This window comes from Pongo abelii, chromosome 5, assembly GCF_028885655.2.
Source record: "Pongo abelii isolate AG06213 chromosome 5, NHGRI_mPonAbe1-v2.0_pri, whole genome shotgun sequence".
NCBI classification, from domain to species: Eukaryota; Metazoa; Chordata; class Mammalia; order Primates; family Hominidae; genus Pongo; species Pongo abelii.
The window spans coordinates 85,696,870-85,841,048 of record NC_071990.2 but is presented as its reverse complement, the minus strand read 5'-3'; positions in this window follow the sequence as shown (position 1 = coordinate 85,841,048).

Sequence of the window (144,179 nt, the reverse complement as noted above, 5' to 3'; positions counted from 1 at the left end):
AAGTTAATGTGAGTCTTCTTGAGTTAGATGGGTCTCTTGAAGACAGCAGATACTTGGTTAGTGAATTATTATCCACTCTGCCATTCTGTGTATTTTAAGAAGCATATTTAGGCCCTCCACATTCAATGTTAGTATTGAGATGTGAGGTACTGTTTTATTTATTGTGCTATTTGTTGCTGAAACACTTCTTTTTTTGCAATGTGTTATTGTTTTATAGGTCCTGTTAGATTTATGCTTCAAGGAGGTTCTATTGGTGTATTTTGAGGATTTATTTGAAGATTTACAGCTCATTTTAGCAGTTCTTGTACTTCTGACTTGGTAGTAGCAAATACTCTGAACATTTGTTTGTCTGTGAAAGACTGTGTCTTTTCTTCATTTATGAAACAGTTTCACTGGATACAAAATTCTTTGCTGATAATTGCTTTATTTAAGGAGGCTGATAGAACTCCAATCCCTTCTAGCTCATAGGGTTTCTGCTCAGAAATCTGCTGTTAATCTGATAGGTTTTCCTTTATAGGTTACTTGATGCTTTTGCCTCACAGTTCTTAAGATTCTTTCCTTCATCTTGACTTTAGACAACCTGATGACTGTGTGCCTAGACCATGATCTTTTTTTGTGATGAATTTCCCAGGTGTTCTTGGAGCTTCTTATATTTGGATGTTTATATTTCTAGCAAGGGCAGGGCAGTTTTCCTTGATTATTCCCTCAAATACATTTTGTAAACTTTTAGATTTCTCTTCTTCATTAAGAACACCAATTATTGTTAGGTTTGGTCATTTAATGTAATCCCAAACTTCTTGGATTCTTTGTTCATTTTCTTTTTATTCTTTTTTCTTTGTCTTTGTTGGATTGGGTTAATTCAAAAGCCTTGTCTTCAAGCTCTGAAGTTCTTTCTTCTACTTGTTTTATTCTATTGTGAGAATTCCCAGTTTGTTTGCATTTCTCTAAGTGTGTCCTTTATTTCCAGAACTTGTGATTGGTTTTTAATTATGTTATCTGTTTCTCTGGAGATTCTTCCATTCATATTCTATAAATTTAAAAAATTTCTTTAAGTTGGTTTTCACTTTTCTCTGGTGCCTCCTTTAATAGCTTAATATTTGATTTTCTGAATTCTTTTTCTGACAATTCAGTGATTTTGTCTTGGTTTGGATCCATTGCTGGTGTGCTAGTATGATCTTTTGGGGGTGTTAAATAACCCTATTTTGTTACATTACCAGAATTGTTTTCCTGGTTCCTTTTCATTTAGGTAGACTATGTCACAGGGAAGATCTGGGGCTCAATGGCTGCTGTTCAGATTCTTTTTTCCCATGGTGTACTCCCTTGATGTGGGGCTCTCTCCCTTCCCCTAGGGATGTGGGTTCTTGAGGGCTGAACTGCAGTGATTGTTATTTCTCACTGGGATCTAGACAACCAGCAGAGCTACCAGGCTCTAGGCTGGTATTGGGGATCATCTGCAAGAAGTCCTGTGATGTGATCTGTCCTCAGGTCTCTCAGTTGTGGATACCAACATCTGCTTTGTGGAGGTAGCAGGGGAGTAAAGTGGATTCCTTGGTTGTATTTTCATTTAATGTGCTATTTTTGTGTTGTTTGGTCTCCAGCCAGGTGGTGGCACTTTCAAGAGAGCATCGGCTGTGGTAGTAAAGGGAGGATATAAGCTTGCCCTAGGGTTGCCTGGAAAAGTACTCCAGTTTCTCAGACAATGCACGGACCGTAGATCTCCCAAGAGATTATGTCCTTTGTCTTTGGCTACTAGGGCAGGTAGAGAAAGACCATCAGGTGACTGCAGGTTTAGGCGTGTCTGAGTTCACACTGTCCTTGGGCGGGGCTTGTATGGCTGCTGTGGGAGATGGGGATGTGGCTCTCAGGCAAATGGAGTTATGTTCCCAGGGGGATTATGGTGGCCTCTGCTGCATCAAGTAGGTTGCCAGGGAAGTGGGGGAAATCCAGCAGTTACAGGCCTCATCCAGCTCCCACACAGCCCAAATGACTTGTCTCACTCCTACCATGCCCCGCTAAATAGCATTGAGTTTTTTTCCAGTGGTTTATATCAGCCAGTGGTCAGGGCTGAGAACTTGCCCCAGGCTACCAGCTGCCTTGCTGAGAAAGCAGGCAGGGCTTTCAGGTTTCATGCCTCCTTGCCTACTGAAGCTTCTGTGCTCCTATCTACACTCCCAGTTTGCCCCATCCCCTGGGTTCTGTTCAGGAAACTTTGTGTTCAGTTGAAATTATTACAAAGTTCAGCTGGTAGTTTTCTTCTTCCTGTGGTCTTTCCCCAATTTCACTGGCAGTCCCCCTCCCCCAAGAATACCTGTGAGACAAACTCAAAAATGGCTTCCCTGGAAACTGAGAGTGCCCACAGGACTCTTTCTTCTGCTTCCTGTACCCCTGTATTTCACTCAGCTCTCTAAATTTATCTTAGCCCCAGGTAAGGTCAAATCCTTCTTCTGTGATTGGGACTTTTGAGTTCCCCAGTGAGGATGTGTGTTTGGGGGCATATGATCCTTCTTTGACACATTTATACTTTGGGTACTCACAGTTTTTCAGCTGTCTCATGGAGCTTGCAGTGGAAAGCCACTTCCTTCAAAGGGTCTGTGGATTATCTCAGCTTTCCTGGTATGTTTCCCTCCACTCCTTTTTCTCCCAATGAACTCATTTTCAACATGCCAAGAACATACATTGAGAAAGGACAGTTTCTTCAATAAATGACGCTGGTAAAACTGAATATTTACATGCAGAATAATAAAATTGGACCCCTAATCTCTCACCATATGCAAAAATCAAACCAAAATAGATCACAGATGTAAATTTAAGCCCTTAAACTACGAAACCGTGTTTGAAGTTGGTTCCTGCCGGTGGGCTTGTGGTCTTGCTGACTTCAAGAATGAAGCCATAGACCTTGGAGTGAGCATTACAGCTCTTAAAGATGGCACGGACCAAAAGAGTGAGCAGTACCAGGTTTATTGTGAAGAGCGAAAGGACAAAACTTCCACAGCGTGGAAGGTGACCCGAGTGGGTTGCCACTGCTGGCTGGGGTGGCCAGCTTTTATTCCCTTATTGGCCCCTCCCTTGTTCCAGTTCTGTCCTATCAGACTGCCTTTTTTTCAATCCTCCCTGTGTTTGGCTACTTTTGGAATCCAGCTGATTGGTGTGTTTTACACAGCGCTGATTGGTGTGTTTTACAATACTCTTGTCAGGCAGGAAAGTTCCTGATTGGTGCATTTTACAATCCTCTTGTAAGACAGAAAAGTTCCCCAAGTCCCCACTGGACCCAGGAAGCAGAGCTGGCCTCACCTCTCAATCCCACCCCTAAATAGGACATTGCTACCGGGAACTGGGCGATGACCACTCTAGCTACTTATTGCTGGATAGGGGCGAAGAAGGAGACCTGCAATTGTAATGTCCTTCAGAGGGGAACTCTCTAGGCCAGTCAGAGACCCACTGGGTCAGTCCAGGGGTCCTCAGTAGAAGTTGTGAGTTGAGCTCATTTGGGATTCCATTTGTAAGACCATCTGTAGCTTGATGGCCTCAATCCCAGAGGAAACAAATTTGACAAAATTTGACAAAATACAGGACTCAAAAGTGAGTAATAGCAAGATGGCTGTCATGGGACCTAGAAAGGGGAGAAGCCATGTCATCCAACTCCAGAGGTTGGTATAAGAGTTTGAAAGGCATTGTCTGATTTCAGAAGCCTTTTCCTGTAAACTCTGGGCAGTGTCTCATACTATATCCCTGGCTGGTTAGTGTAAAAATAACATTCTTCCCCTAAGAAGGTGCAGAGTCCTCCTTTCTCAGCAGTGAGGAGGTCTAGGCCTTGGCGGTTTTGGAGAGTTGCTGCTGCCAAAGAGTCTATTTGGGATTGTAGAGTAAGGATAGATTTTGTTATTTCTTGCAAACTGTCTGAGAAATCCTTTGAGAGTGTGTGGTAGTAGGATAATGAAGTAGATAAATTGGCCATTCTAGTTCATGTAGCAGTGGCTATTCCTAACCCTATAAGTAGGGATATTAGTTGTATGACCCTGTGCTGATGGACTTGAGCTTTGAGGGGTACTGATAGTGTCTGATGTCCTGGGGCAATATTAATGTTGGGACTTAGAAGGACGAAGGTCCAGTTGCCTGTCCAGTTCATGGGGAGGCAGATATAGGTTGAAGTTCCACATAAGAAGAATATGCCTTGGCTGGGTAGACAGAACCAGTTGTGTATGTTAAAAAGGTGTATGAGTTTTTGGTTTTTTTTCCCCATATTCCTATAGTACTTGCCAAGGTAGTTCCTGTGAGCAGCTGGAAAGGGGTGTTGGGAGCAAACTGAGTGGCTCCTTGTGTTCTATTTTCCTATTGGAGACAAAATCGTTTTGTGTCTACTAGGAACCATTCAAGAGAGTAATTCAAAGAGGGGATGATAAGGCATTCATTCATTGAAAGAGTGGATAATAAGGGGCACTGCTGCAGGGGGTCTGGGGTGAATGGTCATGCAGGGAGTATCTTTGCCATTACAAAACCCGGACTGTTTGTGGATAAGCCATCTGAATGGAGCTGTTTGGGTGACTTGGAAGCTACTATGATCGGTTGGGGCTTGAAGTTGTAGGGTGTAATTACACTGATGGGATAATAGGTGCCACAGGGTCAGGCCTGATAACAGGTTGCATTGGATGCATAAAGGCACTTGGAAATTTAAGGCGGTATTCATGGTTACAGGGTCATGTATGGGCTTTTCATTGCTCATGTAATAGGTGAGGTTGGAAATGTAAGAGTGTAAAAGCTGGATTGCATGTCCTATTAGGGTATTTTTGGTCCTATCAGAGATGGGGAAGTCAGCTAATGATTGCATATTTAGAAATTGGAAAGGGTCTTTTCCTTTTTAACGGGAGTGGTAGGTTAAGTTAATAAAGACACAGTTTTGCGGGAATGGGAGTGGCAACATAAGCAGTGGTTGATAGAGAGATACAAAGCCAACAGTCATTTGAAAGGGAAGAACTGGACTGATTTAACAGAGAGTGGATTAGGTTGAGAGTCTTGTAGAGTTAATTAGGAGCTAGTGGAAGGGGATGGGTGACTATGTGGGGTATCCAAGGAATTAGGAGGGATAGATAGGCAAAGAGTAAGTAAGAAGGTAAAGAGAGTGCCCTGGAAGATGAGATCATTTTATCCAGTCTGAGTTAAAGGTAGGAGTAAATTGCTGTCAGAAGGAAGGATGATAGAAAAAAGGTTGATGTGATTAAGATTTTCATCCTGGCAGGAGGTACAGTACATAGTCCTACTGCAAAGAGTATGGTTAGTAGGCTGCTTAATAATGTGATCAAACAGTAAAAGGATTCCATTAAATGGGCAAGGAGAGGTTTTAAAGATTATGTAGGTTTTCACTTATCTTTTTTAAGTAGGAAGGGGTTTTTCCTCAGGATCAGCTTTTTAGTCTGGGATGGTTCCTTCCAAAATAGGAGATGCAAGTCCTCCAATGGTTCACAGGTATATCGAGGCTGATCTGGCTGATCTTGGGGCTCCTGAGCTGACGGTCCTGCAGGTTCCTTAGGGGTTGTCCAAAGTTTAGCTTGGGTGTGGTGAATCCAAGATTCCACTCCTGCCACCTTAGCTGAAGTGGGAGTAGAGAGGATTACTGAGTATGGTCCTTCCCACAAGGAATCCATAGATGGGGAGGTAGAGGGGAGGGACTTGGCCAACTCTAGATCTTCCGGTTGGAACAACTTTGTTCCCTTGTCTCTGTGACATCCTTCGGGTAGGTTTTTAAGGTTTTGTTAATATTTTGCCGAAGAAGTTATATCTTTGACCAAGTTGGCCATTTCCTGATCAAATAGGAGGTCATTTGTGAGAAAAGATCATCCATAAGGCATTTCATATGGACTAAGCCCCATTTTGTGAGGAGAATTTTGGATTCTCAACAAGGCCATGGGCAAGACAGTAGGCCATGGGAGATGAGTTTCTTTTGTTAATTTCCTTAAGTGCCTCTTGTGTGTTTCATTTGCCTTCTCAACCTTTCCTGAGGATTGTGGCCTCCAGGCACACTGAAGGTGATATTGTATTCCAAGCACCCTGGAAATTCCCTGAGTTACCATGTCTTTAAAAGCTGGACCATTGTCACTTTGTAAGCTTCGGGGAAGCCCAAATCTAGGAATTATTTCATGAATTAGGACTTTAACCACTTCCTAAGCCTTCTCTGTCTTGCAGGGGAAGGCTTCTATCCAATTTGTAATATTCAAATATCCACATGGAAGAAAGTTCTAAGTTGAGGAAGGTACCCTGAGGAAGCCAACTTCTATTTATCAGAGGAGTCAAACATGGTTGTCCCTCATGGTCCTTTCAACTCTTTTATGAGTAGCTGTGATCCCAGGGCAATAATAGTTGACAGTCGCCATTTCTTGGTAGTGTTGATCTTCTCCTTCTGGAAGGAGGTGGGAGACAGGGCACATTATAAAATGCATTTCTTATTTGAATTTACAGTTACAGGAGGACTTTGAGAAAGCAAATTGCTTAAAAATAACAATGGAGGAAAAATCAATACCTTCTATGTTTTGTGTCTAATATAAGTAATTAGAAATATTTGTGGTTTAAACGTCAAATGTAGAGGACTTTTGGTTTCAAACCCTTACAACCGGTACACTAGTACCATTATGGGTTCTTTGCCACAAAACTCCAGCAAGATTGCAGGGCGTGAGAGTCTAAAACTGCAGAGTCCTTGTGGTCGCCCTAGAGAACTGATATCTTTGATGAAACATGATCCTGCCAGCAAATGGGCCTTAGCTTCATGTTACACCAACACTCTGTTTTCTGGGCTCTGTCTTGTATTCATGGCCTCTTATGAACCATAGGACCAAAGAAGGAATTTTTGGATTAAAAGGGATTTTAGGAGCCAGTTATTCCAAATTTTTGTCCAACAGCCTTTTAGCTGATATCCCTGCTTATGCTCTTGTCCCTACAATCCATTCTCCACACAGCAGCTGAGGTTCTGTTTCTAAAATGTGCATTTGAACCTATCATTTCACTGGTTAAAACTCCTCAGTGGCTTCCCACTGCACCTTGAATAAAATCCAGATTGTTCTCTGCGATCTCAGATGACCTTCTTGAACTAGTACCAACTTACCTCTCCAACTCGTTTCCCTCTAGTTCAGCCACATTGAATTCTTTTTCTTCCTGAAACATGTCTGCTTCATCTTGCCCTAAGGCTTTTGTTCTTGCTATACTCTCTGCCTGGGACACTCTACCCATCATGCCCCATCTTCATATGCTGAATTCATTCTTGTCAGCCAGGAATCAGCCCCACAGAATCTTCTGTGTTCCATCAAGGGAGTGCTAACCAACCACATACCATCACAGCACCAACTTTCATTGTTCTCATGCCTCTTCTCATCACTGAAAATGATCTTTTTCATTATTTATTTACTAGTATATTGTTTGTCTCCTCTTTCAAGGATAGAAGACTGATAAGAATATAAACCTTTTCTGTCTGGTGTACTAAGTAAGGCATATTCTTCACACCCAGGATAGGAGCTAGAACATACTAGGGTTTTGGTCTTAATCTCTCTGAAAAGGGGGAATTAGAGTCTTGGAAGAAACTTTGAAATCATGTGGGCTAATTCTAGAAGTGTCAAAGGAAGAATAAAAGTTCTAGGGGGTATCTGGAATAGATGCTGCAGTCGTCACTACTGATATTCCTTCTCAGTGAAAAATTCAACTGAACTACTTTCTAACACTGATGTTTGGGACTGAGGTCAAATGTGAACTGATCAGTCTATCATAATGCACTTGTGCTTTGGGGAAAATTTTACTCATGCTCTATTTGAACAGGAATAATAATGAATCCTTTGGTGTTTTTCAATGAGATTGCTCCCAGCTTTTTGGGATGAACACTAGTTGGTTGTGCCTGAGTCTCCCCATCATCAATCGGACATTTAGCATCCTTGGCCCCTGCCCACTAACTACCAGTAGCATACACCCATCACTGGGACCACCAGAGCACACCCACCCTTTTTCAAATGCCCCTGAAAGTAGTAGTGGTTCCTGAACCTAATAGAGAATCTTAATTAGAAGGTATTCTGTAGTGTGATATTAACCAACCATCTGAATAAATTAAGACAAAAGGAAAAATTCAATTGAGCAATCAAACAAAAACACGCCTGTCATATGTGCACTTCAGTGAGGTGCTTCTTTATCCTCTTCTATTACTTCAGAGCCAGTGAAGGCTCTGAAAGCCGATGAAAGGATAGTGTTGATGCAGTTGGGTCTGGGAATGTGATTAGCCTCTACTGGAGCAAACCCAAATTCCTGTTCACATAGTCAAATTCTCACTAAGGTACTGAGGAGAAATGAATTAGGGTCCAGGCCTGAAAGCTCCTCAAAACAAATTGCCTTTCTCTCCCAGGCACCTATGGGGCCATTGCTCTGCTGTTGTTCCTCCTTTCAGTATTGTGTTCATCTATTTCCTCCATAACACCTCCATCATATACTGCTGATGCCTTCCTTCACACACTTTGAGGATATCAGGGTTGGGCAATGATTATTATTTATTTCTGATATTTTGTCTTCTCTGTGTCTAGTCCATTGTTCGCCTCACCATAGAATTGTAATAAAGATTATTGGTATGGTGTTCTAGATAAAAATTGCTCCCAAACCATCTTTATTATAGACTGTGTTCCTGGTGGTAATTACATTGCATTCACTACTCCACTGGAAGAATAAAGAAACCCAACTGGGTTATGTTCTCTAGGCAGGTGGTGGTGATGATGATGATGATAATGATAATGATGATGATGATGGTAGAGACCAGTAATGACTAAACTTATCAAGTACTTATGTGTCAGGCATAATTTTAAATAACTTACAAGTTTTAGCTCATTTAATTCTCACAGCAACTCAGTGGGTGGATACTACAACCCCATTTTATATTAAAAAAAAGAAAAGAAAAGAAACTGAGGGACAGAGAGTTTAATTAAATAACCTGTCCAAGCTGGTAAGTTGTAGAGCTTTGAGTTCACCCCATAACTACAAGGTGTGTGCTGTGAACAAGAGAAGTGAGGCAGGTTCAGGAGATGAGGCAAGCAGAGACAGTTGGGAGGGAAGTGATGTGGAACACATATTCACTGTGTACAGCAGACACTACTCATCTTCAGCCATGTGACCATACGGGAAAGTGGACCCACTGTTGCTAAACTTTCTGACTTCTTTTCAAAGGATGCAGACAATTTGCAAAATTTCTTTATTTTAAAAGATTGACTCAATTTTAATAAATATGCCGTGACCTGAACAAATAAGGATGTCTGCCATAGGAGAACTCAGTGTTTCCACCATAAGTTTTTTCTATCAAAACAAAAAGTGTAGGCTCATGTCAAATATAAAACTCTGTAGATTTCAGATAATTAATAAGATGCAGTGTGCCAGATTTTCTTTATTCTCTTTTGGCTCCAAGAATGTTCTCTTTTTGTTTTTTCAAGTCACAAACATCTGTTTATGACCATCCAGCTAATTGGGCCCCATTGAAGCATAATGAGGGCAGAGTGAGCAAGTGAGTGGGTTTAGTGCCCATGGAAATGCATGTTTCTAATTGTGCATCCAGTGAAGGTGGAAATGTTAAAGTAATAAGCTGCTCTTGAGAGTTCTAATGAAGAGAGAGAGGGCTTTGTTTTTGTACATTCCATCTTTGTTATTGTCACTGAGCTCTGCTCTTATTTCCATGATGGCATTGATTGCCAAGATGCTCTACTACATTCTATTATCTTGCCATTTCTGAAGGGGACAGGTCTGTTCTTACAACGTAATGACAGTGTGCAGACAATCATAACCACCCCCTCCACTGCACTCCTTAACATCTTGTATACAGCTGTGAATGGCTTGTATCAGTGCAATTAATCTGAGGGTAGATTCAGTGAAGGAGGGGGTGCTGTCAGTACTTAAGGATTGTCCCTGGGTTTTTCAAGTGGCGTTTCTAGAGAAGGAATGGTAACTGAAAACAGTAGACAGATGAGGAGGCTGTCAGGTTATATGTTTCAGTGAGGATTGGTGTCTCTAAACTGTTCCACTCATCCTGCATTCTCACATAAGCAGGGAGGAAGTGTACAAGTCAAAGGGCTGCATTTCATTTCTAATCCAAGAGATTAGATCTTAAACAGTGTGGCTGTTTGAAGACATTGCAAAGACCTGTTTTAGTTGAGTCACACTTAGTTAATTTAGCGACCATTGGTGGTGAAGATGATAGGCCATTTTAGAAATGAAGGGCTTCTGTCTCAGTGAATCTAAAATATTTGAGCCCTGGGGTCACAGGGTAATGAGTGTAGTGGGCAAAGATTTTACTTTCAATGTTGGCGAATATCGTATATTGTCAAACTTTCACACAATAAATTGAATCATGGCTTTGATTTTAGAATTCAAAGTTCTGACTATTAAAAAAGAAAATTTCCCCATTATGCCTGCTCCCCACCACCCTCCCCAGTCATGCAACGACCACTGTCTCCTTAAAGTTGACAATTTGAAGACTGAGTGTCCCACTTAGATGGTTTGGGGTTAAAATATACTATCGATCCTGGTGTTTGACTACATTTTTAAACACAGAGGAAATGACATGAAATGCCAAACTCCTTATCCATGTTTGGTCTGGCCTGATTTGTCCCCTGCTTCATCAACTCCCCAGTGCTGGCTGGTGTCTTTGCGGCCCTCTAACCCTCTTGTAGACCTTAAATCTCCTTGCAGTTTCTTGATCCTACTTACGTTGTTTTTGCCGCTGAGGTTTAGCCCCTTCCCTTCCAAAGTGCTCTCCATCCTCACTTCTTTGCTTAGTCTTCCTCTTACCTGTTTAGTGTTAGCTTAACTCCTCTCCCATTTTGACAATAAAACAATAATAGACACTTAAGCAGCAATTTGCTGTTTGACAATAACTTTACCTTAAAAAATTCTTTTAAATCAAAATACCCATTTGATCCTATCTAGAGGCTATAGAGTGATGTATAAATAGGCTAGACCCTAGAGCCAGCCTGCCTGAGTTTGAATCCCAACTCTGCCATTTCTTAGCTGTGTGACTTTGGGCAAGTCATTTGAATCTTTGTAGTTTGGTTTCCTCTTTTGTAAAATGGTAATAATTTTATTTACAGAGGTAAATTGTATTTTCAGGGTTGTAGGAATTATGTGAGACTAACTGAGATTCATGTATATAAAGCTTAGTGACTGGAATATTCTGTTAGCAAATGTTAGCTATTATTATTATTATTAGGTATATCTGTAGACCTACCTTCCTAGCTAGATTGCTAGCTCTGTGACATTAAATGTGAATATTTTGCACATTCCAGGTAATCAATAAATACCTAGAAGATTAATAACATGGTCCCTTTTTCAGTGTTGAGTAAGTTGTTTTGCAAGTGAAAGGTTCATTCTTCATAGTAGACAGACGGGTATCCTAGAGACAATGGTCTCTAGGTCCAACCAAAGGTCATATTTGTGCATACCTGTGCAATATAGAGGACATAGACTTTGTCTTACATATCTCAAACCAAAAATGTTTACAAACATGAGAAATATACCCTTGAATATTTCATGATTTAGTATGTGTGCCCTTGTGGGTTGTTGAATCGTATTGATATTTCAGTTCTTTTGCCCTAGCATGATGTCCTCTTCATCTGGCTCCTTAGATGGTGAAAGGGGGTGATGAATGGAGTCTTCAACAAACTCCAAACAAGTCCACTTAAAATATACACTGCTGTATATTAGTAGGTATTATTTGGATAATGCAGAATTATTCAAACATCAAGGAAAATGAGCCATATTTCTTATTTTACAAAGCAAGTAACATTTCTGCCACAGAAGCAAAGAGCACAGGCAAAGCCATTTAATAATCCTGGTGGCAGCCTCCCTGTAGGATGAAGTTTCTCTGGCATTTGTGAAAGGGGACTCAAGCTTTCGCAGACCTTTTAGTTGCTTCCTCGCTTATGGGTCTATCACCTAAACCCACAGATGACCTATTTCAGGTTCATAGATCTCCATTTCCCACTTTCCACCCAGAGGAGGAAGGATGATGGCATCACATCTCCTGCTCCACACATCAGCTTGCCTTATGCTTAAGCAGCAGACCAGGAAGTCAAGGTGGAGTCCAGAGGGAGGTCATGTATGGCAGGTCCCGCATCCACTGGGGAGCCATCACCACTGATAGCAATGCTGTCTCTAAAAACAAAAAAAAAAAAGAGAAGCAAACTTTATTTTTGCTATGTGAGAAGGTGTTTTCTGACAAATTTCTCCTCCATGAAGATCTTATTCGAACACCACTCTCAATAGGGGAAAGCAATCCCCTATGAAGAAAATTACCTGAGCAGAGTCCTCCAGAGCAATCTACAGAATCACATCCATGCTTAGTACCTAAGCCAAAGACTTTTCCCTCCATTTTATTTCCTTTTTCTTCTTCATTGCCCCATTCCCATTACTCTTCTCCCTCACTACCCTGCCTTTTTTTTTTTTTTTTGAAAGAGTAAGGTGTGGTTATTAAAACACAGGCCTAACAGGAGCTGGCCTGCCTGGGTTTGGATACAAGCCCCACTTCGTACTAGCGAAGTGACCTAGGGCAAGATACTTACTCCCTTTGTGCCCTAGTTTCTTCACTGTACAATGAGGCCAATAAAATGATCTCCTTCAGGGGACCTAGCGTGTGGAAGAATGAACACTACCTATTCCTTGGGCAAGAATGGTGACCTTTCCAGGACCAAAGAGCCATTCCTATATCCTCTGTAGTCATCCCACAGGATGGTGTGCTATGAGGTATTCTGGCATTTTACTGTATGATCAGCAACCTTTGGGGTTATGCAGTACATCTTTACTGTGTAGTATTGTTGTGATGATTAAATGCGTGAACACATCTACAGCTGTCTGCACAGCACCTGGAACACAGTTAATCAGTATCCATGCTCACCAGACATTGGCTATGGCTCTCACTTCCTTTCTCCTTGACACTTAGCCCTCAAATGCCCATGGCAATCAAGAATATGTTTGCTCTCATTGATGGTGCTTTTTTGTCATTTAAACCCAGTTAAATTGAATCAAATTGGGTGCCCATCAAAAGTGGATTGGATAAAGAAAATAGTACATATACATCATGGAATACTATGCAGCCATAAAAAGGATGAAATCATGTCCTTTGCAGCAACATCGATACAACTGAAGGCAAATTAACACAGGAACAGAAAACCAAATACTGCATGTTCTCACTTATAAGTGGGAGCTAAACATTAGGTACTCATGGATATAAAGATGGCAACAATAGACACTGTGGGCTACTAGACGGGGAAGGGAGGAATAGGGGCAAGTGTTGACAAACTAACTATTGGATATTATGCTCCATACCTGCGTGACAGGATCAATTGTACCCCAAACCTCAGCATCACATAATAACCCACGTAACAAACCTGCAGATATATCGCCTGAATCTGAAACAAAAGTTGAAGTTATTGAAACTAACTAACTAACTAACTAACTAAATCCCGTTAAGCTTGCTTTTCATCTGGGAGCTTTCAGTCCTGCTGTCTTAGTTATGTTCAGGCTACTGTAACAAAATACCTTAGACTAGGTAATTTATAAACAATATGAATTTATTGCTTAGATTTCTGAAGGCTGAGAAATCCAAAATCAAGGTGCCATGGCGGAAGGGGCAAGGCAGCTCCCTTCGACCTCTTTTATAAGGGAATTCATCTCATTCAAGAGAGCAAAGACCTCATGATTTGAATAATTCTCAAAGGCCTCACCTTGTAATATGCTAATATTTGGGTGTATTAGGTTCCAAAACATAAATTTTGGGGGGACACCAACATTCAGACCACAGCGCCCACTTTTTGTCCTTCCATGAGTTGGTTATTTTCACGCTACTGATTACTTTCTGTACTTTGAGAAGCCCTTGTTTTCCTAAGCCATTCCAGCTTTAGGGAAGAAAATCTACTTGTGCTGCACTCCTAATGCAGGAGGATCTCCCTCCTTTCCTCCCCTCCCCTCCCCTCCCGTCTCCTCTCCTCCTTTCCTTTACTTCTTCTTTTTCTTTTTTCTTTTTCTTTGAGACAGGGTTTCACTCTGTTGCCCAGGTTGAAATGCAGTGGTGCAATCACGGCTCACTGCAGCCTCTACCTCCTGGACTAAAGAGATCCTCCCACCTCAGCCTCCTGAGCAGCTGAGACAACAGGCACATATCACCATGCCTGGCTAATTTTTGTATTTTGTATTTTTATTTGCATTTATTTATTTCTTCTAAAAAAACTCGGGATACATGTGCATAATGTGCAAGGTTGCTACATAGGTATACGTGTGCCATGGTGGTTTGCTGCACCTATTGACTCATCCTCTAACTTCCCTCCCCTCACCCCCCACCCCCATAGCAAAGACATGGAACCAACACAAATGCCCATCAATGATAGACTGGATAAAGAAAATGTGGTACATATATACCATGGAATAATATGCAGCCATAATTTTTGTATTTTTTGTAGAGTCGGGGTTTTACCATGTTCCCCAGGCTCGTCTTGAACTCCTGGACTCTAATGTTCTGCCCACCTTGGCCTCTCAAAGTGCTGAAATTACAGGTGTGAGCCACTGCATCTGGCCAGGGAGAGCTTTCTTTTTCAATGATTGCAGATTTATTTTATTTTATTTTATTATTATTATACTTTAAGTTTTAGGGTACATGTGCACAATGTGCAGGTTAGTTACATATGTATACATGTGCCATGCTGGTGTGCTGCACCCATTAACTGTCATTTAGCATTAGGTATATCTCCTAATTTTTTAAAAAAAAAAAACTTTGAATTTTCTGTTGACTTTTTTTTCTTAAGCCTTTGGTGGCCTAGCTCTTAGAGCTTGTATCTGCCATTCCCTCACCCAATATGTTTTTATTGAGTGTCTTCTGTATGACAAGTGCCATGCTTGGCAGTAGGGCTAAGCTGTGGGACATTTGGTGAAGACCCTCTAGTGCCTCACTAAGGTTTCTTCCTATTCAGGATCAACACACTAAGGCTCAAAGACCTTTCCTTCTTCAGGAGATTCCCACTGAGTCCATTCACCTCAGGAGCTTCAATCCACCATATTCTCTATCCTTAGAGGCAGGAAGAGGCAGTGACCCACTGGTACACTCTGGGGTCAGGGATGTGGGCTTCACTTTGGCATGTCCCTTCTGCGTCAATATCCCATTGTCTCCCTCCAAGTCATCCAAGTAAGCACATTGGATTTTACTCAGAAACAGCCCTTATTTGCTGTTGTATTTAGGAGGTGAGCATGCAAATTGTTTCCTTTGCAGAGAATATTTCCTTCTGTGGCACTAATTATAAAACAGGAGGTGGTCAACTTTTTTCCTTGATTTTACTATTTTATTTTATTTTAGGCAGTGCCTCACTCCGTAACCCAGGCTGGAGTGCAGTGGTGTGATCCTGACTCACTACAGCCTCAACCTTCCTGGCTCAAGTGATCCTCCTTCTTTAGCCTCCTGACTGTGGGACTACAGGTGTGCACCACATCTGGCTAATTTTTTAAATTTTTTTGTTGAGATGGGGTCTTGCCTTGTTGCTCAGGGGTTTTTCTTGATTTTAAAAATATCATAATTTAACTATATTTTAGAGATACCAAAAATAACATATTGTACCTCAGAGTGTACTCATGAAGACTATCTGACCAGCTGAGATTTTGGGAAATATCATGAGTATAAAAAACTAGTTTGATGATTCCTTTTTGTCATCTTTACTCAGCCAGTAAAAATCTCCAAAAGAATGAAGTAGCACCCACAGTGCTAGTAAAACAAACCTCAAATCAAGGTTCTCAAATTAAACTTTTGGCAACATAGTTTTCTGGACAGAATAAAGCCAACAAATAAATTCAAAAACAAAAAAAATTCTTATTCTTCTTTTAATTTGATTTTTGCTTTTATCAATGGTATTTCCCACCTTTTCCACATATACCTGCTCCCAGTGAGTAATAACTTTCCACTTATAACCAATTTTTTTGTGTTTTTTTGTTTTTTGGTTTTTTTTGAGACAGAGTCTCTCTCTGTCACCCAGGTTGGAGTGCAGTGGCGTGATCTTGGCTCACTGCAATCTCCGCCTCCAGGGTTCACACCATTCTCCTGCCTCAGCCTCCCAAATAGCTAGGACTACAGGCGCCCGCCACCACGCACCTGGCTAATTTTTTGTATTTTTAGTAGAGACAGGGTTTCACCGTGTTAGCCAGGATGGTCTCGATCTCCTGACCTTGTGATCCACCCACCTTGGCCTCCCAAAGTGCTGGGATTACAGGCGTGAGCCACCGCACCCGGCTTTTTGTGTATTTTTGTGTTTATGCATAACATGCTGCAGTGTTCTCACTTGATTTTCCAGTTTTGGACATTTCTACTGCCTTTCAGCTATGAAAAATGGGGGTTCACTCTCTTCACACACTCCCACTCCCTAACACATGCACATGTGTGCACACACTCTTGCTGTCCCTTCATTCTCCCAATATAGTTAGCTCTAATTTTGGCTAGATCTTTCAATAAATATTGTAATTTACATTTTGATAACAATATTCACACAATTAAAACTATGCAAGGTTTTGTCTTTCTTTTCCTTTCTTCCACATTTTTGTTTTATTTTAATTTTTAAAAATTTCAATAGCTTTAGGGGTACAAGTGGTTTTTGGATGAACTGTGTAGTGGTAAAGTCTGGGCTTTTAGTGTACCTGTGACCCGAATAATGTACATTGTACTCAATAAATATGTTTTTATCCCTCAGCCGCCTCCCAACCTCCCCATTCTGAGTCTCCAATGTCCATTATGCCAATTTTTATGCCCCATGTGTACCTATAGCTTAGCTCTCACTTATAAATGAAACATGAGGTATTTGGATTTCCATTCCTGAGTTATTTCACTTAGGATAATGGCCTCCAGTTTCGTCCAAGTTGCTGCAAAAGACATTATTTTAGTTTTGTGTGGAGGATCTTCCACATTTCTTATTTTCTTGGAAGTTATAAATGGTCTTTTTTTCATATTTTAGTTTTCTAGGTACATACCACTAATTTATTCCCAAACTCCTTCAGCCATGTAAACTTCCTCAGGATAGATTCAAACCCATCTGGCAGCCTGTCTCTTTTAGTTGATTGAACAAATCTCAGCAGAGCAGTCTAACTTGGACCTGTTGGATTTGCTTGCTCTTGAGGGCTCTCTCTGGAACAGGTATCATTTTGGGATATCTTTTATCATTCAGTCATGCTGGGGGTTCTCTTTCACATTGTCCTGAGTTGAAGCCCCCATGTCCTGAATTCCATGTTTTTTACTGTTTGGTGTTTGTTTTGTTTTGTTTTGTTTTGTTTTTTGATCTATTCCATCATTTTACTTATGCATATGCTGCAGTTGATTCCTAGGAAAAAATACATGAGTGGTAAATTTTATGAGACCAAGCATGTCTTTGTTCTACCCTCATAGTTGATTTAGAATTTGGCTGGGTATAAACTTCCAGGTTTGAAGCAGTTTTTTCTCTCTTAGTTTAAAAACTTTCATCAATGTCTACTAGTTTTCAGTGTTTCTGTTGAGAATCCAAAACCATTTTCATCCTTGTTCTTTTGTATGAAACCTGCACTCCTCCTCAGTCTCATTTCCTTTGTACCCCCATTCAGAAGGCTTTATGGATTTGTTATTTTTTCCTTTTTTAAAAACCTCAAGCATTCTGAAAATTCAGAGTAATGTGTATTACAGGTTGAATTCCCAAGAAACAGACTCTGAGATGGAAATTAGTGTGTGAGAGATTTATTAGGAAGTGGTCTTGGAATCAATACCTGTGGAGGAAGGGGAAGGAAGTATGAGACGGCACAGGGAAAAGTTGAGTTGTGACGTACTTTTCAACTACCTCACCCCAACATTCACTAGTAAGGACTGTATTGGCTCTATAGCTGGGGTAACCCTTCAGGGTTGTCCTGATTTGGGTCAAGGAGGTGAGTCCTTTATCCCCATGTTGACTAGATATGAGCTGCTCCTGGAAGGAGTGATCTTGGGAAAGGCAATTTTCTTCTGTTAATGCAATCCCCAAAGATGGCTGGCAGCACTCCCAGCAGCTGGGGGAATGAGTCCTTCATTCCTGAGTGGAAATCTGAGGATTGCATGACAGCACTTGTCACAGTGTGCCTGTGGCATGGGTCAAATTTTATCCATTATGCTAAGCACATGATAGATCCTTCGGATTAGAAACTCACCCACTGGTCTGACTGATATTTTTGAATTACTTCTTTTATTTGCTTCTTTCAATTTCTTCATTTTCTCTTTCTGAAGCTGCTAATATTTAAGTGTGGAATTACTGGAACTAACTTTCTAATTTCTTAATTTTTTGAAATTATGTTGTCTTCTGTTTGTATTTTTTGTTCTCCTTTCTGTGAGATTTTGTCAACCTTATTTTCCAACTACTCACTGAAATTTTTTACATATACTATCTTCTTTCTAATTTCTTTGAACGTTAAAAAAATTTCTCTAATTTTTTAACATTATACTACTGTTTAATGGATGTAATACCTTCTTATCTTTCTGAGACTATTATTCATAAAAGCTATATTTAGTGATAGCTTTTATGAATTTGTTTCTTGCATTTTTTTTACCTCCATGTGATTTTTAGATATTTATTTGGCCCTTCTGTTTTTCATATTAGATGCACTGCTAAAAGTTTGGAGAACCATGTTCTTCTGCTCATGGTTAAGAGTAGGACACTACAGAGCTACCTGTAAACTCTGTACATGTAGCTGAGGGGAGCTATGGGCTGAAGATAGGGTGATCAGCTTGGGTGGTTTCAATGAGGCAGATCCAATGTCCATAACTTTGGGCCCTTTTCTTGGGATATTCAGATTCCCTAGAGAAAGATATTATAATATCTTATTGGAGGGAATAGTTCATGTTTCTGGAAAGCAAATATAGAAAGATAACTGTAGAGCAGAGGCTCTTATTAATAGTTTTACCTAACCACCAGCTTTCAGTGTATCTTATCAGTTGAGCTTGGTGTTTTTCAGTTCAGAGACCCCTTGCTCTACTATCACTGGAGAATAAACTTTTGTTTTTTGCCATGGTTAGAAGTGCATCCACCTGGCTGTTGGTATCAGAGTAGGTACAGTAGTCTCCTCCTTACCTTTGGGGGATACTTCTGAGACCCCCTGTGGATGCTTGAAACTAAAGATAGTACCAAGCCCTGTATCTACTATGTTTTTCCTATACCTACATACCTACCAAAAAGTTTAATTTAGAAATTATGCACAGTACTCTTGTCCTTTGGGGCCATTAGTAAGTAAAATCAGGGTTACTTGAACACATGCACTGTGATAGGGGACAGTAAATTTGATGACCAAGATGGCTAGTAAGTGACTAACATGTGGGAAACATTTATAGCATAGATATGGTGGATGGAGGGAGGATTCACATCCTAGATGGGACAGAGCGAGATTTCATCACGCTACTGAGAACGGCATGCATTATTTTTTTTTTATTATTTTTTTTATTTTTGAGACAGAGTCTTACTGCATCACCCAGGCTGGAGTGCAGTGGTGTGATCTCGGCTCACTGCAACCTCTGCCTCCTGGGTTCAAGCGATTCTCGTGCCTCAGCCTCCCAAGTAGCTGAGATTACAGGTGTGCACCATCACACCCAGCTAATTTTTGTATTTTTTAGTAGAGATGGGTTTTTGCCATCCGTCTTGAACTCCTGACCTCACATGATCAGCCCATCTGGGCCTCCCAAAGTGCTGGGATTACAGGCGTGAGCCATTGTGCCAGGCTTAGAATAGCATGCAATTTAAAACTTGTGAATTGCTTCTTTCTGGAATTTTCCTTTGAATATTTTCAGACCACAGTTGACTATGGATAACTGAAACTGTGGAAAGTGAAACCAGGGATAAGAAGAGACTACTATATTTGCAAATCTCATGCAGATTATTAATCAATCCTTCTTTTATTAGTTCTACCTTCACCCCTATTTCCCAAAGTCCTGGGTGTTGTCGATTTCTGAGCCTCTTGGGTTTTTTGTGACATAAATCTGTTTTTTTCTTGCCTTTCTCTACTGCTGTTTTAGCTGTTTGCTTTCTTGGGTATGCTAAGTCTGTTGCACTCATTCATTTGCTTTCCAGAATTTAGAATTTTGTTTTTTCGGTTTTCTTTTCTATTCTCTTGGTCCTGTGGGTTTATGACTTTTAAAAAATTCTCCTTGCTGTTATTCTAGTAGAATTTTTGAAGGGAAGAGAGATAGTACAACAAGCTGTCATTCTTAATCAGAAGTAAATACACAACAGTTTTGATCTTTAGATTTCTCTGAAATTCCCTTGAAGTATTTTAAGTAAAACCAGATTGATTTCAGTACCCATTAAAATCCTCAAACTAGAATTTCCTTCTCTTTAGTTTTGTAATTAAAAATTTAAGTTCTACAATTTAATAATTTCTTCTCTAAATGGGAACTAATATGAGAAACATAATATAAGGACCAAATTATAGACTGAAAGTAAGAACACAATAAGAGATACTGTATATCGTGCCTGGTAGCATTTTGTGGTAGAAAGAGTAAAAGCTTGTGTCTCTATCTTGCCTCTGCTACTCAGTAACAGAATAAAACATAATCCATTTGAGGACTCTGTAAAACAGGCAACATAAACGAATACTGCACTTTGCTGAAGGCAAGATTGAGTAGAGGACGGAAGTAGGGCATCCAGCAATGTCTGACACACAGCTAGTGCACAACGGAAGTTAGCTCTCTTCTCTGGCATCAGGGGGTAGTGGGCAGAGTGAATGAAGCTTGAAGACACTCTTTATTCCTGAGGGCCCTCAACTGATCTTTGGAGCCCCTGTGGAACTTACATGTTTACTGCTGTAGTAAAGAATTCAGGAAAAGGAGGCCCTGGAAGAAGGAAGGATAGCTGGTGGTGAACAGGAAAAAGAGAAAAAGAAAAAAAGAAGGTGCAAAGGTGAAGTGAAAGCTGCACTGATAGACATATTGCTGACAGGAGTGGTGGTGGTGTAGGAAATCTGGTCACCCTGGGTATTCACATTCAGAGTAAAAACATGCAGTTTCTAAATTAGCCTTAAAACCAAGGAGAAAGCATGTTCAACTTTATGGACTCAGAGGTGATTATCCAGTTAAGGGATTATGTGGTTTTCTTCTCCCTGGATCTCCTTTCCCTATTGCCTGACTCCGGTGACTCATTAGTCCTCTCACTAGAGGAACGGTAAGATAAATAAAAGAGGATGAAACTTAAACCAGTTCTCTCAGATACTGGTTTGTAACTCTGGTGAAAGTTTGATAAAGAGAAGGCAAATGAGCTTCTTTCATCATCATTGGAATTAGGTTATGTCTGCTGTACCTAGTTTCCATTATTGGGGATTGTGAGTTGGCTCCCTGTCAATTTAAAGGACTATGTCATTTAAATAAATGATCTACATCTGGAAGTTTCTGTTTCTAGAAAAAAAACCTCTAGAGCTGAAATTAAAAGTTAAATCACTTTCAAAATTTTAAGTTTGTCAGATTATAGTGGTGATTAGTGGAGGAGCAGAAAGAATGGCGAAGGGATGGTAATTTGTTACCTGGGGACAGAACCTATTGAAAAAAATTGTTAAGGTAACAATATGTAACTCTGCCCAGGTAGAAAGGAGTTTGAGTCTGGCACTGTTCTATAAAGGAGGCTGCTGCTTTTTCATTATTGTCATCCAGAATTCTTATTATAGCCCTCAGTTGGGGGTCTATAATTCTAATTACAGCCCTCATTCTAAATATTCCACCCTATCTAAGTACTTCTATAGAGATTGCTGAAGAAATTTCTTTACCTGGAAATTTATGAATATAACAAAGGGGTTTGAAAACAACTGAACTCTTGCTGCTGAATGAGCTCAGTAGCTTAAGAAACAGTCAAACATAAACTTATGAGAAAATATACTTAACAAACCAATACTGATATGCAGCAGAACTGTATCTGGTATTGTTTCCAATTCCTAGTCCCTAAGGCATCCGAACCCTTAGCCAGGTGTGGTTAAGGGAATGGTCCATGCCTGGGGTTTGTCCAAACCACCCTCTTCTTTCATCATCTTGTTCTGCAGCGTTTCTGATCTTCAGTGTCCCATGATGCTCTGCATACCATCTGAACAGCCACATCATCATAATGAGATGAATACCCTAATTGTGGCAATTCTCACTGTCACTGCGGCAGTTGCTCAGAATTTGTACTTTTAAAGTGTCATCACTATCTGTATTTCTACAATGAAAAGAACTTCTGCTTCTAATTTGCTCACAGAGGGCAGATTCTTACAAAGCTTGCATATAAAAGAAGACCGCTCTCTTTCACCATGCTGCTCTCAAACCCTTGCCAGATCCTCCACTGTCTCTGGGCCCTGTCCTTGTGCTGTGTACATACCTAGGAATGGCAGGATTTTTATACACAGCCACAGCTTTAAAAATAGATAAAATAATAATTTTGCTGAAATTTCTGCCATCTGGAAGTTTCTCTCCTACTTTGTTGAAGTTGTTGACCGAAGTATATCTCTTGGGCTGTACCTTCGAATATCTTTCTATGAAACCACAGTGTTTGCTATTTAACTGTTTGGGGTCTATTCTGCATGGCCACAGGACCAGATTATAGCTTATATAATTACTGTGGTACATAATGTAATATAAAAATGTTGTGAGATGTATCATATATAAAAAAGTGCACATGAAGAATATGTACAATCTGGGGAAGATTAATAACATGAATTTTCATTCACCCACCATTTATCCCAAGAAATACAGCATTTTCAGTCCTTTTAAAACTTTGTTTATTGAATCCCTTCTTTTTTCTTTCCGTCAAAGGTAATACTAGCCTGAACTTTGAGTAAATCATTCTCTTGCTTTTTTTCATATTTGTATTTCTAAACAATGCATTATTTTTTCAGTTTAAATAAATGAACTTCTATTGTATACATTCTTCTGTGAGTCTTTGTTTCCATTCACTGTTACATTGGTATCATTCGTATTAATGCATATAGCTACAATTTGTACATTTTCATTGCTATACAATATTCCATTTTATGAATATATTATACTGTTTGATATGGTTTGGCTGTGTCACCACCTAAATCTCATCTTGAATTGTAGCTCCGATAATTCCCATGTGTCATGGGAGGGACCCAGTGGGAGGTAACTGAATCATGGGGGCCGGTTTTTCCCTTGCTGTTCTCATGATAGTAAGTCTCCTGAGATCTGATGGTTTTATAAAGGGGAGTTTCCCTGCACACGCTCTTCTAGCCTGCTGCCATGTAAGATGTGACTTTGTTCCTCATTCACCTTCCACCGTGATTGTGAGGCCTCCCCAACCATGTGAAACTGTGGGTCAATTAAACCTCTTTCCTTTATAAATTACCCAGTCTTGGGTATGTCTTTATTAGCAGCATGAGAACAGACTAATACACAGTTGATAGACATACTTGTGGGTTGTTTTTTTTCTCTGACACTCAGCGTTGCTCTGAACTTCCTCATGCATATCTCAGTAAAATCTATGAGAATTATTGCTCAGAAATTATATGCATGTTCAGCTTTCCTTTTAATCTCATTTTTTAAAAGTGCTTATAACAATTTATCCCCTATCAGTAGTTTATTATTAGAGTCTCCATTGGTACATATTCTTGCTAATCTTTGGTGTGGTCAGATTTTTAAATTTTTTCTAAACAGATAGCAGTGAACTATATCTCATATTTGATTATTATCTCATTTTATCAAAAATGTCATTAAAATATCTCATTTTTGATTATTAAATTAATTAAAAGCCATTTCAAATATTTGTTGGCCACTTCAGTTTCCTTTTTTGAAGTGTGTTTTCAGGTCCCTTGCTCACTTTTCTATTTGTTGGTTGTTTTACTAATGACTTGTAGAAGTTCTTTCTATGTTTTGAATGCAAATCCTTTATTGTTAATTGAAGTTGGAAATGTATTTTTCTACTCTGTGGATTACTTTTTAACTTGCTTAGTTTGTCTTATGATTAACTACTTTCTTGATTTTAATGTAATCGAATTTATCAACCCTTATTTTTATGACTCTTTCATGTCTTAAGAAATTCCATGAGGTTATGAAGACATCTACAATCTTTTATTTTTCTATATTTAAAAAGTATCTTCTATATTGTTATATATTATCTTATAAAACACAGTTTTGCATTTCATAAATAGGTATCTAATACTCCTGGAATTAGCTTTTGGTATGGTGTGAATTATGGGTTCTCATTTTTCAGACTGTCCGTAAAGGTAGCTACTTTCCAAACATCATTTATTAAAAAGTCAAATCTTTCCCCCATTGACCTGCAGTGCTGCATTTGTTTTCCCTCCAGAAATGAAATGTCCATATATTCATGGTTTTCCTCCTGGGCTCTCATTTGTGTTCCACTGGTCTACTTGATTTTCCTGGGATAATTCCAGTCTGTCATGTTTGCTATAGTCTTATGAGTATTCATATTTAGTGGAGCAATTTCTCCCAACTTCCTTTTCTTTCTCAAGAGTATCTTGGCTCTTTGCACATCTATTTAAATTTCAGAATCAGTTTGTTGAGTTACACACACTCATATACACACACACACACTACTTATTGTAATTTTGATTAGAATTTTGTTGAACCCATAAATCAATATGGAGTGAATTGATGGTTTTATAAAATTGAGCCTTTTAGTTGATGAACACAACATCCTACCATGAGGCCACTAGCTTGCAAGAAGTCAAACACATAGGAAACCATGTGCAGGTACTTCCCACAGCAGTCCTTACTTTGAGTCCTCCCAGCCCAGCGGTCAGGTGTGTGAGTGAACAAATCCTCAGATGATTCCCGTTCCTCACTGGAGGGTGTTCATATTTAGTAGATCACTCCCAGCCTTAAAGTCTTTCCAGCTCTAGACATCACGAAGCAGTGACAAGCCATCCTCACTTTTCCTTTTCTGAAGTATTTACCATGGAATTCATTGACAAAATAAAGTGATATCTGTTTTAAACCTCTCAGTTTGGTGGTTAGTTATGTAACAATAATAAATTGTAATAGAGAATTTTAAAATTTTTCTCTGCAAGGTTTTATAAATTTTCACTGTCTTACACATCTTTGTTAGGTTGATTTCTAATTATTTAAAAAATTAGATGTTATTGTAGATAGAATTTATTAACATTTATTGACTGTGGAATATGTTGTTTTAGCTCATTTCCAATAGCTTGTTAATTGACTTGATTTTTAAAATTTGATTTTGTACCCACCAACTTTGTTTTTCCTTTAATTAAAACAGTCTTTGCACATATTTTTATTGTGTACATAAACTGTCACCTATAAATGTTGACAATTTTGTTTCTTCCTGTTTAATACATGTAAAATACTGGAAATATATAGATTTTTGCATTATTGTTCTAGCTAGCACCTCCAATACAATGGCAATTAGAAGTGGTGATAGCCAAAAACCTTGCCATGTCCTCTGATTTGAAAGGTCAATGTTTGTTGTAGGTTAAGAAAGTAATTTTTAGTTTACTAGAAGGTTTTATTAAATGTTTAAAAATTATTTAGTGCTTATTCTGCATGTATTGAGATGAGTGTATGTTTTCCATACATTTCTGAATTTGGTTTGCAAACATTTTATTTTGGCTTGTTGAATTTACGCTTATGATAGGCCTGTAACATTGCGTTCTTGTTATGTCTTTGGTTTTGATATCAGTGTTGTTCTAGCTTCATAGAATAAATAAGGATATATTTTCTCTTTTTCTATTCTCTGAAAGAGTTTGTAAAAATAGAAGTGTCTTCTTTCAAAATTGGATAGAAATCATGTTTGAACTAATCTGGTTCTGGTGTTTTCTTTTGTGGGTAAAGATTTATGACTTCGTGTTCATTTTCTGTAATGGATAGAGGACAAGTGAGGGTTTCTACTTCTTAAATTACTGTGTCAATGTATATATTTGTAAAGGATATTTTCTTTTCATTTATATTTTAGTTAGTCTATTTGCTATAGATTCTTTGAAATTTGTAGAGATTTGTTTTGTGGCCTAACACTTGTTTAATTTTTATAAATTGGCAAAAAGTTGTTCATAATATTCTTTTATTATCCTTTTAATCTGTGCTGCATACGTGGTGTTGTAATCATTTTTGTTTTTAATACTGTTCATTTGTGCCTTATTTTGTTCTTAATCTTGCAAGAAATGTATATCAACTCTACAGCATTGAAAAATAAACTCAAATGTTTAGTTCTGTTGATTTTCTCTAATGTGTCATTGTTTTGTATGTCACTAATTTCTGCTTTTATATTTATTCTCTTTCTTCAATTTGGGGGGGTTTATTCTGTTTTTCTTTTTCTAGCTTTTTAACTTGAATGCATAGGTCAGTTACTTTCAAACTTCTATCTTTAATAAAAATATGTAATGCTTTAAATTTCTTTTAAAGTATTTGTAGATGCCACCAAGTTTTTTAAGAAGCATTTTTTCATTGAATCATTTAAAAATATTTTTTACTCTATATATTGTTTAGAAATGTTTTTCAATTTCCTAATACACGTGTAGTTTTAGTTTCTATTTTCTTACTTATTTCTAACTTAATTGTATTGCCATAAACTGTGATCTTCATACTATAGCATCTTTTAAAATTGTTGAGACTCATTGAGCCTGCTACTTGCTTAATTTTCATTAATTTTCATCTTCTGTGTGCTTGAAAAGAGTGTGTATTCTCCAGTTGCTGGATGTCATGTTCTATATATTGTCTATTAGACTGAGGATATTATTTGTGTTGTTCAGGTATTGTATTGCCTTGTCACGTTACAATATGTTATCTACTTGATTTATCTATTATTGATAAATCCCACTGTGACAGTGCCCTTATAAGTTTCTCCTTACAGAAAGCTTTTTACATTTTTAAACTATAAATCCATCTCATTTTGGTGTACTTCAAAGGAGATTGTAAATATCAATGTGCTTCTACCTGAACACCCCACTCTGACTATTTTTAAGATATTTAGTATTACAAAGTTTCTAGATGTATAAAAGTTTGAATTTTTTGTAACTCTCTGGTGAACTAAATCTTTTTTTTTTTTAATTATACTTTAAGTTCTGGGGTACACGTGCAGAAAGCAGTTTTGTTACATAGGTATACAGGTGCCATGGTGGTTTGCTGCATCCATCAACCCATCCTCTACATTAGGTATTTCTCCTAATACTATCCCTCTTCTAGGCCCACACCCCCCAACAGGTCCCGGTGTGTAATGTTTCCCTCCCTGTGTCCATGTGTTCTCATTTTCAACTCCCACTTATGAGTGAGAACATGCTATGTTTGGTCTTCTGTTCTTGTGTTAGTTTGCTGATAATGATGGTTTCCAGCTTCGTCCATGTTCCTGCAAAGGACATGAACTCATGCTTTTTAATGGCTGTGTAGTATTCCATGGTGTATATGTGCCACATTTTCTTTATCCAGTCTATCATTGACAGGCATTTGGGTTGGTTCCAAGTCTTTGCTATTGTGAATAGTGCTGCAATAAACATATGTGTGCGTGTATCTTTATAGTAGAATGATTTATAATCCTTTGGGTATATACCCAGTAATAGGATTGCTGGGTCAAATAGTATTTCTGGTTCTAGATCCTTGAGAAATCACCACACTGTCTTCCACAATGGTTGAACTAATTTACACTCCCACCAACAGTGTGAAAGTGTTCCTATTTCTCCATATCCTCCCCAGCATCTGCTGTTTCCTGACTTTTTAATGATCGTCTTTCTAACTGGAGTGAGATGGTATCTCATTGTGGTTTTGATTTGCATTTCTCTAATTACCAGTGATGATGAGCTTTTTTACATGTTTATTGGCTGCATAAATGTCTTCCTTTGAGAAGTGTCTGTTCATATCCTTCGTCCACTTTTTCATAGAGTTGTTTGTTTTTTTCTTGTAAATTTGTTTAAGTTCTTTGTAGATTCTGGATATCAGCCCTTTGCCAGATGGATAGATTGCAAAACTTTTCTCCCATTCTGTAGGTTGCCTGTTCACTCTGATGGTAGTTTCTTTTGCTGTGCAGAAGCTCTGTAGTTTAATTAGATCCCATTTGTCAATTTTGGCTTTTGTTGCCATTGCTTTTGGTGTTTTCGTCATGAAGTCTTTGCCCATGCCTATGTCCCGAATGGTATTGCCTAGGTTTTCTTCTAGAGTTTTTATGGTTTTAGGTCTTATATTTAAGTCTTTAATCCATCTTGAGTTAATTTTTGTATAAAGTGTAAGAAAGGGGGCCGGGCACGGTGGCTCACATGTGTAATCCCAGAACTTAGGGAGGCCGAGGCAGGTGGATCACAAGGTCAGGAGATTGAGACCATCCTGGCTAACACGGTGAAACCCCGTCTCTACTAAAAATACAAAAAAAAATTAGCCAGATGTGGTGGCGGGCACCTGTAGTCCCAGCTACTTGGGAGGCTGAGGCAGGAGAATGGTGTGAACCCGGGAGGTGGAGCTTGCAGTGAGCTGAGATCACGCCACTGCACTCCAGCCTGGGCAACAGAGCAAGACTCCATCTCAGAAAAAAAGAAAAAAAAAAAAAAAAAAGAAAAAAGAAAGAAAGGGGTCCAGTTTCAGTTTTCTTCATATGGCTAGCCAGTTTTCCCAGCACCATTTATTAAATAGGGAATTCTTTCCCCACTGCTTGTTTTTGTCAGGTTTGTCAAAGATCAGATAGTTGTAGATGTGTGGTGTTATTTCTGAGGCCTCTGTTCTGTCCCATTGGTCTATATATCTGCTTTGGTACCAGTACCATGCTGTTTTGGTTACTGTACCCTTGTAGCATAGTTTGAAGTCAGGTAGCATGATGCCTCCAGCTTTGTTCTTTTGGCTTAGGATTATCTTGGCTATGCAGGCTCTTTTTTCATTCCATATGAAATTTAAAGCAGCTTTTTCCAGTTCTGTGAAAAAAGTCAATGGTAGCTTGATGGGGATAGCATTGAATCTATAAATTACTTTGGGCAGTATAGCCATTTTCACAATATTGATTCTTCCTATCCATGAGCATGAAATGTTCTTACATTTGTTTGTGTCCTCTTTTATTTCCTTGAGCAGTGGTTTGTAGTTCTCCTTGAAGAGGTCCCTCGCATCACTTGTAAGTTGGATTCCTAGGTATTTTATTCTCTTTTTAGCAATTGTGAATGAAAGTTCACTCACGATTTGGCTCTGTGTTTGTCTATTATTGGTATATAGGAATGCTCATGATTTTTGCACATTGATTTTGTATCCTGAGAGTTTGCTGAAGTTGCTTATCAGCTTAAGGAGATTTTGGGCTGAGACGATGGGGTTTTCCAGATATACAATCATGTCATCTGCAAAGAGTGACAATTTGACTTCCTCTTTTCCTATTTGAATACTCTTTATTTCTTTCTCTTGCCTGATTGCCCTTTTTCCTTCCACCATGAATGTGAGACCTCCCCAGCCACATGGAACTGTGAGTCCATTAAACCTCTTTTTCTTTATAAATTACCTAGTCTCTGGTATGCCTTTATCGGCAATGTGAAAACAGACTATTACAGGTGGGTTTTATTCTACCTCACCCACTAAAGAAATTGCTCGCCTGGGATTCTGGCTTTTAAGTTGGTGTCTATGATCTGAGGCTTGTCCTGCTTAGTGCATCAAAATTTGCATGTCTCTCCTGGGAAAATGCTGACTCCAGCATTTACTTATCTGTGAGGATTTGTGCTTTCTCATTGTTTCTGATTTCTGAGGAATTCTCTTCTTTCTGTCCAACTTCTTCATGCATTAATATTATGATTTTGAATTTTAACTAGCATTCTTATTTATGTAACACTTGGAGGCAGCGTCAATGTTGCTAGAAAGTTAAGTCTATAATGTAGTTTGAAAACCAGAGCAAGTTACAGCAACCCGACATTAAATTATAATTTTAAGTGAAAATCACTCTGGATTTAATTTCTAGTTGGACTATTCTAGAGTACAGGAGGAAATAGTGTAGTTAAAAGGATGAATGGAAAAACAGTTAGAGGGCATGGAAGCGTTTTCATAATAAGCTATTTCCTATCTGCCAAACCAATGCAAAAGTTTCTACTTCCTCTCTCTGGACTTTTATATATACAATGAAATTAATTTGTTTCTTCCCAGATCTGTGAAGCTGTAATAAGGAAACACATACAAAAATTCTGTGTATGCGATTTGCTTATAGAAAGCCCTCAGGCAATGTGGGTGAAGGTCAATTCCTAATAAGACTTTGACAGATGCTACCCAGAGTTTGCCTAGAGACATGGTCAATTCTCCTATGCATGAAATAGTTCCAAAATGCAAACTTCTACTCAATCTAATAGAATGACAAAAGGCAATTCTAGGGAGAGAAAAAATCACTTTAAATAAAAAATTCTAGTGAATGCCCTTTAAATACAGGCTTCAGTGAATTCCCAACAAGTTCCAAGGGACATGAGCTCACAATAACTTAAAAGACTTCAAACTTGTTAGATTTTAGACATCATTTTGATCCTTTTTATTCTTAACAAGGTTGCTCATTCAGAACAGTGGTAAATGTACAACACTTCCTTGGATGGTACGATCAAGGATAAAATGCCCTAGTTTACTGCCTACATTCTAGTTGATGTTTTACATGTGTAATTTTTTTTTTTTTTTTTTTCACAGAGTGGATTTTAATTATTGAAAGGCAGGAGAACAACTTTCGGTAATTTGGGTACATATATTGGGCATCTCTGGGAGGCCATAGTGTCAGGCTAAGTGTAGGGGCTTCGACTTGGCTCAATCCGGGTAAGCTCAGATTATCTTTGACATTTACTGGGTGGGGACATTCTTGCCGCAGGAATGAACTGCTTTCCAGTTTATTTTAAACTGAGAACTCTCAATTCACTGTGATAGTTGGTTTGGCAGAGCTAGTTGCCATTAAAAACTCCCCCCATCTTAAATGAAACTTAAAATGAGTTTGAGCCCAAGTGAAATAGGAAAACTTGATGAAGAAACCCCTGGGCACTGCTGCCTTGTGAGTCATAGCAAAGGAAAGACATCAAAGGTTTCTGTCATTGCTTGTCCCAAAGACCTTGACTGATGTGGGGAATGGACTCCAGTGGTCATCTGGTGGCACTCATGGCTTGCTCTCTGGCTCTTGAACTGCTTCTCATGTTACTTAACTAAGTTTCTTCTTCTTTAGAGAAGAAACTGCCTTCAGCATATGCACACCCTCAGACCCTTTCTAATCTGTACCACACATTCTCATGTTAAAAAGGGCAATAAAGACAAAAGACTAAAGATAAAATGAGGTATTTTCATCAACGGGAAATTTCAAAGCAGAGAAAGAAATGAGAGTAGTACAGCTCAAATGAAGAGCTGGGTGAAGGCAAAGTTCATTGAAGAAACATATTATGGTTTCACTTGCACTGCTTTTTGCCTCCGGGCATGAATTAATTAGCTGATAATGGACACCATGCAACAGTAGGCTCTTAACAAAGGCTTGTTATCTAAAATACTTACATTGTTAGATTGTTATAACTATGCTTAGTTTCTGATAACAAAAATGAGACCCATAGAATATTTTCAATTACATCTTTTGTTTGATTATGAAAATAACAATAATTATTCCTATGACTTGTTTGACTCTAATACTAGCAAGAAAAAGACACATGCTTAGATTATTATGTCACCTTTCCCCATCAAGTATACCTTTGTAGCAATGATTAAGAGCTGCATTCAATAACAGGCCCTATAGCAAACATTTTGGTTCTGTGAAATGGGATACCTTTATTTTTCCTGGAATATAATAATTAATAAAGTTTAGCTCCCCATGAAAAATTGAATTTGATTCTAATCTCCAAATCAAGCATTAGTCTTTTTTTTAATTGATCAAAATTAGATGTAATCTATGTAAAAACAAGGGAAAGTTTCTTTTGTTCTTTTAGATGCCATTTACATCATTGGGCAATAAAGTCATGAATCCCCTGGAATATATAAAATTTCATATTTGAGAAGTAGAGAGAGAAAGAGATAGATGTTGCTTGTTGATGTCATTTTATTTTTTCCTGAGGCAAAGGCCTTGCATCAAATTCTGAAAGAGGACCATGGTCCATTCACAAAGAGGTCCAAAGAGGTTAACACCTTCCCAAGGGTAAGGATACTTTTTCAAGTGAGCTATTTGGTTATAAGTGTCTTTTTCTGCAGAAGGAAGCAGATTTTGTCATATTTCTGACATTGTCTTCTCCAATAATGTTTGTTCTCAAAAATCTAATGTTTGAGAAGTTAAAATGTTAAAGTTTAAGAAAAAAGTGTTCAAAAATATTATTGTGGAGCTCCCCAGTATTTTACAATATTCTGTATCTATTGCCTGTTTTCCTGAGACATTAATAACCAAGATATATGGATCTATTTGACTTGACATCTTCAGGCTTACATTTCAGTTGTTTGATTTTACTTTGTCACTTGCCAAGTGTTCACATTCATAGTTCTTCAACAGTATCTAAAATTATGAAATTCAATTATGAAGTGATTAGAACTTTGGGTTGCATGCAAATAATCCTTCCCTTCCCTCCCTCCCTCCTTCCCTCCTTTCCTTCCTCCTTTCTTCCTCTCTCCCTTTCTTCTTCTCCTCTTGTTGTTGAATTCTTTTCACTCTTCTAGTACTCTAAAAATGAAAGTGTTTTGCAAATAATATTGTGCAATATTTAAAATAATAGTAACAACAATAATAATAAAGCTTGACTACCTAAGTGCTTTCTCTATTTATTGCTTGTGATTTATTTCTATAAGAAATAGAGAAAAAGTCTCTTACCTCATTAAGTGGCGGAAAAAAAAAGCTATCCTCATTAAGCTAACATCTGATACACTGTAGTTCTGACTTTCATTTCAAAGCATTAATAACTTGTCATTTGTAAAAATATTTTAAATAGTAGAGGCCCTTGATTGACTGCAGGGCCATATTTCAATCACCAGCCTTTACTGACATCCTTGGTTCCAAGGGTGCGGCTGGAGCCTTTAGGAATGTCAGGAAAGTCCCAAGTCTGAATTACAACTCCATTATTCAATCCAGAGCCACGCTTTGTTATTTATAGTACTTAGAAAAAGTGTACGGACCTTTCAAAAGAGGAAAACAATAAATCAAACTAACAAGATGACCAACTCCAATATTAAAATGTAAAACTCTATGATGTAGAGGTAGAAAGAGTAATGAACATGTGATGTAGGGTTATTAAAGGTGTGATGGCCAGGAGAGAGGTGGATTATGGGGAAATTAAATTAAGTACTTCATTGGAAAGCTATCAAGTTCTGTGGAAGTTGTTAAATGACCAGCTAATAGAGCCAGTCTGATTGCCATAGTGACTTTACCCGAACAGCCCCTTTCTAAAACTCCTTCTGAAATTCCCTGAGTCTCACTGCTGTGACATACAATAACAATAGAATACAAACACTGTTAATAGTTGCAGCATTGCTGCAAATGTTTTCTTGCAGTTATTGCTCTCCTGGGATGGGTAGTCATGACATTTGGGAAGGCCTGAGACAAAGGAATAATAAAGTGATGGTTTTCAGGAGTGATCAGCAAGTTATAAAGTTACCATTCAAAGATTATAATATGGGTTTGAGGACTGAGAATAAAACATGCCTTCTGATGGCATTGATTGAGATAGTATACCAATTAAGATACTTACGAGCTAATATCAGAGGAGTCCAGATTATTGGCTCCCGTTCCTGTGTAACAGAATCAGTTGCTAAAACCAATTTCTTAGCTCACACCCTTTGACCTTTTCTGTGGTGTTTTTGCAAGCCATTTACCTGATCCCTCTTTCCCCTCTCCCTCATCATCCCTTCAATACTTTAAGCCTCATTTCCTGTCTAGCAGTTAATAAAAGAAAAATGTCACTCCCATCACCCTCACCCAGGCCACCCTCCCTTTCCTTCAGATTTATAGGTCTTTGTCTTACAGCTAGTTTTTTCACCTTTGTTTGAAGTTTGTCAGCCTGTCAAAACTAGCCAGGTCAGAAATCTGCAAGCAGACACTCAAACATAATAATTGAGGTATCATTTGTTTAAATTCAGATCCTTGAGGTAGTATGAGTAGAACCACTATGAAATATGGAAAGGGAGACAAACTTGTTAAAAAAAATGAAACAAAAAATTGAAAGTAAACTAAAAACCCAAGCAGGTGTGTTTTCCAAGTTTTTTTTCAGGGCATGTGAACCTCACCAGCGCACGTTCAGTGGGACCATGCCTGGTCCATGTTAGCTGTGGCTGCCTGACCCTGGACTCTTTCTGTTCCTTCAGCAACTTGCATGGGGTCTAACCTGCTGCTCTGCACAATTTTACTCCAGAAATGTAGTTAAGTAAAATTTCAGGAACTATTTAATGTAGTTGCTTATAGAGAAACAAATACCTTGAAGTTCACATACAGTAGTAGTTCAGTACTAGTTCATGTACTACTAAACAACTGAACCTTAAAAAATAATTTTAAAAAGTGTGTTATATAGGACTTGGTTTGCTACTGTTAATCAGTTAATTGTTTGAGAACTAATGTGATACAATACATTTTTAAAACATTTATACTGTTACTTAAACAGACGAGTTGATATTTTTACTGCCCTTGAGGGAAGAGATGATCCCAGGAGGGTAGAACTGAAGAGGGTCTTAGCTAGATATCTGTATTAGTTCTAGGGCTGCCATAACAAAATACTGGAAACTGGGTGAATTAAACAACAGAAATTAATTTTTCTTACAGTTCTAGAGGCCAGAAATTCAAGATGCTGGCAGGTTTAGTTTCTCCCGAGGCCTCTCTCCTTGGTTTACTGATGGCTATCTTCTCAACATGTCCTCACTTGGTCTTTTCTCTTATGTACGTCTATGTCCTAATTTTTTTTTTTTTTTTTTAGACAGAGTCTCACTCTGTCACCCAGGCTGGAGTGCATTGCTGTAGTCTCGGCTCACTGCAACCTCCGCCTCCCAGGTTCAAGCAATTCTCCCACCTCAGCCTCCCGAGTAGCTGGGATTACAGGCGGGTGCCACCACACCTGGCTAATTTTTGTATTTTTAGTAGAGACAGGGTTTCACTATGTTGGCCAGGCTGGTCTTGAACTCCTGACCTCGTGATCCACCCACCTCGGCCTCCCAAAGTGCTGGGATTACAGGCGTGAGCCACTGCGTCCGTCCAATTTCTGCGTCTTACAAGGACATCAGAACTACATTTCTGGGGAAAAGTTAGCAGAGCAGGTTAGACCCCATGCAAGTGGCTGAAGGAACAGAAAGAGTCCAGGGTGGGGGAGCCACAACTAACATGGACCAGGCCCAGTTAGGGCCCACCTGTATGTCCTCATATTACCTTAGTTACCTCTGATGTCTCTTCATGTGCCCAAATTTTCTCTTCTTGTAAGGACATCAATCAGATTGAATTAGAGCCCACCCTAAGGGTCTCATTTTAATTTATTTACTTCTTTAAAGAACCTATCTCCAAATAGAGTCTCATTCTCATTTTAATTTATTTACTTCTTTAAAGAACCTATCTCCAAATAGAGTCTCATTCTGAGGTACTGGGAATTAGGGCTTCGATATATAAATTTGGAGGTATGGCCACAATTGGGCCCATAGCAGTATTATAGTATCTTTATTTTGGACAAGAAAAAACTTAAGACCCAAAGATGTAAATTGTCCAAAGTCATACAGCTAATTATTAGCAAACCTGGCATTTGGATTAGAGTTCAGATTTTCCAAAGATTAGCGTCTATCTGGTCAATGTTTAAACAAAAACAGAAGTATAAAAGAGAAGACAGTGAAATGCCAGCATTTGGCAAATAATAGACATTCAATAAATGTTTGTGGAATCATTTACAAACTCTCTTTAATTGGAGCTAGAGATTCATTACAGTTTTGGTGGCCTTTTAAATACGTGTGGAGATGATAAATGGATTGAGAAATGAACAGACATAGAACAGAGAGACAAAGAAAGAATTGGCCAAGAACTATGGATTAGGAATCAGTAAGTAGCAGAGTCTGAGGTCACCTGCTTTCTAAGGGGCTCTTTTTGTCTCCATTTTACTTCACAGCCCCCGTCCCGCAACAGACACCAGCAGGCAGGGAGAGTTGGGGGGAGTGCAAAGCATTGAGCTGCAGAGAAAGCAGGGTGAGTAAAGAGGCTCCTGCAGATAACTCCCCTTCCACCACCAGGCTCTAGTAGCTCTTCCAGTAACACAGATGCAGAGATTTTAGGTTTCCTCTAGTAGGAGGGGCAGCTCGATGAAGGCAGAGGCTAAGACTGGGCATTGACACAGACACTAGAATAGAGAGCCACTCATGAATGAATGAACGGGATAAGTGAGTAAAAAAATAGTCATCAAACACTGAATCATGGCAACTATCTAAGACTGAAGCCTAAAACAATTCCTCATAAAATCCCTGGCTTATACTCAGGGATGTGTCCTCAGACACAGAAATCAGAGAAGACAATGCATATACATTGCTCAGCACTGAACTGGAAAAACACTGAACAGGAATTACACTCACGCTTGTGTCCTACCCTTAAAACAACCCTTCTATGACCTACTCATTAGTTATCTCATGCATTAATTTAAACATTTATTGGACAACCTGTGTATGTGTGGACCATATTATTCATTTTAACTTTCTAAAATACAGTTTCTTCTCAGTAGGGATCGCATGAGGTCGATCACACCATAACTAGGCACATCACAAACCTATTATGAAAATTCTAAACATCTTTCTAGAGGGCATAGGCTGAGCACCAATGTCCTTCTCCTTTTGGCTCTTCCATCCTCTATGACGTTTAGTCAGTTCTCTCTCTCTCTCTGTATCTCATATTTAAATTTTGCTCATTAGAAATAATAACCGTATCTCTTTGCTAGTACAGAAATTATTAAGCATTGGAGATTTTCTGGGAAGGAATCTAAAATAAAAGAATGTGAATTATAGAAATCGAAGTAGTAATTATGATGATTATTATGCCATTCTTCTTTAAAAGTTAAGACTTCTGTACATCTGATCCGCTTCTCTTGAAATCTTTTTAAAGACAATCTTTCCTTTTCTTTCCTTTGCCGTTGTATAACTCCTGTAGCGTTGTATATGTAAAACACTTGTAGTGTAAAACCATGCAAGAGTTACATCAGATTTTATAGATAAAATGGCAACTAAAGCTATTAAATAGAAGAACTGTAATTGGACTACCAAAGAACAAGAAATCTCTACTAAGAAACATATCAAGACATTATCAACAAGCCCAAACTGAGGTCTTTCCTGCTCTGTGTGTTATAATGTCCCTACTCCCATCTCCTCAATTCTCTTCTCTACCTTTCCTCATCAGGGGGCACCTTTTGTTGCAGAAAGCACAAACCCAGGAGACACTAGAGCTTCCTTAGGCTTCCAAATTGTGCAGGTAACTATAATGCGACGCACAAAGCCATTTTGGAAAGCAACTTGAGAGAAAAGTGAAGTTCTAACTTTCATATGTTTTAATGGCAGGAAATAATTTTTTTGACTTGATACTCAAATCCTCTCGGGCTATTTTCTTTTTCTTTTCTTTTCTTTTCTTTTTTTTTTTTTTGAGACGGATTCTCACTCTGTCGCCCAGGCTGGAGGGCAGTGGAGTGATCTCCGCTCACTGCAACCTCCGCCTCCGGGGTTCAAGGGATTCTCCCGCCTCAGGCTTCCAAGTAGCTGGGATTAAAGGCGCCCGCCACCACGCCCAGCTACTTTATGTAGTTTTTAATAGAGACGGGGTTTCGCCTTGTTGGCCAGGCTGATCTTCTCCTGACCTCAGGTAATCTGCCCGCCTCGGCCCCCGAAAGTGCTGGGATTGCAAGCGTGAGCCACTGAGCCCAGCCCCATCTCAGGCTGTTTTCAAAGACACTATTTATGAGATGCTTTGTATGCAACATAGCAGATCCCCTTTCTTCTCCTTAAAGAATGGGTGAGTCTAAAGTTGACAGGAGAGGAGATGTTGATTAATGTAGCAGGGAGTTGGGTGGGGAATTTGGGGAGGTGCACACATCAGTTTTGTTGAGAGCTAAGGAGTAGCCTTGCCTGCCCTCCCTATTCTCTTAAAATTGCCTGGAGCACTTTTGCACATACTCTCTAAATTTAAATTTCCCAAGACCCAATCATCCTCCCACCGACTGGATCTGCTGACTCTTAGAGCATGTCATTTGAAGGGTAGAGACAGCCAGTCTGGAGGCCAGGTGATGTAAATAATGTATGTTTCCCACCTATAGTTATTCCTCCCCTTTGAACTCCTTTGCGTCTTTCCATTTCACGCTGAATAATCCACCATCTTGAACTGCAGTCTGTTTCTTTGGCACGGTTCTTGTCTGTCCTACAAATTCCAAGCTCTTTGACATCAGGAGTAAGATACATAATTCTTGTCTACACCAAAAACATCAAGCCTACTGCCCAGTTAATATGATTTAATTGTTTGATGAAAGAGAAGGGGCAAATAATTTGATAGACAAGTGAAGAGAGAAAGAAAAAACTTGGGAAGATTTCTAACATTTTAAAATGTGAATGTCCTCTTATGTTCTCATATTATATGAGAGTGGAATTGTTCACAAAAATCTTAGGTCATTCACAGGGATCATGAGGACCGCTCTAAATGCTGATTCTTCAGGAGAAGTCTGATCAAACAGGGTACTCCAATGTATACCACGACATGAAAAGGCTCATATGACCGTGACGCCTGGAATTTCAAAGTCTTCAGGTGAGTGGACTTTACCCATCAGAAATTAAGACCTAATTATGGCCAACATTAATGGACTGATGGCAGTACCAGACATGGTGTCAAATGTTTGACATGCCACATGCAATCTTCACGATCATTCTATATGGGAGGTCCTGGAATCCCCATTTCAAGGATGAGAAAATTGAGCTCCAGAGGGCTCAAGTAACTTGTGTGAGGTCACATGACTCATAAGTAGTGAACTTTACCTTTTTAACTCAGAGGCCTGAGACTTAACCAGCTGCAACAAATATTGCTTCTTGAGCTAAGCTTGTTGTTTTGTTATTGTTGTTGCATCTTTTACTAAGGTGCGATGTGGAAATGCAGTTAAAAGAATAAGAAAAAGCACAAAGACTGGCAGCATCCCTAGAAAATTACTTGGAAGGATCTAATAAGAAGTAAACATTTTTAAAAAGCCTTTTATTGATAAAATATAGTCATTTTTGTAGTGGAAGAATTAAAATAATTTGAGGGATAAACATAAGTAAGAAAAAAGGTTATGCTATTGAACAGCAAAGTCCTCTGTTTGTCTTAAAATAGCTCTTTTATAAAAAGATGTCAGAAAGGAATTTCTGAAGGGTTGGTTTTATTTCGCTTCTTCAAACATGAATAATGTTAGAATATTATATTCTGTGCATCTTTCATATTCAACAATGTCTATGTGCACATTCTAAGATAGAACTGAGACAAAGGCAGTTATTCCCAACAATATAAACAAAAATTTCTACTTACACTAGAAAGATCCATCTATGTCGAGAAATTACTTTGAAATAATTTCCCTTATTTTTAGTCACTTAGAGTACTGTTACTTTAGTACTATTACTATTATACCTGCTTTTTCTTTTTGCAAAATTCTACTTGCAGATTCAGTTTGAGTCTGGAAAGTTATTAGAATTGCTTATGTCTGTATATATTTTTTTACCTCTGGTTCAGGGAAAGACATGTTTTCTTACTATTGTTGTCTTAGTGTACCAAATTCACACATATCCTGTGTATTCAGTGGGGAAATTTAAAATTTTCTATAAAGGAGATTATACCCTCTGATGGAAGTCTTTTTTAATAGACTTTTGGAGCTATTTATTCTAGTTTTAAGAATTATTAATAGGTATAAATGGAATGGAGTGGTAGAAAGACCACGAGCTTAAGAATCAGACCTACCTGAAATCTAATCTCTGGCTCTGTCCTTAGGTAAACTCTGAGATTATGAGCCTTGATTTTCTCTGTATGATAAATAATTCCATAAATTTAAATGAGATGGTATGTAAAGTACTTAAGTGGCTCTTGGTAAGCACTTAATACTTTTAGTTTCCTTTCTTTTTCTAACAAGCTTATTTCCTATTCAAAAGTAAAATTCTGGTGAACTATAAGGGCACTTGGAAACAGAGTTTAAGACTGAGTGCTATTATTTAATATATTCATTGGTTACTCCTACTAATCTGAACCCACCGATATCCCTGTGAAATCCTGCCAGGGGACCTTTGGAGGATGGCATTAGTATAGTATTGACAGCTTAGGGAACTGGAAATAAGCCAATGGTCATAAATTGCAAAGCCTTTTACAATCCAAACATGATGGAAACGATATGCCATTTTGAAGGTGATTTGAAAAGCACATGGCTTGGAATTATTTTGATGGATTAAGTATTTTCCCCTGAATCATCTAGTTTAGAAGATTAAAACTTGATTATAAAATACCAACATGTTTTTAGATGTGGAAATAGTTGAGCATAAATCAAATACTCTAGGTTCATGAGAAAATAATCAAGAAAACAAGTGATGTGGCATTCCTTAAGGTCGGATATTGGAACTAAGAAACACTACAATAGTTTATTGTTCATAGAATAATATATTCTTGCACAATTGTTTCAGAATGCAGGCACTACCCAGAGTTGATTGGTGCTTGGCACTATACCAAAATAATGCCCATGATGAGGGAAAGTTATAAGAATGTAAATTTTTTTCTCCCGGTACCTTATGTCTCCTTTACTTCAAATCCAGATAGAGGTGGTTTTGCAATTCTGTGGTCTAAAGGCATTCCAGGATAGAAGCACTGTGACAGAAAGAGTTGCATGATCGTCTAGAGCAGTGGGGCTTAACTTTTTGGGTCACAGACCCCATCAAACAGATTTAGTGGCAGTATTTAAGGTTTACTTAATAATATGGAGCCTCCCCACATGGCTAAAGGTGCCATTTAGGGTTCATAGCAGTTATAGCCAGTCTCTGTGAGACCTGCAGTGTGATGAGAGAAATCCTAACTCTTGTCCCAAAGCAATTCTTTCCCCTCTTCTCCTCAACTGCTGTTTCATATTTACTGTTAGTTTCCATAATTCTTTCTCATATGCAGGTTCAGCAGGGATGCTTTCTCCTTTAAATAAGAAAGATGCTGCAGAAACTAGCCATCTTAACATCCTTCCCACCTCCATACTTTCCCTTCTTCCCTCCTCAAACTCAAATATCTATGCTCCAAACCCCAAGCCCTTCTGCTTCTTCTGAGACTTTGCTGTATCGCTGAGCTCCTCCATTTCTGTGACCTTTAACCTCTCCTTTTTTTTTAGTGGCTATAGTCTGTGCTTTAAATAAGCACTCTCATATCTGCCTCAAGTCACACTAAGGAAACTAGAAACAGGAAAGCCTTACACATACACATTATGGAAGGTCCAGAGGGAGAAAGGGTGAGACCTCTGCCTGGACAGCCTGAATGACAACAGCAGAAGGAACAGATGGGTCTTCTGTTGCATGGATATGAGATCTGGCCACTGTCAAAAACCAGATCTGGCTTTGAGGGTACAGGCTAACGCTGGGGATAGAGTGAGCTAATGACCTAGGAAAAGTGTTGCTGAAGTAAGACTCAAAAAGAAGCCCTGGAAATTGGGGAGAAGGAGCACAGGAGCACTGAATGACAACAAGGCCCTGCATGCCAGCCCAGGAGTAAAATAAAATATCTCAGGTTATGGTGAGGCAAATAGGTGATATACATTGAAGTCACCAGAAACTCTCAGTGTTTCCAGGTTGTCCAATCATGGACAATTTAAGATATCTATACAATGTGACATTTTGATCCATAAGACTTTTAAATATGTCCTTGTAGTAAGAATGTTAATTCGGTATTTCAGGTGTTCCCAGGAGTACTGCGAAACGATCAAACTAGGAGAAGGAGGAATTGAAAGGTAGAAAAGAAATGCACATGGTTTAGGTCTACCAATTATATTTCACACACTGATAACCAGAAGAAGTGAATATGACAAATATGTTGATTGAGTGATGTTTGACAAGTAATTGGCTAAAAGGAAGATTCACACACTAACTGCAAAGTCTTGGTTTACTTGTCTAAGAATTCTACCAAAAATCATGTACTCCAAAAGCTTTGAAGTAAGAGATGCCCCTTTGCTTATACATTGTTTTTATTAATTATTACCTGCCACTTAGTTGAGTAAGGGTGAAAACTTTCTTCTTCTTTAGTGGATGAAAAAAATTATTGGTCAAAGCAGTAAAGTAGTTTGATCAAGGGGGGTGCTATGCTTTAAATGTTTGTATCCCCACAAGACTCGTATGTTAAAATCCCAATCCCCAAGGAGATGGTATTAGGAGGTAGGGCCTTTGAGAGGTGATTATATCTTGAGAGTGGAACCCTCATGAATGGAATTGGTGCCCTTATAAAAGAGACCCCTGCAAGAGACCCCTCACTCTTTCCACCCTGTGAGGAAACAGCAAAAGGGCTCCACAATGAATCAGGAAATTGGCCCTCATCAGACACCAAACGTGCTGATACCTTGATGTGGACTCCCCAGGCCCTAGAACTGTGAAAAATAAACTTCTCTTGCTTTTAAACCACCCAGTTTATTGTATTTTGTTGTCTGGACAAACTAAGAGTGAGGGAAGAATAGAACTATCTCCCATTTACCTATCCAGAGTTCTCCTCACTAGAGCCCAACCTCCCTGCAGCCAAAGCATGTAATGCCATAATTTGCCAGTGTCTGGAGCACACATGTCCATACAGACTACAGTGCTCTCGCCCACTATGTGGCCAGGGAGAAAGCGTTAGCCCCACCAGGTCCTGCTGGCTATTGAAGACCTCTCTCCTTTTGCCTTTAAAGGACTATTTGGTGTTCTCTCTCTTAATAAGCTTCAATTAGATTTTGATTATGAAGGGCTTTTTAGAACAGTTTTATTGATGCTTTAACACATTTTCTTAGCTGGAAGCTAGTTTAGGAACCAGTTTGAGAAGCTTGTAAATGGAAACTACAGGGAGTGGTCTTTTCCTAACGAATTCAAACTAAGTGACTTCCTAATGTTACATGGGTTTTTGTCATTTTCCTGGTAGACTTTTCTTTCTCGATGAATTTGAGCCCTGCTATCTTGTAGGATGATAAACTATGAAAGAGTACATAAAATAATTATTTTCACAGCCTTTTGAAAGCCTTCCAGCCCTGGGTAGTGTTTTGAGTATATAAGTGTTGCCCTGAAGCACTGTCAGAAGTCCAGCAGCCTTGAGGCCTGGGGGCACACTGGGACATGCAAAGTCCCCATCCCCAGGATAGCAGAGTCTGTAGGAGCTGGGTACTTCATCCTTCCATCTCAGGCCTGGAGGCCTGAGACTTAACTTTTTAATTAACTATTAATATCTATTTTAGAATAATTTTAGATTTATAGAAAAATTGCAAAGATAGTACAGAGTTCTCATATACTCCACACCACGTTATCCCAATTATTAACATCTTTTGTTAGTATGTTACATTTGTTACAATTAGTGGTCCAATATTGATTAGTTATTATTATTCTTAAATAGAGTCCACAGCTTATCCATATGTCCTTCGTTTTCCCCTAATATCCCTTTTCTGCTCCAGAGCCCCATCCAGAATGCCACATTACGCTTAGTCATTTAGTTGCCATGTCTCCTTAGGCTCCTCTTGGTGGTGGCAGTTTCTCAGGTTTTCCTTGCTTTTGATGACCTTGACAGTTTAGGGGAGTGCTGGTCAAGTATTTTGCAGAATGTACCTCAGTTGGGATTTGCCTGATGCTGTTCTCATGGTTTGAATGGGGTTTCAGATTTTTGGGAGGAAGACCACAGAGGTAAAGCAACGTCATTATCATATGTAATCATATCATATCAAGTACATATTATCAACATATTTATCAGTGTAAACATTAACCTTGATCTCCTGGCTAAGGTAGTGTTTGTCAGCCTTCTCCACTACTTTCTCCCTACCTTTTTATTTTATTCTTTTTGGAAGACAGTCACAATGTACAGTCCATACTTGAGTGGGGAATTATGCCCCCTCTCTGAGGGCAGAGTATCTACATAGTTATTTGGAATTCTAGTGCATGAGATATCTGATTTGTTTCTTCTTTCCCAATGATTTATTTATTCAGTCATTTATTTACATCAGTATAGATTCATGGATGTTTATTTTCTACTTTGGACTATAATTTAATACCTCTTTTTTGTTGTTGCTCAAATTCTTCTATCTTTGACCGTTGGGAGCTCTTTCAGTTGGTTCCTGTGCCCCTTAAACATACTCTCATTATTATAGGTGTTACAATTTGTTTTGAGCATTTGGTTGCTTTTCTAGCACTACAAGATACTCCAGACTCATTTGTATGTTACTTGCCTCGGTCCTGGAATCAGCCATTTCTTCAAGAAGCTTGGCTCCTTTTACTGGGGAATTGTATTAGAAACTAAAATCTGGTTGCTGAGTATGCTCATGCTACTGATGTGTCATTGGTGGAAGGCGCTGTCAGCTGAAGGAGCAAGGAAAGGTTTGCTTCGATATGGTTTGGCTCTGTGTCCCCACCCAAATCTCACCTTGAATTGTAATCCCCATAATCCCCACATGTCAAAGGTTGGACTAGGTAAAGGTAACTGGATCATGGGGGTGGTTTCCCTCATGCTGTTCTTGTGATAGTGAATTCTCACAAGATCTGATGATTTTATAAGCATCTGACATTTCCCCTGCTTGTGCTCACTCCGTCCTGCTGCCCTGTGAAGAAGATGCCTGCTTCTCCTTTACCTTCCACCATAATTGTAAGTTTCCTGAGGCCTCCCCAGCAATGCAGAACCATGAATCAATTAAACCACTTGCCTTTATAAATTGCCCAGGCTTGGGTATTTCTTCATAGCAGTGTGAGAGTGGACTAATACATGTGCATATTATAACACATGCATGTAGATACAGCTATGGATATTTCTATAGGTAATCATCTACATTTATATTAATCTAAACATAAGTTTATAGTGATGTCTCTAACTCTAGAAACCTAAATTTTGCATATGGTTAGGTCTTAATGGAGACTTAAATTTTACATGTGATGGTGGATTGTCTGGTTTGTTCTGTAAAATTTTAGCATTCTCCCAGTTTTTACTTAGAGACTGGAGGGGCAACAGACAGCTAGTTGGGAGGAATGGTTAGAATTGTGGCAGCTCAATGACAACATGAGAAACAGCAGTGGAAAACAGAAGCAGCCACATTTGGTAGAAATAGAAGCAATATCAGCTAGAACAGTAGCACTTTCCAGGGGCTGTTTAGTATAGGAGCAATAGTGTTCAAGTTATCTTAGCCATCTAGAGAGAAATGTCAAGAAAGAGAATCAGAACTGCCACAGATTTGAACAGCATAGTAGTCTGGGGGCCATTAGAGAAATGATAAACAATGCCTACAATTCAGCAGTCACTGCTATTCAAGATAGAGGTCCTGGTCACCAAGAGAAGGTACAATGTGTTTACTGTGTTTATCACAGCTGCAGGGCATCTCACACATTTTAGAAAGGTTTCCACTAAAATAGTTAAAAACAGCTGTGGTGCTTTAAGCATTATCAGCTTTAAGCATTATCTGCCTTAGAATCTACATTTGCTATAAACCCAGATGACAAATCCAAGGCCTCTCACTGAGATTTCTAGAAATCCAAATTTGGGCATGGTGGCTCATGCCTACAATCCCAGCACTTTGGGAGGCCAAGGTGGGCACATCACGAGGTCAAGAGATCAAGACCATTCTGGCCAACATGGTGAAACCCCGTCTTTACTAAAAATACAAAAATTAGCTGGGTGTGGTGGCACGTGCCTGTAGTCCCAGCTACTCGGGAGGGTGAGGCAGGAGAATCACTTGAACCAGGGAGGCTGAAGTTGCAGTGAGCAGAGATCACGCCACTGCACTCCAGCCTGGCAACAGAGTGAGAGTCTGTCTTGGAAAAAAAAAAAAAAAAAAAAATCAAGCTGCTTAAAAGGTGATTTAAATTTAATGGATTTCTAGACAACTTTCTTTAAACTGAAGTCTTATCTAGCTAGGCTTTGTCTTGGCCTTGGCCCTTGGCCATCAGAACTCCCCATTAACTAGTCTCCCCATTCCCAGGGCTGAGAAGTCGGGCTTTTTTGAGATGTTCACTTTTTTGAGATGCTGCTAATGAAGCCTGAGGCAGCTGCTCTCAGCTGGAGAGAAGGTCTGAACAACTGGGACCCCAAAAGATTTTTTCAGGGACCAGAGAAGTGTCTCTTCCACCTCAGCTACTTTACCCTCTGATTCTGAATAGTCAGGTTTGGGAACAGCAGTGCTGAGTACACAGAGAAGAGGTTCTTTGTTTTTGCCTCTCTTCCTCTCCTTTCCCCTTCCTCTCAGCTCACCCTCTCTCTCATTCATGCAACAAATACATACGACACCCTGATATTGTTTAGAGGTTTATCCTTTCCAAGTCTCATGTTGAAATGTGATTCCCAGTGTTGGAGGTGAGGCCTGGTGGAGGTGTGTGGGTCATGAGGATGGATTCCTCAGGAATGGCTTGGTGTCATCCCCATCCTTACAGTAATAAGTGAGATCCCCCTCTGTTAGTTCACAAGAGAGCCGGTTGTTTAAAATGGGTGTGGCACCCACCCCGCTTCCTTTTTCTCTCACCATGTGACATGCTTGTTCCCCCTTCCCCCTCTGTCATGAGTGGTAGCTTTCTGAGGACCTCACCAGATGCTGATGCTGACACCATGCTTCTTTGTGCAGCCTTTATAACCATGAATTAAATAAACCTCTTTTCATTATAAAAGGTATTCCTTTATAGCAGCAGCACAGATGGACTAGTACAGAAAATTTTGCTTTATACCTGGTTCAGTGCTGACCCTCGGTGCAGCACTGAACAAAAGAGACATGGTCTGTGATATAGTAGAACCTTCACTCTATTTGGGAAAACAGACATCAAACAACTTATTTACTAAATTATACAATCACAGTCATGTTAGGTGCTCACAGAAATGGGATTTTTATCTATTTGGTGAGGATGGGATGAGGTTTCTCTGTTTGGTTAAGATCTGAGGGATTCCTCTGCTCACTTAATGGTAGCTGATGTTTCTTGACCCTCTGTGTCAGGCCTGTGCTAAGCATTTTACTTTTGTTATCCTACCTAATTATTATACCAATACCTAAGGATACCTATTGGCTATTCTCATTCTCATTTTGTAGATGAGGATCCTGAGATTTAAAAAGGCTAAATAACTTGCCCAGAGATACAGAGCTGTTAAGTGAGTGTGTCATGACTTGCAACCAAGGTCAATCTGGATACAAAGGCTGTGCTGGTTGCCTCCTAGCACCTGCCTGCTTCTTTGTGAGGCTAGTCTCAGAGTGAAATGCCAGAAGGAGCAAGTGATCGAACAATTAGTAAAGGTAGCCCTATGACTGAAAGTAAAGCGACCTGGTTGGCTCATTTTGCCGAGTGCCATTTGAACAATGTTTAGTTACAATTATTAAATATTATTTTATTTGAACCCCACAGGTAAGTGATGGTCCTTGCCCGTCTTTCAGGAATTTGACCAGAATACTCTTAACTGCTGTGGCCCCTGGAAGTTGTTACGACACGTGGAGTGTTCACTGCATATGCATGACAAAGCTTGTATGTTGGCTAATTCAGTTCCCTTAAGATCTTTTACTCCTCATCTCAGTCCCCACTACCACTGCTTTTTTTTCCCCCTGTCATTATCTCTTGCTTAGATCATTGCAATAGAATCGGAATTGGATTTTATACTCGTGTCTTTTCCATCTATTTTCTATCCGTGGCCTCTTCTTCTTAAAACCCCATGATGAATTTCCACTGCTGACATAAAAGAATTCAGCATGGCCTATCATGGCCTACTGAGACCTGCCCTTTCTCCCTCCTGGCCTTATTTCCCACCACACCTTTGTTCTTCCACTCCTCCATTACCTAGCCATCCTCAGGAGGGCCCTCTTGATTTCTCACCTCCAACCTTTTCCTGATATCCTTTTGGCTTTACTGCTATCTGACTGGTCCTCTGCTCACTCAGTGCACGGCTTAAGTACTTCCTGCTCTGTGAGAGTGTTCCTTGGAGCTCATCCTTTTCTCTGTGGGCTGTTGACTATGGACACACCTCTTTTTCTTCTCATCACACCACATTGTAACAGTCAGCAAACTTTTTCTGTAAAGGGTCAGATAGCAAATATTTTTGGCATTGTAGGCCACAGGGTCTTTGATGCAACAACTTAGATCTGCATTTGTAATTTAAAAGCAGCCATAGACAATATGTAAGCAAATGACAGTGTCTATGAAATTTTTACATATAAAAACAGGCAGCATTCCTAATTTAGCCCACAGGCTGCAGTTTGTCATCCCCTGTTATATTCCAGTCAATTATTTATTTGCTTCTCTCCCTCACTAGACTGTGAGTTCCTTAAAATGGGAGGATTTGTCTTGGTTACCTTTCTGTTCTCAGCATCTAATTTGGGTCTGACACAGAGTACTTAATAAATGCTGCACAGATTAATGTGTGAATGAATACATGAATTAAGTTGGGAACTAAGCATTTAATGGTGTCAGCAAGTGAATCATTGTGAAAGTAGAAACACATCAAATCTGCACAGGGCAGGATCCTTCTGTATATATCAGGGAACTCAGAGAAGGCACCTTTGCTATTACCTGGATCACTGTGGCTGGAAAGCTTTGCCACTTCCATGTTAGGCTTCCAAAAAGTAAAAGGAAACTGCAGCCTTGGGCTGATGGAACCAGTTTTCCAAAATCCAAGTATCTGTAAACCAATAATGTTAAAGCCCAGGAGGGTTTTTGAATGTGGGTTTTGCTTCATACTCACTCCTTTCCATAGAGGAATTCTTAGTCACTGGGTTTGCTCCAGGGAGTCTCAGGGTTTAGGGGTGCAGCCACTCACTTTTACACAATTTAAGATTGGCAGCTTCTATGCCCATGATTTGTTGATCAGGCCTTATTCCTTTAGTTCAAGGTACAGCAGGGTGACTAATTCCTGGTGGGAGAATTTATGGGCTTTCTAAGTAAATTCCTCTGAAGAAGGAGAAGCTATCTGGATAATTCACTTATTTTGAGTCCCTCATTCTCTAACAAAGCTGGATAGGGGAGAAATTAGCGTGCTACCAGGGGAAAGCCAGTAACCACATATTAGGGCTTTAACATACTTTTTAAAGAACTTTTCAATGTTACAGACACTTTATGGAACCAAGGCAATTAGATAATTATGTTGAGCAGCATTTTGGTATTGAATTTTGATTTGGTAGGAGAAAGGAAAACTGTGGGCTCACAGTACATTTAGAAATTTTTTCCTTATGTAAAATGGAACGGAGGAACACAGGATAAACAGTGTGATTGGAAAAGGGAACAAATGACCTGTATTTAACTGAATTGCATTGATTTTCCTTTTTACTGAATACTTTCCTCTATTTTGTTCCACTTATGTTTGCTTGTGCCAATTTCTTCCATAGAATTTTATACAATGAAAAAAGGAAAATAAAGAGCCATTTTGTCAGAATCCTAAAATCGTAGTTTGATAAACCTGGCCCACAAATATTTTTCCCATACTGTTTCCAGTCCTAATATGTAGGTTTCCAACACTTCATATAGTTGAACATATCTACAAAAAAAGACAGCAGACATTTGTTCTTTCAATTACAACAGATATTTGGTGAGTGCCTTCCTCCTTCCCCAGGTATCTTGCTATAATCTAATACAATGAGTGATACAATGATGACTAAAGCTTTCCTACCTTTCAGAAGCCCATAGTTTGGTTGGGAACTGTTCCAGTCTCCTATTGCTCGGTAAAGAATACTCCAGACTTTGTGACATAAAATAACAATCACTTTATCTTGCTCTTAGTTTCTGTGTTTCAGGGGTTTGGACAGAGCTCAGTGGAGTTGTCTTCTGTCTGTTTCACAAGTCTAGAGCCTCCACTAAGAATACCCCAGTAGAATGGGAGACATTTGAATGGTTGGGGGCAGAATCATCTGGAGATTTTTTAACTCCCATGTCTGGTGCCTGGATTGGGATAATCAGTTGGGCTTGGCTGGGGCTGTTGACTAGAGCATATACATGTGACTACTCCATGCAGCTTCAGTTTCTTCTAGCATGGTGACGAGGCTCCAAACAGGAGTACCTGAGATGGAACATCCAAGAGACCAAGGTAGAAGCCGAAAGAACTAAACTTGGAAGTCATGCAGTGCTACTTCTTCACTGTGGCCATTGCAAGTTCTAGGAGAAAGGAATTGGACTCCATTTCTTGAAGGTGGGATGGCAAGGACACACAGCAAAAGGGCATGTGGCATGGGAGGTGTTGGTGCAGTAATCTTTGGAAAATCCAATCTACCATAAGGAATTAGACATGTGAACGTGTAACTATAATATATTCTGTTAAATATTTCAGTTATATATTACTGGGAAATAACCCATCCCACAGCCTGATCCCTTGAAACAACAATTATCACTTATTAGCTGGACAGTTATTTGCCACATGGCATTGAATGGGGTCGTTCACATGGCTGTATTCAGCTAGAAACTTGGAATGCCCAAGATGGCGTCACTCATGTTTGGGAATGTCTAGGAGCTCCATGGTTCTCCAAATGGTCTCTTGTCATATAGTAGCCTGTTCCCAAGCTTCTTTGTGAGGTGTCTGGCTTTTATTAAGGCTTCATAACTGACACAGGGTTACTTCCACTGGATTCCATTCAAGTCACAAGGCCAGCCAAGATTGAAGGAGTAGGAAATACACTAGTGGAGTGGCATGTGCATATGGGGATGGGGGCCATCATTGGTGGCCATCTTTGGAGACAATCTACCACATTAGAGGTATCATGAAAGTGCTCTGGGAACACAGATGAAGAATCAGACAGCTTTGCCAAATTACCTCTAAGAGTTTCTGTATTCAGTTGCAGGGAGATTCAGGTTGGGCGTGATGGGTGGTAGGGTATCCAGGGAAGATATGACATTTGAACTCTTGAGTGCTCTAGGTAGACCAGATGTGGAAAGCATTATAAACAGAAGAAACTGCATGAGCAAAAATGGGGAGGCTGGAAAGTGCATGGGAAATAGAGGGAGGTGAAGTAAGAAACACACACATATAATATATAGTAGGTAATATATACATATGATACATATGATATATCCATATGTGAGTAATAGAATTGGGATAGAAAAGAATGTCATTAAATAAGCCTATGCTTAGGCATGTTTGTGAAGGTTTTCTTGGGGTCTTGCCAAGGTGTTTGAACTTCATTAAATTGGGAACATGAACTGAGAGGTTTTAAAAGACAGAATCATAAGAAGTAAAGTGGAAGGAGGAAAGGTTAGAGGTAGGTAGAACCATTATGATGGTGTTTTGACAGCTTAAATGAGTTCTAATGAAGGTTCGTACCACAGATGAAATGAAGAGGAACCTCTGTGGGGCAAGATATAGAGAAAACACAAAACAATTTGTGCAGAGGAACGGGGCCAACAGGATCATTTTTATATGTAATTTAAGGGCCACTGGAAGGGTAACCTGCCCAAATTCTCTTCTACATTTTGTCATTCTGGAATTCTGCCATTACAGTTAGCACATTTGTATTAAGATTTTCCCTCTTCCTTTAGTCCCCAAAGCAGACCCTACTGTTCATGACTTTATCAGAACTATTTCCTTGGAAAAAAAAAAACCCAAGTAGTGTGCAACCAATATGAAATTTTTAGAACCGCTGCCTTCAAAGCACTGACATAGTAAAAGGCATATTGGAGCTAACTGGATACTAGAGGAGTTTCATTGTGATATAAGGTCAAACTTCTTACTATTTAGAGGCGTTTACAGTAGAAAAGACTACCCATTCATTCAGCCAATATTTATCTAGTGGCTTACCACATGCAAGGCATTATTCTAGGGGGTGAGATATAGCAGTGAATGAAATAGTCTTTGCTCCCATAGACCTTTTTTTTTTTCTTGCAGTAGATATTGATTTGCCAAACCCAGAGATGTCTTTAAAAATGGAGTTTATCTGGCTAACATGGCATAAGTCTAGTCCTCACCTAAGTGGGATATGTATGCATTATATGGCATCACACACCATAGATTTTGCTGTACTTACCACTTATTAATGTGGACAATCACTTATTACTAACAAGGAGGCTGTTCCAAGAGATTGAGCACAGAAGTGATAGTGAGTGACCTTCAAGAGAAGGAGAATGACATGCTCAATAGTTGGGACCCAAAGTGGTGGTTTTTTGTGTGCCTATTCAAATTTTGACATTTGTAGAATATGTTCATTCTCATAGTATATTTGTTTCCATCCTGCTTGGTTTGTTTTTAACACCGATTAGTTCTCATGCCCTTTGCCACTGAAGTGGATCTCCAACAACTTCTCAGATGGGAAGCATTATGGCTGTGAGGGAATGTGTTTCCAATTGCTGCCTCCTCTAATAACACCGGCAAGTGTATGGGAGAGATTTAGGAGCCAAGTGCCACAGAGAATTATATCAACACTCATTCTGGGGTTGAATTTAGACAGGCACTTTAAGGACTCCAAGCCTTGCTGTTAACAAAACTTAGAAGGACTATATCAAAAGGTAAGTATCTCTCTGGATAAACCTGAATTTCATCTACAATATACTTTCTGTTATTTATCAGAATTCTATTAGTTTGCACTTGCATGTAATTATAGTAAAGCGATAATTCCTGCTAACTATGGTGACCATAAGGACCAGAAATAACTTGAAGAAACCTTAACTGACTCATCAAAGAAAGGTTATGTTCTTTTTAGAGTACTCAGTATTAAGCCTATTTTGTTGTGGTCTATATTGCTAATTCATGTGTGGATCATATGTAACTCTTTATTAACCAAAGCACCTCTTTTCACAACCAGGCAAGAAAACTAATAATTTATAATAATTTAAAAAAACTCAAATTCTTTTATTTATTTATTTTTATTATACTTTAAGTTCTGGGGTACATGTGCAGAACGTGCAGTTTAGTTACATAGGTATACACGTGCCATGGTGGTTTGCTGCACCCATCAACCTGTCACCCACATTAGGTATTTCTCCTAATGCTATCTCTCCCCTAGTCCCCCACCCCCTGACAGGCCCTGGTGTGTGATATTCCCCTCCTTGTGTCCATGTGTTCTCATTGTTCAACTCCCATTTATGAGTGAGAACATGCTGTGTTTGGTTTTCTGTTTTTGTGTTAGTTTACTGAGAATGATGGTTTCCAGATTCATCCATGTCCCTGCAAAGGACATGAACTCATCCTTTTTTATGGCTGCATAGTATTCCATGGTGTATATGTGCCACATTTTCTTTATCCAGTCTCTCATTGATGGACATTTGGGTTGATTCCAAGTCTTTGCTATTGTGAATAGTACCACAATAAACATACGTGTGCATGTGTCTTTATAGTAGAATGATTTATAATCCTCTGGGTATATACCCAGTAATGGGATTGCTGGGTCAAATGGTATTTCTAGTTCTAGATCCTTGAGGAATTGCCACAGTGTCTTCCACAATGGTTGAACTAATTTACACTCCCACCAATAGTGTAAAGGCATTCCTATTTCTCCACATCCTCCCCAGGATCTGTTGTTTCCTGACTTTTTAGTGATCACCATTCTAACTGGCATGAGATGGTATCTCATTGTGATTTTGATTTGCATTTCTCTAATGACCAGTGATGATGAGCATTTTTTCATATATTTGTTGGCTACATAAACGTCTTCTTTTGAGAAGTGTCTGTTCATATCCTTTGCCCACTTTTTGGTGGGGTTGTTTTTTCTTGTAAATTTGTTTAAGCCCTTTGTCAGACAGATAGATTGCAAAAATTTTCTCCCATTCTGTATGTTGCCTGTTCACTCAGAGAATAGCTTCTTTTGCTGTGTAGAAGCTCTTTAGTTTAATTAGATCCCATTTGTCAATTTTGGCTTTTGTTGCCATTGCTTTTGGTATTTTAGACATGGAGTATTTGCCCATGCCTGTGTCATGAATGGTATTGCCTAGGTTTTCTTCTAGGATTTTTATGGTTTTAGGTCCTACGTTTAAGTATATAATCCATCTTGAAAAACTCAAATTCTTTAACTTCCTTTTTTAGCCTACTTGCATTTTGTTTGGCTGTGTTTTTGTTTGATCATCTATGCAACTCTCAATAATAAAAACTGTCCACAGTTTATCTAAAAATCACACAGCTGCTGTTTTCACATTTTTATTAACATGTATTAATATTTTCAAACTAATATTGCTTTTGGAATGAAAGTGTGTGTGTATCATGTGCGAGTGCGCTGCACACACACACACACACACACACGCACACACACTCTCCTAATTCTTCTCAGAGGCATTTGATGGCAGATAGAAAAATGATCTAAGTAGCAGATACATGATATCATTTTTTCCCTTGGGTAGTTTACAATTTGGATTTAGGTTCAAAGAATTAAGTGTTTTAGCCTACAATGATTTCATGGAGGCTAATTGCCTAGAACTTGTAATCTGCATCCTTAAGATATTTAGTAATTTCTAAATATAGAAATTACAGAGGGCATTGTTGAGGCCATTCTGCTACAATAGAAAGGAGTTTGCTGCTTGTATATTTGGAACATTACTAGAGCCTTTGAAGCACTTAATAATTGCTTTAAACAGTTTGTTTTTCAACAAGAATATTTTGGAAGCAGTAGCGGCTGGAGTTTACTCTTTTTGGGCCTTTGCTCTAAATTCACTTTTGCTGACAGTTTTTGATGAAAAACACACCACATGTAATATTATATGCGTGACTATTTAAAATGAGAATGTGAGGGTTATTATTTTTTAGCTGAGACTATCAAGGCAGTTTCTAACTATTGATTACTCAATCATCCAAATAAAAAATGAGGCAAGAATAGCAGAGATCAGATGTTGGCACAGCTTCCCATCTGTTGTGTCATGTTGTCTTTTCCTGTTCATTCATCCTAAAAATCTTGATTTAACACCTGTGATGTGCCAAACACCTTTTTGGGGATATATCATTTAACAAGTAAAGATCTCCTTTCCTATGAACCTTACTTTCCAGTGAGAGGAGATGGGCAATATAAAATAAACATAAATTGTATGATACTCTAGGAGGGAATAAGTGCTATTTAGAAAGAGAGAAAGGAGAGCAGGATAAGGGGGATCCAGAGTTTCAGGACTGGTAGTGGAGATTTGCAGTTTTAAATAAGGTAGCTCTGTTAGGTCTTATTGAGAAGTTAGCATGTAAACAGACTTAATTGAATGGGTGAAGCACTAGTCATGCATAAATCTGGGAAAGGAATGTTCTATGCAGGGGAATAGCCAGGGTAAAAGTCCTAAAGCAAGAGCATGCTTGGCATGTTGGAGGACCAGCAAGGAGGCCACTGTGACTGGAGATAGTAGGCAATGAGGTCACAGCAATAGCAGAAGTCAATCCTGGATGATCTTCTGGGCTTCTGGGCCATCAGAGATTTTTGGGTGCATGAGCGGGATGATCTGCCTCATATTTTAAAGAACTCCTCTGGCTGCCTTGTCGAGTAGACTGTGGTGGGGTGTCTTCATTTCCCAGAACTGCTGTAACAAAGTACCATAAACTGGGTGGCTTAAAACAACAGAAATTTATTCTCTCACAGTTCTGGAGGCCAGAAGTCCAGAATCTGTTGGGAAACTGCATTCTTTCTGGCCAGCAGAGTCCCCCTTCAGTAAACCAAATTCACTGAGAAATTGTAAAAAGTCGACCCAACATGCAGGGTTAAAGTTTGATTGAAACATAATACTTACATTTTTCATTATTTTCTTCAGGAAAACATTTTCTGGCATTATATAAATTTCTTTTACCAATTTCCCTTACTTTTAGTCCAGGGAGAAACTGCACCTGAATCTGTAATTTTTTTCTGGTTGCAGGCATGCCTAGTCTAAGTTTTTGACACCAGTAGTCTCTGGTGTCAATATATTACCTAGTCACTGTGTAGTGGCCACTATTACTGGCATCTGGTTTGAAATCTTCAAACCAGATCTCAAGCATGAGGAAGGCTCATGGGATTGAAAATTGTTCCAGTTGTTTTTCACTTTTATCTGATATCTTAATTTTAGAATTGCTTTAGTATAAGACACTGATATAAAAATTATGGAATATTAGTTAATTTACTCAGCAAATATTTCTAAGCAACTGATTTTCAAGATGGTGAGGACACACAATGAGCAATGTGGACACAAAAAGTCCCTGTTCTTGCATAACCTTCATTCTAGTGGGTGGAGACAGAAAATTAACATAATGTGTAGTAAAATATATAGACTTTCAGTTGGTGGTTAGTGCTATGGAAAAAAATAAGGCAGTAAAATGATGTGGGGAGTGTTGGGAGCTGGGGGAGTTTTAAATAGGGAGATCAGGAAAGACACTAAGGAGAGGTTACTGGAGCAAAGACTTAAGGAGGTAAGACAATCACATAAATATGAGAGACAAGCATTTCAAGCAGCAGAACAGCAAGTGCAAAGGGCCTGAGACAGGAGATGTTCTGACATGTTCAAAGAAGAGCAAAGAGGTTGGGGAAGACAGCAAACAAGAGTAGGAGATGAGTTCAAAGAGGAAATGGAGACTTTCTGGCTATTGTGATAACTTTGGCTTCTTCTCATAGTGGGATAGGAAGACGTAAAAAGCAGAAAAGTGACACAATTGGACATACATCAAGCAACATCACTGAATACTCTGTTGTGAATAGACTTGAGAGATCAAGAGAAAAAGTGGGGGAACCAATAAAGAGGCTTTTGCAATAATCTAGATGAGAGATGATGGGAACTTGGGCCTGAGTGGTAGCAGAGGAGGAGGATCAGTAGGCAGATTCTGGATGTGTTTTGAAAGCAGAGTCAGCAGGATTTGTTGATGGGTTAGAGGTGGAGGTTGAGAGGATGGACTTAACAATGAGCCTAAGGTTTGGGAGAAAAGCGCAGAATTTTGATTTGGAATATGATGGGTTTCAGATACATACTAGTTATATGAAGATGGTAAGTAGGGAATTTGGAGTTCAGAGGAGAGGCTGGAACTACAGACATACGTTTGGGAGTTGTCTGTGTAGACAGCATTTAAAAGGAAAAGATGGGATGAGATGATAGGGGGACAGGTATGAACAGAGAAGAGAAAGGAAGAGGTCCAGGGGCCAAGTTACGGAGTTTCCAATGTTAGGAGCTCGCTCATGGAGATAAAGAATATAGGAAAAGGAAACTGACATGGAGCAGCCAGTGCAGTAGGAGAAGCACATTTCTTGAGTTGAGAATCTTTTTGTACAAAGTGTTCATGCTCCTCTGTGTCTGTTTTTTACTGTTTATATTGATCTATTTTTATTTTTTAGATTAATGAGGCTGTTATCTTAATTAGAGCCCGGAGAAAGAGTAAATAAATACCAGAAGTAGATAAAAACCTCAACCTGAGGCTATAGATTAGATGTAAGACAAGCCCTTTTTACAGTAAGAGTGTGGTATAAATGAGCATGCACTGGAGTGAGAGGCCCTGGACTCTGGTTTCAATGCCTCTAGATCCAACTGTGTGATCCTAAATGAGTCACTTCTGCTTTCTCAGCCTCAGTTTTCTCATTTGTCAAAAGAGGCATTTGAACCAAGCAATCTCTCAGACCCCGTCTGCTCTCATATTCTATGCAGCTTCCTCAATTTTATGAAAAGGTTTTATCTCAGGTATGTTAAAGGACTGAGAAAACAGGATAAAGTCACTGACCACAGCTCATAGTGTAAAGGCCAGAGCCAAGTGAACAACCTATCACTGGAAGAACTGCTTATCTCAGACAAAGAGTCAGAGTGAGTGTGGACAGTGGGAGAGATGATATAGTGGGCTGCAGAGAGATGGGTAACAGAAGGGCATGGTTTTCTTTGTATGGGAATATCATTTGCATGTTTTAATGTAGTTTCCAGATCATTGATGCACAAAGTGGAGCTCTGTACGGAGCATGGTGGATTGCAATGGAACATTTGAACTCCATTTTCCCAGGAGCCAGCTCAACACCTGGTTACTCCCACCTACACCTCCCCAAGTCAAGCAGCAGACACTGATATCTGAACAGGCTTGTTTCCAAAGGTCTGGCTTGCTCCCTACTGGGTCCCCAGTGTTTAGCACAATGCCAGGTACATCATAGCCACTCAGTACATAGTTGTTGAGTGAATGAATGTTGAATGGACTCCACAGCCTCACAGATTTGCAGGAAAAGGTTCATCAACTCAATATGACAGGTGAAGGATCCTCTCATGTTTCTGCACCTGTTGGACTGGGAATCCTCATCGTTCAAAAATTTGCTTAGCAGCCCTTGGGAAAGCCACATGGAGTGATGGAAAGAGCATGAAGCTGGAGTCTGGATCCCTGGATTCTAGAGCTGCTGCAGCTATCCCAGGATGTGTGACTTAGGGATTAGATGACGTACATAGCCTCTACAGACCGCAGTTTCTTCTGAGAAAACATTAGAGAGCAGTGCCAATTAATGTTTCATTAAGCTCTCAGATTCTCTATTTCTTCCCTGTACTTTGTGAATGAAATGGGCCTCGCTGGAATTCAAATGCAAGTTTCCTTCTGATAACAAATATTCTATTTGGTCAAGTTGCTATCATCTTAGTGAAACAAAAATAAATTATTTTGGATTTGAAATTTTTTGAAGATATGTAATCAGTCAAAAATTCTGTAATTTTTTTCTTTTTTAAGATGGAGTTTTGCTGTTGTTGCCCAGGCTGGAGGGCAGTGGTGTGATCTCGGCTCACCTCTGTCTCCTGAGTTCAAGTGATTCTCCTGCCTCAGCCTCCCAAGTAGCTGGGATTACAGGCCTCTGCCACCATGCCTGTCTAATTTTTTGTATTTTTAGTAGAGATGGAGTTTCATCATGTTGGCCAGGCTGGCACTCCAACTCCTGACCTCAGGTGATCCACCTCAGCCTCCCAAAGTTCTGTGATTGCAGGCATGAGCCACCACACCCAGCCTCTATATGTAATTTATCTTCATAATATGTTGACTTCTTCTGTGTCGCATATGAAATCTCATGCTTTTCACATAATTGCTGCTCCATGAAATACTTTCTAATTCTCCCAAACAGTGAAGGCTTCCAGAGTTCCAGCAGCCAGCTAGGCCTTCTTGATGACATGAATGGTCTACTTCACAGCTCTTTGTATCCTTTTCTCACTTCCATTATGGATTCTTAGGCATTAAGGATCACTGGGTAATCTTCCGAAGATGTCTCCAGCACAGTCCTAATATTTGTTGAATTAAATTCTATAAGCAAATTACTTATGGTATGCATTTACATTGTAATCTATTCAATACAGAATAGGAAAGATACATAAGGTAAAATTTTAAAGAAAAGAAGATTATAATTTGTGACCTAAGTTTTTAAAAATTGAGAATATTTAGATGAAGTAATTACATCGACCAACTTTTTATGCGCTTGCAAGGAATTATTTCTAATGAAAATCAATAAAGAAGGCAAATAGATATTTAATTCTCAGAATGTGTGAGTGAGAAGAATTGTTTATAATAGAGAAAAACTGAAAGTAACTTAGCTGTCTAGTAAGTTAAATAAATAATAATTGCATAAGATGTAATACTGTGCAACGATTAATAATACTGCAAAAGTATTTTTATTTCTAAAGAAAGATATTTGACACTTTATCTGATGAAAAGTAAGTGCAAACAAAAAATATGTATTGTATTTTATAGATCTGTTAAAACTGTGTTCAAATATACTCATTAACATAGACATATATCCCAATTGTCAACATTATCCCAATCCCAATCATAGTAGTTTTCTTTCTCTTTTTGGGTTTCTTAACTTGCATTCTCTTATTTATTTATTTCTTTACAATTAACAATGTGTTTATTGCATGTAAAATATGTGTATCAAATCTGTGATAGATAATTCTGTTCAATTAAAATGTATTAAAAATCAGAAACTGATCGGCCAGGCGCGGTGGCTCATGCCTGTAATCCCAGCACTTTGGGAGGCCGAGGCAGGCAGATCATGAGGTCAGGAGATCGAGACCATCCTGGTTAGCACGGTAAAACCCTGTCTCTACTAAAACTATAAAAAATTAGCCAGGTGTGGTGGCGGGCGCCTGTGGTCCCAGCTACTCAGGAGACTGAGGCAGAAGAATGGTGTGAACCCGGGAGGTGGAGCTTGCAGTGAGCCCGAGATAGTGCCACCACATTCCAGCCTGGGCAACAGAGCAAGACTCCGTCTCAAAAAAAAAAAAAAAAAAAAATCAGAAACTGATCAATATCGTCCATTCTTAAGATTCCCCCCCAATATTTTATTTTTCTCTTAAGTTTTGCCCATCAGTACTTGACTGTACTTTTCTGTTCAGTCACAGAAATGAAGTTCATTGTTGCAGACTGTACATCTAAAGACTGATCCTGGGTCAGACACCACCTGCCTAACTGAACATTGGCAAGTAAGCTGGTTTCTCATGCTTGTAACCATATCTATAGAACATCAAGAACATTAGCATGTCCCAAGTAGGTGAACTTTAAGAAACAGGTTTTGGAAAATTTGGAGAAAATAATTTATAAGTAAAGCTTCCTACCAGTGACCCAACATTAGCTTAAGCAACATAAACATAAGCAAGAATGGTTGAAGTACCACAAACTATCAGCCTTTCTTATCTCATCAGCCACCCTGAAATGCTGTGAGCAACATAAATTTATCTATTGCCGAAGCTGGGTGTGGAAAACCCATCTGCTAGGCTGGAAATCAAATAATTCACATGTTTTCTACCAGTCCCTGAAGCTAGACACAAACTTTTCTAGACAAAAAAAGGAGAAAGGTGCAGTGTGACCTTGGCATCTGCAAGAGGTCAGCGAATGAGCACATTCTTGTTGGCAGGTAGAGGCTTTAGGATAAGGCTGAACAGGGGAAGACTGTGCCAGGGGCCACACTTTCCTACCCCTTTTCGTATAACTCCCTCTGTGCTTACCTACTTAGCTACTCATTTTTCTCTCACTACATGGGAAGGTGGCAAAGGACCCCAGTTCCAGAAAGCTGAAGGTCATTCTAGAAGTCCCTCTTTCTCACCCCGACATGCAACAGGCCCTGCAGCCCTGCTGATGAGGCTTCCATAAATTTCCCTCCTCTATTTCTTCCATCTTCACCATTCATTTTCCAAAGTAGCCTCTAAGTCCTCTCCTGGACAATCCAGACTTCCCTTTAACATCAATTCTATGTGCCTACTTAGATGGTGTTTTTGCATGATGGTATTTGCTTATCCTCTTGTCAGAAGCTTCCTCTTGCCATGGTCTTTCATGTGCCTGTCTCTGTGTATATGCAACCCTGTGTTTACTTTGCAGCATACCCTATGATTAATGTAGACTTACTTGCCCTAGCTCTAGACTCTAAGTTCCTTGAGAATGAGAACAGTTTCCTTCACCTTGGAATCCTCATCCAGGGCTGTGCAGTCCATGGACACCCTCACCGTTCCCATGAACACTAGCCATCATTTTGCAGAACAGACATGAGCTCCAAGGTAAGACACTATGGATGGATGAGCATAAATTCCATAATTCCCACTTGAAAAATAAAAGACAGACCATAATTTTTATACATTCTCTTTTTATGGAACATCCCACTCTATGAAATTAAAAGTCCAAGAATATATAAAGAAATTTGATCCTAGAGAATTAACAAAGGTACAAAGAGAATCAATATTTAACAACTAGATAATATCCTAGCAGTCTGGGATTTAAAGGGAAAAAGCGTTCCAGTGAGTTTGCGTATGTGCGTGTATGTACACGTGTGTTTGTGCATGTGCATGTGTTTGTGTGCCTAAATTGTATAGCTATAACTTGGTCTTTACAGATGTGTGCTGTCCTACATCCTCTCTTCTTCAAAAAAGGGTAAATCAATTTTCCTCCTTTGGGCACCTTTCAAATCTAGCTTCTAAACCTCATATAATCTACCAGATCTGGGTCAACTTTCTTTTTGTTTGAGTTCTTCACACCTGGGAGGGTTTTCATGACAAGGTCTTGCTGTAACCATCAGAGAGGGAGAGGCTGGAAGAGGTTTAATGAAACATGTGGCTTTAGTCACATTAACATCAACACCTTTGGGTACCCTAATCTGGCTTTCACCTTTAAAGCCAGCTGTTTCTGAGCTCTGTTGATTGAGCCCTGAGTAACAAGCTCCAGCAGCTGTATTAAAACTTGATAATATCCTGCCTCTACTTTTATCTTTATTTACAGGAATCACTAGGAGTATGACATGAACTTTTCTTTACCCAATGACATAAAAACATACCAGTTTCCCCTTACCAAGCCTTTCCCCCTCCTACCCACCCAAGACCCAAGACCATTTCCCTGCTTCCTTTTCTGGGAGGCAGGCTATGTGGCTTCCATTAGGGCACTGCTGTTCTCAGCCATGTGGCAATCTGGCCATTCAGTCCTTTTTTCCTGACTCCTTGAAAATTACTTGCTTATGAGAGGCAGTGGATTGCGGGTGTCTATTAGAGGTCAGTCAATTTGCTTTGAGGGGGCCAATTTCTTTTTTAGCAGCAGGATCTCATTTTAGGGCATACAACAGAAGCAAGATTTAGTCTATGCCCAGCTCATGTAAGGTGTAGCAGGGATTCAGAAAAAGTATTGTCAGGTGGTGTTTCATCAACTCAATAAAATACATTTTAGTGCTTAATATGTGCTTGATCTTGTTGAGGTATAAGGTGTTACCCTTAAACCTATAGATAATGGAGAATATATATAGAATAATGGAGAATAAAGATAGAATCCACAAAGTGATTCAGAAAATCATTGAATATTGCACTGTCTATTATCATCTTTATCAGGGATGCTTGAACCTTAGTGTGCATGAGAATGACCTTGAGGGCTTTTTAAACCCAGATTGCTGATTCATCACTTCTGAATCCAGGCACACAGAACCACTGGTTTATATATACCACAGAAGGTTAGAGAAGAAGCTTAGGAAGGTTAGAGAAGAAGGTTCAACTACTAGCACAGGCACTAGTGGTTGAATAATTTAGGTAAGTGTGTGATTCTTCTGGTTTCTTTGAGTGTTGACCTAACTTCTTTAGATAGGGCCTGGTGCGTCTTTCATTTGCATCAGAGAGTACATGGGGGAGTTGGAATTTCTGCTGGTTTTGACAGAGGATTAGGATATTCAGATAGATCATGAGCAGGAAGAGAGGTTTTGTAGATCAGGGAAACCCTGGGAGCACAATCACCACCTGAATTGAGCAGGGCACATGTTGGGGGTCTCTGAGCAGACTCTGCCTGGTGTGGAAAGTGTAGTCTCTCCCTGGAATGCATACAGATTCCAGACAGAGGCCATGCTGCCTGGCACAGAATCAGAACAAAGAGATTCTTGGCTCATGGCTTCCCTAAATTCAGCTTTTTGGCCTACTAAGTACCAAGGCAAGTACAATTTCAAATGTCCTCTGAATGTCTGTTCACCGTTGAAGGCACTCAGCACCGTCTAATCACAAGCATAAGTTTCATCTTTCTCCACTATAGTGACAAATGTTGATGGCAAATTTGGATTAGTGGAAAAGCTTGAGACAGACAGCATCCAGGCAAATCAAACAAAGTTTACCTGACTTCTTAATCTTCTAAGATATAGAAGAAATTCAGTGTAGGTGTGAAGCCTAAAGGCTTCTCAAACCTTCTCTCAGGAGGAATCCACAGTTATGGACGATACATTCTGAGCAAATGAGAGTCATATTAGACTTGAAGAGCTTCAATTCACCCCTAATCCGAGCCTTATATACAAATAGTGGTTCTGCATTAAGGCTAGTCCAGGTATGTCAGAGACCACCTCACCCAGGCCAGGTACATCAATACTGCAGTTTCACAGAATGCAGCAAGACCATGGAGTATAGTGTGGGATAGCACACTTGAGCCTGAGCATACTCCTCATGTGCCACCCCCACCCACACCTTGCCAGGCCAACATAACCTTGTTCACAGTTTTCCCTGAAATTAGCCAGAGACCTAAAACTGATACCAATATCACTGGGACTCATGCCCCCAGGCCCTCAGACCAGCTCTGGGGCCTATTCTCTAGCTTTATTTTCTTTTATCCTCAATCTGACACATACCTAGTGATACCGTTTGGCTCTGTGTCCCTACCCAAATCTCATCTCGAACTGTAATCCCCATGTGTCAGGGAAAGGACATGGTAGGTGATGATTAGATTATGAGGGCAGTTTTCCCCATGCCATTCTCATGTTGGTGAGTGAGTTCTCATGAGATCTGATGGTTTTATAAGGGACTCTACCCCCTTCACTCTCTCTTGCCTGCTGTCATGTAAGACATGCCTAGTTCCCCTTCCACCATGATTGTAAGTTTCCTGAGACCTCCCCAGTCATGCAGAACTATGAGTCAATTAAATCTCTTTTCTTTATAAATTACCCAGTCTTGGGCAGTTCTTTGTAGCAGTGTGAGAAGGGACTAATACCGGAAATTGGTACCAGGAATGGGACACTGCTCTATAGATAGCCTGAAAATGTGGAAGTGGCTTTGGAACCAGTTAATGGCCAGAGGTTGGAACAGTTTGGAGGGCTCAAAAGAAGACAGGAAGATGTGGGCAAGTTTAGAATTTCCTAGAGACTTATTGAATGGTTTTGACCAAAATGATGATAGTGATATGGACAATTAAGTCCAGGCTGAGGTGGTCTTAGATGGAGATGAAGAACTTATTAGCAACTGCAGCAGATGTCGCTCTTGCTATGCTTTAGCGAAGAGACTGGTGGCATTTTGCCCTTGCCCTAGAGATCTGTGGAACTTTGAACATGTGAGAGATGATTTAGGGTATCTGGTGGAAGAAATTTCTAAGCAGCAAAGTGTTCAAGAGGTGACAGAGAGTAAAAGTTTGGAAAAATTTCAGCTTGACCATGTAGTATAAAAGAAAAACTCATTTTCTGGGGAGATAGTCAAGCTAGCCACAGAAATCTGCATACATAACAAAGAGTAAAATATTAATTGCTAAGACAATGTGGAAAATGTCTTCAGGATATGTCCGAGATCTTTATAGCAGCCTCTCCCATCACAGGCCTGGAGGCCTAGGAGGATAAAATGGTTTCATGGGCCAGCCCAGGACCCTGTTTGCTCTGTGCAGCCTCAGGACTTGATGCCCTGGGTCCCAGCTGCTCCAGCACCAGTCGTGGCTAAAAGGTGCCAAGGTACAGCTCAGGCCATTGCTTCAGAGGATGCAAGCCCCAAGCCTTGGTGGCTTCCATGAGGTGTTTGTCCTGGGGGTACACAAAAGTCAAGAATTGAGGTTTGGAAACCCCCATCTAGATGTCGGAGGATGTATGGAAATGCTTGAATATCTGGGAAGAAGTCTGCTGCAGGCATGGAGCCCTCATGGAGAACCACTGCTAGGGCAGTGCAGAAGGAAAATACAGGGTTGGAGCCCCCACACAGAGTCCCCATTGTGATACTGCCTAGTGGAGCTGTGAGAAGAGGGCTACGATCCTCCAGATCCCAGAATGGTAGATCCACTGAGAGCTTGTACCATGTGCCTGAAAAAGCCACAGACACTGAAGGCCAGCCATAAAAGCAGGTGTTGGGGGTGCTGTAAACTGCAAAGCTACAGAGGCAGAGATGCCCAAGGCCATGGGAGTTCATGCCTTGCATCAGCATGCCTTGGATGTGAGATGTGGCATCAAAGGAGACCATTTCAGAGCTTTAAGATTTAATGACTGCCCTGCTGAATTTCGGACTTGCATGGGGCCTGTGATCCTTTTGTTTTGGCCAATTTCTCCCATTTGGAATGTGAGTATTTACCCAATGCCTGTACCTCCACTCTATCTTGGAAGTAACTAACTTGTTTTTGATTTTACAGGCTCATAGGCAGAAGGGATTTGCCTTGCCTCATATGAGACTTTAGACTTGGGCTTTTGAGTTAATGCTGAAATGAGTTAATACTTTAGGGGACTGTTGGGAAGGCATGATTATGTTTTGAAATGTGAGGACATGAGATTTGGGAGGGCCAGGGACAGAATGATATGGTTTGGCTGCATGTCGCCACCCAAATCTCATCTTGAACCGTAATCCCCAAGTGTCGAGGAAGGGATCTGGTGGGAGGTGATTGGATTATGGGGGTGGTTTCCTCCATGCCATTCTCATGATAGTGAGTGAGTTTTCACAAAATCTGATGGTTTTATGAGGGGCTCTTCCTCCGTCTCTCTCTCTCTCTCTCTCACTCTCTCTCTCTCTCTCACCTGCTGCCATGCAAGACGTGCCTGCTTCGCCTTCTGCCATGATTGTAAGTTTACCGAGGCCTCCCTAGCCATGTGGAATTGTGAATCAATCAAACCTCTTTTCTTTATAAATTACCCAGTCTCAGGCAGTTCTTTACGGAAGGTGAACATGGACTAATACACCTAGTAAGCCTTTAGGATGTGCCAGGCACTCACAAATAAAACTGAAATTTATCAGTCTAGTAGAAAAGGCAAATGTGTAGACAGATAAGAGCAACAGATAGAAGCACAGACAAGTGAGTTCAGAGGTGGCCCAGAAAAGTGCAAAATTAATCCTATTTGGGAGGACGTATGGTCATGACGGTCTTCTGGAAGAGGAACTTTTAAGCCAGGTTTGTCAAAATAAGCAGAGATCTCACATGTTGGGCCTAGAGGTTGGACAGAATTATTGCAGGCCCAGGATGCTACATGGAAGGGTACAGGGCATGAAATGGGGAGTATGAAGAACTTCAGTCAGGGACATTGTGAAAGCCTCAGCTATGAGTGTTAGGGGAGGAGGGAGCAGGGAGTGTTGGGAGACGGAACTAGCAGGGTGGGCCAAGTCCACCTTCATTCTCTTATAATTTGTTCTCAACAGGGCAGTCAGAGCTGTCCTGGTAAAATTGGTAAAATGGAAGTCAGATTCTATTCCTTTGTTAAAAACCCCTCACTCAGAGTTTTCTGTGAGGCCCTGCATGGTCTGCCCCATTTCCACCCTGCCCTCTTCTCTCTCTTCTCCCTCTCCTCCTCACTCAGGCCCCTCCAGGCATTCTGGCCACCTGCTTTTTCTCCAGCATGCTTGGGCATGCTCTGCCTCTGGGCTTCCAGACTTGCTGTTCCTGCTGCCTGGACTGCCCCTCCATCAGCTATCCTCATGAATCCCTGCATCACTTCCTTGAGTCTTTGCTCAGATGCCACCTTCTCAGTGAGGCCCACCCTGCATCCTCCTCCATTTAATAGTGCATCTCCCTCACAGCACTTTCTACCCATTTTCCTCATTCTATTTTTCTCCATAGCACTTATGCTTTCTCAATATATTGCATAATTTATTTTGTTTACTATCTGTCTCTCCCACTAAAATATATTCTCCATTAGAACAGAAGTTTTGAATGTTTCATTCATTGCTGTATCTCTAGCTCCTATAATAGTGCTTGACAAATATAAGACACTTATTACATATTTGTCTCATGGGTGGATATCTTATATGCTAAGTCATGGTGATTGGATGTTGTCTTGAAATCAAGGAAAGCCATCAAACACTTTAAGCAGAGGAGGAACAAGAGATATTTGCATATCAATGGATTACTCTGGAGGCTGTATGACATCTCTTAATGAAATTGGAGGTAAGCCAAGGACTTGGGAAAACAGGTTACTGCAACCATCTTGGATCTAAATAAGTGAAAGAAATCCTGGAGAATAGCAGTGACCATGGAGTAGAAAGAAAGGGTGGTTTAAAAGATGTGCCCAAAGTGGGAGTTGGAGAAAAGAGCCCAAGACAACCCCTACAGCCTGCAATCAAGAAAGGAAAAATGCAAACAGCAAGTCAGAATAGGGGGTGATGGGAAGGAGTTCAATCTTTCAAGTCCTACATAAGTAATGGAATGGTCTCCATCATTAGATGTTGCTATGAGCATATACCAGGGCTTAAGTTTCTAATGGAAAGTTTCAATGAATCAAAGACTAAATTGAACATTAGTTCATCAGTATATTCATCAGAAATGCAATTGTTCATCACTTCAGGGGCTGTGGTTTTAGAGATAAATGAGAAATGCTCTGTGCCTAATAGAACTAAATCTAGAGACAGGTATAAAACAAAGACAATATACACAACCCACCAAGTGTTATTGGAGAAGCATCAGTAAAGAACCAGGGGTGCAGAGAGGATCTGCAGTAGGTGTTCAGTGAATACTGTTTGAATGAATGACCAACTTGACAGGGGTTGGAAAGAAAGTAAGGGGCCTGAACAATAGGGAAATTTGTGATGGTGTGAGGGGTTGAGAAGGAGATGAGGAGAGGAGGTAGAGAAAGGAATTCCAGGCAGATAAAAGGACTCCAGCAAAGGGTTTTGTGTGACTGGAGTATGTGACACACAGGTAGGAAGGAAAGTGGTTGACTAGGTTAGGGCTAGTTTGGGAGGGCATTGCACTTCAGGGATTTGCACTGTGTTTTGCAGCCAGGTGTAATGGAAGCTTCTAGATCAGGGGAGTAACATGCTATTAATGTAGTTTGGAAGTGAATTTGGATAACAATACAGAGGACAGTTGCAGGGAGGAGAGACTGAAGGGAGGAGGGTGCAAGTTGGGTAGTGATTGCAGTGGTCTAGTTGGAGAAAATGGGTGCTAAATAGGAAATATGATGTAGAGGAGGAGACAGAAATGGTTCATCGGTGGAATGAAACAGACTTACAGGCTAATTTGTTAGGGAGAAAGAGAATCCAAGGATGAATCCATGTTTCTTGCTTAGGAAGCTGAGTGACAGTGATATTTTTAGTTAAGAGGATGAGCAGGTTTGGAGTTGGGGGGAAGCCAGTGTCCAAAACAAACTGTACTTCACTCCCCTGCACTTGGGATCAGAATGTACTAGTATTTTGTTTTTATTTTATTTTATTTTATTTTTATTTTTTTGAGACAGAGTCTTGCTCTGTTGCCCAGACTGGAGTGCAGTGGTGCAATCTCGGCTCACTGCAAGCTCTGCCTCCTGGGTTCATGCCATTCTCCTGCCTCAGCCTCCCGAGTAGCTGGGACTACAGGTGCCTGCCACCACACCTAGCTAATTTTATGTATTTTTAGTACAGATGGGGTTTCACTGTGTTAGCCAGGATGGTTTGATCTCTTGACCTTGTGATCTGCCCACCTCGGCCTCCCAAAGTGCTGGGATTACAGGCGTGAGCCACCGTGCCCAGCCAGAATGCACTAGTATTTTGGATCTGATCCCCTTTCCTGGGCAGGTCAGTTAGGAGGCTATCTGGCATTTGTGGCTTCAGCAGGTTTAGGGCTGATAGCAAGAGGGGCTTTAATCCATATAAATGAGTGTGATGAGATCAAGGGTGAGTGACATCAGTAATCAAGGGTCATGGATTGAGATGAAGTCTTTTAGCAGAACAGTAGCCTCAAGTGGGTGATTCAAATAATGGTGGCTCTGAGCTAGTAACAGGAGGCAGAGACCAAAGCCAAGAGATGGGAGAGCCAAAGAAGCTGGAGTGAGGAAGTGTGGGTGGGACTGAGCAGGACAGACACTGCTCAGTGCTGAGCTCTTGGTGCTTACCAAGGTAGATGGCTGGACCTTAGGGGGGGTCACATGAAGAGTGGACAATTGGAGCAGATCCCTTCAGCAAACCCATGTCTTCTTTCTTCTTGAAAGATCAAATTGGTGCTTGTTTATCTCATTTACTAAGTTTGCTTACCTTGTCCCTTTGCAATTCACATTGTAATCTGGACAGTTGCATACCAAGAATACACTTGTGGCTTCTTTCTGAACATGGAGGTTATAAGAAAGGAAGATGTTAGGAGATGATGTTCATGGCAAATGCAGGAAATGATGTTCTCCACTTGGTCAATTTTCTTTATCACTTTGTGATCTGGGTGATGGGAATGGGAGAGCCATTGAATTTCCTTTTCATCTCACCAACTCTCACCCATACATCCATTTATTTACTCACTTATCAAATATTTGAGGGCCAGGCACTGAGCTGAGCTCTAGAGGTATAGCAATGAGGAAGACAGAGGTTGTCCCTCCCTCAAGGGGCTTGCACAAAAGAGGGTTATGGCAGAGTGCTGTGGAGGAGAAGGGTGGGGGAGCAAGGTGACTGGCATAGATGGGGCTCCAGAGGCATCTTTTTGAAGGAAGCAGCATTTAAACCAAGGACTGCAGGACAAGATGATGCTAGCCAGGCAAGGGCAGGTGGGGCAGAAGGAAACAGTGGAGAGAGCTTGCTTCAGTGCATGAAGACCTAAAGGAAGAAAATGGTGGGCACATGTGAAGAACTGGAAACAGACAAGGAGGTGGAAGGGGTGTGAGGTAAGGCTGGAGAGGTGGCCATGGAACACGCTGGTCTTGGCAAATGATAATAAGCATTTTGTTTGTTAGTGGCCACTGCCCCACAGGGAAGTAATAGGAACTGAAATCTTCCCTTGTGGGCTGTGATTGAGGGATTATGACCTGTGTCCTCCCAGATATGTGGATCTGATGGAGGGTTCCTGGAGTGATATTCCTTTTTTCTTAGGGGCAGAGTCATCATGAATGTGAGGAGAGAAATGTCAGTTGGAAAGGTTGGAGTCTTTTCTCTAATCCTTTTTAGTTAAATCTGAATCATTTTATTAGTTTCTGTATACTTTAAAGTAAACTTCACTAAGAACCACAAACCAAATTTCATTGTCAACAACCATTTTATATTCATGTTTTTAATAAAAATTTTATTTATGTCTTGTCTTTTGGCAAAGTAATGAATTGTTGTATCAAGACAAAGTAGCCATTGTTGAAGTTTATGTAAAGTATTATCTAGGTCATTCTCAAGATTGAAACAATTGTCAATGAAGGAAAAGATGGCTCAGGGTACGTGGCAATGACATTAAGTATTACATCAGATAGAGTGGCTCAGTAGTGACCCTATGTCCTTTCCAGCTGACATATATTTCAGGACTTGGATAAGTGAGTTGGCAGTCTTAGATATGCTTTAAATTTTTTTCTTTCATCACCTTTATTATTTTCAAATTTATTTTCAAATTAACCACACATTCAACCACTTTGATGGAGTTGGGGGCATACCTCCAGAATAGTATGAACAAGAATCACATTGAGCCAGTTTTATTCATGTGTGCTGAGATCTGGTGACAATAGTGCTAGAGGGTCCTGGGCAGTACCATCACCCACACCACATGAAAAGTTCCTGAATTTTGTGAGAATTCCACATGTCTGTAAGGCTGTCCTACCTTGGCCACCTCCCAGAAGCCATCAGCAAAACACTGTGCTCCTCATACATGGAAGGGGAGGTGGGGACATGGGGAGGATGGGTTTAAAAGATGCCAATCTCTAATGAAACTAAATAATAGAAACCTTAATACATTAAACATGTGGGGGCAGTTATCAGTTTTCTGGTGTATCGTCTCCCTGGACAACATACCACTGATTTTTCAGACATTTGACATTGAGTTCAGGTATAAGTAAGTATACATTTCTCTCTCTCTCTCTCTCTCTCTCTCTCTCTCGGCAACAGAGAAGCTTCATGAGGGTCAAAGTCAAAATGATTTTGGAATATCTTAAACTTGGCATGTCTATTCCATGATACCTTACTCTTTTAAATAACCATATCCTTATTCTGGTGTGTTTTTTTCCACTTATCCTTTTACTTGATACATCATCAATGCTTCTTGCTGTATTTTTAAATTTAGGTGTTTTTGTATACTAAATGGGTAGAAACTAACACTGCTAGTTCTACAAGTTATAAAAGGATGCCTCTTCTAAGTGAATAAAGTCCAAAAAGATGCCCCCTTCCGGTAATAAAATTATGAAATGGGACCTTTTTTCTTAGATAAAAGGCAGAGCATGGGCTGAATTTTAGTCCCTGCTGGCCCCACTTGTTTTCTCAGCGGTGTCTTTGTACCATCTTTAGCCTTCTCATAATTCATTTAACTCAGGAAGTATTTATTAGGAAAGGCATTATGTTAATAACTGTGAGAAATGTAAAGATAGGTGGGTTTCAGTCCTCCCAGCAGAAGCTTCCAGTCTAATATTGAGAGTAAGATAAGCACACAGACAAACAACTGTCTTAATTCTTTCCATATAAGTGTGTGTGTGCTTGTGTGTGTTTGTATGCATGTGTACAGGCATACCTTGGAGATATTGTGAGTTCAGTTCCAGACCATTGCAATAAAGTAAGTATCTCATTAAAGTGAGTCACACAATTTTTTTCATTTCTCAGTGCATGTAAAAGTTATGTTCACATTATACGGTAGTCTAGTCAGTGTGCAACAGCATTATGTCTAAAAAATGTACATATCTTAATTTAAAAATGCTTTATTGCTAAAAAATGCTAATGTTCATCTGAGCCTTCAGCAAGTTGTAATGTTTTTGCTGGTTGGGGGACTTTCTGCTAGGTTGAAGGCCTTGCTCTGAATAGGCTTTGGCTTAAGAGAATGTCGTGGCTGGTTTGATATTCTATTATGACCACTAAAGCTTTCTCCATATCAGCAATATGGCTGTCTCACTTTCTTAACATTTGTGTGCTCACTGGAGTAACACTTTTAATTTCCTTCAAGAATTTTTCCTTTGCATTCACACCTTGGCTGTTTGGTGCTAGAGGCCTAGCTTTGGACCTGTCTAGGCTTTTGACATGCCTTCCTCACTAAGCTTAATCATTTCTAGGTTTTGATTTAAAGTGAGTCATGGGAGGAGCCAAGATGGCCGAATAGGAACAGCTCCGGTCTACAGCTCCCAGCGCGAGCAATGCAGAAGACAGGTGATTTCTGCATTTCCATCTGAGGTACCGTGTTCAACTCACTAGGGAGTGCCAGACAGTGGGCGCAGGTCAGTGGGTGAGTGCACCGTGCGCCAGCCGAAGCAGGGGCGAGGCATTGCCTCACTCAGGAAGTGCAAGGGGTCAGGGAGTTCCCTTTCCAGGGGTGACAGACGGCACCTGGAAAATCGGGCCACTCCCACCCGAATACTGTGCTTTTCCAACGGGCTTAGGAAACGGTGCCCCAGGAGAGTATAGCCCGCACCTGGCTCAGAGGGTCCTACGCCCACGGAGTCTCACTGATTGCTAGCACAGCAGTCTGAGATCAAACAGCAAGGCGGCAGTGAGGCTGGGGGAGGGGCGCCCGCCATTGCCCAGGCTCGCTTAGGTAAACAAAGCAGCCGGGAAGCTTGAACTGGGTGGAGCCCACCACAGCTCAAGGAGGCCTGCCTGCCTCTGTAGGCTCCACCTCTGGGGGCAGGGCACAGACAAACAAAAAGACAGCAGTAACCTCTGCAGACTTAAGTGTCCCTGTCTGACAGCTTTGAGGAGAGCAGTGGTTCTCCCAGCATGCAACTGGAGATCTGAGAACGGGCTGACTGCCTCCTCAAGTGGGTCCCTGACCCCTGACCCCCGTGCAGCCTAACTGGGAGGCACCCCCCAGCAGGGGCAGACTGACACCTCACACGGCCGGCCAGGTACTCCAACAGACCTGCAGCTGAGGGTCCTGTCTGTTAGAAGGAAAACTAACAGAAAGGACATCCACACCAAAAACCCATCTGTACATCACCATCATCAAAGACCAAAAGTAGATAAAACCACAAAGATGGGGAAAAAACAGAGCAGAAAAACTGGAAACTCTAAAAAGCAGAGTACCTCTCCTCCTCCAAAGGAATGCAGTTCCTCACCAGCAATGGAACAAAGCTGGACGGAGAATGACTTTGACGAGCTGAGAGAAGAAGGCTTCAGACGATCAAATTACTCCGAGCTATGGGAGGATATTCAAACCAAAGGCAAAGAAGTTGAAAACTTTGAAAAAAATTTAGAAGAATGTATAACTAGAATCACCAATACAGAGAAGTGCTTAAAGGAGCTGATGGAGCTGAAAACCAAGGCTCGAGAACTACGTGAAGAATGCAGAAGCCTCAGGAACCGATGCAATCAAATGGAAGAAAGGGTATCAGCCCTGGAAGATGAAATGAATGAAATGAAATGAAGCGAGAAGGGAAGTTTAGAGAAAAAAGAATAAAAAGAAATGAGCAAAGCCTCCAAGAAATGTGGGACTATGTGAAAAGACCAAATCTACGTCTGATTGGTGTACCTGAAAGTGACAGGGAGAATGGAAACAAGTTGGAAAACACTCTGAAGGATATTATCCAGGAGAACTTCCCCAATCTAGCAAGGCAGGCCAACATTCAGATTCAGGAAATACAGAGAACGCCACAAAGATACTCCTCGAGAAGAGCAACTCCAAGACACATAATTGTCAGATTCACCAAAGTTGAAATGAAGGAAAAAATGTTAAGGGCAGCCAGAGAGAAAGGTCGGGTTACCATCAAAGGGAAGCCCATCAGACTAACAGCGGATCTCTCGGCAGAAACCCTACAAGCCAGAAGACAGTGGGGGCCAATATTCAACATTCTTAAAGAAAAGAATTTTCAACCCAGAATTTCATATCCTGCCAAACTAAGCTTCATAAGTGAAGGAGAAATAAAATACTTTATAGACAAGCAAATGCTGAGAGATTTTGTCACCACCAGGCCTGCCCTAAAAGAGCTCCTGAAGGAAGCGCTAAACATGGAAAGGCAAAACCAGTACCAGCCACTGCAAAATCATACCAAAATGTAAAGACCATCGAGACTAGGAAGAGACTGCATCAACTAACGAGCAAAATAACCAGCTAACATCATAATGACAGGATCAGATTCACACATAACGATATTAACTTTAAATGTAAATGGACTAAATGCTCCAATTAAAAGACACAGACTGGCAAATTGGATAAAGACTCAAGACCCATCAGTGTGCTGTATTCAGGAAACCCATCTCACGTGCAGAGACATACATAGGCTCAAAATAAAAGGATGGAGGAAGATCTACCAAGCAAATGGAAAACAAAAAAAGGCAGGGGTTGCAATCCTAGTCTCTGATAAAACAGACTTTAAACCAACAAAGATCAAAAGAGACAAAGAAGGCCATTACATAATGGTAAAGGGATTAATTCAACAAGAAGAGCTAACTATCCTAAATATATATGCACCCAATACAGGAGCACCCAGATTCATAAAGCAAGTCCTGAGTGACCTACAAAGAGACTTAGACTCCCACACATTAATAATGGGAGACTTTAACACCCCACTGTCAACATTAGACAGATCAACGAAACAGAAAATCAACAAGGATACCCAGGAATTGAACTCAGCTCTGCACCAAGCAGACCTAATAGACATCTACAGAACTCTCCACCCCAAATCAACAGAATATACATTTTTTTCAGCACCACACCACACCTATTCCAAAATTGACCATATACTTGGAAGTAAAGCTCTCCTTAATAAATGTAAAAGAACAGAAATTATAACAAACCATCTCTCAGATCACAGTGCAATCAAGCTAGAACTCAGGATTAAGAATCTCACTCAAAACCGCTCAACTACGTGGAAACTGAACAACCTGCTCCTGAATGACTACTGGGTACATAACGAAATGAAGGCAGAAATAAAGATGTTCTTTGAAACCAACGAGAACCAAGACACAACATACCAGAATCTCTGGGATGCATTCAAAGCAGTGTGTAGAGGGAAATTTATAGCACTAAATGCCCACTAGAGAAAGCAGGAAAGATCCAAAATTGACACCCTAACATCACAATTAAAAGAACTAGAAAAGCAAGAGCAAACACATTCAAAAGCTAGCAGAAGGCAAGAAATAACTAAAATCAGAGCAGAACTGAAGGAAATAGAGACACAAAAAACCCTTCAAAAAATAAATGAATCCAGGAGCTGGTTTTTTGAAAGGATCAACAAAATTGATAGACTGCTAGCAAGATTAATAAAGAAAAAAAGAGAGAAGAATCAAATAGATGCAATAAAAAATGATAAAGGGGATATCACCACCGATCGCACAGAAATACAAACTACCATCAGAGAATATTACAAACACCTCTACGCAAATAAACTAGAAAATCTAGAAGAAATGGATAAATTCCTCAACACATACACCCTCCCAAGACTAAACCAGGAAGAAGTTGAATCTCTGAATAGACCAATAACAGGAGCTGAAATTGTGGCAATAATCAATAGCTTACCAACCAAAAAAAGTCCAGGACCAGATGGGTTCACAGCTGAATTCTACCAGAGGTACAAGGAGGAGCTGGTACCATTCCTTCTGAAACTATTCCAATCAATAGAAAAAGAGGGAATCCTCCCTAACTCATTTTATGAGGCCAGCATCATCCTGATACCAAAGCCTGGCAGAGACACAACCAAAAAAGAGAATTTTAGACCAATATCCTTGATGAACATTGATGCAAAAATCAATAAAATACTGGCAAACAGAATCCAGCAGCACATCAAAAAGCTTATCCACCATGATCAAGTGGGCTTCATCCCTGGGATGCAAGGCTGGTTCAATATATGCAAATCAATAAATGTAATCCAGCATATAAACAGAACCAAAGTCAAAAACCACATGATTATCTCAATAGATGCAGAAAAGGCCTTTGACAAAATTCAACAACCCTTCATGCTAAAAACTCTCAATAAATTAGGTATTGATGGGTCGTATCTCAAAATAATAAGAGCTATTTATGACAAACCCATAGCCAATATCATACTGAATGGGCAAAAACTGGAAGCATTCCCTTTGAAAACTGGCACAAGACAGGGATGCCCTCTCTCACCACTCCTATTCAACATAGTGTTGGAAGTTCTGGCCAGGGCAATTAGGCAAGAGAAGGAAATCAAGGGTATTCAATTAGGAAAAGAGGAAGTCAAATTGTCCCTGTTTGCAGATGACATGATAGTATATCTAGAAAACCCCATTGTCTCAGCCCAAAATCTCCTTAAGCTGATAAGCAACTTCAGCAAAGTCTCAGGATACAAAATCAATGTACAAAAATGAGAAGCATTCTTATACATCAATAACAGACAAACAGAGAGCCAAATCATGAGTGAACTCCCATTCACAATTGCTTCAAAGAGAATAAAATACCTAGGAATCCAACTTACAAGGGATGTGAAGGACCTCTTCAAGGAGAACTACAAACCACTGCTCAAGAAAATAAAAGAGGATACAAACAAATGGAAGAACATTCCATGCTCATGGGTAGGAAGAATCAATATCATGAAAATGGCCATCCTTCCCAAGGTAATTTACAGATTCAATGCCATCCCCATCAAGTTACCAATGACTTTCTTCACAGAATTGGAAAAAACTACTTTAAAGTTCATATGGAACCAAAAAAGAGCCCGCATCGCCAAGTCAATCCTAAGCCAAAAGAACAAAGCTGGAGGCATCACGCTACCTGACTTCAAACTATACTACAAGGCTACAGTAACCAAAACAGCATGGTACTGGTACCAAAACAGAGATATAGATCAATGGAACAGAACAGAGCCGTCAGAAATAATGCCACATATCTACAACTATCTGATCTTTGACAAACCTGACAAAGACAAGAAATGGGGAAAGGATTCCCTATTTAATAAATGGTGCTGGGAAAACTGGCTAGCCATATGTAGAAAGCTGAAACTGGATCCCTTCCTTACACCTTATACAAAAATCAATTCAAGATGGATTAAAGACTTAAATGTTAGACCTAAAACCATAAAAACCCTAGAAGAAAACCTAGGCAATACCATTCAGGACATAGGCATGGGCAAGGACTTCATGTCTAAAACACCAAAAGCAATGGCAACAAAAGCCAAAATTGACAAATGGGATCTAATTAAACTAAAGAGCTTCTGCACAGCAAAGGAAACTACCATCAGAGTGAACAGGCAACCTACAAAATGGGAGAAAATTTTCGCAACCTACTCATCTGACAAAGGGCTAATATCCAGAATCTACAATGAACTCCAACAAATTTACAAGAAAAAAACAAACAACCCCATCAAAAAGTGGGCGAAGGACATGAACAGACACTTCTCAAAAGAAGACATTTATGCAGCCAAAAAACACATGAAAAAATGCTCACCATCACTGGCCATCAGAGAAATGCAAATCAAAACCACAATGAGATACCATCTCACACCAGTTAGAATGGCAATCATTAAAAAGTCAGGAAACAACAGGTGCTGGAGAGGATGTGGAGAAATAGGAACACTTTTACACTGTTGGTGGGACTGTAAACTAGTTCAACCCTTGTGGAGGTCAGTGTGGCGATTCCTCAGGGATCTAGAACTAGAAATTCCATTTGACCCAGCCATCCCATTACTGGGTATATACCCAAAGGACTATAAATCATGCTGCTATAAAGACACATGCACACGTATGTTTACTGTGGCATTATTCACAATAGCAAAGACTTGGAACCAACCCAAATGTCCAACAATGATAGACTGGATTAAGAAAATGTGGCACATATACACCATGGAATACTATGCAGCCATAAAAAATGATGAGTTCACGTCCTTTGTAGGGACATGGATGAAATTGGAAATCATCATTCTCAGTAAACTATCGCAAGAACAAAAAACCAAACACCGCATATTCTCACTCATAGGTGGGAATTGAACAATGAGAACACATGGACACAGGAAGGGGAACATCACACTCTGGGGACTGTTGTGGGGTGGGGGGAGGGGGGAGGGATAGCATTGGGAGATATACCTAATGCTAGATGACGAGTTGGTGGGTGCAGCGCACCAGCATGGCACATGTATACATATGTAACTTACCTGCACGTTGTGCACATGTACCATAGAGCCTAAAGTATTATAATAATAATAATAATAATAATAATAATAATAATAATTAAAAACCTGCACATCCTGCACATGTACCCTGGAACTTAAAATAAAATTTGAAGGAAAAAAAAAAAATAAAGTGAGTCATGCAACTCTTTCTTTCACTTGAACACTTAGAGGCCATTATGGGGTTATTAATTGGCTAATTTCAATATTGTTGTGTCTCAGGGAATAGGGAGGGCTAAAGAGAGGGAGAGAGATGGGGAATGGCTGGTCAGTGGGGCAGTCAAAACACACACATTTATTGATTAAGTTTGCCGTCTTTTATGGGCACAGTTTGTGTTGCCACCAAAATAATTACAATATTAGCATCAAAGATAGCTAATCACAGATCACCGTAACAGATATAATAATGAAAAAGTTATGAAATATTGCAAGAATTGCCATAATGTGACACAGAGACATAAAGTGAGCACATGCTGTTGGACAGATGACACTGATGCACTTGCTTGACAGGGTTAACTCAAACCTTCAAGTTGTAAAAACTGAAGTATCTGTGAGGTATTAAAAAGTGAAATTCCATAAAGCAAGGTGTTCCTGCATTCCACATCTCATCCTGAAGAGTACGAAGCTGCTCACAAGAAGAACCCCCAAAATAATATGATGGTAAGTTGGAATTAGGAAATTCCCAATTTAAAAAAATGTGATCATAAATTATAAGAAGGAAAACACGATGGTAACCATAGATTCTAAACTAGAGATTCAAAATGTGAGTTTCAAACTCTGAGTTTCCTGGCATCCGAAATGAAAAGTGAAGCACAGTGGAGGACATAATTCTCGACATAAAACAATCAAGTCACACTGAATAATTTGTGTTAACCCTGTCAAGCAAGTACATCATTAATCATTATAGACCAGGCCATGCTAGCCCAAAATCTCAGTGGTACATCACAACCAATGCTTGTTTCTTATCCCATAAATAGGCTGCAGGTCGAGCAGATCTCCAGGACAATGCACTGTAGTGACTCGGGAGATCATGTCACCTCCACCCTATAAATTACCATTCCAACCCTAGGCCTCTGTGTTGCCTGTGGGAGGGGGAGGGAGTGACTAGATATGTCACTTCTGCTTAAAGCTCATTGGCCAGCACTATTCACACAATCATACATAACTACAGGGGGCCAAAAGATGTAGTATTTGGTCACCTTACCACCTGTGCCACAGACACAGGTATGCACATCTTCTCCTAAAGCTGAATTCTCAAAGAACTCTTCTACATAGAACTTTATACAAGGCAGAATAACGGAGGAATAAACATTGTATTAGGTAAATTCAGAGAGAGATGCTCTGAATGAGTCCTCAGAAGCTCAGAACAAATTCATTTAGAGTGATTAGGGAAGACTTCATTGAAAGAAGCTGGACCTAAAGTGGGTTTTATTTTTATTTTATTTCTGTAGGTTTTTGGGGGCCAGGTGGTGTTCAGTGACAGGAATAAGTTCATTAGTGGTGATTTCTGAGATTTTGGTGCATCCATCACCCAAGCAGTGTACACTGTACCCAATGTGTAGTCTTTTATCCGTCACCCACCTCCCACTTTATCCGAGTCCCCAAAGCCCACCGTATCATTCTTTTGCCTTTGTGTCCTCATAGCTTAGCTCCCACTTATGAGTGACAACATACAATATTTGGTTTTCCATTCCTGAGTTACTTCACTTAGAATAATTGTCTCCAGGAAAAGTGGGTTTTAAAGGATGATGAGAAATTTGGAAGATATGGGGAGGTTGTGGGAGAAGAAGATCATACCTTTCGAGGCAATGGCAGAACGTATCCATTCTCTCCTGAGAACATCAAATGGTCTGGTTTGCCTGGTGCCCTCAGTGAAGCTTCAGGAAATCAGGTGGGAATCACGGGTGGTGGCCACTTGCAGAGGGTCACGGGATTTGTGTCTGGCTCAGCAAGTATTTGGGAGCAGAAACTCCCTGCTGCTATCATTGCTAAATCTTCTACTTAGCGGAGCTGCTGAGGGGGGCTTTCCAAAAAGTCTTTAATCATGTTTTGAGTCATTATAAAAACTCAGAAATCATACAGTTTTTCTTTTTCTTCTTTCTTCAGACACACGTCATAGCAGTAAGAGATGTATCCTTAAATATTTCCTCAGAAAAAATTAATGGAGTGAATTAAAAGAGACCTTTCAAGCTGTTCCAAATGAACTCATTTCACAGCTTTTATCATGCCTTCCTTGCCTTTTGGGAAATTTAAGTTATTAAAAAAATTCCCTAAAATTCTCAGCTGAAAAATTGGCTTCTGTTTTTTCTACAAAGCTAACTCACCTGATTTGTCAGAACAGCTTGAAAATGAAGTGCTAACTAGTGGGTTTTATTGAAAGGAAACCAAGTGGAACAACATATGTATTTTCTTAGGAAACTCAAAAAACTCACAGTCATGTGGCGTTCCTTGGGGTGAATTCTTTGTTATGAATTACAACCTGCTTACTGATGAGTTGTTAATAAAAAGTAGGCCTGCTGGGCCATTATTTTTTTCCACACAGTACACACAGTTTAGCTTTCCTTCTTTCTTTCCTTCTTTTCTTTTTTTAAAGTTTTCATTAATGCACTGAGTGTGAATAAATCTGTTTCTAATTTGTAATTGTTTTCCCTTCATCTAGAAAATAATTTATAGCCAAATCTAACACTTGTCCATTATTAACATCCCCCCAACAGGAAAATGTTTTAATTTTTCTTTCCTTCTTTCTTTTCTTTCTTTTTTTTTTTTTTGCCTTTCTTTCTCTCTGATTTTTTTTTTTTTAACATGAAACGTGAGACCAAAAAATTGCAGGATGGCAGGATCTTGTTTGTGGAGGTGACATCCAACTTGGTGTTCGGGGGACACCTGAGGTGAACAGGCAGGCGCCTGTGGGCCTGTCCACGTTGCATGGGCAGAAAGGCTGGTCAGCTGCAGTTGTTTGGAGCTGAGAAAATAGGCTCAGGGAAAACTGTTGAGGAAAACTAGAAACAGATGCTAACCTGAGATGGCAGGACAACTTTATTTAGCATGGCAGTTTTAATTAATTAATTTATTTTACATGTGCATCTGGTCACACTGGGGAGTCTCTATGCATACTCATTATTATGCTGTTAATAGTGTATCTGATTTGCCAAGGAATATTAGCAATGAAGTTCACTATGTATTCAAGTACATTCATATTTTAGTGGGCCTTTTTGAGGCATGTTAGTGGTTAGGGTTTTATTTGGAAAGGGGATAGAAGCTGATGTTTGAAGTTCTAGTGGTGTGGAAAATGTGTGTCTACCAATTAAGGATTTAAGTGGTTCTACCTCTCCCACCTCCAGAACTTGCTAAGTTGTCAATAAACAGCCAGTGGGATGCTAATACATTGCTGTGGATGTGTTCCTGATTTTAGGAATATTTGGGATTGTTGTATTGCTCCTTCAGGAACACGTGGATGACAGATCCATCTTTATTTTCATTGGAGGTATGAGTGTGGGTCTACAGATAGGTATTGGATGCTTAATTTATTAGTTCATGCCTCTTTTTTTGGTCAATGTCTCCATTGATACCTAAAATTATTTTTTTTAAATGGTTTTACAGAAAAGATACAATTTGAGATGGAAGATGTATTTTGCACAGAAAAACTCAATATATTTTATCTTTCTGCTTCTGATGAATATAATTTTTATCATTCTGAATTTTATCTGGGTCTTAAATTTCTAAAACTTTGTGATTACCATGGTGATTCCCCATGAGTTGCCAGGGATCCTTCTTTGGGACAGGAGGATTCTTGCTTGAATCAGCAGGTAATTTTGCAGAATTGTCAAGCTTAGCTAATTTTGGTTGTCACCCGGAAATCCAAGTGGTCTTATTGCCCATCAGATTCAGCTTCTCCCACCAGTGGGGGCTCATTCCTATTTGTGCAAAGTACACATTGTATGCTCCAAATGCACTGGTTGTTCTGACACATGAATTGAATCCACATAGAAGCTGGCACTAGGGAATATTGCATTGGTGAGCAGTGCTACCAGTTATGTAGTTGCTCACCTAAAAGCCCTAAATTACCATGGAAGTAATGAGAATTATATTGAAGTGTTTCCTAATACGAAAAATGTGTGTGTATGTAAACTACACTCTTTTAGGTATATGTTATGATCATGTGTTATGATCCCACACCTATCATCTAGATTGCCTGAGCCTCTCAGGAAATAAGGACACTGTACCATTAAAAATAGGTGCAGACACTGCTTTGATCTGAGCTTAAGGAATATGGGTTTCCATTGCAAAGCAGGATGTTTCCAAGTTCGAAGTATCACATGTGAGACTCTGTTTGCCTCTGCTGGTGCCATAGAAGACAGCACTACCATCACTAAGCCAGTCCTGCTCATGGCAGCATCATGGGAGATGAGCACCAGCTGGTGGCTTCTTCAGCAGTAGAGTGTGAGATGAGAGAGCAGAGAGGAGAAATGGAAAAGATCTGGAAACTGGAAACCAAGGACATTGACACCATTGCCACAGAATTTCATGTTTTCCACCCTTGACATAAACATCTACAAAAAATCCCATAGATTTTCATTCAGTTAGTAACTGTCATTTCGGGACCCACTATCTGCTGAACCCTCTTCAAGCTGATTTTTTTTTTCCCCCTGGACATTACAGTTCTGCATAAACAAAAAACATATCGTGATGATTATGACCAGAATGTCATAGCCATTACAGGGAGAATATGCTACGGCTAGTGCACTAAGACTCTGACTTATCTCTAAAGGCTGAAAAGAAAAGAGCATGGGCTTTGGAATCAGACTGACTGACTGTGTAATAATAAACAGGATACTTAATCTCTCTGAGCCTCATAGAGAACTCATCTGCAGATATTCTTGCCCCAAGTTTTGTGAGGGTTAAACAAGATAATGAATACAAAGCACATATAAAGGGTAAGAATTTAAGCAAACAGGCAAGAAAATTGGTTTCCTTCCTCCCTTACTCTTCCATGGAAAATAATTGTTAAGGATTCAGGTTTAGATCATATTTCCTTCTGCTAACATGTAGCCACATGTTGATGGATTCTTCAAGTCTCTGGTCCAGACAGCAGATGGATCAGGGAAGGACGTTTTCCTAGCTACCAAAGAACGTTGAAACCTGTTGGAATAAGAACACATGTCCTCTAAAGTCAGTGGGGTCCTAGTATTGAGACTAAATGAATCTGGACTCTTTTGTTGTTGTTGCTTACTTTAAGTTCTGGGGTACATGTGCAGAACGTGCAGGTTCGTTACATAGGTATAGGTGTGCCATAGTGGTTTGCTGCACCTATTGACTCATCCTCTAGGTTCCCTCTCCTCGCCCCCCACCCACCAACAGGCCCCAGTGTGTATTGTTGCCATCCCTGTGTCCCTGTGTTCTCATTGTTTTACTCTCACTTATGAGTGAGAACATGTGGTGTTTGGTTTTCTATTCCTGTGTTAGTTTGCTGAGGAGGATGGCTTCCAGCTTCATCCATGTCCCTACAAAGGACATGATCTCATGCCTTCTTATGGCTGCATAGTATTCCATCCATGGTGTATATGTGCCACATTTTCTTTAGTCTATCATTGATGGGCATTTGGGTTTGTTCCATACTATACTACAAGGCTACAGTAATCTCGCCTCTTTTTAAACACAAATTCACGTGAAGAAATTGAGCAGCCAATTATTGCAGGAACATACGGATAGTTGTTAAACCTCAAATCCCTTTTAAAGATGAAAACATATTACAGATTATAAAGGTGAAACAGAGAAAGACTAGTGGCAGCCATGAAGTCTGTTGATTAGAGATTCAAGTTCAAATGAGAGACTTTTACTTTGAGTGAAGGGGTGAACGGGTCTCATGTGCTATGTTTCCAGCTTACAAAGCAACTGTCTTCTGCAATTCCTTCCCTGGAAGCTTATTTAAATAGTCTCTGCTTTCTCATCACAGGCAACCTAGGTTGGAAAATCCTCCATAGACACGATTTATATAAATAAGTTTAAAAAATCAGTGCATGTGTGTTTGTGTGTGTGTTAAACCACACTTAATTCTTTCCTTTTGTCCTGATTTTTAGGACTTAAGCCCGGAAACAATAAGAGCCTAGCACCTTACCATATGACCTCTTTCGTGTTTCCTTTCGTTTTAACTTGTAAAAATTGTCCTGATCCCTTGAGTCCAAAGCACTAACATGTCCCACACCTCCTGAAGGACTTTCTCCAGCCAGGCCTCTTGCTGGCTCATCAAGTCAGATTCTCCTAGACAGTCCACTTGTTTGGCAGCATACATTAGCTGATATCTGGATCCTTTGTACCACCAGGGACTCTTTAAGTCCTGGAGTTCTTGTCGAAATAGTGGTTTCCCTCTCAATCTCTGTGCAATAGTGTGTGTGTGAGCATGTGTGTGTGTGTGTGTGTGTGTGAAAACTCAAGTTTTACTATCTCTCTCATCATCTCCAGAGGGAGTTCAGGCTTCCTGCTCTGTGTTTTTCACAAGTCTGGATATTTTCAGCCCCCACCATATATATGACTTTACACGTTCCTTGGTCTGGATATCAGTTGTGGATCTGGGAACATAATGATGCATCGGAGGACATTTCTCAGATAAATAAAACTGATAAAACTCCCAGCATTTCCATCATGTTTTCACCAAGGGAAACTGCTGCCACTCTAGGTGTTCCTAGCTTCTTTGCCCTTTGGTTCTGAGGGGGATGAAGGGTGGGATGTGGGTGAGGTGATGTAGAATCTCTCAATAGGGTTGGAAATATTGTTTTTCATTGTGGGGCCAGGTAAATGACTCAATCTTTAGAGCTGGCAAACAAGCTGTGATTTTATTCTGGGCAAGGTTCTGAAGGTAACCAGGTTAAAAGTACAGTTTTCCCATTTATCGAGGAGGTCCAAGTCTACCGAGAAATCATTTCAGCCCTCTTCTATCCAGAAGGTTGTTATTTTTTATTTTGTATTTGGAGCTGCTAATGCAAAGAACAGGAGGGCCAACACTCAATGCCCAGGAAGAGAGCTTCCTGGCTCAAAAAGAAGGGCAATGCGATAGGCTAAATAATGGTCCTCCAAGGATATGCTCTTCCTATTCCTGGGAACGTGTGAATATTTACCTTAAATGGTAAAGGGGACTTTTGCAGATGTGATTAATTTAAGGATTTTGAGATGGAGAGATTCCCCTAAGTGATCTAGGTGGGCCCTAAGTGTAATCACAAGGATGATGATGGAAGCAGAGATTGGAATAATGCAGCCAGGAGGCAAAAAAATGCCAGCAGCTTCTGGAAGAGGCAAAGAACAGAGTCTGTCCTAGAACCTCTTGTTCATCTCTGTCTGTGTATATTCTCTTGCAGTTTCTGATGGTTCAGCACAGTCCATATTACAGTAGCATTGCTTCTCAAGGCCATGAGTTTCATATTGGAAATATCCCAAGATTATTCATGTTTTTGTTTTTTCCTTCATTGGGAGAAATTGACAGAGCATAGATTTTACAGAACCTATGTTCTCCCTTGAAGTTTACTTGTAAAAAGGAATTCACATTGGTTCACAATTTCCTTCGCATAATGCCCAGAGAAGCACTCCACCCAAATATGGACTGCTGTCTGACTTAAATGCAGCCCAAGCTCACAAGGACTCTCTCACCACCTGCAGTTGTGGCCAGGCAGTAGAGGCATCTCCATCCTACTGCCAAACTAGTATCTCCCACGGGTCACTCTGAGAACGCAGAGGCAGAGTGGAGATTGTCTGCCAGGTGCTGAAATGCTCACATTGGCAGCTGGTGGGTAGGTAAAGGTCTTCCCTCTCTTTGCTTGCTTTCATGACATCAACCTCATGCTCACCTGTGGTTCATGAACTGAGGAAAGTGTGTTGCCATGCTCTAGGTGGTAAAGGAAAGGATTGAGGATAATTAGTATGGGAAAAGGTAAAACTAATCTAGAAAATTCTTCAAAAGTAGAAGCCAACTTAAGCCAGGAAACAGGACCTGAATGAGGACTATTTTACGAGAAGGTTTAACCAAAACAGGAACTTGATTCCAAGACAATTCTTGTGAAAGGGATTTATTAGGAAGTGTTCCTAGGGAAAGTCCATAGAGGAATAAAGGGGAAAGCATGATTAGGAAAGGAAGAAGGCAAACAAAGGTGCAGGATTAAGGAAAGTCTCTTGGAGAGAAATTGTATCAGTTATATATTTCTGTGTAACAAACTGCCCAAGCATAGTGGCTTAAGACAACAATAAATATTTATTATGCCTCTGAGTGTATGTAGATTAATATTTCATGAGTGGCTTGACTGGGTATCTCTTCCTGGAGGTCTCTCAAGTTGTTGCACTTGAGATGTCAGCTGGGGCTGCAGTCATTTGAAGGCTTTCTGGGGCAGGAGGATCCACCTCCAAGGTGACTCACTCACATGGATGGTGAGTTAGTGCTGGCTGTTGTCAGAAGACCTCATTCCTCTCCACATGAACCTCTCCCAGGACTGCTTGAGTGTCCTCATGATGTGGCTGCTGTTTTCTGCAGAATGTGTAGTCCAAGAGAGAGTGCCACACAGAACCCATTCTTTATATGACCTAGCCTTGAAAGTCACATAGCATTGCTCCTCATCTTCTATTCTTTAAAAGTGAATCACCAAGTCTGGCCTACATATAAGGAGAAGAAAAATTAGCTTCCACCTTTTTAAGGGAGGAGCATCAAATAATTTGTGGACGTATTTTAAAACCACTACAGTAACTTTTGCTCAGTCCTGCACAGAAGCTCTACAGACAACACAGTTTACCACTCAGAGTAGTTTCCATCAAGGGCAAGGGAGCTGGGGTATTTATACTTCACACCTGCTTGTCATTGATTAAGGCTGTCTGCAGTGGAAGAGGCATAAATTCACATGCTCCCTGCCTTTCCAACCAAGTGGAAGCCTGAGAGCAGCCCTTCAACAAGTGACACAGTTGTTAGCTATTGAGAGTAATCACAAATTGGAAGATGCTGAGAAAACAAACACACACACACAACATGCACACACACACGGCAGAGGGATCTGAGGAGACAAGAGGCAGAGCACTGACAGAGTCTGCTACAACCAAACAGCTGAGTATCTAATTCAGCATAATAAACAGAATCTTATTTGCTGAGTGGTTTCTCTATTGTTCATTTATTCTATTGTATTATTGTCGAGGAGTAATTCAGTAATGTGGCTCCTTGGCCTCCAGTTGAATGGTGTTTAGTGGAAAGGCCGTGCTTGAAGTTCTCCAAACTCCTTTAAAGGGATCATCAGGTTTCAGGGATTCTGCTCTACATTCTCCTTCATGTGCAATTTCATCTCTAAGCAGAATTCACTGTTGTCTCAGAGAGCCTGGGAGCAGATGTCTGAAAAATATATAATGAAATCAAATAACAAAATGGAACTAGGCAGATGCTTCCCTGGAAGAGCAGGGCAAGGAGATAGATGGCTGGCCACCAAGGGTTACTAATAACACTTTTTACTTTGATGGTGTCTTGCATCTGGGCCTCGAAGAGCTGCATGGTCATTTAAATAATACAGTGAGTTATTTCCTTGGATAGAATCTTTAAATCCAATAGGTCTTTTGAAAATTTGGTGCTTTGAATGCTTTACTCTTTTTGGATTGTTCTCAAGGGAAAAATGATTTTGATTTATAAAAGGTTTTAAAAGTCAGTTATTTCTTAAAACAATAGATAGTGCTCTGTGTTTGCACTACTATGTGGAATTTATACTTTTTTTCATTTTCTGCTTCAAACCTGTCTTCATGAAATTATTTCAGTAAGTGATAGGACATTTCTGTTCAGTAGAGAAGGCATATCTACAGAACCTGCCCAAATTTCTAATAGCCGTTGGTTTTAGCCATTTAACTGTCTGCTAATTCTTTTTCATGAAACACCAAATGACCAATTGCAGAGGATTGTTTTGGTTTTTCTCTGCTGTGACGGAAAAGGGTCATAGAAATGTGATGGCCCTGGCAACAAGGAGCACAGGACACTTTTAAACTGATATTTGGCTGCGAATAGCTAAGGACTGAGTGTATGAGCCGATATGACTTTGAGATACTTCTCCAGAGAAGTGAAGCATAGGAGAGAGACTCCACCTTCACGTGAAGCCAGAACCCAGTCTCCCACCCAAGGTGATGTCTGCTGGCACCAGCCATGCCTCCACCAATGCTGACCTCCTGTCATGGTTTGACTGCCTGTAAAGAAACAGGAGAAACAATGGAGAAGAGACTTGGGCTGCATCTCATTAACTTGTCACATCTCTTCCTGGGCAGTGAACCTCCAGAATGTGTTTTGCCTACCCTGTGGTCACTGATTGTTTCATCAATGAGTCCTGAACCAAAAACGGCAGCAGGATAGCACAGCCCAGATCCAGAAAAAAAAAAAAAAAAAAAAGAGTTCTGATGCCAGGACTGAAACCACAGCAAAGGCTGTGTCCCCAAGAGACCGGAGATTCACCTGCTGTCCTCTGCAGTCGCCTGCCTTGCTTTTCTCCGACTCAGCATGAGGGGTGTTGCTCTGCCTTACAGGCCTACAGAGTGGCCTCACAAGGAATGTGTTTGCAGCTGTCAGGAAGCTGGTCACGGCTGCATTACAGGTACTCTACAGCCGACAGTCTTTTCTGGCTCATGTTTGCTGTTTCTTTTTCTTTTTTTAAAATTGGGAAGCAGGAAGTTTTCCTTTCCTCACAGTCCCTATGCAGTCAGAATTACCAACTCTGTCCACCAGGCGGAAGCACGGACAGCACAGCTGCCGGGCTCTTCAGCAAGCTGCCTGGAGGAAACACAACAGCGCCTTTCAGAAGGTCATTCACCACCCCTTCAAGTATCCATTTTGTCTCTCCCTTTTCTTCGACAAAAGACGATTAAGAGGACGTGCTTTTGCAGATTGTTTCAGCAGTGGGCCACCTTCCTCCCAAATGGTCACTTCTTTACACAAGAAGTAAGATCTTCTGTGGAATGCCAACTAATTTTTTTTTTTAAGTGAGAAGATATTTTCCACTCAAGTTTTATTATGGGATAATGAAGGAATTTGTAATTCCATTTGTAATCATGTCACTTTCCTTGAGAAGTCCATAGACTTCTCAAGTTTTTCTCTTGAGGAGGAATATCTGCTCACCCCTTAATAATCCCTTTGATTTAGAGGGTTCATCCCTTTTCCTTGGTAAGTCCATATCCATTGGGTTCCACAACATTTTGCCAAGCAGAATAGGGAGACGAAAGGAGGATGGATGACAGGGTCCTGGCCCTTGAGGGGTTGACTGTCTCCACAGGGAGTATTGAGGGATCAAAATAAATACAAAAGTTCATTTCGTTTATCTTGTGTAGCGTTCGTTCCAGTTTTCTGTCTCATTGCTTTGACATCCAGTTCCAGTGTGCTTCCAAGGAGCCGTGCGCATAATTTAATGTCAGCGAGTCAGCTCTGCTGGGCAAGTTCTAAAAACCAAATGTAGTTGTTTACCTCATTTATTCCTCACAGCTGTGGTTCTCAGGTCCCTTTACTTTTCTCAATGTCTTCCACACTCCCAGCCCCTTGCCCTCCTGTTCAGCTGGGCAGTCGGGGCTGCCTGGCCTCAGCTGTGTTCACCACCTTCCTTTCAATACTCACTTTGTCCTTAGCTTCCTACAATCATTGTCTGGAACCCTTCCCCACCCAGTGACCCAGTGACCTGAAACTGCCCTCACAGGGAAGATGTGGAAGTCCATCCTGAGCAAAGGCACTTGGCGTTCTCAGTTCTCACTCTACCCCTTGCCCTCATCCAGCCATCCAGAAATTGTCTCTTCCCATCTGGTTTCAGCAAATCTTCCATGAATTTTCCCGATTCTTCTCTTCTAGGTCGCTTTATGGTGCCCCTCTACGCTGAAAGGTAGACTCTTTCCAGTCTTAGAATCTCCCCCTGTGCCATCTCCCTTGGGACTCTGACCCACCTGCTATGATACCTTTCATTCAGTCCATTTCAGCCTCCACCTTTTCAGCCCCATCCTAGCTGTCGAGATGCATTTCCATTTTAAATGTCTTCTGGGCATTTCCACATCACTGTCCCACATTCACTGTAAACCAGATACGGGTATATCTAACACCAAACTTGTTTCCTCCATGGGTCAGAAATAGTCAAAATTTCCTTGCTTGTACCCATTTTATTTTATTTATATTTATTTTTTTTAAATTTTATTGTTATTATACTTTAAGTTTTAGGGTACATGTGCACAATGTGCAGGTTTGTTACATATGTATACATGTGCCATGTTGGTGCACTGCACCCATTAACTCGTCATTTAGCATTAAGTATATCTCCTAATGCTATCCCTCCCCCCACCCCCCACCCCACAACAGTCCCCGGTGTGTGCTTGTACCAATTTTAATATAATTTCTTTCATCAATTTGAAAACCAAGTAGTGTCTATGCCTTCTTAACCACACCCCCCTACCCACAAATACAATGGATTAACAATACCATCAACATCACCTTCCTAATCTGTCTTGGAATATATCAGCTGTGGTGTACTCAAAAGAGCCTCTCCCTTGAAATTGAGAGGATGAAGTTGGGATGTCTTGCCAGTTATGAGAAATGGAGCAAGTAACTTTTGCAATTCTGTCCCAGTTTCATAGAAGAATAAAATCATAGCTTCCAGAGATGCCTTGAAGATATGTTCATCTTTCTTCATTCATGAATAAAAAGAACAAGCCCACAAAGTAAGTTATCTGAAGTCTCTGAGCAGAGACTCAACACTAGATGTTAAACTACCAGCCAGTGATCTTTCTTCTGATCCAATGGATCTTTAGGAAGTCCCCATTAAAATAGAAATGTGGCTTAAGAAGGACCAACACAGGAAGTAATCACTGTTACTGAATACTGAGACCAGGTTTCTTCTACCTTCACCCCTTCCCCTTCCCCACAGAATGAAACAAAAGAAAGGCTTTTTTTAATTTTTCTCAACTCATTTTAAGTTCTGGGGTACATGTGCAGGATGTGCAGGTTTGTTACATAGGTAAACGTGTGCCATGATGGTTTGCTGCACAGATCATCCCATCACCTAAGCATTAAGCCCAGCATCCGTTAGCTATTCTTCTGATTCCCTCCCTCCCTTATCTTCCACCCACAACAGGCCCCGGTGTGTGTTGTTCCCCTCTCTGTGTGCGCATGTATTCTCATTGTTCAGCTCCCACTTATAAGTGAGAACATACAGTGTTTGGTTTTCTGTTCCTGTGTTACTTTGCTGAGGATAATGCCCCACAGCTCCATCCATGTCTCTGCCAAGGACATAATCTCATTCCTTTTTGTGGCTGCGTAGTATTCTATGGTGTATATGTACCACAAATAATTCTATTATAAACATACATGCACATGTATGTTCACTGCAGCACTATTCACAATAGCAAAGACATGGAATCAACCCAAATGTCCATCAGTGATAGACTGGATAAAGAAAAGAAGGCCAATTTTGAAGCAGTAAAGAAAAGCAGCAGAACCTAGGAAAGGCAGGCTAAGAGCCTGTGTTAGGATTATTGCAATCCTTTCAATCTTTTTTCCATAACAGAGTGCCCTGAATTTCCATTGGCAGAACATCACCTGCACCCCCACCACCATGGGTTGGGTAGACATAACCCAACCCTCACCCCCAAGGGCAAGCCTGATAGGCCTAATCCAATCTGCATATCTAATCCTCCAGGCCACTTATTGGCAGGTTGACTGGGGTGACACCTGATGTGGACAGTGTGTAAAGCAATGGGCTTTTCTGGGACTGCTGAGAACTGGATATGACCCTTGGAACTCCTGGCATCCACCGTGTGCTCATGAAGGAAAATCTGCCAAACACTGAGCAAGTAGCAAGAAAGGAGGGCAGATAAGCAGAGGAGGAGAAATCACATCCTGATGAAATCATTTGAGTCCCTGGATGAATCCTGGCCTGAAAGTAACCCTACCCTTAGAACAAACATTCTTAAAAAAGAAATAAAGTAAAAGTTTCCAGTACTTACAGCCTAAAGGTTTTTGGTTGATACAGTCTGGGAAGGGTAAGATGAAATATATATATGTCTCCTTTTATATATATATGTATGTGTATATATATGTATGTATTATATATGTATGTGTGTGTATATATACACACATATATATAAAGAGAGAGTGAGAGACAGAGAGAGAAAGAGAGAGAGAAAGAGGCCCTAATCTTTTCCCACTGGTATGGTTTGGCTGCGCCCCCACCCAAATATCATCTTGAATTGCAGTTCCCATAATCTTCACATGTCGTGGGAGGGACTTCATTGGAGGTGATTAGATTATGGGGGCGGTTTCCCCCATGCTGCTGTTCTGGGTGATAGCGAGTAAGTTTTCACAAGATCTGATGGTTTTATAAGGGGCTTTTCCCTGCTTTGCTCTGCACTTCTCTCTCCTGTCGCCATGTGAAGGATGTGTTTGCTTCCCCTTCCACTGTGATTTTAAGGTTCCTGAAGCCACCCTAGCATGTGGAACTGTGAGTCAATTAAACCTCTTTCCTTTAGAAATTACCCAGTCTTGGGCAGTTCTTTATAGCAGCATGAGGACAAACTAATACATCCACCTAACTCAGCTTCTGGTCCATCTCCCTAGCCCAGGGTCTGGCCATGCTCCCAGACTGCTCTTAGAGATGAAATCCTTGAGAAGGAACCCCACCTGTCCTTCCAGTGACTGGGAAGAGAGAATGTAGTGTTCAGGTTGACCATTTAGACATCTAGCAACCTGTGATTCTCAAAGGACTTTATAGACTGTTGGAGAAAGCAGTTAGGGAAGAATGACAGTTAAATGGTGTAAATCATGGAAACATCACAGCTTGGCAATAAAAAAAAGGGCAGTTGTGCTCTAACCTGGGGTAAGCAGGGAACCATTTTGGAGAAAATGGGGTCAAAAGAAAGTTTTCCCACTGTGCAGAGAGGCATGTAAGGGAAGATGAGATAAATGAGATGAGGAATGAACTGTGATACATAGACTCCACATTTCAGAATCTAGAATGCATGCTTGATCTGAGACTAGAATGTTAAAATTTAAAAAACTTCCTAAACACATGCAAAAAGATAGCAAGGAGGGGATTGAGGCATGAGGTATGTCCTATCAGGGAGCTTCACCATTTGTGGCTTTTGGTAATGTAGGCAGATTTTTCAAGGGAGATATTAATGTAATAATTAATCTATTTTCTGTCTGGTGGTCTTTCATAGTCGCACTTTGAGAACGATACAGAAGTCTCCACTACATTTATAATATTCTGAAACTTGAACCACATGCTGAATCAATTGCTGTGTGAAGTTGAGCGTGTACTCAGAGCAAGGGAGGGGCCATTTGTGTCTCACTGTGCTAATTTTGCTCTATAGAGGCTTCATCTCTTCCTTCTCTCTGGGATATAAAAAAAGTCTACCTTCTGCACATATAATTGTGCTTTGCATCCAACAAACATTTGTTGTAGCCCTGTGATAGCCATTAGGGCTATTTGCCAGATATTTCTGGCTTCCAGGGACATGGGAGAATTACACTTTCTCTCTTCCTTTGAACTCAGGCATGGCCATGTGACCTGTTTTGGCTAATGAAATGCAAGTGGAAATAACGTAGTGAAAGCATTAAAATCCAGTATGCAGTTTGGATGCTTTTTTTTTTTTTCTTACCTCTGGCATAGTGACAGGCAATGGGCAGAATGGTGGCTGTTCTGTCAGTCTGAGTTCCTGAGGAATTCTGATGAGGAACCTGCTTCCCCATCTAACTCCAGTGGATGTGGTAGCCTAGCAAGAAATAAACCTTTGTTCTTATTACTATAACAGAACCTAATTCATGCTGACATAAAAACTAAAAATATTCCAGCAACTGTACTTGAAACTGGATCAGTAAGATGTGTCCTTTAACCTTTAAGAACTCACCATTTTGAGAAATGATATGAAGAAAAGTTAGAAGGCAACACTTAAAATATTAATGAAAAACTTCAAAATATTTTATAACTTGTAATTTCTTCATCTATGATATATTTTGTTAATATTTCATAATGTGTAATGTATATATAGTCATGATTTTATTTAGTTATAATATATTGAATAAACTTTTGGGGATGTTACTTTCATATTTAAGATTTTTAACAAATCCTTGCCACAGGTTTACATTAGTCTTCACTGTTAAAATGCATAGGCAATATCAAATTAACTTCTCTTTTGGCAGCAGATTACAAAGAAACTCAACTCAAATTGGCTTAAGGCATAAGAAAGTTTAATATTTCACCTATATAGAAGCTGAGGCTCTAGGTTGACTGATTCAATAGCTCAGTGTTGTCATCAAGCACAGTCTTTCCCATATCTTCAAAATGTGCTCCTCAGTGTTGATTTCATTCTCAGGTGTGGCATAAGATGAGGGCAGCAGCTCCAGGGGCCACATCCAGGACAGTGCTCAGAGTTAGAAGATTAGTGGTTTCTTCTTGTGTCTCTTTCTTAGGGGAGAGATAACTTTCCCCAAAACTGCTCAGAAAACTTTTCCTCTTATGTCCAGAATTCAGTCATGACCATTTGCAGTCCAATCACTGGCCTGGGATGGTAGTTGGTGGGTAGAATTATTATAGTTAACATAGACCACAGTGTCCTCTATGGCAGGGGTCCACAACCCCCTGGCCACAGACTGGTACCTGTCCGTGGCCTGTTAGGCAGGAGGTAAGCTAAGGGCTAGCGAGCATTACTGCCTGAGCTCTGCCTCCTATCAGATCAGCAGCAGCATTAGATTCTTACAGCAGCAGGAACCCTATTCTGAGCTGCTATGCAGGGATCTAGGTTGTGCTCTCCTTATGAGAATCTAACTAATGCCTGATGATCTGAGGTAGAACAGTTTCATGCCCAAACTATCTCCACACCCTACCCTGCCACTCCCCACCCCTTCCATGGAAAAATTGTCTTCCACAAAACCGGTCCCTGGTGCCAAAAAGTTAGGAACCACTGCCTTATGGACTAATCATAATTATATAACCAATCGGTTGCTGTTGAATATTTAGAATGTTTTTTATTTTCACTAGTATAAATGATGCTGCTGGAAACAACTTGGTATATGTAATTTCTACTTCTTCATGCTTTTAAGATTCCCCAAAAATGGAACTGCTGGGTCAAAGGGACTGAATATTTTCATTATTTTCTCTGTGTATTACTAAAATATACTTCAATTGGCTAAGAAGTATACCATTTTATAATATTACTAACCTTTATTAATAATATTGCTTTGTCTTTAAAAAATGCTGTAGAGTAGTATCACATCATGGGTTTGACTTATACTTCTTTAATTATGAGTGAGACTATGTTAGTCTGTTTCTGTATTGCTATAAGGAAATATCTGAGTCTGGGTAATTTATAAAGAAAAGAGGTTTAATTGGCTCACAGTTCTGCAGGCTGTACAGGAAGCATGATACTGGCCTCTGTTCAGCTTCTGGGGAGGCCTCAGGAAACCTTCAATCATGGCGAAGGTGAAGGTGAAGCCGGCTCCTCTTACATTGTTGGAACAGGAGAAAGAGAGAGCATGGGGAGGTGCTGCACACTTTTAAATAACTAGATATCTCGATGACTCACTCTCCCCACGACAACACCAAGGGGGATGGTGTTAAACCACGAGAAACCATCCCCATGGTCCAATCACCTCCCACCAGGCCCCACCTCCAACATTGGGGATTACAATTCAACATGAGATTTGGGTAGGGACACAGAGCCAAACCATATCAAAGACAGAAACTTTCTTTTTGTATTGTTTGTTTACCCCTATTTGAATTTGTTCCCTCATAAGGTAGTACACTCTGACACAATATTCGGAAATGTTGAAGTCTCAATCTCTCAAGAAAACTTGGCATCTAATTCCATCTCTGACACTGCAATGTTGGAATTAGGAACTGACTCAACATAAAGTAAATGCAAATTATCCAGAGACTTCAATGATCCAGATGGAACCCATGGGAGGCCCTTAGCAGGGAAATGTCACAGAGGCTGTAGTCCAAATGAAAGGAGTTACAGAACTTGGCACAGAGTCCTTGGAGAGCACTTAAGCACAAATTATTTTTATTACCACATGAGATGATTGAGTTAGGAGCATCAAAAAAATTAAAAATGATATTCACATTTAAAAACTTTCAGAAATGGCCCTATCTTCAACAGAATATTTCTAAAGAAAACAAAATGGGATATAGGACTATCCATACCTGAGTTTAACACAAGATTTGATTTAATAGCAGAGTCATCAGTCTTAATTTAAGCAAAATAATCTTTGGCAGTAATTTTGTTCTGAATGGCACAGTTGCGTTTTTCTCCAGTTTCCTCTTTTGCAAATACCTTGGTTAAACACTACTGTAGACTTCAAAGATGTTTATGTTATTATTTACTATAGGGTTCCCTAGGAGACTCTGAGGGGGTCCATGAACTCCTTGACATTGATTGCAAAACTATGTGCATGTGCATTTTTCACAAGAGTGGCCTCATGGCTTTCATGAGAAGTGTTCACAGTTGTCTCTCCTGCAGTGTTGCCCATTTTTATTTTTTATTGTGGCTTCCCTTCACCTTTTCCCTACCCTCCAGTTTGCTTCCATTCGATGATTTTTCACTCAGTTTTCCTGAATAAACAAGGATTTGGCCCGGGCTGCTCTACTTAGGGTTTCATTTTTGCTAATTTACACACTTGCTGTGACTCCGTTCCCTTTATATGGGGTAGTCAGGGACTACGATTTTCTGGTTAATATGCTATACTGAATGTCTAATTTTTTAATGTGTTAAAACGTATTTAAGTGTATTGGACATTATTTATTGATTCTCTGGTTCAGAAGTAATTTCAGGATCTTTTGTTGTTGCATATTAACAGTGTGCTTTCTGGATTTTTCTTTGGGGTCTTTGCATTTGTAAACTGCAGCAAAATTACAGAGGGCCTCCAAATCCTCAAAGGAGTTAGACCTATCTTGTCTGTTCCTTGCCATTTCAGTTGCAAGAATCTGTCTTTAAAATTAAATAATTACATGCAGCATTTTCCTTAGCCCTAAAAATACTCCATGTATATAGGATGCTCTTTTTGAGTTCAGGGACTATAGAATTTTTTATATTTGTTCCATTTTCAGAACCTCAGGGATATAGTTTTTCTCTATTCTAATAAAAAATCACAAGGAATACAATAAAATATAAAAGTATGTTATGCACAAATACATTTAATACATTTAGTGGTCTTTTGCTCGTATTTGCTTTTTAATATTTAATCTCCTTTTCTTCTAATTCCTTTCCATTGTCATCTACTTCTCTCTTCATTTCATTCCTTTGCCTCCTTTCTTCAAAACCCTCTTTCAACCCTCCTCTGATTAATCCTATAGAGCCTGTTTTAATACTGTTTACTGCCACTGCACTGATTTAGGGTCCTTTTGGATGGGGCAATTAAGAGAGCTAAAAATTCTACTTAAAAATCCCTGTCCCTGGAGTCACGAGAGTGGCTCTGGCACGGGAGCTGAGAGGCAAGCTCTGCCTGGAAAGATGGATGGGGTTCAAGTACGTGGTCAGGAAGCTGTATGTTGGGCAAGGAGTGGGGCTAAAGCAAAGACATTTGCATATAAATTACTTTTAATAAATTCTCCTGGCACAGTTTTCTATTTATAACTTATTTTGAAATCTGAGAGGAGTTAACATTTAGAGAAAGTAAACCTGAGTTGGGATTTTTGTAGGTAGAAGAGAAATCAAACCCTGAAAAGTTTAAATGCCTAAGGACCAATGCATAAAGAATGAGAATGTGAGGAAAAGCATGAAATTCTAGCTTTTTCAACATTGTGAATGCAGGCAACAATGGGGAATTTCCTTCCAAGCAAGTCTGGATTAGACTGTGTTTACAGCTGTGAATGTAAACAAGGAAACCCAGTACAGTGCTCACAGCATGAGCAGGACATCATGTTTTTGTTACAGTGACTGAAAACTATGCATAAAAATTGGAAGATTATTTGGTATTTAAATACAAATGTGAACTTAGTTACAAACCTCTAAAGATGCATTTAATTTTACAATTCCTCTTAACTCTGAAATCTTGTAGCAGGTATTTGCTGTTTAACTAGTCATGCCTAATTTTTGACCTATCAGCCTCTATACTGACTTAATTAAGTAAATAGATATTTAGGTCAAACCAGAAAGATATCACAACATTGCTAAATGTTACATGCCCAAGGGGAGAGGGCTGATTTTGACAGCAGGGATTATAAAGGTTTTAAAGTAATTAAAACCTGACTTGCTTTACTTGATGTATGCCGTTTTCAAAATGTCTAATTGTTTGCACAATTTAAAATAAGGAGGAAAAACATGGTAACTTTACTGAGCCAAGAGGGAGTTGTTTGAAATGGTTCAAGTTATGTTTAGATTCATGGAGGGGCATTTGAAAGAGTTCTGGAGCTGCTGTAAAGGATATTTTTCCAGATGATTGAATGCAAATATCATTTTAAAGTGCTTAAGAAAATGATTTAAGAATAAGCAGCAAATAAAAAAAGATGGGGAGGAGAGCACAGAGGTGAAGGAGGGGATTGTTTGGGAGTGAATTTTTTTTTTCTCTGTGACCTAGTCTTGATCTCCCCTCATCTGAAGAGTCTTTGTTCTGCTAAAAAGCACTGGCAGGAAGACGAGGGTGCTGAGGTGGCACTTGGGCCTGAGTGAGTGAATGCCTGGCCAAGAAGTACCCAGCGTGCACCCTCATCACTTTCCTTTCCAATCTGGCTAGCTCTGCCCACTTTCCCCGGGGTGCCTGAGGCTTTGGAATTCGCTCCCGTGTACAAACACCTGAACAAGTATGGAAGACCTTCCCTGATCCTCCTGCTTCCTCTTTGCAGCTTTTGATTCTAAAACCAATACCACAATGCCCACACCAAAAGACCAGCTGGAAACCACAGTCCTGAAACATCCTTTTCCTCCTAAACTCTATCAGTTTGATTTTGGCGTATATTAGGATTGTATTGTGTATGAGGTAAATGGATACTTATTTTAGTTCCGGCCTTCTATAGCTGATGGTCAGGCTACTTTGCATGTTAGAAACTGGTGGATGAATTTGTAGAGATCAAAGCCTCTTGCAGCTTATAAAGTTCAATACTGAGAGGAAGTGACTGTAATTCTCAAAACTTCAAGCTGAAATATCTGATAGCAAATGTTAGGGCAACTGTTCTCTCTGGGGTTTCTGCTGCAATGGAGGCAGGACCTGGTGCAATGTCCATTTATATATCAACATTCTGCCTTTGATCTAACATGAGTTTGGAAAGGGGGAGGAAATCTTGAATTGGAGGAAGTTTCAGGAGCTTCAGGGAATTCTGCTTCCCATGAGTTTAAATCGGCTACTTGCTGACAAGAAATGTTTTATCAAGACAAGAGTTTTCTTTCTGAAAACTGAGTTTTGAGTTTAGACCCAAATTTAAGTTGGAGATTCTGGACTGAAATTGTATTTAGCATTGGCAAGGGAGAAAAACCATAGGAAAGGACTTCTAAAGGCTTCCTGGACATCAAATGGCTATTTCACAACAACTTTGTGATGAGTTAAGTGTAAATGAATCAGAAACATACGGACCAAGTTTTCTTGGAAATTCACATGGGTTTAAAAAATTAAGGCAAAAAAGTTCTTGGCAAAGAGTATTTTGGGTTTGCCAAATTCAAGCCGCTTGAGAATGAGTTAAAGACCCTAGAGTACAGCTGGGCTACATGTTTGTTCCTTTCTCTTCCCCACGCATTTGAAAGGTACTGTGCAACCAGCAAAGCTTCAGGTTGGCCAAAAGTCAAGTGCGCAGAAGGTCCTCTAGGACTTTCCTGGGCTGCTGGGGAAGACCAGGACCATGCTTTGGAGCCAAAAGTGGAGGCCTGAACTTGATCCTGGAGAAAGAAGGCTCATGTGTTTGGATTCTTTCCATAAGGGGGGTTCCCTTGTAGAGGCAGATGTGGTCATAACTGCTTCGGGAAACTTGCCATAGGGGAGAGAGATTTTTCAAACTTTTAGGAAAAATTTGGCAACTCAGTGGAGAGCACCCACACCGGAGGCAGATAAAAATATGGGACAGAACTGACTTCTTTCTTGAGGCTTTGTCTTACTCCCCCATCAAAAAGGGAGGGAGCCTCTATAGGGCAGAGACCTCATAGTGTTATTTGTTTACTGCACACAGACGGCACATCTCCTATGGGAGATGTCTGCAATGGCTGTCACACTGAATTGAGAAGAAAGTACAGAGGAAATGATATGTAAAATTACAAAGCAAGTAGTGTTTTTTGGTGAAGGGGGAATGTCATCAGAGGAAAGAATTATTTCAGCAATGCCTTGGGGTTTGGAAATTAGTTACTTCTGTAAAGTGATATTCTCTGCAGTGGAATTTATTCAATTTTAACCTGGAAAGTGGAAAAAGGGAGTAAAGGGTGGCAATTTGAAAGAGGAATGACATGTAGGTGGATAGTGATTTATAATATCAGTCAGGAGAGGAGCAGGTAAGGGGAGGACAATAAAAACAGAACCTGGAAGTTTATGATTTAGAAAGGTTAGACAACCCCAAGCCACCCTGCAGTTCCTTTAACCACAGTGACGGTTCTATCTACTTGACAGCATCACATTTACTGTGCAAAGAGAGCTGACCTGCCTCTTGGCATTCTGCATGCAGATTCTGCATACACTCATGGAGGTGGTAACTGAAGTCAGATGAGGTGATTTTCTCCTAGAGATATGAACACAGTATCTGGTCCTGTAGTAGGCACTCAATAAAATTTTGTCAAATGACTTGAAGTTGATGTTTTGTGGATGGCTGTTAGCTAATAGAAGAAAAGGTGAGAAGACTCAGAATAAATTATCCAAGAGAAGGCAAGGCAATAGAACCCCAAAGAGTGAGATGTCCCTAAAACAATGTAGGATAGTCATAATGCATATTGAAGAGGCCCAGAAGAATGTAGCATCCGAGAAACTATTCAATTTACCTGCTGGGAAGTGTTTGATAATCTTTCTAAGGGAGATTTCAGGAGAGAGAAGGAGAAAGCAAAACAAAAGCCCAGGAGGAGAGAGTTTATTGTAGGGAAGTAGAGACAGTGGATATTGCTACGACCTGTTCCATTGGTCTGTCCTTCGATCAATTCATTCAGCAAATATTCTTTGAGCATCCTCTATGAGCCAAAAACAGGGAAGCAAAGAGATGCTACTTTCAGGAAACCTGTGATCTTCTAAAAGAGAAAGAACAAGCTGAAAAATAATGAACAGAAAGCTGATTAAGATAAAGTATATAAGGGACGCACAAACTGCTGAAGTTTGAGAAAGGAGGAGGTTCCTTCTGACTAGCCTGGTGAGGAAGGTGACCTCTGAGCAGCATTCAGTGCCCTGTCTTGTAGCACAACCCACAAGGGTTTGCAGCCTGCTGGCCTTCAACATGCCTCAGCTTCCAAGCCTGGGCAGCAGTTGCCAGAATTTTATTTGCCACCAAATTCAAATAGTTTCTCTTCCAATCCCAAGGCAGATGTTAAAGCCAAACTGAAGCTCAGCACCAGGACCACATGAACCCAAGCCTTTGTGCTCTTCAAAGAGAAGAAAGGACTATTCGAAGTAGAGTGTCCTAATGTACTGGTGCCCATGGGCCTCATACCCTACCCTCAATGTCATAGCAGATCAAGTTTTTGGTCACCCTCACGGCTAACTTGCAATTAATTTCCTAGACACCTGTGTCTACCAAGAATGCTATGTGAGCTGTTTTTATTTCCTAGGAAAAGCCATAGGAAACCAATTTTCATTAGTTCAGGTGGCTTCCTCTTCTACTTGTTTATTTTTGAAGACAAAGACAATCTGCTGTTTGTTTTCTTGGCTGTCTTAAGGTCACTAAATTCCTAGTCTGGCGTGCTTCCTCCCAGTTTCTTTCCAATGCTGAGTGCTCTGAGGTGGCCTCATCCCTCATCCCTGCTCTCTTCCCTCCTTTCCTATTTCCCATCTGTTCAACTGTCCATCCCCCATGCATAAGGATTTAGGCATCTAGATCTGTTGTAGGAGTTGTAGAGAGCCACAGGACAGGTATATGACAAGGTCTGTCTGCAAGGAACTTCAGGTCTTCTAAGGACTCTGCATAATCTCATTGAGTTTTAACTATTCCTTGGACCCCTGCCATTCACAGCTGCTTGCCTTTTTCATAAGTCCTTCTGTATAAAATAATAGAATTTCTGTAAAAATAATTCAGCTAAAAAAGAAGAGACATTTTGGTAAAACTTAAAACTTAGGCAATATTTAATTTTCTAAGAGTGTTTTATAGAGCAAAAGTCACTTTAGTTGTTTGGGAACATTAAAATATGTAATGCCTTAACAATTTGTTTTGCTCATAAAATTATCATATTTGATATATTCAATATAAAATAGTTTATTGAGAAATATTTGAAATTAGCTAAACTGTATTTACTTTTAAATGTTTTTAATTTTTTTTTAAAAGAAGTTTTGTGCTGGGAGCTCTGAAAAATATAGCAGCTCTACTTTTTGCCATTGTATGAGCTAGCAAAAAACCTGGAGGACAATAGTCCAAATATTACTAGAAGGATTCTTGGGAGATGTAAAAACAACAGCAACAAAAACCCCAAATAAGCAATATTTTCTTCCATGTTTTCCTCCTGGGTTCTTCTTTTTTTCCGGTACTCTTCTCCAGAGTTTATGGATGGGTAACGACTCCCAAAACCTTTTTCTGTGTTAGACTTTGAGTAGGCAGACTCTTCTCTCTGCTGTCCTAGATTATCTTATTTCTGGCTTCTCATTTCTTCACTGACCCTCTGCTCTCAGGATCCCTTTCCACACGGGTTACTCTGAAGAGTTTGAAGAAAAAGTACAGATGTGCATCTTCTATTTTGTGACCTAGCACGCAGGCCTCTTTGAGGTCTGAATCCATGGTCTTTCCTGGTCAAAATTCCCACTAATAAAGAAAGGGTTGTGGCTTAGAGGGCTTGGTAGTTGGCTGTTACAAATGTTTTTCTATGACCAGGTGGCAAGGTGCTTGAGGGTAGTTGTATTTTATTCATTTCTCCAGAGTCTAATTTTGTACCTAACGCACAGTGGTTACACAATATTTGATTAATGAATGAACAAAAATTTTAAACATTAAAGACCCTTACTAATAGTTTTTAAACATATATGCATATTATTTTGATTTTTAAATTATTGCTATGAGGTACTTATGCCAACTCTATGGTTATAAGCCAAGTAAAATGTCGCCATTGTATCTAAAAAGAAATAATGTTACAAAATATTTAGTTGCTGCCATAATTAAAAATAATCTATGAGATTTGAATTTTTTGGAGATGAATGTGAACATATAACATGATCCTGAAGATGTGCTTATTTAACAATAGTTTAGTTCTGTCAAAAGTCTCTTTTACCAAGAAATTCCATGAGTCATATATTTTCATGAAATATTATGTTAATTTGGGTCCTACAAGAAGCAGATGTCAAGACAGGATTAAACATGCAAGGATTTTATTAAGGGAAGTATCTGCATGGGAGAAAACAGGGACAGGCTGGAGAAGACAGGGAGAGCCATCAGGCCGTGATGCAAATCTGACCTCAAGTGAGGAAAAGAGGAAGAGAAGGTTTGGTGGAGCATCCCAGACTGCTGTGTTATCTAAGGAAGTTTCAGTGAAACTGTCTAGAGTCCTGGAGCCAAAGTTGGCTGTCAGAAGAGTCCCTAGTCTACCAGGAATGAGACTGTCTCAGCAAACCTGCCTCAGGCAGTCATTGGCTGGGAGCAGATTGTAGGAGGCATAGCCTCCATGCAAACACCATGGCACATGGTCAATTAGAAAGGCTCTCTGTAATAGAGGTTGGCAGGTGTATACTCATGGTGGTCACGTCTGTACTTTGATATGAAACACTCAGGAATAGCACTATGTAAGGAAATATCTTTTTCTTTATACTTGAAGGCAGATTAATAGGTAACACAATAAAACTGCTTTATATTCTAAAGTATACACTTTTATGTGTAATATCTCAAATCCACATTTTTAGCAACTCAATGATATTGATAGGATAGTGTAGCAGACTGGCATTGGTCTCCAAATCCTATTCTCTCCTTTTTTCTTTCAATAAAATTCCAAATTTTTAGGTAAGTTCAAGACCATCCAGAATAAGGATTGATTACCTAATATCCCTTGTAGTAGATATGGCTGTGACTAGCCTCTGACCAACAAAAGTGGTAGTATTGTGTACAACTCACAGGAAATGTAGTTCATACATATTTCATACTTTGAGGGGAGTGGTGCACTCTTTTCTTCCTGTTGGTTGGAATGCAGATGTGATAGTTTGAATTTTAGAAAACATATTGAATCCTAAAGCAGAAAACTCAAGCTGAAGATGACAAAATAATGATGTAGAAGAAGCCTGGAACCCTGATTCCATGGGATACTATACTAGCCCTGGATTGCCCAACCCCAGACTTTCTTTATGAATAAATTTAATAATACGGTTTTTAAAAATAGTTTGGTTTTCTTTTACTCAGGATTATACCTAATTTTACTAATACAGGAAGCTTCTGAAATTTCACTGCTTCCTGCCAGTGGGCTTTCTGCCTCACAGATTGAATCCCAGGTTTCACCCAGGAAGAGGAGGGGCCAGGCTCCTCCCCACTGCAAATGGTGCAAACTTCTATGGCTCCACCCCAATGTGCACTTCTCCCAGTGCGCAGGCCAGTTTTATTTTATTTCTGGGCACCCTTCCCACCTGGCTGTCTCACTAGGAATGGTGGGTAGACAGAGATACAATAGCTATGGTGCTTAGATATTTAATGATATAGATAAATTTTCAGATTTCAGTAAGAAGGAGTGGTTAGAAGGGTGAGACTGGTCCTGAACTTTTATGGACGTTTAAAAGGAAGCATTTTAGGAATGGTCGATAGTATTTTGGGTAGCTCTAAATATATTCAGAGCTACAAAGTGCTCCTTACTGCAAAATAGTAATGTAACCAAAATTTACTTCTGAGCAGGTTATGACAGGTGAAAGTACCATAGTATAGTAGTGGGAGTAGCCAAAAGTCATGGGTTCAAGCCTCAGGTTAGCCACTAACTAGCAATGGGATATTGCACAAGTTACTTAACCTTCCTGAACATCAGCTTCATTCCTGGTTAAAAAAAGCAACAAGGTTTTGCTTTACCCTTTTAAATCCATATATATCTTCTAACTTGAATATTGTGAATTCTGCCTTTTATGTAACAAAATTGAAATATAAGATATATGACTCCAACATGAATAGTTGCTCATGGAGCTGAAATTTTGATGCATTTGCATTGAGAAAAAACTACACAGGGGAAATATTAAGTTGGAGGAGAAGGTGACATCACATTTGGGCTGGGGGCTGACTTGTAAAACAGGAATGGTGGGTGCAGAGATTATGTTCCTTAACTCTGAAAGTTTTGAATCACAAATGCTGTGTGTACATGATTCAGATGAAATCTGAAACAATTATTAGATATTTTCTAACTACCCAGGGGTTTGTAATTGTATTTGACAAAACACATGGCTGACATCACAGTTTTCAATTTTTATCCAGATGTTAGGTGTCATATGAGCCAGCCAAAGGCGGTCCATACTTCACAAAGGCAATTGGAAGTGATAAAAAAAATCAGTTTCTTTGGTTGCCACAGAGAACATTAAAAAACCAAATTATTGACTTGGGCTTGACATTAGCATGGTTGAGTTCAGCCAAACTGAACTGTGTTTTATGGCCTAGCTGGGTGATTATTGGTTAAGATTTTTCCCTTTTCTGTTTATGCTATCAGTCTGCTTTTCTCTCTCTCTCTTTTTTTTTTTTTTTTAAAGTTATGCCCCTCTCCCTTCACTTTCAGCAGACAACCTCACTATATGGTTTAGGATATTTTCAGCAAATTAGTGGTTAAACTAATTGAAAAGTCCAGAGAAAGTCTGGCTTCAAATGAAGCTCAGAGTAGGGACTTGATCTGTGTCACCAGGACCTGGTTTTTCTCAATCTCTCTCTCTTTCTGCTTTAATTCCATTATCAGAAAAAGTCTTTCTGCCATGAAAACAAGATAACTCATATCCTCTCTGCTCAAAGCCCTGCAGGAAAGTATACCTGCCTGTTAACTAGATGCCAGAGCAAACATCCCATCACAGCCTATTAGCTCAGTTGTGACACATGACTGGACCAATCACTATGGACAGTGGAATGTGATGTTCTGAGTGGGTTAGGACTGGGTTGTGTGTGCCACTCCAGAGTCACAGGGTTGAAAATGGAATGGGGTGGTTTCCCAAGAGGAATAAGGGGTTGATTGCCAAAAGAAGGTGGTATGAATGGCTCTGGGGCCAAACCCAGTTGTCCTTTGAACTGGGAATCTATTCTGTCAAGGCAAGTGGATCCTCTTCCAACTTCCCAATTCATACCCTCTTTCTTGCCATCATCTTAGAAGAATAGAATACCCCTCTTCCTGTTTATGGCCAGCCTACCCAGCACTGGTCCTGACTCCTTCCATCTAGTCCAGGATCTTACTTCATCAGTCAGAGTTACTATTTCATATGTCTTCACCTTTCCCTTTCTATGGGCTCTTGTCTTCGTTTATAAACATGCTGGGGTCTATCTTATCATAAGGTACACACACACGTGCTCACACTCAAGTTATTTGGACTCATGTCCCCTTTTAGGTGCCATTTAATATGTCTCTTCTCCCTGTTAAAAGGGGTTCTCTCCCCAGAATAAGTCTATGCCTCTTGTCTCTACTTTTTTCATGGGTCACTTACTCTCAACATGATGAAAAAGGTTTTTGTCTCTATACCTCTTTGACACTACACTTTTTGTCTTAGTAAAGGCTTGTTCACCAACACAGACCTTATTGTGAGCACTTTGAAGAGGAAGACATTTGATATAGGCAATTAGAACTATTATAATCATTGTGGAGCAAATTTTAAGGAAGTTGCTGGAGGTTCACAAAATCCCAGTAAAAATAACAGCAAATAAACACTCTTGTCTGTATCACTGAATTGAATGATTCTCAGGACAGTACCCAGAAGCCTCTAGTAAATTTCTGAGGCCATCTAAGGCCATCTGCTGATATTCCAGCACATAGCCTCAGAGAACCACATCTTCTCCTCTTCTACCTTCTATTCTTACGTAAGTTCTTAAATGTATAGCATCTAAATGGAGACATGACTGTCAAGAGAGTTGGAGTGACACAGTTTCTAAGGCTTTCAGTCTCCAAAGTAAAAGGGAGTGCTTAGAAAGGTGAGACTAGCCCTGAATATTAATATACTGTATTTGGCAAAAATATCATTCACAGGCATTTCTTTTTTCCTTTACCCCTTTAACTTTGCGGCTAAGAGTTCTGTCCTTGACCTACTATGTGCTCCCACTGTGAGCTCTCCTTGAGTTGCCTCATCTATTCTCATAATTCCAATCACCTGCAGTTGATGATGCCTCAGTCTATTACTCTTCTTCAGATGTCTCCATAAATTTCATGTCAGTACAACTCTCTGCTGGGCCTTTTTATCTGATTCATCCCTGAAGATTCCAAACTCAACTGATTTGAGAATGAAATATTTGTTTTTGCTCCTGATCCTGCTCTTCCTCCATAAACCTGTCTCCTTTAGCCACATATTCAATCAATTGCTAAACCTAATTTTTAAACTATTTGCTATCTTCTTCTCCCCTACCACACTCTCCTGGCTCAGTAGCTCATTCCCTTTTCCTTGGGATACCACCAACTTCCATTTGGATTTTCTGCTTCCAACCTCACCCACTTTGACTTCGTTCTTCATAGCCTCTAAAGGGACTGATTTGCAACACAAATCTGCAATGATTCTCCTTTGCTCAGAATTCTTGAATGATTCTTTAAAAGGTAACAAAAAGAGAGAGTGATAATTTATCTAATAATTCTCAATAATTTATCAAAGAAAGTAGACAGATTGGCTGCAAGTATTTATAAAAGATCCAACAAAGTTGAGCACTGTAATGGGAAGAGAAAAAAAAATGCACTCCAAATGCTCTGGTTCTAATTGCCCAGAATGAGTGTTTCATTGTTTCAGTTGAGGTTTCAGAGGGGAATGATATGACGAAGAACCCAGTCTTTTATGTTCTGGTCTTTATTATGGAGTTTATTAGACAGTATGGTTAAGTTCACAAGCCTTGAATTGATTTCTCATACATTCTTAGTTTATTTCTTGTTTTCCATATGTCAACCTCAATGTGTGGTCTCTTTAGATACCAGTCAGAATATGATGTATTGGAAGACGTTGATAAAGAAAAGAAGGCCAGGCATGGTGGCTCATGCCTGTAATCCCAGCACTTTGGGAGGCCAAGGCAAGCAGAGCACTTGAGGTCAGGAGTTCGAGACCACCCTGGCCAACATGGTGAAACCCCGTCTCTACTAAAAATACAAAAATTAGCCAGGCGGGTGGCGCACATATGTAATCCCAGCTATTTCAGAGGCTGAGGCAGGAGAATTGCTTGAACCCAGGAGGCAGAGGTTGCAGTCAGCTGAGATCACACCACTGCACTTCTGCCTGGGTGACACAGCAACCATCTCAAAAAAGAAAAAAAAAAGAAACTAAGGGAAAATGCATCTCTGTTGGATAAAACAGAAACAAGGTTGAAAAAAAAATTCCCTGGAAAGGAATAGCTACCTGCTTTCTGCTACCCCAAAATGTATTTGGTTAACCTGAATCAAAGCCCTTATTGATAGTCATGTTCTAGATGCCCCCTTCATCTGGGCCAGTTTGAATCTGTGAGGAGAAGAGATACAAATAATGTTGCCTAAACGTCATTTGGAGGGCAGGGATATAGAGGGCACACACATAAAAATACTGGTAAGACAACCTTCTGTTGTGGAAGTAGGGTTGTTCATATATATATATATATACACGAATACATATACGAATATATATATACACGAATACATATAGGAATATATATATATACGAATACATATATGAATATATATATACGAATATATATATACACGAATATATATACGAATATATATATACACGAATATATACATACGAATATATATATACACGAATATATACATACGAATATATATATACACGAATATATACATACGAATATATACATACGAATATATATATACACGAATATATACATACGAATATATATATACACGAATATATACATACGAATATATACATACGAATATATACATACGAATATATATACGAATATATATATACGAATATATATACACGAATATATATACACGAATATATATACGAATATATATACGAATATATATACGCGAATATATATACGAATATATATACGCGAATATATATACGCGAATATATATACGCGAATATATATGCGAATATATATACGCGAATATATATGCGCGAATATATATACGCGAATATATATGCGCGAATATATATGCGCGAATATATATGCGCGAATATATATGCGAATATATATGCGCGAATATATATGCGAATATATATGCGCGAATATATATGCGAATATATATGCGCGAATATATATATACGAATATATATATACGAATATATATGAATATATACGAATATATATATGAATATATATGAATATATATACGAATATATATACGAATATATATGTGAATATATATGTGAATATATGTGAATATATATATGAATATATATGTGAATATATATATGAATATATATATGAATGTATATATATTATATATATGTAACACCTGGATGCCTAAACTGGCCAGTGATCTCCGTGGTTGTTAATTCTTCTTTGCTTACTAGACAGGGGACTTTCTTCAGTGTTGAGGGTCACAGAACCAGGAGCTGTTTTCTCAACTGTGTCCTGTCTTTCTGCATCCCTCCCCTGCCTCTACCTTAGCTTTTTAACACATCAAAATTCACCCTTATTGCCCTCACCATTAATTATTTTCTTCCTCCCCCTCCCCCTCCTTCTCCTTCTTTCCTCTTTTTCTTCTTTCTTCTTCTTTCTTCTTGCTCTCCTCTTGTCTGCTATGCAGTGGGTTATCTGTTGTGGGTTTTCTGCGTTCCACCTTCATACTGGCATTTGAGGCAATATGGAACTAGAAACTGATGCAGGATTAAATAGAAAATAAGACAAAACAAAATTTTTTATTTTATCATTTTAAGCAAAGCTGCTGATGAATTGTTATACCAATTTAGATATTAAGCCTCTTATTGGTTGATTAATATTTTACCTCTAGTAGTGCAAGCATTGCATTTTTAAAGCAAAATTATAATCTCCTCGTATATAGCAACATATTAACATGTTTGGCTTGAGCCTAATTAAATGGTAAATATAGTAGTACCCTACTTATAAAATAAATGGGAAGAGGAAAGTTGGACGGTTAATGCTGTTGATGATAATAATAATATTTATTGTTTACAGGGTATTTCTTGAGCATTAGAACTCAGCCTATCCATGCGTGGAATTAGTGCGGCATGGTGGTTAAAAACATAATCTTGGACTATGACTACTCAGGTTCATATCTAGGCGTTACCAGTTACCAGCTGTATGATTTTGGACAAGTTTTTTTTTTTCTTTTTTTGACGGAGTTTTGCTCTTATTGCCCAGGCTGGAGTGCAATGGCACGATCTCAGCTTACTGCAACCTCTGCCTCCTGGGTTCAAGCAATTCTCCTGCCTCAGCCTCCCAAGTAGCTGGGATTACAGGTACCCACCACCACGCCCGGCTACTTTTTTGTATTTTTAGGAGAGATGGGGTTTCGTCATGTTGGCCAGGCTGGTGTCGAACTCCTGACCTCAGGTGATCTACCCTTCTCGGCCTCCCAAAGTGCTGGGATTACAGGTGTGAGCCACGGCGCCTGCCCTTTTATTTTTTTTCTTTTAACCTCTCTGTGCCTCTGTTGTTTTCCTTCTAAAATGAGAATAGTAGTAGAGAATAGTAGTACCTAACTCGTGGAAGATTAAGTAAAGTGATATGGATATAGTATTTAGAACCATTCTTGGAATATAAGACTTAAACATAAGATATACTTTTAAATATATAATTAAGGACCAGCCTAAGAGCTATTTTTAATAGTGATATTAAATATTTTATATTTATAAATAGTATTTGTAATTCATAAATATAAATAGTTAAGTAAAATATTTCTTAATATTTATAGTTTTAGGGAATTAAAATTTTTTTTTCTTCAACTTTTATCTTAAATTTCAGGGTACATGTGCAGGATGTGCCGGTTTGTTACATAGGTAAATGTGTGTCATGGTGATTTGCTGCACAAATTAACCCATCACCTAGGTATTAAGCCCAGCATCCATTAGCTGTTCTCCTGATGCTCTCCCTCCCCTACTCCCCCAACAGGCCTCACTGTGTGTTGTTCCCTTCCATGTGTCCGTGTGTTCTCATCATTCAGCTCCCTCTTATAAGTGAGAACATGTGGTGCTTGTTTTTCTGTTCCTGTGTTAGTTTGCTGAGAATAACCACTTCCCACTCCATACATGTTCCTGCCAAGGACATGATCTCATTATTTTTTATGGCTATATAGTATTCCATGATATACATGTGACACATTTTCTTTATCCAGTCTATTATTAATGGGCATTTGGGTTGATTCTATGTCTTCGCTATTGTGAATAGGGCTGCAATGAATATATGTGTCATATATATTTATAATAGAATGATTTCTATTTCTTTGGGTATATACCCAGTGATTGTATTGCTGGGTCAAATCCTATTACCTATCTAATAGGTCAAATCCTATCTAGAGGTATTTCTGCCTCTAGATCTTTGAAGAATCACCACACTGTCTTCCACAATGATTGAACTAATTTACACTCCCACCAACAGTGTAAAATTGTTCCTTTTTCTCCACACTTCACCAGCATCTGTAATTTTTTGATTTTTTAATAATTGCCATTCTGACTGGTGTGAGATGGTATCTCATTGTGGTTTTGACTTGGATTTTTCTAATGATCAGTGATGTTGGGCTTTTTTTTCATACATTTATTTACCGCATGTATATCTTCTTTTGAGAAGTGTCTGTTCATGTACTTTGCCCACTTTTTAATGGGGTTGTTTGTTTTTTTTCTCATAAATTTGTTTAAGATCCCTGTAGACTCTGAATATTAGACCTTTGTCAGATGGATAGATTGCAAAATTTTCCCCAATCCTGTAAGTTGTCTGTTCACCTCTGATAATAGTTTATTTTGCTGTTCAGATGCTCTTTAGTTTAATTAGATCCCATTTGTCAATTTTTGCTTTTATTGCAATTGCTTTTGGTGTTTTTATTATGAAATCTTTGCCTGTGACTGTATCCTGAATGCTATTGCCTTGATTTTCTTTCAGGGTTTTTATAGTTTGAAGTTTTACATTTAAGTCTTTAATCCATCTTAGGTTAATTTTTATATAAGGTGTAAGGAAGGGGTCCAGTTTCCATTTTCTGCATATGGCTAGTCAGTTCTCCCAGCACCATTAATTAAATAGGGAATCCTCTCCCCATTGTTTGTTTTTGTTAAGGTTGTCGAAGATCAGATGGTTGAAGATGTGCAGTCTTATTCTGAGTTCTCTATTCTGCTGCATTGGTCAGTGTGTCCATTTTTGTACCAGTACCATGCTGTTTTGGTTACTGTAGCCGTGTAGTATACTAGTTTGAAGTCGGGTAGCATGATGCCTCCTGCTTTGTTCTTTTTGCTTAGGATTGTCTTGGCTATTTGGGCTCTTTTTTGGTTTCTTCTGAATTTTTAAATAGTTTCTTCTAATTCTGTGAAGAATGTCAATGATATTTTAAAGGAAATAACATTGAATCTATAAATTACTTTGGGCAGTATTTTCATGATATTGATTCTTCCTATCCATAAGCATAGAATGTTTTTTCATTTGTTTGTGTCCTCTCTGATTTCTTTGAGCAGTGGTTTGTAGTTCTCCTTGAAGAGGTCCTTCACTTTTCTTGTTAGCTGTATTCCTAGGTATTTTATTCTTTTTGTAGCAATTATAAATGGGAATTCATTCATGATTTGGTTCCCTGTTTGCCTGTTGTTGGTGTATAGGAATGCTAACAATTTTTTCACATTGATTTTGTATCCTGAGACTTTGCTGAAGTTGCTTATCAGCTTAAGAAGCTTTGGGGCTGAGACAATGGGGTTTTCTAGATATAGAATCATGTCATCTACAAACAAAGATAATTTGACTTTCTCTCTCCCTATTTGAATACCCTTTATTTCTTTCTCTTGCCTGATTGCCCTGGCCAGAACTTCCAATACTATGTTGAATAGGAGTGGTGAGAGAGGGCACCCTTGTTTTGTGCCAGTTTTCAAGGGGAATGCTTCCAGCTTTTGCCCATTCAGTATGATATTGACTATGAGTTTGTTATATATGGCTCTTATTATTTTGAGGTGTATTCCTTCAATACCTAGTTTATTGAGAGTTTTTAACATAAAGGGATGTTGAATTTTATCAAAGGCCTTTTCTACATCTATTGAGATAATCATGTGGTTTTTGTCTTTAGTTCTGTTTATGTGATGAATTGCATTTATTGATTTGTATATGTTGAGCCAGCCTTGCATTCCGGGATGAAGCCAACTTGGTCATGGTTGGTAAGCTTTTTGATGTGCTGCTGGATTTGGTTTGCCAGTATTTTTATTGAGGATCTTTGCATTGATGTTCATTAGGGATATTGGCCTGAAGTTTTCTTTTTTTGTTTTATCTCTTCCAGGTTTTGGTATAAGGATGATGTTGGCCTCAGAATAAGTTAGGGAGAAGACCCTCCTTTTCAATTTCTTGGAATAGTTTCAGTAGAGATGATACCAGGTCTTCTTTGTACCTCTGGTAGAATTCAGATGTAAATCCATCTGGGCTTTGTTTTTGGTTGGTAGGCTATTTATTACTGCTTTAATTTCAAAACGCATTATTGGTCTATTCAGGGATTCAATTTCTTCCTGGTTCAGCCTTGGCAGGGTGTATGTGTCCAGGAATTTATTCATTTCTTCTAGATTTTCTAGTTTTGTGCATAGAGGCATTTATAATATTCTCTGATAGTTGTTTATATTTTGTTTGTTTGTTTGTTTGTTTTTCTGGAGACGGAGTCTCACTCTGTTGTCCAGGCTGGAGTGCAGTGGCATGCTCTCGGCTCACTGCAACCTTTGCCTCCTGGGTTCAAGCAATTCTCCTGCCTCAGCCTCCTGAGTAGCTGGGACTATAGGCACATGCCACCATGCCTGGCTAATTTTTTGTATTTTAGTAGATTTGTATTTAGTTTCACCATGTTTCCCAGACTGATCTCAAACTCCTGAGCTCAGGCAATCCACTCGCCTCAGCCTCCCAAAATGCTACCACGCTTGGCCTGGTTGTTTGTATTTCTGTGGGGTCAGTGGTGATATCCCCCTTATCACTTCTGATTGTGTCTATTTGATTCTTCTCTCTTTCATTATTTATTTATTTATTTATTTTATTTAGATGGAGTCTCACTCTGTTACCCAGGCTGAAGTGAAGTGGCACCATCTTGGCTTACTGCAACCTCCGCCTCCTGGATTCAAGTGATTATTCTGCCTCAGCTTCCTGAGTAGCTGGGATTACATGCGTGCACCACCACACCCAGCTAATTTTTGTATTTTTAGTACTGATGGGGTTTCACCATGTTGGTCAGGCTGGTCTCGAACTCCTGACCTTGTGATCTGCCTGCCTCGGCCTCCCAAAGTGTTGGGATTACAGGTATGAGCCACCACACCTGGCCCTCTCTTTCATTCTTTATTAGTCTAGCTAATGGTCTATTTTATTAATTTTTTTCAAAAAACAGTACTTGGATTTGTTGATGTTTTAAAAGCCTTTTTGTATCTCTATCTCTTTCAATTCTTCTCTGATCTTGGTTATTTCTTGTCTTCTGCGGGCTTTGGGGTTTATTTGCTTTTGGTTCTCTAGTTCCTTTACTTGTGATATTAGGTTGTTAACTTGAGATCTTTCTAGCTTTTTGATGTGGGCATTTAGTGCTATACATTTCTGCTTTAGCCATGTCCCAGAGATTCTGGTACATTGTATCTTTGTTCTCATCAGTGTCAAAGAAGAACTTCTTGATTTCTGCCTTAATTTCATTATTTACCTAGGAGTCATTTAGGAACAGGTTGTTCAATTTCCATGTAGTTGTGTGGTTTTGAATGAATTTCTCAGTCTTGAGTTCTAATTTGATTGTGCTGTAGTCTGAGAGACTGTTACAATTTCAGTTCTTTTGTATTTGCTGAGGAGTGTTTTACTTTCAATTATGTGGTCAGTTTTAGAGTAAATGTCATATAATGATGAGAAAAAAATGCATATTCTTTTGTTTTGGGATATAGAGTTCTGTAGATATCTATCAGGTCCACTTGATCCAGAGCTGAGTTTAGGCCCTGAATATCTGTGTTAATTTTCTGTCTCGATGATCTGTCTAATATTCTCAGTGGGGTGTTATAATCTCCCACTATTATTGTGTGGAAGTCTAAGTCTCTCTTTAGGTTCCTAAGAACTCACTTTATGAAACTGGGTACTCCTATATTGGGTGTGTGTGTGTATATATGTGTGTGTATATATATATATATATATATATATATATATATATAGGGTGTATATATATATATATATAGGGTGTGTATATATATATATATAGGGTGTATATATATATATAGGGTGTGTGTATATATATATAGGGTGTATATATATATATATAGAGAGAGAGAGAGAGAGAGAATAGTTAGCTCTTCTTGTTGAACTCTTTACCATCATGTAACGCTGTTCTTTGTCTTTTTTTAATCTGTGTTGGTTTAAAGTCTATTTTTTCAGAAACTAAGATTGCAACCCATGCTTTTTTATGTTTTCCATTTGGTGGGTAAATTTTCTTCTACCCTTTTATTTTGAGCCTATGTGTTTCTTTGCCCATGACATGAGACTTTTGAAGACAGCATACTGATGGCTCTTGACTCTATTCAGCTTGCCATTCTGTCTTTTAATTGGGGCATCTAGCCCATTTGCATTTAAGGTTAATATTGTTATATTTGAATTTGATCGTGTCATCATAATGCTAGCTGGTTATTTTGCAGACTTGTTTATGTGGTTGCTTCATAATATCACTGGTCTGTGTACTTCATTGTGGTTTTGGAGTGACTGGTAATAATTCGTTTTTCCATAGTTAGTGCTTCCTTCAAGAGGTCTTGCAAGGCAAGCCTGGTGGTGACACATTCCTTCAGCATTTGCTTGTCTGAAAAGGATCTTATTTCTCCTTCACTTATGAAGCTTAGTTTGGCTGGATATGAAATTCTGTTGGAAATTCTTTTCTTTAGAAATGTTGGAATATTGGCCCCCAATCTCTTCTGGCTTACAGGGTTTCCACTGAGAGGTCCACTGTTAGTCTGATGTGTTCCCATTTGTAGATGACCTGGCCTTTCTGTCTGGCTGCTCTTAACATCTTTTCTTTCATTTTGACCTTGGAGAATCTAATGATTATGTGTCTTGGGGTTGATCTTCTCATGGAGTATCTTACTGGGGTTCTCTGGATCTCCTGAATGTAAATGTTGCCCTGTCTTGCTAGGTTGGGGAAGTTCTCCTGGATGATATCCTGAAGTATGTTTTCCAACTAGGTTCCATTCTTGTCTCTTTCAGGTACCACAATCAGTTGGAGGTTCAGTCTTTTTACAGTCCCATATTTCTCAGAGGTTTTGTCTGTTCCTCTTCATTCTTTTTTCTCTATTCTTGTCTGCATGTCTTATTTCAGAAAGATAGTCTTCAAGCTCTGAGATTTTCTTCTGCTTGGTCTATTCTGCTATTGATACTTGTAATTGTATTGTGAATTTCTTGTGTTTTTCAACTCCATCAGGTTGGTTATATTCCCCTATAAACAGCTATTCTTGTTATCAGCTCCTGTATTGTTTTATTATGCTTTTTAGCTTGTTTGCATTTGGTTAGAACATGCTCCTTTAGCTCAGTGAAGTTTGTTATTACCCACCTTTGGAAGCCTACTTCTGTCAATTCAGCCATCTCAGCCTCCGCTCAATTCTGTGCCCTTGCTGGAGAAGTGTTGTGGCCATTTGGAAAAGAAGAGGTACTCACTAGCTTTTTGAGTTTTCAGGATTTTTGCATTGATTCTTTCTAATCTTTGTGGGCTTATCTACTTCAATCTTTGTGGTTGCTGACCTTTGAATGGGGTTTTTGTGGGCTCTTTTCTGTTGATGTTGTTGTTGTTGCTTTCTCTTTGTTTGTTTTTTCTTTTAATAGTCACCCACTCTTCTGTAGGGCTGCAGTGGTTTGCTGGGGGACCACTCCAGACCCTAGTTGCCTCGGGTTTTTCCCTTACCTGGAGGAATCACCAGTGAAGGCTGCAAAACAGCAAAGGTGGCAGTTTGCTCCTTCCTCTGGGAGTTCCATCCCAGGGGGATTCTCACCTGTTGCCAGCCTGGATGCTCCTATAGGAGGTGTCTGGAGAATCATCTTGGGAGGTCTCACCCTGTCAGGAGGGATGAGATTGAAGACCCACTTAAAGAAGCAGTCTGGTTGCTTTTTGGTAGAGCAGATGTGCTGCATTGAGGGAAAGACTTCCTTATCCAGACTGCCTGGACTCTCCAAGCTAGCAGGTTAGAATGGCTGAGTTGACTGAACCATAGAAACTGTGGCCGCCCCACCCCCAACCTCCAGGGGCTTTGTCCCAGGGAAATATTCGAGTTCTTTCTATATAACACTGGCTAGAGTTGCTGAAATTCCCACAGGGAGGCCCCATCCAGTGAGGAGGGATGAAGGTCCACTGTTAGTCTGATGGGCTTCCCTTTCTAGGTGACCTGGCCTTTGGGGATTGGGGTACCACTCAAAGAAGCAGTCTGACCACAGTCTGGCACAGAAGCTGTGCTGCATTGTGGGAAACTCCTCCTAGTCTAGACTGTCTGGACTCCCTGGCAGACTAGAACTGCCAAGCCAACCTAACCTCCAAGATGGCGGGTGCCCCTGCCTTGAGTTTTAAATAGGACTTTTTCTGTTCAAAAGTGGAGTTTAGACTTGTTTTGATAAAGATGTTAGGAGCTTCTTGGCAACCAGCATTTTTTAAAGAAATGCTTTATAAAGTAGTTGGTCAGTTTGAAATCGTTAGGTATTTCTCCCAGAAGTCAAAGACCACATTCAAAGCAAATTATATGCATGCTTCCTAAAGGTGTTAATGTGCTAATCTGCTGGTTCCCTGATCTAGGCAAAATGCCATAGTATTCCACATGAGCAAAATACCATGGTTTTTGAAGATTTCATATAAATATTACCCACTGTGTTTTCACATTTCCAAGTGTTATACTTCCTCATTAAAGTCAACAAGCTGGAACTGACATAGGGATCAGTAGAATAATTTCACTTCCAATTACAACCCTAATTTCTTCTAATAAGAAAGATTGAACTGATTTGGCTACTAATTCTTTCACTTTAGTAAACATTTTGATTCTTCATTATAACCATGAAAACATTACTTGTAAGACAAATGTTTTCTGCTTCTCCCTTGGGAAATATTTCTGGGCTTCACTGATAGTGCTGTTGAATGTTAAATAAAAGGGATAAGCCATCCTTTAGTTCCTGAGAATGTAGTTTTGATGCAGTAGGAGGAGAATGAGGCAGAAACACAGAGAATGAGGTGAAAAGTCACTTTGATTATTGGGTCTAGGGAAGCCTCCATACTCAAGAAGGGCTGTGAGGCAGAAGAATAGATTTAACAGGAAATAGAAGAATGCTCTTCCCACTTTTATGTCTTGGTATCTGCACTTTTATGAGCTAGTGACATTCATTCCTCAAAACAGAGTTAACCTTCTGCTCTTAGCTTAAATTAGGAGATTCTCAAGCATTCAGATTTTGTATAATTTAATCAACTCATCTTCCCAGCTTTAAAGAAATGGCTACAATTGAGTGTGCTCAAGTTTTTCTTTTTTTTCCCCCCCCTTTCTCTCGGTATCTCTTACTCTCTTTCTTCTTTTGGTATGGACTTCCTTTTTATTGTGTCTAAAGCAACTAATCTCTTAAAGATAATAATGATAATTCATGCACATTTGGGTTTACAATCTATTCAGAGGAGCAAGACACTACAGGTTGCATTTTTTAAAATTATACTTTAAGTTCTAGGGTACATGTGTACAACGTGCAAGTTTGTTACATAGGTATACATGTGACATGTTGGTTTGCTGCACCCATCAACTCATCATTTACATTAGGGATTTATCCTAATGCTATCCCTCCCTCAGCCCTCCACCAAGTGACGGCCCAGTGTGTGATGTTCCCCACCCTGTGTTCAAGTGTTCTCATTGATGAATTCCCACCTATGAGTGAGAATGTGCAGTGTTTGGTTTTCTGTCCTTGTGATGTTTGCTGAGAATAATGGTTTCCAGCTTCATCCATGTCCCTGCAAAAGACATGAACTGATCCTTTTTTATGGCTGCATAGTATTCTGTGGTGTATATGTGCCATATTTTCTTTATCCAATCTCTCATTGATGGACATTTGGGTTGGTTCCAAGTATTTGCTATTGTGAATAGTACCACAATAAACTTACATCTGCATGTGTCTTTACAGTAGAATGATTTATAATCTTTTGGGTATATACCCAGTAATGGGATTGCTGGATCAAATGGTATTTCCAGTTCTAGATTCTTGAGGAATTGCCACACTATCTTTTACAACATTTGAACTAGTTTACACTCCCACCAACAGTGTAAAAGCGTTCCTATTTCTCCACATCCTCTCCAGCATCTTTGTTTCCTGACTTTTTAATAATCGCCATTCTAACTGGCATGAGATGGTATCTCATTGTGGTTTTGATTTGCATTTCTCTGATGACCAGTGATGATGAACATTTTTTCATGTCGTCTGTTGGCTGCATAAATGTCTTCTTTTGAGAAGTGTCTGTTCATATCCTTCGCCCACTTTTTGATGGGGTTGTTTGTTTTTTTTCTTGTAAATTTGCTTAAATTCTTTGTATATTCTGGATATTAGCCCTTTGCAAAAAATTTCTCCCATTCTGTAGGTTGCCTGTTCATTCTGATGGTAGTTTCTTTTGCCATGCAGAAGCTCTTTAGTTTAATTAGATCTCATTTGTCTATTTTGGCTTTTGTTGCCATTGCTTTTGGTGTTTTAGTCATGAAGTCCTTGCCCATGCCTAAGTCCTGAATGGTATTGCTTAGGTTTTCTTCTAGGGTTTTTATGGTTTTAGGTCTAACACTTAAGTCTTTAATCCATCTTGAATTAATTTTTGTATAAAAATGTAAGGAAGGGATCCAGTTTCAGCTTTCTACATATGGCTAACCAGTTTTCCCAGCACCATTCATTAAACAGGGAAGTATTTCCCCATTTCTTGTTTTTTTCAGGTTTGTCAAAGGTCAGATGGTTGTAGATGTGTGGTGTTATTTCTGAGGCCTCTGTTCTGTTCTATTGGTTTATATATCTGTTTTGGTACCAGTACCATGCTGATTTGGTTACTGTAGCCTCGTAGTATAGTTTGAAGTCAGGTAGCATGATGCCTCCAGCTTTGTTCTTTTTGCTTAAGATTGTCTCGGCAATGTGGGCTCTTTTTTGGTTCCATATGAACTTTAAAGTAGTTTTTTCCAATTTGTAGTTCTCCTTGAAGAGGTCCCTCACATTCTTTGTAAGTTGCATTCATAGGTATTTTATTCTCTTTGTAGTAATTGTGAATGGGAGTTCACTCATGATTTGGCTCTCTATTTGACTGTTATTGCTTTATAGGAATGCTTGTGATTTTTGCACATCGATCTTGTGTCCTGAGACTTTGCTGAAGTTACTTATCAGCTTAAGGAGATTTTGGGATGAGACAATGGGGTTTTCTAAATATACAATCATGTTATCTGCAAAGAGGGACAATTTGACTTCCTCTTTTCCTAATTGAATACCCTTTATTTCTTTCTCTTGCCTGATTGCCCTGGCCAGAACTTCCAACACTATGTTGAATTGGAGTGGTGAGAGGGAGCATCCTTGTTTTGTGCTGGTTCTCAAAGGGAATGCTTCCAGTTTTTGCCCATTCAGTATGATATTGGCTGTGGGTTTGTCATAAATAGCTCTTATTATTTTGAGATATGTTCCATCAATACCTGGCTTATTGAGAGTTTTTAGCATGAAGGGCTGTTGAATTTTGTCAGAGGCCTCTTCTGCATCTATTGAGATAATCATGTGGTTTTTGTCGTTGGTTCTGTTTATGTGATGGATTACGTTTATCAATTTGTGTGTGTTGAACCAGCCTTGCACCCCAGGGAAGAAGCTAACTTGATCATGGTGGATAAGCTTTTTGATGTGCTGCTGGATTCAGTTTGCCAGTATTTTATTAATGACTTTCACATGGATGTTCATCAGGGATATTGGTCTAAAATTCTCTTTTTTTTTTTTTGTTGTGTCTCTGCCAGGGTTTGGTATCAGGATGATGCTGGCCTCATAAAATGAGTTAGGGAGGATTCCTTCTTTTCTATTGATTGAAATAGTTTCAGAAGGAATGGTACAGCTCCACTTTGTACCTCTGATAGAATTTGACTGTGAATCCTTCTGGTGCTGGACTTTTTTTGGTTGGTAGGCTATTAATTATTGCCTCAATTTCAGAACCTGTTATTGGTCTATTTAGACATTCAACTTCTTCCTGGTTTAGTCTTGGGAGGGTGTATGTGCCCAGGAATTTATCTATTTCTTCTAGATTTTCTAGTTTATTTGCATAGAGGTGTTTATAGTATTCTCTGATGGTAGTTTGTATTTCTGTGGGATCGGAGGTGATATCTCCTTTATCACTTTTTATTGCATCTATTTGATTCTTCTCTCTTTTCTGTTTTATTAATCTTGCTCACAGTCTATCAATTTTGTTGGTCTTTTAAAAAAAACTAGCTCCTGTGTTTGTTGATTTTTTTAAGGGTTTTTTGTGACTTTATCTCCTTCTCTTCTGCTCTGATCTTAGTTATTTCTTGACTTCTGCTAGCTTTTAAATTTGTTTGCTCTTGCTTCTCTCATTTTTTTTTAATTGTGATGTTAGGATGTTGATTTTTAGATCTTTCCTGCTTTCTGTTGTGGGCATTTAGTGCTATACATTTCCCTCTACACACTGCTTTAGCTGTGTCCCAGAGATTCTGGTACGTTGTATCTTTGTTCTCCTTGGTTTTAAAGAGCACTTTTATTTCTGCCTTCATTTTGTTATTTACCCAGTTGTCATTCAGGAGCAGGTTGTTCAGTTTCCATGTAGTTGTGGGGTTTTGAGTGAGTTTCTTAATCCTGAGCTCTAATTTGATTGCACTGTGGTCTGAGAGATGGTTGGTTGTGATTTCTGTTCTTTTACATTTGCTGAGGGGAGCCTTACTTCCAATTATGTGGCCAATTTTAGAATAAGTGCGATGTGGTGCTAAGAAAGATGTATATTCTCTCCGTTTGGAGTGGAGAGTTCTATAGATGTCTATTAGGTCCCCTTGGTGCAGACCTGAGTTTAAGTCCTGGATATCCTTGTTAACCTTCTGTCTTGTTCATCTGTCTAATATTGACAATGGGGTGTTAAAGTCTCCCATTATTATTGTGTGGGAGTCTAAGTCTCTTTGTAGGTCTCTAAGGACTTGTTTTATGAATCTGGGTGCCCCTGTATTGGGAGCATATGTATTTAGGATAGTTAGCTCTTCTTGTTGAATTGATCCCTTTACCATTATGTAATGGCCTTCTTTGTCTCTTTTGATCTTTGTTGATTTAAAGTCTGTTTTATCAGAGACTAGGATTGCAACCCCTGCCTTTTTTTGTGCTTTCCATTTGCTTGGTAGATCTTCCTCCATCCCTTTATTTTGTGCCTATGTGTGTCTCTGCACATGAGATAGGTTTCCTGAATATATCACACTGCTGGGTCTTGACATTTTATTCAATTTGCCAGTCTGTGTCTTTTAATTGGGGCATTTAGCCCATTTACATTTAAGGTTAATATTGTTATGTGTGAATTTGATCCTGTCATTATGATGATAGCTGGTTATTTTGCCCATTAATTGATTCAGTTTCTTCATAGCATCGATGGTCTTTACAATTTGGCATGTTTTTGCAGTGGCTGGTACCATCTGTTCCTTTTCATGTTTAGTGCTTCCTTCAGGAGCTCTTTTAGGGCAGGCCTGGTGGTGACAAAATCTCTCAGCATTTGCTTGTCTGTAAAGTATTTTATTTCTCCTTCACTTATGAAGCTTAGTTTGGCTGGATGTGAAATTCTGGGTTGAAAATTCTTTTCTTTAAGAATGTCGAATATTGGCCTCCACTCTTCTGGCTTGTAGGGTTTCTGCAGAGATCAGCTGTTAGTCTGATGGGCTTCCCTTTGTGGGTAACCCGACCTTTCTCTCTGGCTGCCTTTAACATTTTTTCCTTCATTTCAACTTTGGTGAATCTGACAATTATGTGTCTTGGCATTGCTCTTTTCGAGTAGTAGCTTTGTAGTGTTCTCTGTATTTCCTGAATTTGAATCTTGGCCTGCCTTGCTAGGTTGGGGAAGTTCTCGTGGATAATATCCTAAAGAGTGTTTCCAACTTGGTTCCATTCTCCCCATCACTTTCAGGTACACCAATCAAATGTAGATTTGGTCTTTTCACATAGTCCCATATTTCTTGGAGGCTTTGTTCATTTCTTTTCACTCTTTTTTCTCTAAACTTCTCTTCTTGCTTTGGCTTCATGACCAGTGCCATCAGAAAATGGAAAGGTCTCAATTTGCTCCCAGTGGTGAAGCCCTAGCTTTGCTCTTTTGACTCCAGATTGCCAAGAAATGAAATGCCATGAAGCCCTCATCCTCTGCATTTCTCCAGCCATTCCCACCTTGTCTCCTGCCAGTCCTCCCCTGATCACCTTGACTGACCACCCCACATTGCTGGGCACTTCACACCTCCTTCTCTATGCTCTTTACTCTTATGACATGTTCTTCCTTCCCTTTTTTTTCTTTTCCCTTCCATGCATTCCTCATGTCTCAAAAGTCTCTTCCTTAATGCTTTACCCAGTTCCCCACAGAGTTAATGAATATTTCCTCTGTCCTTCACAGATATTGGTCTATCTCTCTTTTCAGTAATTCTATGAATTATTTTATTTGTCTCTCTATATATTTTTTTCCCTTACGATGGCAGGGATGGTACTTGATTCACCTTTGTAACTTCGGCTTCTAATCACATGCTTAGCCCACAGAAGACTGAATGGATGGTGAATAAATGAATGAATAAATGATCCATTCTGAAATTACGGGAGCAGAATTGTGCTACATTTGCTTTGCATAGCATTGTAAAATTAGGATTCTCTACAATAAATGGAAATTGTATTTTGTGTGTGTGTTTATACATCCACAATAAATAATAGAGATGAGCTAAATATTTACACCCACAAAGGCATCGAATGCTGTCTGCCTGTGCAGCCTCGCATTGTATTGTCTCAGCCTTCGTGTGTCAGCCTTCTCTGGATTCATCCTCCTTGCTATGGTTCTACCCTCCACAGGGTATACACACCTGCTGTGTCCTCATCTAGAAATATTTTCCCTTTCTTTCTCACTATGGTAATTTCAGCTTATCTTAGATCCCACCCAATGCTCACTTCTTCAGAGAAGGCTTTTCTGACCTCCTTTGCTAATAATAATGAAAATAACAATAACAATGGCAATAATAACAGGTAACACTTATTGAGAATATACTCTATGACAGGGACTTACATTGATTATCTCATACAGTCGCCCACAACAACCTTCTGATGCAGGACCATTAATCACATTTTAAAATAAAGAAAGAAAGCTCAGAAAAACTAGGCAGCTTATCCAACCTCACACAGCTAAAGCATGCTAAGCTACACTAGTTGTATATTCTCTTCACAGCTCTTATCACAGGTGAAATTTGACATTATTTGTATGAGTTTTTGATTAATAACTTTGTATCCCAGAAGACTGTAAGCTCAATAAGGTTACTATATCCCTAGTTCCTTACATAGTTATTGTGCCAGGTGCAGCTTAGATAATCAATAAATATTTGTTGAATGAATGTATTTTTTTGTGTGGTTTCATTTTTATTGGGACAGTGTTTTCATTTCTCTATAGTAATCACAAAGGAATTTTATAAGCACATATTAGCATGTAATCTTTTAATTAGAGTTTGATTTCCCACTCCACCATCTATAATGATAGTAAGTTTGTGTATGCTGATGTTGAAAAAACTGGTCTCCCAGAGACATGACTACTAACTACGTATACACTGTGGACATGCAGGATGTTATTTCAGTTCCCAAAGTCTTAATATTTTGTTAGTGATACAGCACATTGCTGTATATAATCCTGAAACAATATATTTTGTCATTAAAAAAAAATCTTCCACAACATGTTTTCCTTTTGGCCCAGTGGCAATGTTATGTCATTCTCCAGGAATGTTCCTTTTGTATCCGAAGGCAAATTTGGCTTAGAAAAATGTTATCAGCAGTTCACCAAGAGGTTTAATTGTATGCTTTGAATAGCAGAAGAAGGGAAACCCTAAAATTTCAGTTTAAATCTATTAAGCTGAACATCCCAAGCTTGGTTGGCTGCCAAAATACACCATGATAAGACTTTCAAAAGCTAATAATGGAAGAGATTAGAAACTGGTGTCCATTACAGATTTGTAGAAAGCTCTTCCTTCTCATTAAGACTTAACAGCTGAACTGGATAAAATATTCACCCTTCATTTTTGTTTCATTTAGCTATAATTGCCATTTTGGCCCATGGACCTAATTATCTTTGTGGTGTCTTGGCACTATTCCTTCATCAAGAAATATGGTGAAAATCCTAAGTAACAGAGGTCCTGTAAGATCCTTCATTTCAATATGGGAAACAATGGACAGGAATGGAAATGAGACACTAAATAAACTATGTTTACAGTTATAAATTATTTGTAGGTTGCAATTTTCATTAAACATCAGATCTTGTTACTTCTTAACTACTCATTGAGAAATCTTTTTGAGGCTGAGTTCTTATCTATCTACTGTATCTATGTTTTGTGGCCAACCAGGTAGAGGCTTGCACAGTTGTGTAGGTGGTCTAGGCACAAATATTTTCCTGAAATACACAATTGATTTGGCTGAATGTTGTTTCTCTTGGCATTTTACTATTTATCTTTTAAAAAATAGAGTGTAATTATGTTCATCTAATTGTAGAAGTCTTCAAATTTAACCATATTGTCTGAACTTTGAACCATTTTCTAGAAAATAGCCATTGCACACAAATTCATTGAACTAGAGTACTCTAGGAGGTATCATGGGCTTGACATCAGAAGATCTGGAGTCTATTCATTACGCGGGCAACTATTTGGGGCAGTCTTGGGTTAATCACTTTCATTTCCTATTTCCAAAGTATAGTGTATAATCCCTAAACTCCCTTCCTACAAGTGCTGAGTTGGAACATTAAGTATGTTTCATCATCAGTGGCATCCAATTTTTTGCCACCATGGAGTTATTTTATTAGTACCTCCCCTCCCCAACCCCACAACATTGCCATTGCTGCTATGGAAATATTTTTTTTTCACCCTGTATTTTTACCTAACAATTATTTTTTCCATTTTAATGAATCAAAGGCATATTTTGCTATAGTTCTAATAAATCCACAAAGGACATTGATGTTTTAATTTGCCTGTAAAATATCTCAAATAAAGGCATGATTTCCATTGAATGTAATTAAATATTTTAAATAACTCTCAGTGACCAAAGTTAAATGACTGAATAACTCATAGACACCCCTATCATTTCAGAGACTCCAGGTTGAAAACTCTGCCAAGAACAGTAGAAAGGAGTGAGCCTTTGTTAATGAGTGCAGAGAGATTCTTTAAATTCTCAATTCTGAGAATAAATGCATTTTAAATCACCTCAGTCCTTAGAGGTGAGGGGAAAATGTCACTAGAATACAAAATCCTCTCTGGGAGAGACATCTCATTTACCTTTGTAATCAAGGAACTCACAGAGCATTTGTTGTAGAGTAGGTAGGCCCTTTTGTCACGGAAAAATAAATATTGAGAAGTAAGAGAGGTGAGGCATGGGAACAAAGCAGTCAGGGCACTAAGGTGGAGTAGTCAGTTACAGAGTAGATCATCAGAAGCTTCCAGTGACATCTATGACCATGGCAACACCACCAGTGACATCTGGGACCACAGTAACACCAGCAGATCTTATAAAGTCATGAGATCTTTCTGTGAAGTACATAGTGTCAGAGACTTTTTCCTCAAGATTCTGATGTTGAAATTATTTTTGGAGTCATTCCAGCATGGAATTAGATTTGACTCCACCATGTGTCAGTTATGTGAATTTGGTTGAGTTAAATTCTCTCTTCCTCCATTTCCTGGGTATGAAATGGAAATGACCACCTCATAGGGTTAGAGTGAGATGATGAATGTTGAAAGCCTCTCACATCACAGACATGTGATAAATATCAGGTCCTTTCTCAGTCTTACTATAGGTTACACAGAACAGGTCAGGCTGATGGCCTCAGGCACATATCTCTACGCTCTACAGTGAAACTAATACCTACTAAACAAATGATGAAGATTTTTGGCATCCCACTTAATGTTGCTGTAAATGACTAAGTCTCCAAATAGCTAAAATAAGTTCTACTGGACAATCAAGATGACTTTTGCTTTGTTTCCAGCTCCTTGTGCTATAATTCAATAAAAACTTTGGCAAGAGTCCAGATTTGTTTAGACCTTGGGAGAACCCATGAAGATCACCATCCCTGCACAATAGCATTGAGCCACTATCATCCCCCAGCCCTACATTTATTATTCTTCAAGGTGGAGAGAGGTATGCCACATGCTAGGCTAAGCTATGACTAGGACCATTTCTCAGAACAATTCTCTATCAAGGAACCAATGCATAAAAACCAGGCACGTACCCCACAAGCCTCCCATTCACAAAGCCAAGAGACAGACATTTTACTACAATGCTGGTTAGATGCCAAACAGAAACAAAAAATAAACATAAGGTTTCTTAGGCAAACAAGCCCTGTCTGGTTAACATATGCTCGACACAGACAACTGTCCTTTCCATCTCTTCTATGGAGGGAGAAACATCAGTACCATGAGCTCTGCAGAAACCTCACTGGCTCAGAAAAGGAAAAGAATGTGGCTTTCAAGAAACACATTTTCTTCAAGCTGAGCAAACATGGCTTTGACGTCAGGAAGGGAGTATACACACGGGTAACAAAGGAGATGCACACCCATAGGGACTTTGTGGTACCTGGGCGACTGCCCAGAGCACTAAATCCTGGAGTTGAGAATCCCTTTGAAGAGACCCTTCACAATGCCTGGGAATTTCAAAGAATATCCTCATAATTCAGAAAACCCTCCAAATGTCATTTTACCTTGTTCTTTTGCCTCCCCATTGTGCTGGCTGTCCCTGGTGACAGACTGCAGCCCAGCCATAGCCTGGGGGAGGGAGTAGGTTGCAGCAGATGTGCACATCTGGATCACCTGCCACGAACCCATCAGGCTCCAACTTCTCCATGGCTTTGGCTTCCACAGGACATTTCTGGGGGTGGCCTCCTCTCTGAGGTAACTGAATCTTTTAGAATGAGAGTTTAACTACTGATTAAGACACCCTGTAATGTTCAGGCTGTTCAGTAAACTACACTTAGTCCTCTTTGGGGTATGGAATCTTGCTCATTTCCTTGTAAGTAAATAATTGGTTCTTGGATTGTAGTCCTCCTAACAAATTTTAAAGTGGGCAATACATAGCTTGAGGTATTGGGAGAACTAAGGGCATCTTTTGCATTCTGCTATATAAGTAATCTAGGCAAAAGGCAGCTTTGATTCTAATTCTACCTTCCCTCTGTGGGTTTTACACACAGATCCTCTGAATACAGAAGGAAATTCAATATCTGCATGGGTGACATTCAACCCTGTCCTGCCTTATTCAGTTCTTTTGTTTTTAATCATTAAATGGCCAGCATACAATGACATTGCACATCTGTTTCTGGTCTGGGAAGATCAGTAAGGACGGGGGTGATTGAGAGCTACATTAGGTGAAACAATTACAAAGAAATGTTAAAAAGTATAAGTGTACCATTTCCCCATTTAATCTAATACATCCAGCATTTGCGAAAGAATAATGTGAGGCTCGGTTGATGTGGTGACTTTTGGTGATGCATTAATGTCAAACAAATGGCACACTTTGCAATAACCTAGCTGGAAAGACTGCCTGCTGGGAGAGGTGTCCATGAGTGATGGCAAAAGCCATTGGCATTTGATGGCTGAATTTGCCCTTGTGTGACTTTGAATATGTGAGTGCTTCTTTATGTTTTGTCTTTAAAAACAACCTGGTATTTTAATTAGCATTTAGCATACTTTTCTGTATGGGACTCTAATTATCTTAAAGACTCTTGGTAATTTTTAAAAGCAACAGACTTATTTCCAAGTAGCTTAAGCACTAAAAGAAACTAATATATTAATATTCAGCCCAATGGAAATGCAATTTCTAGTTTGAAGAACAAACATATGTTGAGAATTGCAAAAGTCAAAGTCCTCCAAGCAAGGTTAAGTTGCTCTTTAATACACTGAGTGTACGTATTTAGAAGTCTGGGGGTTTACAATTGGCAAGAGGACTATAACTTTCTTTTTTTTTCTGGTTTGGTGTGTGTAAATTTGTAGTGCAAGTGTTTCATTTCTCTACACATTTGCATTTAATTTGCCGCTGATTTTAATGTGAAACAAAGAAAAAAAAATTAGTAGGTAAAGAAATCCTGTTTCAGAATAAATGCATTACATTTTGAGGACCATGCTAAGATTTTCAGTTCCATGTTGTAACAATGCTGTAATCTCAGGGAAGTATGTGCAAAAGCCTGCTCAGAGCATGAATTTTGAGCTTAAAGTAAGCATTTCTAAAGATTTCAAATAGTTGAGAGAGCCCAATTCTGCATTATAAAATAACACTTTATCTTTATCTCTGTCTTATTTCATTGTTCAGAAGTACAGGCTATCACTTTCCACCCAAATTCTTTTCTAAATCACTGGCGTAAAATACATGGTTTCTACCTTGTAATAAGAATGACAGCATGCATACTTTTTCCTTTTCTCTCACCTTCCACTTTTATAGAGCTTTTTTTTTCCAAAAAAAAAAAAAAACTTGCTACAATGGACTGAATGTTTGTGTCCCCCAAAAAATCTTGTGTTAAAATCCTAACCCCAGTGTATTTAGGAGGTATGGCTTTCACAAGGATAGGGCCTCCGGAAATAGAACTAGTGCCTTTATAAAAGGGCACTAATAGAGAGACTTCTTACTTTCTTTCTACCATGTAAAGACGCAACAAGAAGTTATCAGTATGCAACTCAGAAGAGGGCCCTCACTGTTACCCAACCATACTGCCACCCTGATATTAGACTTCCAGCCTCCAGAACTGCAAGAAATAAACTTCTGTTATTTATAAGCTATGGTACTTTGTTATAGCAGCTCATACCAAGACACTTGCCTCTTGAGAAACTTAAAAAGGGGAAGGCAAATCATTAAAAGAAAGGAGTATGACACTGCAGTGACATTTAGGTTCAGAGTGATTTACAGGTTGCCTTTGGGAAAATTTGGGAAGTCTTACACATTAGCGATTTGACTCCATAAGGATATTTTTTCATTATTAGGGTCAGTGCCTTAGAGATTGATCTGGCAGCCACTCAAAGAACAGAAATCATGAAACTTGAAGCATCTTCTCTACTTTAAAGGAGCATATGCAGTGGAAATTTGGGATGAACTTTATCCGGCAGTGAGAGTGCATGGACTCTCCGTGGACCTACTCTGGGCTTCACTAATCCCAGCAGGTGTCTCCCCAGCAATGCTGTACACAAGATAGCCTATCGTGGGGTGAGAATAAAAATAGAGAGGAAAAGGACACATTTTTGATGTCACTGTTTATGGAACCCAAATCTTTGGTCTTCAAAGGTCTTAGCCTCATAGAGCTGTGGGCTGTTGTTTTTCGTTTATTCCCCTAAAAGAATGTAGAGGGAAAATATTACAAATATCCCCTGCTTTGGCGTTTGATTTTTTTAAAAATTAATAAAAACAGCTCCTAGCAGCTGGTTGAAACAATTATGCTCTTCACAAAAGTCTTTGCAGATGACACTGAATGTTAAGAAAATAATTCTTTCAATTAGTGTGTGGCCACTGCACCTGTGAACTGTAATCATCCAAGGAAACATATCTGTGAGTGTCAGTGAGAACAATTCAGGAATTCATCTACTCTGCCTTCTTCTATTGCCATGTTCACACAGATGTTAATCCCGGGGGTGCACACACTGAAAGCGCCACCCGCCCGTATCCCAGGAGCATAAGAAACCTGAGTGCAGATCAGGAAAATTATCAATTTCCAACTGTCTGCCATCAGTATCATTTCTCTTTGTTTCTAGGGCCACTATGTTTCGTTATTGTTGTTGTTTCCCAGGGAGCATAAGCATGCAGTAGATTTATTGTTCTATGTTTCCTCATATAAAGAAAAAGCAAGTTTTGCTGTTAAACATATTTGTATTCTATTTGCTGCTTCATTTCCAGTATTTTTAATAGTTCTCTAGAATTTTTTTCCTTTCTTTTTTTCTAAACTCTTTTCACTTACAAACTGTTAAGAGAGTAAGACTGCTTTTTTATGTTTTTTTAAACTATGATACATCATTCATTCATAATAACTATGACACATAATTTATTCATATTAACTAATGAACAGAAATGTATTGTGAACCAATACATTTCTGTTCCTTATATATTAGCCAATCTGTGTTATTCCATTATGGCAGCAAAAATGGACTAAGAAAGAAAATAAACATGATTTTCACCTTGTGCATCAAGTATTGAATTCCTGAGTAACAAACCACTCCAAAACATAATGACTTAAAACAACTACCATGCATTAATGCTTACAAGTATGCAGGTTAGCTGATAGTTCTGCTGGTCTGGACTGGCTCAGCTGATCTTGGCAGGGCTTATTCATCTGTGGTCAGCTGGTGGTTCAGTGGGCTGGCTTAGTCTAGGTTGGTGTTGCTTACATGTCCAGTGATTGGCTGGCTGTTGGTTGGAGTGATGAGGATGGCCAAGCCACATTGTCTTACATCATGCAGAGGGCTAGCCCAGGCTCATTCAGAGAGTGACAACAGGTTTCCAGGAGATCCAGAAGTAGCATGGAAGACATATTAAGGCCCAAGCACAACTGTCAAAAGGTCCCTTATGCTGTGTTTAATTGGTCAAAGCAAGTCATAAGGTCATTCCAGATTAAAGACGCAGGGAAATAGACTCCACCTTTTAATAGGAGGATCTGGAAAATCACATTGTTAAGAACATAGGTGAAGTATAGGGCAGAGTGAAGAATTGAGGCTATTTTTGCAATCACATTTAAAATATTTTAAAATCGTGATCTAGAAAGTAAAATGTCATATATTTGCACCTTACTGAATTTGGGAAACCTTGCCCATGAATCAGTTATTCCCTGAGAATCACCTGGTTCTTCCTCAATACATCATAACCTCTAAGGCAACATTGTGGATTAGGAAAAAATTGTGTTATAAAAAGGGGGGCCAGGCTGGGCATGGTGACTCACACCTGTAATTCCAGCACTTTGGGAGGCCGAGGTGGGAGGATCACTTGAAGCCAGACATTTGAGACCAGCCTGGGCAACACAGCAAGACCCTATCTCTAAAATAAAATTTAAAAACTCAGTTGGGCATGGTAGTGTGCACCTGTAGTCCAGCTTTTTAAACAATGTACTACTCAGGAGGCTGAGTCTGGACAATTGCTTGAGTCCAGGAGATTGAGGCTCCAGTGAGCTATGATTGTGCCACTGCACTTCAGCCTGCGGGACAGAGTGAGGACCTGTTTCAAAATAAAAGTGGGCGAGGGAGTACCACTGAGCAATTTCTCAAATCCTTTAATATTAGTGTGCCTGTGAATGGTCTTGGCATTTCCCAACCATATTTGACCTTTTTTCATGGAGTCACATGTATTCCAAGGAAAGTGCTGCTTCAGGATGTGTTTCTGATCTTGGACATTCACCCATGGAGTGCAAGTATGGCATTCTATAATTAGAGATGGAATGATAAAATAAGATGGACAAAAGTAAGGGAGGGATGTTTTCATTCCCATAACATGCTCAGCTTTCCCTGTGAGAGAGGTCCCAAGAAATGAATATCTCTATATAGTGTCATCGAGTCCTTATTATTGGAAGGGTCCTTAGAAGTCTCCTAATGAGAAATTGCAGACTTTACACTCCCACATGGTTTGCCCAGTGCCACACTGCCAATAAGTATTACAATTAGAGCCACACTGCCAGTAAGTATTACAATTAGATACCACAGCTTCAGCTCATTTATGAAGTGGGTGCTCAACAAAAGATGACTTCAAAAGATTCATTTCTTAGTATGAAAACAGCACTTTTGTTTTTATCAATTAAGGTAATTTAGTCATAAAGATGTTCCCAATTATCTTTGTAACACTGGACAAATGACCATTCTGGCTTCAGTTCGTTTATTAGCAAATTAAGGAACCTAAAATATTAAGGTTATTATTGTAAAAGACATTTATTCATCACTTACTGTGCAATGAGTAAGTTAACCAGCACTTTCAGGCACCAAATCATCTAGCAAATATTGTACTCCTATGATACGTTAGCAGGTTTTCCAGGAACTGGTCTGCAGAGAAGGCCTCTGTTCCTAGGAAGCTGTCATTTTAAGGGGGAATACAGGAGCGTTTGATAATAAGGAAAGAACTATAATTAAGAAAATGTGAATAGTAAAAAATACAACTATAGCCTTTTTATTTATTATCATGGACCAGAAAGTTACCTGTCACAGTGCTATATCTTATTGTGTTTTAAATTAGTGAAATAAATTAGGGAATAGGGCAGTGATTTGATAGGCTACTTTTATATTAAGAGATTGGATATGCCACAAGGAAGTGACATTTAAACTGACTTAAATGACAATAGGCCAGCATGCAAAGTGCAGCGAATATTCCAGGAAAATGAAACGGCAGAGATAAAGGCCACAAGAGTATTTGAGAAATGGAAAGAAAGTGAATACGAGTGAGACTGAGTAGATGATAGGTCAAATGGTGACCAGATGAAGCTGGAGTCAAGACCTGAGGCCAGATCATGTAAGACTTTCAAAGCCAGGGGAAGGCATTTATCTGGGTTTTATTCTAACTTCTGAGTAAGGTTTTATGCAGGGGAGTGATACGATCTAATTTACATTTTAAATGTATTAATCTCTCTATTGTGTAGCACATAGATTATAGGGAACAAGAATAGAAACAAGGAGATCAGTTCCTGGGCTATTGCAGTGGTTTAGGTGAGAAACAGTGGTGGCTTGCCCCAGGGTGGTGGTGGCAGGGATGCAGAGAAGTGAACATATTTGAGAGATGCATTGGAAGTAGAGTTGAGATGACGTGGTGATGATGCATTAAATGTGGGGCGTGCAAGAAAGAGAGGAAGCAAGAATAATTCCTAGGTTTGGAGTTTGGAGCAATTGGGCAGATGTGGTTTTATTTATTCAAGGAAATGGGTGAACTAGAAATAAAGAGTTCTGTTTTAGCCATATTAGGGGTTTATGGCAGATTGTATATTCCAAAGTGGCCAGAATGCTCCTCTGCAATGTGACCTTGCTGTTCACTCATCAAGAGGTGCAGTCTCATCCCTTTTCTGTAAATCTGTATTGGCCTTAGAGACTTGCTTATATCCAGTAGAAGGCTGTGGCAGCGATGCTGCCTAACTTTCAAGGATAGGTCAGAGGAAGCTTTGCAGAGAAACACTTGCTCTCAGGATGGTCCCTCTTGGGCCTCTCTTAGAGCCCAGTTGCCACAAAAAGAAGCCCAAGCCACATGAAGAGGCCCCATATAGGTGTTCTGGTTGACAGTTTTAGCTGAGCCCAGCTTTTTAGACATCCCAGCCCAGACGCCAAACATGAGAGTGAAGCCTCCAGATAAGTCTAGTCCCCAGCCATTCAAGTCACCCTGGCTGTTTGAGTTTTTCCAGCCGAGGCCCCAGACATCACAGAACAGAAATAAACAAACCTTGCTCTGACCTGTCCAAATTTCTGACCCACTGAATCCTTGGGCATAATGAAATCGTTATGGTTTTACACCACTAAATTTTGAGTGTTTCATTACTCAGAGACGCATAGAGCTGTGTAAGATGATTTCGCTAGATATCTAAGCAGAGATATAAATAGGTTGTTTGGTATTTAAGTCTTAATTTTTAGGGAGTAGAGATACAGATTTGAGAGTTTCAGTATCGGTCAAAGTGAGAGCAACCAGGGAGAAGTCAAGGGGTCCCAGTACCCAGCAGAGCACTCCAATATTTAGAGTTCAAGCAGAGTGGATAGAGTTGGCAAAGTGACTTGTAAGTATGGAAACCATACATCCCAGCTTGCCCAGGATGGCTCCTGTTACATCTATTGGTTTAGCATTACCTCTGTTGGGAACTTTTTTTTTTTTTTTTTTTTTTTTTGAGACAGAGTCTCACACTGTTGCCTGGACTGGAGTGCAGTGGCACCATCTTGGCTCACTGCAACCTCTGCCTCCCTTGTTCAAGCAATTCTCCCACCTCAGCCTCCTAAGTAACTGGGATTACAGGCATGCACCACAATACCTGGCTAATTATTTGTATTTTTAGTAGAGACGGGGTTTCACTATGTTGGCCAAGCTGGTCTTGAACTCCTGACCTCATGATCTACCCACCTGGGCCTCCCAAAGTGCTGGGATTACAGGCATGAGCCACCGTGCCAGGCTGGTAACTTTTTAAACAATGTACTATCGTCATTAATAGTTGCATGAAAATGAGCAGGAATAGGAAGACCCCCCATTTTGTACTTCTATCTTCTGTTGTGGTGACATCTGTAGTGCATAAATGTAGGTGTAAGTTCACACATAAACGGGTAGTTACATCTGAAAGTTGAGCAGTAATAGATAACCCAATCCTCCTTTCCCAGCTGATTCTAGAATATATGTAATATTCCCTTTCTAGACAGCATGGAGTGGGCTTCTAATAAACTGTGTAAAGACGCAAGTGACCAGGACCAGCTAACTGGCCTCAGTGGTAGTAAGATATATTCGTTGCTGTTGCTCCTATCAGTCACTTGTTCATGTCCTGTGAAATAGCCAAGGGCTTGAGGCTACCACCTGATAAGGTCAAAAAGAAACGTGAGATAGGAAACAGAGGCCAAGCAGTCCCACCTATAGAGATAGTCAGAGGGCTCTTATTATAGTGGATGACTATTTTACAGTAGGAGCTATCGCTATTTACTTTTCTAATGTTAGGTTATACTTTTAAAATTTTACAATAAACCCTATAGCAGCAATGAGCTCAAAAGGTGAAAGTGCATGTTTACTTAAAAAGTAAGACTTGAACTTATGTTGAAAAAGTAAAGTGGTAAGAGTGTAACTTGCAAAATATATATTTTTTGCCAATATATACCATCTGTGATGGGGCCATAGTAATATTCATGACCCCATGAAAGGTAGATGACAAAATCTTCTGAGAAAGCACGAGTGTCTACTTCCAAAGTGAGTAGTTATTCTAAGAGGGCATATCTGCTAAAAACTACATAACACATGAAGCTGCTGAAGATGGGTTTACATATATAAGACACAATGAATTTCTCTGAGTTTCTCTTCAGGGATTTAGCCTGCTAACTTCCTTGTCTTTTGTTCTCAAACTCAACTTTCCTGTTCCTCCTTGCCCCTAGTTACTGTAAAACAGCCTACCCCTTTCCTGTCAGCTCTAATCAATAACTCACATCTGTTCCCTTGGTTACCTGTACTCATTGTTCCCCTGAAACTGCACATCTCACACGCTCCACCTTTGTACCTCACATTCCCATCCCCTTCTTTATTTAGAAAAATATGTACAAGTTGCCAATCGGGTCAGCTCAGATTGTGTGGTCCGACCCCAGCTGATGGGGGAGTGACACAGAGGTAGGGACTATGTTAAGGATAAAAAGCCCCTGGTCTTCTTTGTTCGGTGTGCTCATGAGATCTTGATTGATGCAGGTAGCACCCTTCTGCAGAAGTAAATTGCCTTGCTGAGTGCTGGTTTCACTTCACGGCACCAAACATTTATTCCTAAAGCATTTTATATCCAACAATTCTGGGGGCTCGTCCGGGAACCCCATTCTCTTTCTGGAAGGGGTCTTCCATCACCCTACCCAGGGGAGATGCGTCCCACTGCCCCGCTGCAGTGGCCTCAGGTACAAGAGATTGAGACCCACCCGTTGAGACAAATGAACCCGTACTCTCAGCGACGCGGGGAGGAGAGGGTTGCAATACCACAGCAACCAGGTAAACTCTGTGCTCAGACAGAACGTAGGAAACGTCGCAGGGACAACAAAGCACTTCCTTGGTGGTTAGGAGTGGGGGTTGGGGCATTCTGGAGGCTGAGTGCATGAATGATAACAAGCACTACTGCTGTATGGAGTGAGTGAGTGTAATCTGCAGTTCCGTGGTCACTTCATACGGCTTAGGGTGGCCCTTCAGGGGGTCCTGTCAGGGGTTTATTCTGACCTGCCATCAATGCTAAGAGGGACCTGCAATATTACCGCGAGGGAAGCGGTCAGAGCAGACAAACCAAAAGAAGGATGCAAGAAGCCTCCAGCAGGTGGAGCTAAAGGATAGATGAATTGAGCCTTAGCAAAGCTTCCAGTGAAGGATAGGCAAGAGACCACCTAATATGAGGGGTTGAGCCACAAGGAACCCCCCAAATAGGCAAGAGATCCCTAACACGAGGGGTTGAGCCACAGCAAGCTCCCACTAGGCAAGAGATTCCTAATACGAGGAATTGAGCCTAGCCAGGGCCCTGGATGGGAAATATTACAAGCAAAAAAGATAAAGTTAGCAACAAAGATACCTCCCGATAGTCCCCTGGGTCTCGTGTTAAAACATTGGAAAGATAATTAAAATATTAAACATAAGAAGAGCAACAAATGATAAAATACTGCTGTTCCATTTGGACTCAAGAACCAATCCTTGAACGCTTACTTTTCTGGCCAGAATTTGGGTTGAATGAGGAATCGATTGGTGAACTTCTAATAGAAAATGTTGCTAGTAGAAGACCTGCCTCCCAAGAGGAAATAGATTATGCCCTATGTTGGTGGCAAGGCCTTGTCCTTTCCCCTCCTCCAAGGATTGAAAGGAGCAAGTCAAAAACTAATCTTTGGAGGAAAATTAGTTGTACATGCGCCCCATTAAGGATAGAACCATCTTGAATGAAAAAGACAGTGAAGGAAGGGGCTTAGAGGATCCTAGCAAAAAGAACAGCACCCAGGATCCCCTAGACCATCCCCCACCTAATACACCCCACCTTCCCCTCAGGTATCACTCCATAAGTCTGTTCTTCCCCAGCCTAAGTCCCCCTCCTCAAAAGGACTCCAAGCTCCTAAGTCGCCAGGTGGCTTTTGTCTTCAAGGATCCGCCGCAAAATGTTGTCAGAGTCGTACCACCCATAGTGCACCTCCATGGCAGGCAAAGTCCATGCTCCTGCCCCACCAGCTTGTCCAAGGTCACAGCACCGTATTGACGGTGGCTCTACAGGACACATAGGCTGGGCCACAGCCTGTGCCCCAAGCAGATTACATTATAGGTCATCTGCCTTACTTTTGCCAGAGCCAAGTAATACGGGGCTTCAGCCGAGGCTCCAAGCAGCTAGGCATCTCCGCAGCTAAGTTTCCTGAGCAAGAAGTAGAGCTATCTTTCAGCTGGTATATCTACTAGCATTTTATTGTGGTCAGTCCAGTGTTAAAGGTGGAAGTATCCACCAGAAAAGAACTTTGATTCTTTAAAGTCACTTATATTAAAATGTGCCACCAGAAAAAAATTACAAATGTATAAGTATGAAGCTATTCTGTTAAAAAGGATGGTTTAACATTAACTACTGATAATTTGCTTAACCTATCACGTTTCTTAATGAGAGATCCAAATCTAAAAAGAAAGCACACACGTTTAGATTTAAGTGAGTACCATACAAACATCCCGCCAAACTTAAGAAAAAACCCCTTCAAAAGTGATTAAGGGAAAAAGAACACAATAAATGTTCAGTAATTAATTTTAAAAAGTTCCTAGAGAAATAAAATCAAAGTGTTTAATAATTAGTCTATTCAAATTTATAAGCTGTCTGCACTTAGTCAAGCTTTAAAGTACCTGCAGGACCCAGAAAGAACCATCTATACTAATTCTAAATACGTCTTTGTGGTAATTCATATATTTAGAAAATTTCAGACTGAATTAATAGTAAAAGTCAAAGCCTTGTTTATGAGGAGTTAATCACCTAAGTCTTAAATAACCTTCAGTTACCAGAAAAGAAAAAATAGCTATTGTCCATGTCTCCAGGTACCAAAAAGCCTGTCTTTCAAGGATCAAGAAAATAACCTAGCAAATCAGATAAGCCAGACTGGCTGCCATTTCTCCTGTAGGCGCTAAAGAGAACTCAGAGAAATGTTATTCAAATCTCTTATGAAGGAAGTCCTATCCCACCTACATTAGAGGACCCATTAAAGACCCCAAGCCATGTATAGCACATTCAAAGTTTATGCGTGCATAGGAATTTATACCCTTAGCCAAATAAGTCTAGAGACTTGGTTGCCATTGATCAAATGTCTTCTATCTTCCTATTCCAAACTACCTCTCAAAACAATCCACTGCCAACATTCCTACATACTTGGTTTATCTTCCACTTTCTCTTCCCTCAGAACTCAAAATTTTCCAGTACAGGCGCTGCCCTTAGAGTTCCCAGTACAACAACACCAGCCTGAGGAGCTGGCCTAGTACTTCCCACCACTGAAACAGCAGTCTGGACAGCAAGAAAAGATGGAACCATCACACCTGAGTCAAGAAAGCAACACCATTCCCGAAGTTGTGGGCCATTTTCCAAAGGAAAATCCCTCTCAAACTAAGGTTAAGAAAAGTCTAACCTCTTTTATCTATTCTATTACCCTTTCTTCTTTCCTCATTCTATTGCTGACCTTGTTATCAATGTAACTAAGTTAGACTCACCCCAAATCATTAACTTTGATGCTTGCCTTGTTATGCCTTGTGAGAAGGACGAATACTGGCAAAGATATGTCACTACCTTAGAAAAATACCTCTGCCCCTTCAGAGAAGCTGCTGACCCCACACCTTGCTCATGGCGGGGGTACCAGGGCACCCCAAGTTGAGAGATATGTTCTCAATGGGCAGATGTCATCCTAACTACCAGAGAACACATTGGGACCTCCCCAGAAGGCTTACCGACCTAAAATCTTACCTCCGCCTCACCAGAAGAACCACATCCTCTAATTGTCAACTTGACTATTGTAACCCAGTAACTATCTCTATTAACACCCTTAACCTCCACCAACCCTGCACCCCCTTTAGAATGCTTTTGCGCCTCAGGAGCAAAGGCCAGTGGATATGACCCTATAGTCTTCTTTAAAATACGCTTTATTGACCCCCCTTCTCCTTCCCCATCAGAACCTTCTACCCTACCTAACAACAATGCCAAAGTAAATATTGTAGAAGTAAAAGATTTAAGACAAACCCTAGCAATTGAAACAGGATATCAAGATGTTAATGCCCGGTTGGAAAGGATTCAATATTCAGTCCGCACATTAAACAAAAGCAATTGTTATGCTTGTGCACATGGCAGACCAGAGGCCCAGATTGTCCCCTTTCCACTAGGATGGTCCTTCAATAAACAGGCATGGGCTGTATGGTAGCTCTTTTCCAGGATTTCACAGCCTGGGGCAACAAGTCATGCCGAGCTCTCTCTCTGCTGTATCCCAAAGTCCAACACCCTGCGGGTCAGCCTCCGAGCACCATTCAGCTTCCATCTCCCAATGTCAATTTCACCTTATGTCTCTCACGACAGGGGGATAATTTGGTGTTCCTTGGAAGCTTAACGGGATGCAGTGAGCTTAAGCCCTTCCAAGAGCTTACCCATCAGTCTGCCTTTAGTCATCCTCGAGCGGATGGATGGCGGTTTACAGTGGACCCTTATTAGACACTCTGCCAAGTAACTGGAGTGGCACTTGTGCTCTTGTCCAGTTGGCTATCCCTTTCACCCTGGCAGTTCATCAACCAGAAAAAGAAAAACCACAACACTGAAAAATAAGAGAAGCCCCTTATGGGTCTTTTGACTCTCAAGTGTACATAGATGCCATTGCAGTCTCACAAGGAGTGCCTGACATGTTCAAAGCCCGTGACCAAATAGCTGCAGGATTTGAATTCATATTTCCATGGGTAACTATTACTAAAAATGTAGCTTGGATAAATTACATCTATTATAATCAGCAGTGGTTTATTAATTATGCTAGGGATGCTATCAAAGTAATAGCTGACCAATTAGGGCCTCCTAGCCAAATGGCTTGGGAAAACAGAATAGTTCTAGACATGTCATTAGCTGAAAAAGGTGGAGTTCGTGTGATGATTAAAACCCAATGTTGTACCTTCATCCCAAACAACACTGCCCCCGAAGGGAGCATAACAAAGGCTTTACAAGGACTTATAGCTTTATCCAATTAATTAGCTAAAAATTCTGGAGTCAATGACCCTATTCCAGTATGGCTAGGAAAGTGGTTTGGTAAATGAAAAGGAATCATAGCCTCAATTCTTATTTCTCTTGCAATCGTAATAGGTGTACTCATTCTTGTTAGGTGTTGTGTCATACCATGCATCTGTGTGCTAATACAAAGGATTGTACAAACAGCACTTACTAGAGCCTCCCTTAGTTCTCCTACACTTATTCAAGTAAGCTTTTCTTTTTAGAAGATCAAATCAAACAGCAAAGCCAAGACATATTAAAAAAAAGTTTGAAGAGAAAGAATCATAAGAAAATTTAAAAGGGAGGAATTGTAACATACAGTGAATTTCTATGAGTTTTTCTTCAAAGATTTAGCCTGGTAACTTCCTTGTCTTCTGTTCTCAAACTCAACTTTCCTGTTCTTCCTTGCCCCTAGTTACTGTAAAACAGCCTACCCCTTTTCCATCAGCACTAATCAGTAACTCACATCTGTGCCCTTGGTTACCTGTACCCATTGTTCCCCTGAAACTGCACATCTCACATGCTCCACCTGTGTACTTCACGTCCCCCTCCCCTTCTATATTTAGAAAAATATGTATAAGTAGCCAATAGGGTCAGCTCAGATTGTTCAGTCTGACCCCAGCCCATGGGGGAGTGGCACAGAGGTAGAGACTGCATTAAGGATAAAAACCCCCTGGTCTTCTTTGTTTGGTGTGCTCTTGCAATCTTGATTGACACAGGTAGCACCCTTCTGCAGAAGTAAATTGCCTTGCTGAGAGAATTAAACTTTTGCCTGAGTGCTGGTTTCACTTCATGGCACTGAGCATTTATTCCTAAAGCATTTTATATCCAACACATACCACTCAGTGAAGTATGACTTTTCTTATAGATTAAATGGCTACTATTCTAAATTAACTTCACTCATTCTTTAAACAGCTTTATTGAGGTAAAATTGGCACACAATAAGCTAAATGGATTTATAGTGCACAATTCAATAAGTTTTGATATACATATATATCCATAAAACCATCCCTACAATCAAGATAATGAACACATCCATCACCCCAATAGTCTGTTCATGTCACTTTCTGGAGCACAGGCTTTTCATGTTGGGCTGTAGTGATTTGTAGGAATAGCTGAGGGCAAAATTCATGCTTAATCACTGTATTCTCCACCACCACACCGTCATAATAAGACAAAATTCTAGCTTTACCTAAGAATGTTCTTGTGAAGAAATTAGTGTGTTAATTTACTAAATCTCATCCGTTGATCATACATCATTTTAATATTCTGTGTGATAAGAAGTATACACATAAGGTATTTCTGCTGTATCTTCAAGTATGATGGTTGCCTTGAGGAGAAGCACTTGGTGATTGAGTTGTAAGCTGAACTCACAACCTTTTTTCTGGGACACTATTTTTTTTTTACTTGAAATACTGAGTGACAGAAAAATATGGTTATTTGGACTTGTGTGCTTGGCAGGCATTTTCTTGAAAATAAATGAAATGGCCTTGTTTGAAGGAAATCTTAACCATATTTGCTGCTAAAGATAAAGTTTTAGCTTTCAATGAAAGTTAAGATTTTGGAAAACTCATATCTGACATCATGATCTAGAAATCTCCTAATACTTAAAAACTTTTCTGAAGAAATCGGTGATGATATTAGCAAATGTGATTTTGAAAAATATTGTGTAAAGAAATGTATCAACATTTGGAAGATCCACATACTTTAATGAACCAATATTTTCTTAATGACCAATGCATGATGTTATAAAAGCAGGCATGGGTAAAAAAATTTGTTCAAAGTGCAAATAGACCAATGTATTTTGATGCAACAGACTTGAGTTCATTAATATGATTTTCGATTTCACAGTGTAACCATCATTTAGGAAACCCTTCTGCCCGGCATGGTGTCTCAGGCCTATAATCGCAGCACTTTGGGAGGCCAAGGCAGATGGATCATTTGAGGTCAGAAGTTTGAGACCAGCCTAGCCAACATAGCAAAACCCCATCTCTACTAAAAATTACAAAAAATTGGCCAGATGCAGTGGCTCACAACTGTAATCTCAGCACTTTTGGAGGCCGAGGCAGGTGGATCACGAGGTCAGGAGATCAAGACCATCCTGGCCAACATGGTGAAACCCTATCTCTACTAAAATACAAAAAGTTAGCTGGGCATGGTGGTGTATGCCTGTAGTCCTAGCTACTTGGGAGGCTGGGGCAGGGGAATTTCATGAAACCAGGAGGCAGTGACTGCAGTGAACCGAGATAGTGCCACTGCACTCCAGCCTGGCAACAGAGCGAGACTCCATCTCAAAAAAAAAAATTATAAATATTAGCCAGGTGTGGTGGTGCACACCTGTAATTCCAGCTACTCAGGAGGCTAAG